Genomic DNA, 114278 nt, shown 5'->3' with positions numbered 1-114278 from the left:
ATGTTTGAAGGATGTAGCTTTGCCTCATTTATACAAAACAATTATCCATTTGACTGAAAAATTCAGTTTTCTCTTCGCTTCTTTCATGTTGTATGGCAAGAAAGAGTTTTCCATGAACAGTCCGCAACAATAATACTGCATCTATGAGCAAGGGATAACGGAAGTGTGATAATGACTGAACAATAAATCAGTGGGTACTAGACTTCAGGATAAAATTATCTATAATGCCTTAGTAAACTGAGGGCTGTTTTTAGCATGAAAGACATTAACTGAGCAATAATTGCCACAACTGATTGAGTGCATTGCTCAATTACTACCAGTACCGCAGACTTGACTATGAGAAATATGGCCCCTAAAAAAGGGAGGGGGGCATTTGTAACTAGTCAAATTAATTGAACTTTTCATACTAAAATCTGAATGTAGTGCGTGTCTTGACCTATGAACTTCATAACAACTTGCTATATAGTAACATTTCAGAACATACATCTTGCTTTTCTGTCCTGCAACAGCAGTAGGTTTTCTCTTGCTGTGGAAGAACAGGATGATCTGAGTACACTGTCATAATGCCTAATTTCAGGACAAGCTGCAAGGGGTTATGGAGAGATTTTCTTGCACTACACCTACCTCAAACACATGTGACCAAATACTAGTTTTTTTGCATCTTGCAATAATTATGCCATCTTAGTTTTCGATACAGTGTTTTATGTATTGTACATAGTTTGCACCGTTCTGTTTAATTTGTATTGTTACATAGTTATTATTGACATCTTTGTTGATTGAACCTCTACTTGCATTATTGTAGTGGTAGGGAATGCTTATTCACCGACAGTTGTTAATTATTTCTGGAACATTTCTTCGCTTTTTCCTGCTTCAATCCTTGTGGCTGCCCTGTTTTCAACTGACATGGATTGGATAGTCAAGCGATTTCTGAGAGTTACAGTGTAGATCCAGGCACTGTTTTGTCAATTTTGTCTTGAGATTTGGTGTCCCCCCTTGAACTCAAAAGCATTTCACGGTATTGGAAATAACTGGCATCTTTTTGCAAATACTTTCGGGTACGCCATAGATTCCCCCCCTTTCCCATAAATGCCTCATTGAGAAGTATGGGAATGTAATTACACTAATGTTCTTCAATGAACTACTGATAACAATCAAAACTGAGCTGGGAGATTGTGAAACACAAATGACAAAGTAATTACACACCTTTCGCTATGAAGGTTCACTCATATCACTTCGAAAATGCAAATAAAATGTGTGCGTCTTTACCTATCTATTGAGAAAAATCACTGTACAAGTTTCACGTTCATTACCAGAGCAACACTGTATAGCGCTGTAGCTATGGCATGACGGCAAGGTGGTCATCGAGGGAGGGAAAAGGGGGGAGTGTTAGAATAGTGCCTCCATTCACATTTAGGTCACTGCATTTTTTTCCCCCCTCTTAAAAATGTTGGATTGTTAGCAGCATGCAGCGGACATTGTCATAGCAGCAAGCCAGGTCAGGTGTATCGACTGCTGTTTGAGCACTGTTGGCCGAAGTTTGTCATTTTCAATAGGATCGCACATGGCTTATGCCTGCATGACCGCAAAACTAAACTGATCAAAAACGTTTTGCACCACCTGCAGATCTGTGAACGTGTGTTGATTCAAGGGGAACGGAACAGAAAATAATGAAGGTGGCGGCAATACTCGTTCATCTTCTCTTCAGGTATTAGGCAGGAATTGCTTGTTACAGTACCCATCTCGGTCGGGGTCTTCCTCTCTCTCTTCTCCCATGGCACTTATAATTTCTTGCCTTTAAGGGAAGTCTCTCACTCTCCATTCTTTGTAGATGTTCATTCCATTTTCTTCTGGAATCTAGAATTTTCTCATTGAGACTAAAGATTTGCAGTTCTTTTCTAATATCTTGATTTCTTAGCCCATCTTCTCTTGTGCAACCTTTAACACCTCTAATGAATTTCATTTCTTGTGCCTGAATCTGGCTTTCTTGCTTCTGGGTAATCACCCAGGTCTCACATCCATAGAGCAGTGTGGGAACTGCAACAGTTATGTAAAATTTAATTTGAGTGTCTTTCCTGGTTTTGTTTTATAGGTTTGTGTTAATTGTTCCGCATACCTGCCTGAATTTACTAATCTTAATTTCAATATCTCTGCTGTAGCCATATGTCATTTCACGTCCAAGGTAATTGAAATGTTTTACTTGCTCTAAAATCTTCCGATTTATCTCTATTTTGGTTCTGATTTATTTTTTCCCCAAACTGTCATCAATTTTAAGACAATGGAACAATGACTTGCTTCTGACTGACGTGAAGTTGTAGATGTTTTTCTCTGTTGTTAAGAGAGAGCAAACCCCTTAACAAGACTGTGATGTAAACAGAAAACTAAAGAAACAATGTCTCTGTTTGTTTATTTAGCTCACCATACAATGGACCGCAAAGTTCTTGCTTTGAAGGGATGTGATGGTTAGAATGAGCTGATAAATTATCATTGGTTAAATTTTCAACCATTTTTACTTTTGTTTCTAGATCCACATCATCGTCAAACAGTGACAAGAAAAAAAATTCTTCAGTCAAATACCATAAATGCTGGCTTATCTTCTGTAGAGCTGCTTTTGAGATGTCTTTATTTATTTTTATGTATGCCTTCATTGACTTCAAAAAGTACAAATCTTGGTAGAGTGCCTTTACTGGCAAAATACACTGTAGCCATGGCTTGACGTAGGATGTCAGGATGAACAGGCAAACATCAAACAGCACTATCATCTTCTTGCTCAGAATTTTTAACTGAGCACAAAGTAATGATATTTTTAGGGAATATATAGTTCTCTCACCATCCATTGAGCTTGGTGTATGGCATCTGGAGGCTGTATCTTGAATTTTCTGTCTGTATCTCCACCTAAAAATATAACAGAAATCTGTTTCAACTCTCAGTAATCATCTCTGATTATTTCTTTTGTCAGTTCAGTGTGGTAAAACTCAAGCAGATTGTCAATTCCTGAAACAGTTTGCATTTTTTTGCAACTCCCTCCAAACTTGATATAGGTTCACTAATTTCTTCACACAATTAGGTACAGATTTGGTAGGTATATGTGCCTTTTCCCAAAAGATCATACATTCCTGAATAGTGAGATTTGCACTTTCACTGACAGTTAAATTCACTTCCTGGAAACTGCAAGAACTTGTCCATTAGATGGCAGTTTTCAACCTTTCATCTGATGTTTCACCACACCCATTAAAAATATATGCATTTTAGAACCACTACGTAATTCCACTGAGGTTTTCACTTGCTGACCACAATTTAGACTAACAATTTTAGAGACACACCGACACGAGGGCGCGTGACGTCGCCTATCTTACCAAGTACAACCAAACTGACACGTTTCAATGCAAGTCGGCATGGGTTGCCAACATCCTAAGGTTCTGAAATATCACATATAGTTGTTTTGGCATCGTACAAATAAATTAAGAGGGTATGCGTTCAAATAAAACCTACTTTGAATTTTTGGGACACCCTAGTAGACATGGCCCAGACTGGGAATCAGCCACTGATATTCGCCAATTTGTGCTCTGTTGCATGTAGTGCGACTGAGTGGTCAACTCTGATCTCAGCAAATGTTTGGTGATGTCCATTCATCCTGCTGGATAACTGGTTGGTAGGCATACTAACATAAAAAGCTGTGAAGTGTTTGCACTGGAGTTGATATATGACATGGCTGCTTTCACAGGTGGTCCAGCTTCTAATGGGCTAGGATAAGCCTGTGACAGGAATGCAGTAGAAAATTCTGGGTGGCTGGATTCGGCAGGTCTGCACCTAAACTGCAAGTTTAGTCTAACACGGGGATATGAGCCCTGTGGTAAGGAATTGATAGTGGGAGTGGCAGAGGGATGGACTAGGGTGTTATGTAAGTTGGGTAGGCAATCGAATATGACTAAGGAGGTGGGAAGTATTTTGTATAAAAGGTCCCTCATTTCAGGGCACTATGAGATACGAGGGGTGTTCGGTAAATAGTGCAACACGTTTTTTTTTTCTCGGCCAACTTCGGGTGGAAAAATGCAGAAATTACTGTGGGAGATTGTGGAATATTCCCACTTCAGCCCCCATATTTCCATGAAGTTCCAGAAGATGGCAGCATAGCTTTCAAAATGGCATCTGTAATGGAGGTGCTTTCCAAGCAGAGAGCTGTCATTGTGTTTCTTTTGGTGAAAAACTGGAGCACTGCAGGTATTCATAGGCACTTTCAGAATGTCTACGGAGACCTGGTAGTGAACAAAAAGCACGGCAAGTCATCGGGCGAGGCACCTGTCATCATCGCAACGAGGTCGTGCAAGCCTGTCCGATGTCTGGCTGGACACAGCTCTGACTCTTGCACTGTTGGAATGTGTGGACACCCTCATTCAACATGATCAACAGATCACAATCAAATACCTCACTGCACAACTGGACATCTCCATTGGTAGTGCTGACAAAATCTTCCACCAGTTGGGATACTTGAAAGTGCATGCCCACTGGGGTCATCGCCACCTAGCAGAAGACCATAAAGAGCAACAAAGTACCATCAGTGCATAATTTTTTCTGTGTTAAGAGGCTGATCATGACATTTTCTTGTAAAACATCACCACAGGTGATGAAACATGGATTCAACAATCAAACTGGAAACAAAATGGCAATCCATGGAGTGGCACCACACCACCTCTCCTCCATAGAAAAAGTTCAAAGCTGCACCTTCAGCTGGTAAAGTCATGGTGACAGTCTTCTGGAGCTCTGATGGGGTTATTCTGTTTGATGTCCTCCATCATGGTGATATGATTAACTCTGAAGTGTACGAGGTGCATTCAAGTTCTAAGGCCTCCGATTTTTTTTCTCCGGACTGGAAAGAGATAGAAACATGCGCATTGTTTTAAAATGAGGCCGCGTTCATTGTCAATATGTCCCAGAGATGGCAGCACCATACGACAGATGGAATTTTACCGCCGGCGGCGAGAATGAGAACTGTTTTAAATACTTAAAATGGTGACGTTTTCCTTACTTGAACAGTGTGCAATCATTCGTTTTCTGAATTTGCGTGGTGTGAAACCAATTGAAATTCATCGACAGTTGGAGACGTGTGGTGATCAGCGTGTCGAAAGTGTGTTCGTGGGTGCGACAGTTTAATGAAGGCAGAACATCGTGTGACAACAAACCGAAACAACCTCGGGCTCGCACAAGCCGGTCTGACGACACGATCGAGAAAGTGGAGAGAATTGTTTTGGGGGATCGCCGAATGACTGTTGAACAGATCACCTCCAGAGTTGGCATTTCTGTGGGTTCTGTGCACACAATCCTGCACGACAACCTGAAAATGCGAAAAGTGTCATCCAGGTGGGTGCCATGAATGCTGACGAACGACCACACAGCTGCCCGTATGGCATGTTGCCGAGCAATGTTGACGCGCAACGACAGCACGAATGGGACTTTCTTTTCGTCAGTTGTGACAATGGATGAGACGTGGATGCCATTTTTTCAATCCAGAAACAAAGTGCCAGTCAGCTCAATGGAAGCACACAGATTCACCGCCACCAAAAAAATTTCGGGTAACCGCCAGTGCTGAAAAAATGATGGTGTCCATGTTCTGGGACAGCGAGGGCGTAATCCTTACCCATTGCGTTCCAAAGGGCACTACGGTAACAGGTGCATCCTACGAAAATGTTTTGAAGAACAAATTCCTTCCTGCACTGCAACAAAAACGTCCGGGAAGGATTGCGCGTGTGCTGTTTCACCAAGACAACGCACCCGCACATCGAGCTAACGTTACGCAACAGTTTCTTCGTGATAACAACTTTGAAGTGATTCCTCATGCTCCCTACTCACCTGACCTGGCTCCTAGTGACTTTTGGCTTTTTCCAACAATGAAAGACACTCTCCGTGGCCGCACATTCACCAGCCGTGCTGCTATTGCCTCAGCGATTTTCCAGTGGTCAAAACAGACTCCTAAAGAAGCCTTCGCCGCTGCCATGGAATCCTGGCGTCAGCGTTGTGAAAAATGTGTATGTCTGCAGGGCGATTACGTCAAGAAGTAACGCCAGTTTCATCGATTTCGGGTGAGTAGTTAATTAGGAAAAAAATCGGAGGCCTTACAACTTGAATGCACCTCGTACTGTGGTACTCTCAGGGAATTGAAGAAATGACTTCAGTGTGTTTGTCACCACAAATTGCAAACAAACTTCTCCTCCTCCAAGACAATGCAAGGCCTCTCACAAGTCTCAGCACCCAAGAGGAACTCACAAAACATCATTGGACTGTTCTTCCTCATCACACACCTTCCGACTTCCATCTGTTTGGCCCAATGAAGAACTCACTTCTTAGGAAGCGGTACATGGAGGATGAGGAGGTTATTTAGGCAGCAAGATGTTGGCTCCAATGTCGACCAGTAGAATTGTACCACGTGAGCATACAGGCCCTCCCATTAAGGTGGCACAGCATACAGGCCCATTAAGGTGGAGTGAGGCTGTCGCATTGAATGGAGATTATTTGAAAAATAGGATTTTTTTAGCAAAATTGGTGTGGAGTAATAAGGTGTATCGGAATGCTGAATGAAACCAACCTGCTTCCAGAAAAAAAATTGTTGCATTACTTATTGAACACCCCAGTATAATTGAAGCCCTGACAAAGGTTATGTACGATTCATTTATTCCAGTCCATAGGAATATTAGGTGATGCTATTCCTTAGCTGATCCTTGTTTTGAGAATGGTGGGAGGACTTGGCAAGGGGATGGATATGGCACAGGAAATCTGTTTGTGAACTAAGTTTGTGGACGGGGTAGGGGGTGTTAGAGAAGGCCTTCAACACACTGGACAAGGGACACAGATGATGCACCTACAGTGATGAGAACTCCCCTGACCGTATGCTGAAGATCTCATGAAGGCCTTCACAGGCAGCAGCTCTTGAGACTGGTATTGCTGATTCAAGTATCGTTTCTATCATCACTTTTTTATTTTCGCCGCCTTTCAGTTTGAACACTGTTTAAATATAAAATTTGCAAAATATATACTAACAAATATCTAATGGCATTTTTGTGATAAATGTGTCATCTTATTTCTAATTATATACCACACACAAAAATCCAAATTTAATTGCAAATATACATATTTAATTACTGATCTTTTATAACAGATAGCTAACATTAAAAAAAATACTAATTAAATCCTTTTCCATTCTTATGTATTTTATACTTCATGGAAATGTTCAGTTTAAAATTTTGGCAGGGCTGGGAACTGAACCTAGCCACACACGTCGTAGGTGAGCATTCTACCACACAGCCACACAACTTGTCAAGAAAAAATTACCTTGCTTTAGCATACTGAACATGATCGGAAAACTTCAAACTAGATTTTCTTGAGGATTTTTGAGAGTTGCACTGAACTGCTTTTGCTAATTTTTCATTCTGAATTTCATGTACGATAAATATAAAAAGAAATACAAAAATCTGACTGTTATAAAGCTCCCTTATTAGTATCACATCAATATTTATTAACAAAATTAGAATTATACAGGATATCAAACACAATATGTGAATGAATTGAGAAAATGTTGGCAAGGACAATGCATCATGTTGTCTTGGGTAGGGTAATAAACAGATATAGAATTAACTTAAGGCATGTCCCTTGGAAATGTCTTGGGGCCTTTGCTTTTCATGTTATACAGTAACAACCTTGTACACAGTACTGATAGTAATCCCAGATTTTCTACAACTGATGGAGTTGCCTGTAATGAAATATTATCTGAAAAAAGTTGCATATGTATCTGGTCATATGTTAGGAAAGTTTTGAAGCTGAGCAACGACTGTGTGTGTGTAAATGTAAAACAGCACATGAAATGAAAAAGTTTACTAACCTCCGAGTGTAATATCAATGAGTCACAATTGTTCCTAACCAAAGTGCTTTACATCAATGGCCTGTATTAAATGTCAAGCCCCTACATAGTATCACGTGGAGGAAGGGCATGTGACACTGTTAATGATGATCCATCAGTCCAATGAGGACATTACACCCTGCAGCCCAAGGAGAGAAGGAGATTAGTGTTTAACGTCCCGTCGACAACGAGGTCATTAGAGACAGAGCGCAAGCTCGGTGGAGGGAAGGATGGGTAAGGAAATCGGCCGTGCCCTTTCAAAGGAACCATCCCAGCATTTGCCTGAAGCGATTTAGGGAAATCACGGAAAACCTATATCAGGATGGCCGGAGACGGGATTGAACCGTCGTCCTTCCGAATGCGAGTCCATTGTGCTAACCACTGCACGATCTCGCTCGGTCCTGCAGCCCGAGGGCACCCATACAACAGTTTGTAGGGGATGAGACGGGGTGGGGCTAGACTTGGGGTATGGATTATGTTAATACTTTGGAAGACGAATGGTGACTAGTAAGTAGCCATAAAAAAGTTCCATTCCAAGCTTATTAAAAACCTACATAATGCCAACTTTAAAACCATTTTCTTAAAAGAAAAACACCTAACTACACTACATTTTTTTCCTTTCTGTGAGTACTGGGGGGCACTGCAGCCCCCCTTGCACCCGGGCATGGGTGCCCTTGCAATAGCCCATTTGTGTTTTTCAAGAGGAGTGCAAGCAACGAGTTTTACCTTCTCCTTTCTCTTATTATATAACAACAAATATTACACACACACACACACACACACACACACACACACACACACACACACAAACAGTCCTCTACACTCAACAGACACACTTAGCACACAACTCCCACACTTCATGGAGGAAAGGTCCTATTGTCCACACATGTAAGAAAAATCTTTCTATTTAACTGTAGCTACCTCTATAGATTTCCCAGCCCAACTTCTTACCTAGTATCAAAGTTTTATAGGGATGATCACACAATATGACTCATATGCCAGACTTCAATTCATTCGTAAGGTAGCTCAAAAGTGCCGTCAGTCTACAAAGGATACTGCTTCCAACACCCTTGTGTGACGCATCCTAAAATTTTGTTCCAGTGTGTGGGTGCTCATACCAAATATTACTAATGGGGAATGCGGAAAATGAACAACAAATGGCAGCACAAATTGTTATAAGTTTCTTTCACTCATTGGAGAGCACAATGAAAATTCTGAGAAACCTGAACTGGTAGATGTTTGATGACCTGGATTCAAACCCAGCACCTTCATATTTCATTAAAAATCATCAGTAATGGTGGCTGAACACATTCTTCTTCTGCCAACAGCCTTGGGCGGAGAAGTAGAAAGAGCCTCTGGGCACTCAATCACCCTTTTAGTGATAAAACTGACACTCAAAGAAACGAGAATTAGCAGCAATCAATGGCATGAGAATGCCAGAGGCAATGGGAACCACCGTGTTAAAGACACACAATGTATATCCACAAGGTATGTGGCCTGTAACTGAAAAAGCATCATGATGATCTCTCCACTGGTGAAATATTTTGGAGAGTCCCATATTGGGATCTCCAGGAGGGGGCTGCCAAAGATGGGTCGTGGGATGGGTTGTCATGAGAAAAAGGTAGAATAATAAACAGAAGGGTAACATTATAACAGTGAGGGCATGGAATATCAGATGTTTTACCATGGTAGGAAAGCTAGAAATTCTGAAAAGGCAAATGCAAATGCTCAGTCCAGGCAGAATTGGGAAAAGTGAAGTGAAATGGAAAGAAGATAAGGATTTCTAGTAAAACAAATTAAGGGTAACATCTGCAGCAGCAGAAAATGGTATAACTGGAGTACGATTCGTTATGAATAGGAACATATTATGGGGAGTGAGTCACTTTGAACAAATCAGTGGTAGGATTATTCTTACAAGAATTGACACAAAACCAACACCAACAACAGTTCAGGTATACATGCTGATGTCACAAGCAGCAGATTGAGAGAAAGACAGAGAGACTCGTTGGTTGATTTGGGGGAGGGATCAAACAGCAAGGTCATCAGCCCCATCGGATCAGAGAAGGATGGGGAAGGAAATCGGCAGTTCCCTTCCATAGGAACCACCACAGCATTTGCCTGAAGTGATTTAGGGAAATTACAAAAACCTGAATCACGATGGCTGGACACAGTTTTGAACTGTCCCCGAGTCCAGTGTACTAAACCACTGCACCACATCACTTGGTGGAGGGAGGGAGGGAGGGAGGGAGGGAGGGAGGGAGGGAGGGAGGGAGGGAGGGAGGAAGGAAGGAAGGAAGGATTATATCTTTCCTTCTCATCCCATCCTGTAAGTCTCCCCTGATGCAGGGTTCTGGGCGACTTTTCTGAACTATACCTCTTTCACTAAACCTTTCCAGTTATTTTCCTTCACCCCTCTTCCTTCCCCTTCAAATCTTCTGCCAGGAGGAGGAGCCATTGGCTCAAAAGCTTGTAAAAGTTAAATCCTGTTTGTGTGTGTGTGTGTGTGTGTGTGTGTGTGTGTGTGTGTGTGTGTGCGTGTTTTCCCCGTCACTGCTTGGTGAGTTGATTTTTTATCTATCCATTTACATATAAGATATTGAATAAGTAATTCAGTATATAAATGGAGATGAAAATCCATGATTGGAATGCAATAGCAGGAGAAGGAATAGAGGACAGGTTTATAGGGGAATATGGGCTCTGTAGCATGAATGAAAGAAGAGAAAGACCAATAGAATAGTGCAGGAAACTTCAACTGGTAATAACGAATGCACTGTTCAAAAATCACAAGAGGAGCCGCTAACTAGGAAAAAACCTGGAGACTTGGGAAGATACCCAGTGACAATTGTGTTGTGAAGACATTAAAAACAAAAAAATCTTTGAATGAGAAGTGTATCTCACAAAGAAATAAATGTACATGAACCTTATGAATTTCACTGACAGCATAGGCAGCGTAAAATACTCGTTTTATAGTAAATATTAAATTTAATCTTAGTATCAGGGAGTAAACTCCTTAAATGTAACAACTTCTATGCAATTAATAAGGGAGAAGAACACTCCTAAATTGTTTTTCTCTCCCTCTCTCTTCCCTTGTTTCTAGTAATAGGAAGCAGACATATTGACCGCAAAAGTTAGAGGTTGTTAATATAGTACGTTAAAGTTTATATGCGAGTTATTTCGATGTACAGTGAGCCCTCTGTCATGTTCCTTGCATTGAATTAATTTTTCTTAAGACATTTACAACTCCACAATTTTAGCGGCCACTGTTTCAACGGACACCATTATGTGTCAACCTACAAAGCGAAATCAAAGTGGAAGCACAGAGATTGTCCACTTTAACATTTAACAAACTTTTTTTCACAGAAATGAGCCACAGTGGAGAGCTACATCAGTTTTAAGATTTTAATTTTCAGCTTACGGCGAGAGCCAGGATTTGACTACCACAGCCTGAATATGATGGTAAGAGGGGTATTCTTCAAGTGCTGTGTGGGTCCACAATAATTTCAATATTTGAGCCCATGCTTTTAAAGCACAAATACACTGAGGCTAATTACAATGCCATCATATTTTCATTTTCAAGTAATATTCTTGGAGGTAAATGAGTCCATTATGTTTGATGATTTTACTGCTTAGCTGTGAGATACGTAAAAGTAAAATCAATTTTGAAATAATTTTCTAAAATAGTTAAATGACTCAAAAATCAAATGGTATTTTAAATCTCTCTGAATGATAGATTTCAAGTAAAAAACATTTAACAAATTTTGCATATTGGACGACAAAATTACACTCACGCGTGGCTTTAAAGACACCGAACAAATGAGAAAAATACAAATAAATAAATATACTACTCCCGAAGAGCCACTTCACTGGATTACACTATGATCAGAGAGAGATTTCAAAATCAAATAGGGGACTGTTAGGAGCAGAAGGGTGGGCTGAAGTTTAGCAGAATCATCAGGAAGAATCAAAGGAAATAATTGAGGTACTTAAGTATTGAGAGATGGTGTGTGTGTGTGTGTGAGATGTTCTCTAAGGCTGTTGATACTGTGATAATGAATAGGAACTGCAGGGATGCCACAGTGAAACAGCTGCATGAAAAATGTGAAGAAACAGGAAGAGAACCTGAGAAGAACAGAACTGAAACATGAGATGTGATGCTGTAGAAGGCTGCTGAAAAGTAGGTGGATTGATAACATAAGAAATGAGGAAGCTGCCGATTCTGACATTCACAGAATCTGCAAAGAAAGAAATACGCAGAAAAGATTGACAAGAATAAAAGATTATAGAATATGTGTTAAGATACCAAGGAATAACTTATATGGTATAAGAGGGAGCAATAGAGGGTAAAAACTGTAGGGAAAGACTGATACTAGAATATACCCAGCACACAACTGAGTCAGCACTGGGGAGGGGGGGAAGACAAAATTGGACTAATTATATGACACACAAAGGCAGTCAGGCAGCCAATCTTTTCACATCCCATATGTGAATGGAACAGGAAGAAAACGTACTGTGTGATAAAGTGGGAAGCACCCACTTCTAGTGCTTTGAGGAGTTGGGATGTAGACAGATTACTTGAGCATCTTGTTAAAACCAGAGAAATTAGAGCTAATACTGAGAGCAACAGTTGTTCTTTCCATTCACCATTTATAAATTGAACAAGAAAGAGAGGAATCAACAGTACACAAAGTATCTACATACCACAAGGTGGTTTGTGAAGCATAATGAAGAAGACTTCCCCTTTACAGCCACAGAGATTACAGATAACAAATTTTCATAAAAAAGCTGACAGAAGATAGGGCAGGGAAAGTTTGTCACAAGGCCCAACTGTATGACCAGACTACTTGAATAAATACTGGTCCACTGAGTACAACAAGCCACTCTGGTCACTATCATCTTTAATCTTACTTATCTACATATAATGTTGTACATTTGAAAGGCATTCATAAGTTTTGTCAATGAGGATCTGATTTTGATGGTTGCTCAATGTCATATGACATTTGTGTCATTCTTGTGTTGATACATCCCATGTTCTTTATTCTCCACAATGTAAAGAACTAGTTTCAGTGCTTTTAGTAGTGAAATTCCAGCACTACGACTTCTGTCACAATAGCAGATGATTTAAATGATTAAAATGTCAAAGGACTGGCCAATAAATATCTCAATAATACTAAATCATGTTAATAATATTTCACAAAAATCGTCAAGAAAATCAACTGTTGTACGAGGGTAATCCTAAAAGTAAGGTCTCCTATTTTTTTTCTAAGTACATAGAACTGTTTATTTCTACAATGGTTTACATCAGTTTACAGCTTGAACATTTAGCTATTTTTAGACATAATCACCATTTCTGTCGATGCATTTTTGTAGACGCTGTGGCAGTTTTTGTATGCCCATGTGATACCAGCTCGCTACCATGCTATTCAGAAAGTTATGAACCTCTTCTTTCACCTCGTCATCGGAGCTGAATTGCTTTCCGGCCAAATGTTCTTTTAACCTACGGAAGAGGTGATAGTCCTGGGTGCCAAGTTAGGACTATAGGGTAAGTTGGTGACTATGGTCGACTGAAACTGTTGCAGGAGAGCAATGGTTTGCCGAGCGATGTGTGGGCGAGCATTGTTATGGAGAATGTGTACACCCTTGCTCAAACATTCCTCTTCTCCAGTTCTGAATTGCCTGTTTGAGTTTTTCAGAGTCTCACAGTGCCTGTCAGTGTTAATTATGGTCCCAGTGGGCATAAAGTCGACCAACAATAGCCCTTTTCGATCCCAAAAACTGGCTGTCATGACTTTACTGGCAGACTGTGTTTGTTTGAATTTCTGCAGCTTTGGTGAAGAAGGATGCCACCACTGGTGTGATTGTTGCTTGGTCTCAGGTGTAAAGTGGTACGCCCAGATTTCGTCACCCATAACAGTTGAGTCCAGAAAGTTGTCCTGTTTGCCTGCAAGGTGATGAAGAAATGCGCGGGAAGCATCAACTTGTTGCCACATGTGGTCCTCAGTCAGCATGCGTGGGACTCATCTTGCGCATACCTTCCGGTAGTTCAACATTTCCGTTGAAATTCTGTGAGGGGTGCTTCGGGAAACCTCAGGAACCAACGTGCAGAGATCATCCAGGGTGTTCCGCCGATCTTCACGCATGCTTTGCTCAACCTTCAACACTGTCTCTTCAGAAATTGACGGTCTCCCGCTCCTTTGTTCATTGTGAATTTCAGTCCAAACAGCTGCAAATTCTCTACACCACTTACAAACGTCTTTGACACCCATGCACGACTCACCATACACTTCCGTCAATTGGCGGTGGATTTCAATTGGCGCAGTGCAGTTCAAAAACCGAATAACTGTGTGCAATTCACACCTGGCAGTAACATCCAACAGGAGCTCCATTCTCAACGGCTGCCAAGCCAAGACTTAGCTGCTCAGCACGGCGTGAGCATGTTTACACACAGCGCGTGAAGCACTCTTCATAACAGTGTGACCAACTGCCACACAAACAGAGTTCTGTACTTATAAAAAAATAGGAGACCTTACTTTTGGGATTACCCTCGTATGTGTTTCTTGTCCAAAGCCAAATGCAAATGCAAATTTAACAAAAGAACTGGAATTAAAATGGTATTAAGTATTTTTCTCAATTAAATGACTAAGTAATAAAGGGTGTGATGTTCCTTGTTTCAGGCCCCATTTATTTGCCATTATCACATTACATTTGAATGATACAGAAAAATGGATAATTAGCTATAGTAAGCAGTAACACAGCAATACTGCAATGCACCAGGACGCAGTTCCCACAATTAGCAGGCAGATAGCGAGCAAAGTGTATACCACAGTAGGTACATTGGTGGTGGTGTGAGAAAACAAACATGTTGAGACTGTAGGAATCACTGATGCTATGGACCACCTGAAATTAAGGCATGAAACAACTACTTTTTCTGCATCAACAGAGTGTAAAGGTGGAAGAATAAATAAGGTTAAGGTTACCAGATTTTTCCCAGATTTCATGTACACTGCATAGTTTTGTACTACGGAGGTATAAATAGGAATTAAATCAAATACAGAACAGTAGCTTCCAAAGCACCGAATACCTGAAATCGAGATTGCAACGCACTTTTGTAGCAACATCCCAGTTAGGTAGTACAACTGCACAAATAGGAAAGATAATCGTTCAAGTTAATATACATTCAGTACAGCTATAAGAAAAGGTGAGATTTCACATGAAATATTGGTCTTTTTTGGCACATGTTACCCTTTACATATATCAGACATGTGTGCTAGTAAAATTTTAAACAATGGATTGAATGGCTGGTGTTCTGGGCCCAAAATTTTTCAAAGCAGCTGGTACTCAAAAGTGTTAAGTTTTGAATGAGAGTCAAACACTCCACAATTTAAGAAATTCGTCAAATATTCTTACACGTAACATAATTCATCTTGTGTAAAAGGAAATTTACCTTAATAGTAATGCTTCTCAAACAAACAATCACAATATTTTCCCGCAATCTGCCAAAAACATACACAGTTGTGACATCATGCTCATAAAAAGCAGTTTGTTATTACAAAGTATTGTACATCAGATGTAGAAGTTTGAAACAGGAATTTCTCTATAGAAGGTGCTAGTCGTCAGTGTTAGCCCATATGACCGTGTCTGCAGCGCCATCTGCTTCCTGTAACAGCTGACGACAAAATGTCAACACGCAGTACCTCAAGTTCCATACATCAGTATCTGTTTCAAACCCATAAACATACCAAGATTTGTGTCTATGAATACGATTTGTGGACAGCATTGGTTTTCTGTTATCATTTGAAGAAAACTGTTGAAGAATTGCAACGAATGTTTGTCAAAGCTTTTGATGGCCATGCTCTTGGGAAAACACGGTTTTTGAGTAGTTCAAAAAATTCAAAATTGGTTATTTTGTTGTGAGAAACAATGAGTGTGGGGAAACACCAAAAGTGTTAAAAGACAACGATTTTCAGGCCTTATTGGATGAAGATGATACTCAAACTCAACAGGAACTTGCAGAACAATTGGCTGTAACTCGAAAAGCCATGTCTCTTTGGCTGAAAGGTAAGTAAAAGCTGCAGAAAGTGGGAAAATGGGTTCTGCATGAACTAAATGAAAGACAGCAAGCAAATTGAAAGACCACTTGTGAAATGCTGCTTGCCAATTGCAAGAGAAAGTCGTTTCTCCATCAAAGAGAGACAGGTGATGAAGAATAGAGATATTTTGAGATCCTAAGAATTATAAATCATGGGCGAATCCAGGCAAACCATCAACATCCACTGCAAGATCAAATCACTTTGGAAAGAAGACAATGCGCTGTGTTTAGTGGGCTCAGAAGGGTGTCATCAATTATCAGCTGCTAAAACTTAGTGAAACCATTAACACTGATCACTACCAACAGCAAATGATCAATTTAAATTGAGCGTTACATGAAAAATGACCAGAATATGGGAAAAGGCAACACAAAGTCATATTGTTCCATAATAACGCCCCGCCACACAAAGAAAAACAGGTCAGGGAAATGATTGAGGTGTTCAGTTCGGAAATACTACGGCATACAGTTCATTCTCCATATTTGGCTCCACCTGATTATCATCTATTTGCATCACTGGGACATGCTCTCACTGAACGATGCTTCAATTTGTATGAAAATGTATGAAAAAGGCTCGCTGCCTAGTTCACTTCAAAAGGAGAACTGTTTTTTTGGGGTGGCATTCATAACCTGCCTGAGAGGTGGGATAAATGTATAAATAGCAATGGAGATTATTTCGAATAAAATATTGTTTATCAGTTTCAAACAACAAGCATGTAACTATTGCAACCAAATTGTGGTTTCATACTTCTACACCTGGTAGTCTTCCTCCTAAAGCCTTTGACACATTTCGATGTTGGCAGATGCTTGTGTGTGCACTACGTATTGTTGTTGCAAATGGCACATTTTCTTTGCAACTAAAGTTATATTTTATGTGATTGCAATCTTTCTCGGCGTATTCCACTGATAAATTATTCTCGGGTTATCAGCGAGTGGTGGCATTGTCTTGTCGCAACGTTTCAATCAGTTTCGTACCCATCATCTTCTGACTTTGCCAGAAGATGTGGGTACAAAACTAATTGAAACATTGCAACAAGATAATGCCACCACTCGGCTGATAACCGGAGAATAATTCATCAAGTTTTATTTTGGTGCTAGTCTCTTGTTTATGTTTTATTGCTGCAGTATTATTTTGCAGTAGTGGACTAAAGTAAAATTCTTTGTTAGATTATCAGTTGCTACCAGTCAAAATTAAAAAAAACTTAAGTGAAAGCCACAACAATGAAAAATTACCAGAACTATGAAAAATTTTATGCTTTTTCTAGGACAAAAAAATTCCCATGTTTTTCCCAGATTTCCCAGGGCATACACATCTTGATGCAATATTAATCATTAGACTCGACATTTAACATAGTAAATGCTAGGGCAGTCTAAAAGTCAATAAAGCTCCTTTACTATTAGTACATTTTGCAGTAAACTATTACAACAAGAGCTTTTTGTTGGGTACCTAGCACATCAGTCGATGTTACGACGTACTCCTGGTCTGAACTGTCATATCAGCCTTGCACTCAGTTTTCAGCAATCTATAAAATTAAGTGTATATAGCTGAGTACTTGTAATAACAAAAACAATCAATTATTGAGAAAATTATTTAATTGGATAAATAAAAAATCTATGCATAAATCGATGACAGAATTTGATGACATCTTTACTATATGGAATCATGAGGCTGACTTGCTAAAATTCCTTGATTCTCTGAATACCTTCACCCAATTAAATTTCACATGGTCCTATTCCAAATCCCACGCCACTTTCCTTGATGTTGATCTCGTCCTCACCTAAGGCCAGCTACACACTTCTGTCTACATTAAACCTATCAACAAATAACAGTACTTACATTTTGACAGTTGCCATCCTTCCCATGTCAAACGTTCCTTCCCAAACAGTCTTGGCACCCAAGTAAATGTATTTGTTCACATCCATAATCTGTACAGCAATACACCACCATTCTCACATCAGCCTTCACTGCACATAATTACCCCACCAGCCCAGTTAAAAAGCAGATTTCTGGAACTGCTGATCCCTCCACAAAACAGCCTCGAAGCACACCACTGGTGACTCAGTATTATCCTGGTCTGGAATGCGTTAATCAGCTATTTTGACAGGGCCATGATTCCTAAAATCAACCCCTGAAATGAGATCCATTCTGTCTGATATTTTGCCCTTCACACCTAGAATAGCTTTCTGTCACCATCCCAATCTCTGAAATACTCCTGTCAGACGCTATGCTCCTCCTGCACCCATCTCCCTATGCTAGGGCTCCTACCCCCTGTGACCATCCCCACTGCAAGACTTGCCATATTCACCCTCCTACCACCACTTATAATAGACCTGTAACTTGCAAAACATAGCTTACCAAAGGGAGAGCCAACTGCGAAATGACACGTCATATACCAGCTATTATGTAAACACTGTTCAGCCTTCTATATCAGCATGACTACCACCAAATCATCAATTAGGATGAGTGCACAGACGCAGAGGGTGTATACTGGCAATTTGCAGTATCCTGTTGCCATGCATGCTCTACAACATTACATTTGTGAGTTCGGGGCCTGATTCACCAGTAGCGCACTATGGATTCTTCCCCCAGACACCAGTTTCTCAGAATTCCGCAGGGGCGAACGAGCACTACAACACATCCTTGGTTCTTGCTACCCACCTGGCTTTAATTTACATTAGTTTCCTCCATCTCAACATTTCTTCACTGTAACTACTCTTTGCTTCACTCTGTTTTAGTTTTCTGCAATTTTCATTGTCTTTCCATCTACTTTTCACTGCCCCCCCTCCCACCTCTTTTATGACTTAGCGTCTCACCCTCATGAACTCATATACGATGTTTTAGTAGTAATCTCTGTTTTGCATATTACCCTGTCTTCCACCTTTAAGCTCTCAGGTTTTCAAATCTTGTCTGATGCAGTCCCCAACAACCAGTCTTTCCTTCTCATCCAATACGGTAAGTGTCCCCTGACACACGGTTCTGGGTGACTTTCCCAAAATCTACCCCTTTTTCTAGATCTCCCCAGTCCTTTTCCTTCACCCTTCTTCCTTCCCCTTCAACCCTTCTGCCTGAAGAAGAAGCCACTGGCTCTGAAAGCTTGCCAATTACAACCGTCTTATGTGTGTGTTCTGCTGCTGCTTGGCGATTAGTTGTTTTATCTACCCAATAAAAGAAAACTGAGTATTTGTGTATTATTTTTCAGTGTTTATTAATAAATGCACTGTACACCCATCATGGCCACAGAATAAGAATTTTCACAACTCAGAACTTTTCCATCACACTGCAAAATCTTCTGCTAGGGATGACTACAATGTGAGATCTACACAGAACAGGTACGAGGAAGTTGCATGTGCGTATTCACAGAGGTAAGCCATGAACAGTTTATCTTTTCCTTGCAGTCTCAGGTGAAAAAGTAAGATCAGTGATCAGTTAAGGATCTGTTTAACTGTGCATCACTTCTACATCTACGTATATACTCTGCTAGCCACCAATTGGTGTGTGGCGGAGTGCACTTTTCGCACCAGTCATATTCCCCCCCCTCCCCACAAAGAGGGCCAGCTGTGTCTCACAAGACCGCTGTTTCCTAAAATCACGCTAGTTTCTGCAGATGAGCTTCTCAGAGTCTAGAAAGGTCATTATGTCTCAACACAAAATATGTTCCTTGATTCTACCTCAAATCGATGTCAGTGAAATTGGCCGGTACTTATGTGCATCCGATTTTCCACCCTTTTTATAGATTGCTAAGACTTGGGCCTTCTTCCAGTCCCGTGGAACTTTCCACTGTTCCAATGATCTCCGATAGATGATGGATAAGAATAGTGCTATATTTGTAGCATAGTCAACATACAATCTTAAGGGGATACCGTCTGGGCCAGACGCCTTCCTGGTGTCTAAGGATCTTAACTGTTTTACAATCCCAGAGACACTAAACACTATGTTAGTCATCCTTATGTTTGTTCGATAATTGAAAGGGGGAATGGTGCTGCATCTTTTCAAAGCTAGGTTTAGAATTTCGGTCTTTTGTTTATGATTATTCTTTACATTACCCGTACTGTCACCAAGAGAAGGTATTGACTTATTTGTAGCGTTCATAGATTTTACGTATGAACAAAATTTTTTGGGCTTATTTTTAGAATCAATGGGTAAAATATTGCTTTCAAATTCGTTAAAAAGGATCTCTCATTGACCTTTTGACAGCTGCTTTCATTTCGCATAATTTCTGTTTGTCAGTGGGGCAGTGACTGTGCAAAATTCTCTGCTTTCTCAGCAACTTCCCAATACGTTTGTTGAACCAAGGTGGATCCTTTCCTTCCCATATATTTTTGCTAGGCACATATTTCTCTACCTTTAAATTTCGGCCAAAGGTGCTCAATATCTTTGTGTCCCGCAGTGAATGCTTGAAGCTGACTATGAAGATATTCATTAATGACGCTTTTATTTCCTTTCCCAAACAAGAAAACTAGATTAACTTCCTCAAAAAGATCAAGTCAGTTTGTCACCAGAGTATCTAATATGTTCCCATTTCTAGTTGCTTTTCTAACCAGTTGCTCAAGGTTGTATGTTGAGAATGCACCTAGAATAAATTCACACGAGTCTTTGCTTTTTCCCCCTGTGATAAACGTGTAATTTTCCCAATCAATGGGTGCCAGATTAAAGTCTCCACATATAACTACTGGATAATTTGAATATTTATTTCCTTTGTACTCAAGACTTTCCCTGAAACGTTCTGCGACATTTGTTGCGGATGCTGGTGGTCTATAAAAACATCCTAATACAATGGTCACTCCTTATCTGATTGACAGCTTTATCTAGACTATCTCACAGTCTGACGCAGTATAGATTTCAACTGCATTTAAACAGCTTTTAACTGCAATTAACACACCACCTCCTATCCTTCCTAAACATTGTCCAATCAAAGTCCAAAATTTCACTGCTATTTATGTCTGGTTTCAACCAGCTTTTGGTATCTAATGCAATATTGGCATTACTATTGTTTATTTCGGAGAGTAACTTGGGGATCTGCTACAGACACTTTGACAATTTCCTAACATGAGATTTAGCATATTTACATCCTTTGAAATAACCCGTTTAGGCGGACTGCCAATTTTTACAGTTAGCACACCCACATCATGAACCGGTAATTTTTCAGGCCAAAGGCTTGTTTCCTGTGGGGAGGAACCTAAACTAAAACCCCCATGTGCATGCCACAAGTACTGTGCTACCCATGTAGCTGCTTCCTGTGTGTAGTGCACCCCTGATCTATTGAGAGGTGTCCTACAATCTTCCACCCCATACCACAGGTCGAGGAATCTACAACCACTTTCGTCACAGAGTCGATGTAGCCTCTGGTTTAGATTCTCCAGTCAACTCCAAACCAGAGGACCCCACTCCACCCTGGGTACGATGCTGCAAATCGTCAGCTTGGCTTCCACTCCTCAAGAGATGGAGGCTGCCTTCACCTATTCAACCAGCCATCGAAAGGACCCAAGGATTTTCTTGGATCCCCGATGACTGGCATTGTTGGTGCCAACATGTGCAACAATCTGCAGCTGGCTGCAACCTGCACACTCGATAGCTGCTGGAAGAGCCTCTTCCACATCCTAGATGAGACCCACCCCCCCCCCCCCCCCCAGCAGGCACACCGAATGAACTTTGGACTTCTTCCCCACCCTAGCCGCCATGTTCCTGAGGGGCTCCATGACCTGTCTAACATTGGAGCTCCCAATAACTAACAAACCCCTATCCCCCTGTGCCTGTCGAAATCTTGCTGAAGGAGCGGCCACTATCCTGGCAGAAGGTGCACTATGATCCGTCTCAGCCTCCCTCCTCCCCGCCAGCATCAGACAGCACACTGAATCTATCAGCAAAGTGCATGGGAGCCTGTGTCCCCCATGCAGCCTTCGCCTTGAGGCTCCAGACCTCGACACAGTCTGCCACTCACACTGAGGTGAGAGTGGGCTGGCCAGCTCAGTTGCACCTGAGGTCAGCTCAGTGACAGAGCTGTGACATCCCTCCCTGCACATCTAGTACAGCAGAGGCTGCCCCAGGCACCCCATTCCCACCGCACCTCAAGGTGGCACTCTGGAACCTTTTGACTGTGGCCAACAAAGCTTCCAGCTGCATTTGGACTGTGGCCAACTCCTGCATCCACACACAACAGACAAAGTCTCTATCCATCTGGCTAATGAGTGATTTACTATAAGAAACTTAAGGAAATCTAGCGCCACACAAGGTTAACAGCTACACACTAGTTGGCAGAAAGGACACACAACAATGAAAAACAATAAAATGTATATAGTGAATACTTTTAAAAAAAACCAGTGACCTACAGTAAACTCTTAGGGGCTATCTAGTGAATATTATTTAAAAAATTAAACAGTAACTACAGTAAGGTACACCTACTGATTATCCCTCGTATTTATAATGTAAACAAAAATTTACGTACATGCAAAAATGACCCAATAAAACTATAAAAACTGCTTCCTTCAATGTAGCAAGTCTAAATGATACTAATAGACGTAAATACTGAGTATTTTACACTGATTTAATTGATAATCCCGCATATTTACAGTCAGTTAAGAATGAAACAAATATTTGCCTACAGGCGAAACTGTCCTAAACGGAAACTTCGCTTTTCCTATTCAGATGCAAATAAAAACTGAAACCTTCCATTTATCAAGTCTATCTGACACTAATGCACATAAATACTATAAAATATACAGCAAAAACAATTACTAGCTAACTTACTTGTCTCATAACACAGCAAGTAAAAAGCGCCTGTAGCCGTAGCTCATAACTTATGTCATCTATGGGCTCGTGCATATTCTGACAAAGACTTTATCAAGGTTTACTGCAAGAGAGTATCTTACACGGGCTGGTAACAATTAGCGTAAGTGGTGCAGCAGGATAAAGCTATTCATTCAATACAATCAAAAACAACTACAAATTCAATATAGATATAACAATTTATTATAAAACATATACATACATAAGCAAAATGTTTTGGTACCAACATACATACAAATATGAGTAAAACATTTATGTTATGTTGCTATTAAGAAACTGTATGAACAATGGGCCTATTTTAGAAATGTCATTTGATGGATGCAGTTTGGTATAACTCAGAAATTGTCTTCTCAGCCTGCTTAGTTGAGGGACAGAGAGTTTCACACCATTTGTTCTGACAGAATCCTTAAAGCCAGGTATTTTTATTTCTGAATCGACACCTAGTTTCTGAGCTGAGAGTATTGCCTGCAAGAGAATCAACACATTAGTCTGCTGTAACAGACGGAAAAAAAAATTATAATCTCTTCAAACCAATGTACATGTAACACCTGCCTCCTACATAATATTTTTTACTAACAATCTTTTCAAAATTACAAAACTAAAAGAATGATTGATTTTCAAAGAGAAGTACATAGCAAAGCAGCACATAAAACATTTTGTTCATTTAAGAAGGATTTGCAAAAATATTCAAATAACTAATAGTTTGCACAGCATTGAGAAATACGTGGGTCATCCAAAAGTAAGTTCCATTTCTATTTCTATCCGTGGCAGCACTACGATCGCAGTTCCGAGCATGCGTGCCAGTTATTCTGACTCAAGGAGAAGACATGTACGCCATTTTCTGATTGCTGCTGCCGACGTGTACTTTGTAGTGCTTCTTTATAATGTCAGCCATAATTGAAAATGCCACCATGTGTGAAATCAGATCTGTGATTCGTTTTCTAAATGCAAAGAAAGTTAAACCAAAGGAAATTCATCGGCAAATCTGAGAGGTTTATGGACAAAATGCTATGAGTAATTCAATGGTTATAAGATGGGTCAGACTATTCAATGAAGGACGTGATCAAGTGCACAATGAAAAACGAAGTAGAAGCCCGTCTGGGGTTACTGATGAACTGGTTCACACAATTGAAGAAAAGATTGAGCACAACCATGAGTTTACACTTAGTGCCCTAGCTATGGAAGTTCTGCAAATCTCACAATCACTAATTCATGAAATTGTTACTGAAAAACTGAAATTCCAAAAACTTTGCTCACGTTGGGTACCCAAAATGCTTACTGAACAACACAAAAAACAACAGATGGGCAGTGCATTTCAGTTTCTGATATTCTACAATGAAGAAGGCGATGGTTTTCTTTCTCGGATAGTCATGGGGGATGAAACTTGGGTATTGTACAACACCCCTGAAACAAAACAGCAATCAATGGAATGGAGCCACACTTCATCCCCAACGAAAGTTAAGTCTAAGCAAATCTTGACACCTTGAAAAGTCATGTGCATTGTTTTTTGGGACAGAAAAAGTATTTTGCTAATTGATTTCTTACAACAAAGCCAAACAATCAATGCACATGGTTACTGTGAGACCATTAAGAAATTGGGCTGCGCAATACAGAACAAGTGCCAAGGATTACTGTCAAAAGGTGTTTTTTCCCCCGATAATGCCTGACCTCACATGGCAAAGAATGTGATCAAACAACTCTTACAGGAATTTCATTGGGACATGTTTGATTATCCTCTGTACAGCCTGGACCTCGCTCCTAGCAACTTTCATCTCTTCTTACACCTAAAATCTGTCCTTAGTGGTCAAGGACGAGCTGAAAGAAAATGTTATCACATGGTTGAATACACAGGCGGCAACCTTCCAAGAAGAAGGCATACAAAAACTTGTGCCACGCTATGACAAGTGCCCACAAAATTTCGGAACCTATGTAGAGAAGTAGTTTAACAGTTGTAGATATTTGTACAATAAATATTTTTTCTGTATCTGTACATGTTTGTTTTATATAACCACACGGAACTAACTTTGTGGACATACCTTGTATACAAATTATTCACATTGTCACAGGTATGTTTCTGCTTCACATGTGATATGGTATGAGTGGAGTGGTGTTAGGTGTGTGTGTGTGTGTGTGTGTGTGTGTGTGTGTGTGTGTGTGTGTGTGAATTATAACACAATAGTTTTGTTCCATCTGTACATAGTTAACAAATTTGTTTCCAAGTTATATTTGTGACATGTCATTTATGCATCACACGGGCTTCAGAATGTGAATAAGTGGCTAAAGGTACAGTATTTTGCAGCATAATAATAATAATAATAATAATAATAAAATGGAAATTCAGGGATTACTTTGGATTCCCTACTCTACAACTTACAGCTTCAAGTCACAAAATTGAAAGTTTGCACAATAGATGCTTTACCCCAGGTGGTAACTCTGATGAGGAATCCACCATTACACCATGTAATGTGTAATGGGACCTAGGATTCTGGGGAGTCCAACATTTGCAATGAAGATGATGATGAAGTCCCATACTCCTTGGCAGAGCGTAGGCGAACAACGTGGGAGTCCCGCACCGCCGTACTAGGGAAGGTCCTAGTGGAGGTGGTTTGCCATTGCCTTCCTCTGACCGTAATGACGATGAATGATGATGTTGAAGATGACACAACAACACCCAGACATCTCGAGGTGAAAATCCCTGACTCCACCGGGAATCGAACCCAGGACCCCGTGCTCAGGAAGCGAGAACGCTACCGCGAGACCACGAGTTGCGGACTACGATGAAAAAGAGATGGAATACACTGAAAAACCTTCCAAGTTTCAGTTAAAAGAAGAAGTACTACTTTGGAACATTAACTGTAAATTCTCTACTGAAAATTGGAAAACAAAAGGAATTAGAATTATTTCTGCAGACGAACAATATACTAATTATAGCAGTCCAACAAACACAATTCTTAGATGAGAATGTAGCTGATACACAATATTATAGAATTTATAAAGGGAAACCAGCAGTGAGAATAATTGAAAACATGACGATGTTCGGTACAACATTTTATGTAAACAAAAAATTCGTAAACAGTGTAACAGAATTTAGATCGAATTCAGAAAGAACATTCATGTTAACAATGAAGTGCAAGAATAAAAGTGACACCCTTGTAAACTGTCATGCACCTATAAATGCAGACATAAGAAGAAATATGGAGAAAGTATATCAATTCTGGTATCTTTTAGAATCTGAAATTTCTATCATACCTAAAAAGAATGTTAAAATACTTCTTGGTGACTTCAATGCGCAAATTGGGAGGGAAAAGAAATTTAGGACTATTGTAGGTGAATATTCAGCACACTCAAGAACAAACAGAAACGGTGAAAGGCTGATCAATATGTGTAAAATGTTCCAGTTAAAACTCATGTCCACACATTTCCGCAAACTACCAAGAACAGCCAAAACTTGGAGACATCCAAATCCATACCTAGGAGAATTTCAACTGGATCATGTAGCCATATCTAAAAGGTATAACACTGAAATTATGAATGTTAAAATAGTCAGAAATGGGGAATTTGACTCGGATCATTATCTCTCTAAGATTAAAATAAAATTTCTCCCGTCTAAAACAAAAAAGGTGACCAAGAAAGTGATCAGATAACAACACCACTACAGTTAATATTACAAAAGAAAATATAGAAAAATTTAGAGAAGAAATTGAGACAAATAAAGAAGGTGATTGGCGTGAACTCCAGATCCAAATAACTCAAGCAGCAGAGAAAACTTTAGGATTGGCCAAGAATAAAAAGAAGACATGGTGGCATGAAGAGTGTGAAGAAGCACCAATACAAAGAGCTCAAAAATGGAGATGATTGAAAAAAGAGGAAGGCACTGAACAATTCAGACAACAAAGAAAAAAAAACATAAAAAATAATCTGGAAAATCAAAAGAAACTTTGAAAATTCTCAGCTTATTGAAATAGAAGAAAATTTCACTAAAAATAATACTAGAAATTTTTACCAAACTTTAAACACATACTTAAAGGATATCAGGCACCAAGCATTGGTTTCAAAGATGAAAATGGCAAAATGGGATTAAATAACAAAGAAAACTGTGAAATTTTAGCAAAATTTTGTGAAAAGCTATTAAACTGTCCAGTTACAACAGATAAATTAGAATTTCCAGTGATATCTCAAAATCTAGAGGAAGATTTCCCACCAACAGAGTTAGAAATTCATGAAGCCATCAAAACAATAAAGCAAGTGGTGAAGACTCCATTACAGCAGAATTATTGAAGTGGTCAGAATCAAAATCATACAGGATCTACAACTGCTTCTTGAGAACATTTGGAAAACTGAAAAGATTGCAGTTTAATGGAAAACAGCATTAATCCACCCACCACATAAAAAAGCATTTGACTGTATAGACATAGAAACAAATAGATAAGGTCATTAGAGAATTTGGTGTTATATCAGAATTAGCAAATATAATTCGTGAAATAGTAACAGGTACAATATCTAAAGTCAAATTTATGGAAGAAGTATCTCAGCCATTTGAAATAAAAACGGGTGTTAGCCAAGGTGATGGTTTACTGTTTAATTGTGTTCTAGAAAAAACTGTAAGGTTCTGAAATTTGGAGCTAAAAAAATCACAAAATTGAACCTATAACTCTGGGAAGGAAAACAAATGAAATTTAGGTAAACTGCTTGGCTTTTGCAGATGATTTTGCAATACTTTCAGAAAACCTGACAGAAGCAGTTATTCAGATAAACCTTCTGGAAAAAACAGCAAACAGAACTGGTCTCAAAATTTCAGCAGAGGAAACAAAATTCATGACAAATATAAAAAATGTGCAAAAATTCACAGAAACACAAATAGGTAAAATAGAGCCAGTAAATAAATTCAAATATCTTGGAGAGACCATACAACAGAATGGACTAGAAGAATCTGCAGTAGACACAAGAATTAATAAAATGGAAAGAGCATCTGGTTTGACCAAAAATATTTACAACAAGAAATGTATATCTAGAAAAACAAAACTAAAACACTATACCACAGGGGTACAACGAGAATGTTGATAATGCCTAATGATGAACTATAAGATGGACAGACTAGAAGTACTGGAAAGGATTACAAGAAAAATAATCGGCACAATAAAAACTGCAGATAGTTGGAAAATAAGAAGTAATGAAGAGATCTAAAAGTTATAGAGAAAATATCTGAAATAATAGCCAAACGAAGATTAACCTTCTTCAGACAACTCTACAGAATGGATGGAAATAGACTAACAAAACGAATACTCCTATATTTCTGGAAGAATAAATCGACAATAGCACGGATTACAGAAGTAAGGAAAGATCTAGAAAGAAACAACATCAAAGAATTAGAAATAACAGAAAGAAACCTGTTTTAAAAATAAAATATTAAATTTGGAAGGCTTTCAAAGCAGAAGAAACTAAAAACGAGAACAATCAAACAATGGAAAATCCAGGATGGAATGTAACAATATCAAAGAAAGAAAGTTGCTACTCACCATATAGCGGAGATGCTGAGTCGCAATAGGCACAATAAAAACATTCACACATTCACAGCTTTTGGCCATTGAGGCCTTTGTCAGCAGTAGACACACATACACACATGCACACACATACTCACGCAAACGCAACTTGCACACACATCTGCAGTCTCAGAGACCTGAAAGTACACTGTGAGCAGCAGCACCAGTGCATGGTGGGAGTGGCGACTGGGTGGGGTTAAGGAGGAGGCTGGGGCGGGGATGGGGAGGGATAGTACAATGAGAGTGGCGCACAGTGAAGTGTTTCAGCTTACACGGAGGGCAGGAGAGAAGGTGCGGAGGGGGGAGGGAGTAAGTAGTGTAAAGGAAAGAAATAAAAATAAATTAAAAGACTGGGTGTGGCAGTGAAATGACGGCTGTATAGTGCTGGAATGGGAACAGGGAGGGAGCTGGTTGGGTGAGGACAGTGACTAACGAAAGTTGAGGCCAGGAGGGTTACGGGAATGTAGGATGTATTGCAGGGAAGTTCCCACCTGCGCAGTTCAGAAAAGCTGGTGTTGGTGGGAAGGATCCATATGGCTCAGGCTGTGAAGCAGTCATTGAGATGAGGGGTATCTTGTTTGGCAGTGTGTTCAGCAACAGGGTGGTCCACTTGTGTTTTGGCCACAGTTTGTTGGTGGCCGTTCATGCGGACAGACAACTTGTTGGTTGTCATGCCTACATAGAATGCAGCACAGTGGTTGCAGCTTAGCTTGTGTATCACATGACTGTATTCACAGGTAGCCCTGCCTTTGATGGGATAGGTGATGTTAGTGACCGGACTGGAATAGGTGGTGGTAGGAGGATGTATGGGACAGGTCTTGCATCTAGGTCTATTACAGGGGTATGAGCCTTGAGGTAAGGGATTGGGAGCAGGGGTTGTGTAAGGATGAACGAGAATATTGTGTAGGTTCGGTGGATGGTGGAATACCACGGTAGGAGGGGTGGGAAATTAGTGGGTAGGACATTTCTCATTTCAGGGCACGACGAGAGGTAATCGAGGCCCCGGTGGAGAATGTAACTCAGTTGCTCCAGTCCTGGATAGTACTGAGTTCCGAGGGGGAATGCTCCTCTGCGGCCGAACTGTGGGACTTTGGGAGGTGGTAGGAGATTGGAAAGATAAGGCATGGGAGATTTGTTTTTGTACAAGGATGGGAGGATAACTACGGTCAGTGAAGGCTTCAGTGAGACCCTCGGTATATTTAGAGAAGGACTGCTCGTCACTGCAGATGCAACGACCACAGTTGGCTAGGCTGTACGGAAGGGACTTCTTGGTATGTCATGGGTGGCAGCTGTGGAAGTGGGGGTACTGCTGGTACTTAGTAGGTTTGATATGGACGGAGGTACTGATGTAGGCATCTCTGAGGTGAAGGTCAACATCTAGGAAGGTGGCTTGTTGAGTTGAGTAGGACCAGGTGAAGCAAATGGGGAAAGTTGTTGAGGTTCTGGAGGAATGTGAATAAGGTGTCCTCGCCTTCAATCCAGATAGCAAAGATGTCATCAATGAATCTGAACCAGGTGAGGGGTTTAGGATTCTGAGTATTTAGGAAGGATTCTTCTAGATGGCCCATGAATAGGTTAGCATAGGATGGTGCCATGTGGGTGCCCATAGCCGTATCGCGGATTTGTTTGTAGGTACTGCCTTCAAAGGAGAAGTAATTGTGGGTGAGGGTATAGTTGGTCTTGGAGACTAGGAAGAAGGTTTTGGTTTGGAATTCATAGGGTGTCTGGAAAGGTTAGTCACTGTCCTCACCCATCCAGCCCCTTCCCTGTTCCCATTCCAGCACTACACAGCCATCATTTCACCGCCACGCCCAGTGTTTTAATTTATTTTTATTTCTCTCCTTTCCGCTACTTACCCCCTCCCCCCCCCCCCCTCTTCCGCACCTTCTCTCCTGCCCTCTGTCTAAACTGCAACACTTCACTGTCTGCCACTCCCACCATACTATCCCTCCACCTCCCCTCCTCAGCCTCCCCCTTATCCCCACCCAGTCGCCACTCCCATCATGTACTGGTGCTGCTGCTCGTAGCGTAGTTTCAGGTTCTAAGACTGCAGACGTGTGCAAGTTGCGTTTGCATGAATGTGTGTGTGGGCATGTGTGTATGTGTGTCTACTGCTGACAAAGCCTTAATGGCCAAAAGCTATGAGTGTGTGAATCTTTTTATTGTGCCTATCGCGACTCAGCATCTCCGCTATATGGTGAGTAGCAACTTTTCTTCTCTAAAATCGGGAACAAAATGGACAGAAGAAAGGAAGGGACTTCATGGTGAGAAAATGAGAGAATTCTGGAAAAATAGGAAACAACAACAAAGGAAGAAGAGGAACTGAGGTTGTTAACGTGAGTTGGTCAATATGATTGTGAAAAAAAAAAAGAGCTAAATGTGAAACTGTATCAAAATTGAAATTTCACTTTATAATACTGTAGCTCTTTATGTGCTCCTGCTGTCCTAGTACCAGATGGATCCCACTCAAGCAGAAATTTTAGTGATTTGCTTCTCTGTTCCAACCTTCCACAATCCATCCCCTTTCCCCCGGTGGAAAGAACCAACTGTCCCGAAAGCTAGAAAACATTTTTTCTACTGTTTATCAGTGTACTAATAACATTTAGAACTTTGTTACTGTAAAGTAAGTACTGGGAAGACATTCTGTGCCCTAGAAGTGAAACTGTCAGATGAGAGTATACCTGTGAACCTTCAATGAAAATAATATGAACAACTAATGGTCTAAAAACAATTATGCCACTCATAAGCATGATACTAAATTTTGTAACTGATAAACATGGGCAGAAATTTGAAAAGAAATATTCATGATAGAGTCATTCACAGCTGGTGTTCTTGTGAAAGCCAACAGCTCGATTATGAGTATGCAGCCTCGCTCATAGGCACAAATTACTATTTTCAATTTAAAATTAGTTTTCTGTTTATACCAGACATTGTCACCCTCTTTTTCTTTAGTGTCTTCCATTTTTCAGCCTACTATTTAGGCATGTCAGGTTATGATCCAACTCCATATTTGCATCCTAATACACTACACACTGCAGCCCAGTACATAATTCCCGACTCTATCTAGCCAGTGTTACACAGTAGCTATCTTCCATTGTCTCCTTGTCTTTTCCGAGTACACTTTCTTATACGACGGTTGGAACTTAAATAGTGGCAACTATTTATTCACAACTGATAAGAGTTACATGTTTGCACCTGTTACTGTCCTTCAAAGTAGTCACAAGCGTTGTGTAGAACCCATTGCCAGCAATATGGAATGCGTAGTATACTGTTAGCTGTGCCTGTTCTGTTGATGGTGTGAATGGAGCAGTCTACCGCCTGTCGAATCTCTGGAACAGTTCTGAAGTGTATGCCATGAAGTGGTTCCTTCATCTTCTAAATCAAATCAAAGTCACAAGGACTTACGTCCGGGGAGTATGGTGGATGGTGCAGTACTTCCCAGTCCCACTGACTGACCAGAGCAGCCACCTTCATCTTCTGAATCAAATCAAAGACACAAGGACTTACGTCCAGGGAGTATGGTGGATGGTGCAGTACTTCCCAGTCCCATCGACTGACCAGAGCAGCCACAACTTGCACTGTATGCGCCCACGCATCGTCATGCACAATGATGGGCGGGTTGTGCAGAAAGTGTTGTCACTTCTTTCGGTGATCACTGTCTTTTTTGATGTTCGTGGAATTGTGCATCGGGAATTCGTACCTCCTGGCCAGACTGTTAACCAGCACTTTTACTTGGATGTTTTAAAGTGTCTGCGAGAGGATGTGCGGAGGAAACGCCCGGAACTTTGGCGATCAGGTGACTGGTTTCTGCATCACGACAACGCTCCAGCACACACGGTCTTATGAGTGACCCACTACTTGGCATCTCAGAGGTGGTATGTCATTCCCCACGCTCCGTATTCACCGGACCTAGCCCCGTACAACTTTTTCCTATTTCCACGAATGAAAAAAATGCTAAAAGGGGGGCGTTATGACGATGTGGAGGTGGTAAAAACAGCTTCGCAAAGGGCACTGTACAATATCAAACATGCTTCCAACAGTGGGAAAAGAGACCTGACAAGTGCATCACATGTAATGGAGAGTATTTTGAAGGTGACTGAAGTAATTTTGTAAAAAGGTTCATCAATAAATTTTTTATGACAACAATCCGGTCTCTTTTGGGTCCCCCCTCATATTTTCACATTTTTCTATCATTCTTTTCATAAGCTTACTACAGTTTGAACCTCCAAACAAGTAAAAATATTTTAAAATTCCTCAGTTTCCTTATATTTCTATTTTATCATCAGTTTGTGAAGTGCAGATACAAATGCGAAGAAAGGGAGTTGGACTGGCAAACACCAACAATTTATTGTCAATCATTCCACACAAATTCAAGGAAGGATCTGGTAGGATGAATCACTTTTCGACAAACAGACAGACAGACAGACAAAGTGTTCTGATAACTGATAACTTATTGTTACTTTCTTAATGAAAAAGGCTTCAAATATCAGATTCCATAAATAATTACAGCATGTTGTGTTGTATGTGAAAACAGCAATCAATACTACTTTTATGAAACAATAGTATGAGTTGTTTGTATACTTTATTTATAACATCGTGTCACATGAAATAATGAGAAATGAAGGAAAACTATCGTTACTTACAGATAGTATCTCTTGGGTCACTTTGTCCAGCTCATACAGAAAATTTGTTGAGGAAAGAGGAGCCTGAAACACAAGACAATTGTCCACTATTGTAAACGACAATGTTCACTCGTGCATGCACACACACACACCCACACCCACGCACCCGTGAATATAACACCCCCCCCCCCCTCCCCCACAAACACAAACCTAAAATAGTTATGTCTGGATGCCACTAGCATTCACACTGTGTGTGTGTGTGTGTGTGTGTGTGGGGAGGGGGGGGGGGGGGGGTCACGCATGTGCAAGTGTATTTCTTCTTTTTTAATGGTAAAAATAGAATTAATGTAAAAGACAATCTCTTAAGTGGACAGCATTATCCATATTTTTTACTGATAAAAAAATATATATCTGCAGACCAACTGAAATCTTCAAACACAGTTAAGTGCCCTCAACCCAAAAGGCAGTTTGAAGAACACAGTGTTTTATGTAGCATGGTCCAGCTGTAAATGACACTCATGCCTCTTTTCAATTTGATTTCTGACTGGCTGCAAACTGACTCAACCGGTTAAAGGTGAAACTAATCTTCAACATTACCTCTGAATCACAAAGCAATTTCTCACTTACCCAATTCCCCAAAACATTGCCAGAGGTGCAAAAAGGAAGCCATATTTAATAGGAAAAATCCTAGGGCCAACCAAGGGCTGTCCGTAACTCTCTGGAGTTATGGTCAGTTTTCTTCTCAGTCTTCAGTTCAAAATATATTGTAGCAACTAAACTTATTTTCAAGAGTTCACAAGTGAGCTGTTTCAGTGTCTTTCTTGTTTCCCAATAAACAGATATGCAACAACAAAAAATAGACTTAGAAATGAGCTGTAATGTAAGTGGCAAGTGATTACATATATATTCAGGAACAACAGGATCTCCGAACTTGCACTATGATAACGTAAAGGTAGGAAGATCTTTTCTAATTACATACTTAAAAAGATGACACCAACACTGTCTTTGGAAACTAATGACCATTTCAGTAGGAAAATTCCCTGAAAGTTGGGCTACAAGAGACAAAGTAGTACAGGAAAGAGGGAATAAACCTATTCTCACAAACCTTTTCCATTTTTTATTAGCTTGGTATAGAATCTACTACTTTCGAAAACTGGCAGTTCTGTTAGCCTTCCTCTGGACATCTATATTTGTTCACTGGTAGGAATAATTTCTTTCTTTACATACTTTTCTTTGTTTTCTTTGTGGGCTACTCTATATTGTAATTTTATGGGGAAATTATGCAAATTAATTTCTAAAATAACGTCCTATTAATTTTTGTTGAAACTTTTCTCAATTGGATGAACTTGAGCATGACGACAGAAACAAAAGTAACAATAAAATTACAGAACTTGAGTTCAAAATACCCCTACTGAAAGTCAAAACACTTGCCAGTAAGCACCAGAGCTGGTAACAGGTTTGGATAACCAGCAACAGAATGTACTTAATATTTACAGTAATGCTGTTTTCTATTCAATGACACATGGCTGGTCATACACTAAGAGTTAACCTGTGCACTTCAGTGTATATACATTTGAATGATAGTGTCAAGTTTGATATTAATTTTCAAATGGAAAAAAATCACATATTTTTACTTATTCTACATCCTTGAGGACCATTTTAGTTAAAATCTGTGGAAGGAGCATTAGCATATTTGCTCCTTCTTATCACAACATGTATATGAAATGAAAAGTCAATAACTCAGTGCTAAGGTGAAGCATATGCGCCACTCACATGACTAATGTTACACAGAAAAGGCACTAACAATACACATTAACAGCATATACTATGTCCAAAAAGATATCATTTACTGTCTGTATTTATACTTACACACTGTGTTGACTGATTAGGTGGTGGCGGTTTCCTCTCAAATAATGAGCTGTATATCTCATCATACTTCAAATCATCAGTGAACAGTGCTGTGAAGAGTGGGTAATCCCATCGATTTCTGCTGTCTGGGGCTTCATAGCGCATGATTAAAGCTCTTAAAACATCTTCCTTATAGCCACATTCCCTCTTAGAATTCCACCTGTGCACTGTATCTTCATCCACTCCACAGTGAATAGTGCATTGTGTTGTTCCTGCACCTTTTGAGATGCAGTATAATTCATACCGATAACCTACAATGAAAATTAAAAGTTAATCATGAATTACATTTTTCAGAAGAACATACTGCAAGTGAACAGAAAAATTTTGAATATACACTATGTGATCAAAATCATCCAGACACCAGGCTGAAAATGACTTAAAAGTTCACAGCCCCCTCCATCAGTAATGATGGAATTCAATATGGTGTTAGCCCAACCTTAACCTTGGTGACAGCTTCCACTCTTGCAAGCATACGTTCAATCAGGTGCTGGAAAGTGTCATGGGGAATATGGGGAATGGCAGTCCATTCTTCACGGAGTGCTGCACTGTATCAATGTTGCTCAGTGAGGCCTGGCACGAAGTCAGCGTTCCAGAACACACCAAAGGTGTACTATAGGATTCAGGTCAGGACTCTGTGAAGGCCAGTCCATTACAGGGATGTTAGTGTCGTGTAATCACTCTGCAACAGGCCATGCATTATGAACAGGTGCTCAATAGTGTTGATAGACACAATCGCCATCCCTGATTTGCTCTTCAACAGAGGGAAGCAAGAAGGTGCTTAAAACATCAATGTAGGCCTGTGCTCTGATTGTGCCAAGCAAAACAAAGACGCATGCAAGCACACTCCATGAAAAACATGACCACACCATAAAACAACCAGTTCAGAATTTTACTGTTGGCACTACACATGCTGGCAGATGACGTACACTGGACATTCGCCATACCCACATCCTGCCATCGGACCACCACGCTGTGTACAATGATTCGTCACTCCACACAACATTTTTTCCACTGGTCAATCATCCAATGTTTATGCCCCTTACACCACGCGAGGAGTCGTTTGGCATTTACTGGCGTGATGTGTGACTTATGAGCAGCCGTTTGACCATGAAATACAAGTTTTCTCACCTCCCGCCTAACTGTCATAGTACTTGCAATGGATCCTGATGAAGTTTGGAATTCCTGCATGATGGTCTGGATAGATATCTGCCTATTACGCATTACGACTCTCTTCAACTGTCGGTTGTCTCTGTCAGTCAACAGACAAGGTCGGCCTGTACGCTTTTGCGCTGTATGTGTCTCTTCACATTTCCACTTCACTATCACATTGGAAACAGTAGACCTAAGGATTTTTAGAAGTGTGGAAACTTTGTGTAAAGACGTATGACACAAGTAACACCCAATCAGTGACCAGGTTTGAAGTCCGTGACTTCTGCGGTTCACCCCATTTTGCTTTTCACTATTTCCAATGACTACTAAGATCGCTGATATGGAGTACCTGGCAGTAGGTGCAAGCACAATAAACCTAATATGAAAAACGTATGTTTTTGGGGGTGTCTGGATACTTTTGATCACATAGTGTATATGATTCTTAAGACCCAAGAATACATATTCTATGCAAAATTGTATCGGCTGAACTGCTTTCACCATCTCAGACTATTTCAAGAAGTGAGGAAACAAGACAATAAATAAAATGATGGTGCTACACAGCAAGTACAGTTCAGTAATGACTGAAAATTACAAGGATTTTATCTTATATTCATGAAAGTTAATTAATCTTTCTTACCTTTAATGTAATTTCCAGCATCTATGATAATGACAGATTCTTTGTCTATAAACCTAGAAAAAAATAAGTTTGAAAAGTTTTCTGTTTAGAAGAGAAAAGTCAAAGGAAAGTAACCTTTGTTTTTATGAAAGATAAGGAACCCCATCTGAATTCTCAGTTGCCTGTGTGTGTGTGTGTGTGTGTGTGTGTGTGTGTGTGTGTGTGTGTCAAAACTGACTACATGCATGCAATGAGTACATATGCATTATGGCATCCACATGTTACCTCAGGGACCTTGAAACTGTATATCACTGCATGATTCGTGTTCTGTTCGAGAAACTGATAATTTGTATCTCTCCAGAAGGTACAATTATATATAATGCAATTGAAGTTAAGGCTAACAATAAAACTTAGTTACCTGGAACTGCCCATTCACATAAAAGTTTTAGTCTTTAATTTCATGAAACTAGTTTTTCTGGAACTGAATGTGAAGTGCAAAGAACCAAAGGGAAGTTCTTACCATTAAGTTAGGATGCATTTTTTTCACAATTTTTGTGTAATATAATCATTCCACAAAAATAAAAAATAAAATAATTGGGAATGTGCAATACTTGTAAAACTTCTGGTACACTGTAGACAACTGCCCCCATACAAACTAACAATAAAATTCATTCTCACTGTAAAGAATTCAAATGTAAAAGATTTTCATTAAAAATTCAAATTATGCTAGCTCTTACAGTTTATTACACTTCAAATTTATTAGTTTATGGGTTATTCCATCTTCTTATCTCATATTTATACTAAGGTAATCTTCTGAAATGAACTTCTAGAATAACCATGCAGTGCTGTATGAAATTCAGCCAATTGCCTAAGTCTAGATCAGGGCCAGCGGCAATCATGGTGATGCTTAACTAATACGCATAGATTGGCAACACGTTAGTTTCATGTAGTCAATGGAATGATTCTTTGAAATAACCACTTCGATGCGAAAAGAGAGGTGATGTATTTCTAGCATCGAAATCAAAACCATTGTCTTGTTCGCTGGTTTTCTGTGTGTTGTCGAGTTTCAAGAGCAATATTTTGTGATTATGGCAGAGACTGCCATAAAATGGATGAATGCTGGTGCATGTCTCATGGATTAATTTGACAGGCATGAAAATGTGTCGAATGTGATGGTGAAATGAATACGCAATCGATCTGCATAAATGAGTATATGAAACACGGTCTTCTTCTTTAACTACATCATGGAAGAAGGCAGGTGGATCAATGTTTATTCATAACAAGAGTTACATATTCAATGTATTAATGAACACTGATCCACCTACCTTCTCCCATGATTTAATGAAAAAACATCTATCCACCTACCTCCTCCAATGATTTAATTAGACATTGAGCCACCTCCTTCTCCAATGATTTAATTAAAACATTGATCAACTTAATTCCTCCTATGATTTAATTAAAAAACAGATCTACTTAGTGTGCTCATGCAGACTGATTGCATAGCAACACAGAGCAGAGAAATATTTCACTGCTTCTTTGAGTATACAAGGTGGTCCATTGATTGTGACCGGGCCAAACATCTCATGAAACTTGTCTAGCTTGAAGGGGGAAACCAGTTGGCGCTATGGTTGGCCCACTAGATGGCACTGCCATAGGTCAAACGGATATCAACTGCATTTTTTTTTAATAGGAACCCCCATTTTTTATTACACATTCGTGTAGTACATAAAGAAATATGAATGTTTTCGCTGGACCACTTTTTTCGCTTTGTGATAGATGGCACTCTAATAGTCACAAACATATGGCTCACAATTTTAGACAAACAGTTGGTAACAGGTAGTTTTTTTAAATTAAAATACAGAACTTATGTACGTTTGAACATTTTATTTTGGTTGTTCCAATGTGATACATGTACCATTGAGAACTTATCATTGCTCAGAAGGCATGTTGTTACAGCATGATTACCTGCAAATACCACATTAATGCAATAAATGCTCAAAATGATGTCCATCAACCTCAATGCATTTGGCAATACGTGTAACGACATTCCTCTCAACAGCAAGTAGTTCGCCTTCCGTAATGTTCGCACACGCATTGACAACGAGCTGACGCATGTTGTCAGGCATTGTCGGTGGATCACGATAGCAAATATCCTTCAACTTTCCCCACAGAAAGAAATTCGGGGACGTCAGATCCGGTGAACGTGCAGGTCATGGTATGGTGCTTCAATGACCAATCCACCTGTCTTGAAATATGCTATTCAATACCGCTTCAACTGCATGCGAGCTATGTGCTGGACATCCATCATGTTGGAAGTACATCGTCATTCTGTCATCTTGTAGTAACATTGGTAGAACATTACGTAGGAAACCAGCACACATTGCACCATTTAGATTGCCATCGATAAAATGGGGGCAAATTATCCTCCCTCTCATAATGCCGCACCATACATTAAGCCGCCAAGGTCGCTGATGTTCCACTTGTTGCAGTCATCGTGGATTTTCCATTGCTCAATAGTGCATATTATGCCAGTTTACATTACCACTGTTGGTGATGATGATGATGTTTGGTTTGTGGGGCGCTCAACTGCGTGGTTATCAGCGCCCGTACAATTTCCCAACCTTTGCTCAGTCCAATTTCACCAGTGTCCTGGATGATGATGAAATGATGAGGACAACACGAACACCCAGTCATCTCGAGGCAGGTGAAAATCCCTGACCCCGCCGGGAATCGAACCACTGTTGGTGAATGACGCTTCGTCGCTAAATAGAACGCGTGCAAAAAATCTGTCATCGTCTCGTAATTTCTCTTCTGCCCAGTGGCAGAACTGTACACGACATTCAAAGTGGTCGTCATGCAATTCCTGGTGCATAGAAATATGGTATGGGTGCAATCAATTTTGATGTAACATTCTCAACACCGACATTTTTGAGATTCCCGATTCTCGCGCAATTTGTCTGCTACTGATGTGTGGATTAGCCGCGACAGCAGCTAAAACATCTACTTGGGCATCATCATTTGTTGCAGGTCGTGGTTGACGTTTCACATGTGGCTCAAAACTTCCTGTTTCCTTAAATAACGTAACTATCCGGTGAACAGTCCGGACACTTGGATGATGTCATCCAGGATACTGAGGAGTATACATAGCACACGCCCGTTGGGCATTTTGACACAACAGCCATACATCAAAACGATATCGACCTTTTCCGGAATCGGTAAACGGTCCATTTTAACACGGGTAATGCTTCACGAAGCAAATACCATCCGGAATGTTATGTGATGCCCAAACTCTTTGCCTTTACAAATGTCTGCTTGTGTCTGTGTATATGCGGATGGATATGTGTGTGTGTGTGTGCGAGTGTATACCTGTCCTTTTTTCCCCCTAAGGTAAGTCTTTCTGCTCCCGGGATTGGAATGACTCCTTACCCTCTCCCTTAAAACCCATATCCTTTTGTCTTCCCTTCTCCTTCCCTCTTTCCTGACGAGGCAACCGTTGGTTGCGAAAGCTAGATTTTTGTGTGTATGTTTGTGTTTATTTGTGTGTCTATCAACCTGCCAGCGCTTTTGTTTGGTAAGTCTCATCATCTTTCTTTTTAAATATATACCATGTACTTATACGTTTGTGACTATTACAGCACCATCTATCACAAAGCGAAACAAGTGGTCCAACTAAAACATTCATATTTCTTTGTGTACTACACGAATACGTAATATAAATTGGGGGTTCTTATTTAAAAAACACAGTTGATATCCATCTAGCGGGCCAACCATAGGGCCATCTGGTTTCCTTCTTCAAGCTAGACGAGTTTCGTTCTTTGTAGTTTTTTCGTTTGATGCTTATTTCGTGAGATATTTGGCCCGGTAACTAGCAATGGACCACCCTGTATAATGGGTTGTGACATACTTGATTTGCAGATACTACCATAGTTTAAACAGCTGCAAATAAAACAAGGAGATTTATAATCCTTGTTTAAAGTAATATTTCACCATTTCTTTTTGATGTATTACTTCGAAACACATTGTCTGCCTGCTGCTCTCACACTGGCTGCATAACACAAACAGCTGACATAACACTTTTTGTTCCCATCATATCTCATGGCAAGCACTGACAACATTCCTGCACAAAACACACAAGCATGCCACTAGCCTTATTCTAGACTTTTATCAAGCCAGTTTTTATGAATATATGTAAGACCGTTTTCATCAACAGATGTCACAGTCAAAGATCAGTTTAACAAACTGATCACACTTGGCCACTGCCATCAGTTAACACACCAGTTTCCCATCACAAGTGGAACACTACGTACATCAACAATTTATGAGAAACCACACAAGCATGAAATGCATTCCTTCCTTATACTCCAGGAAGTGTCATATGCATTCACAAAAATAAATGGAAGAGGGGATTGTGCAGACACATCTGAGCTGCAGCCTCAAGGAACGACAATGACGTAAAACACAACTTAATTTACCTGCTGACATCATAGCTTCAACATGAATCATATGCCACATGGCAATACACTTTCGAACTTTTAACATCAAGTGAACCAAAATCTGCGATAATATGAGAAACAATCTCTGAAAAACTAAGTCCTCAAGCTAATGAGAAAGGGTACTATCAATAAAGTTAACTATTTTGTGACACAATATAACCTGTAGTATTGCCTTAATAACCATAGTATCTATCAGATCACCCATACTGTATGGAGACTCACGCATAATTATAATCTCCACAGACAGGAGCTAGTCCAGCACCAAATGTTCTGCATGCACAGCCTGTTCAGTGTTCAGCCAGCACCAACTTGATCCAACCTCTCTTGTCCATAACTGTCTCCCCTCCCTCGTGATTCCTAACCCTGCTCAACCTCCCTCTAATTTCTGTGACAATCTAACCCTTCTTCCCTTCCTGATTCTTCTTATGACACCTACGTTTGCTTCTGTTTTCATGATTTGCACAAGCTTAAAATCTAAATCAGGGCCAATGGCTGTCACAGACATGCTTATTTATTGCTCAAAGGTTGGCAATGTCAGTTTTGTGTAGCCAATGGGATGATTGTTTGACATAATCAATGAGAAGTAAGAACAGAGGTAATGTATTTTTAGTGCTGAAATTGAAACCATTGTCTTCTTCATTGTTTTTTACTGTACTAGTGAGTTTCAAGAGAAATACTTCACGATTATGGCAGTGAGCGCTATAAAGTGGATTGATTTAAGTAATTTAGCTCTGCACAGCAACATTATCCTTTGGTACATGTTTACGGATTAACTGCAGACACTAACAAGTATCAGATTTGGTGGTAAAATGACTCAGACTCAGAGGTTTGTGTGGATCGAATCATTTGGAATTGCAGCAATAGACGCATGTTTCAGTAAGTGGATAAATGCTTTTTAATTCTATTCTGGGGAAGCTATTTGGATCAATGTTTATTAAAAATAGAGTTGCATGTTCAATATATTAATGAACATTGATCCACCTACCTGCTCCCATGATTTAATTAGAAAACACTGAACCACTTACTCAGTGAGTTCATGCATATCAATTGCGAAGCAACACAGAGCAGAGAAATATTTCACTGCTTTTTGGAATATATCATGGGTGTGATGATGTCCTTGGTTTTCAGATACTAGCACAGTTTAACTCTAACTTGAACAAAGAGCAATTACATTTATAATCCCTGTTTCCAGCAGTTTCACACTTTGTTCTGCATGTATTACTTCAAAACATGTTGTCTGCCTGCTGCTTTCTCATTGGCTGCTTAACACAAACAGCTGACAGCCCTTCTTTTGTTTTCATCATACCTCAAGGTAAGTGCTGAAAACTTTCCTGCAAAAAACATTTAAGTATGCCAATGGCCTTATTCTAGACCATAATCTTAACACAGTTCCTCATTTGGCTCTCACTTACTGGATGCTCTCTCCTAATTTCGTACAATATGGTATAATTGCGCGTCCTACCATTACCACTTCTAACTTCTCATTGTGTACTTTCCTGTTCTTAAATATATCATGACCACCACCCAAATGAGACACCTCCCATTATCTGCCACATAATTTACTCCCAAGACAGGTAATTCCCATCACTGTCGATGGAAACTATTAAACCAACACCAGTTTTCAGAACTATATGTGCCTTCTTCAGGGTATACAGTGGAACTGGTTGGGAAAGGTAGAGGTGGAGGTCTACAGGTCACTCTGACACTAGGCTGAAAGGGCCCCTCTTGCTGCAAGGGGGAAGGGAGATAACAGCTACAATACAGAAACTAACTAAATATTTTTAAAAAAAAGAGTAATTAAAAAATCAAAGGGAAGGAATAATGCAATTAAGAATATAAAGAAGTGGAAACTTACTTAGTTACATGTTCCATGGACTATTTTGCAAATTAATTCATACAAACGGTTACATTCTGAACATTTCTAAGATATATCAAAAAGTTTTGTTGAAGCTTTGTGCACCCCTTTCTGTACTAAAGGCAACATTAGTGTGGAGTAATTAACATCATTTTTCCTTCTGATATTGTGATTATGCACACCATTGTTCCTTTTGAACTGTAGCGAATTATTTACAACAAACTTATCATTGTCTTTCGGCAAAGCAATAAGATTGTCATCCATAAATCAGTCCATTTTGCCACTGGAGAAACTTCATATGGTGATTTTAAGAATTATGAGAGCTTCCCTATTTCTGCAAAGTCTTGGAATCTTTCTGAAAATTCCTACTGACGGTCTGATACAAAACTTAAGAATACTGTAGTGTCTATTTTGGAATTCTTCTTTTTATGCTGAAGTATTGTTGGAAAATGAATAAATTCTTGATTTCTAATATCTTTTTCAAAGGTATCCAGCATGCAACAGAGAGTAGACACACTTTGTGTCAGATCAAATACCGACTTTCCTTTTCCTTGTTATTCTGTGTTGAGTGCTTTAAAATATTTCTGAATGTCTTCCAGGAAATTCAGGCCAGCATAATGCATTTTGTTTGCTTCCTGGGTATCGACGTTTTCCAAGGACAAGGTTACTTGTTTCTTTATTTGCTGTAGATGTAACATTATTGTGTTACAATAAGTCAGAATGCATTGAATCACAATCAGACAAAAACTCCTTGAACTTCCTGTACTGAAGAACCTAATGAGACTGTTCAACTTAACCAAACTGTCCGTTATGCCTTTCGGCGTACTACTTAGTTTGACACAAAGGGCTATCTGGTGAACTTATGTGCTGAAAAACTGGTAAAACGACATCCTTATTCATGTTTCTCTTTACCAAGACCTTTTCTCTGCAAATCATCACTGAAGCCCTATGTGTTGAAAGGGAAACCATTTTATCATGACTAACATTTGATTCTGTCATGAATTCATCAAAACGTAGTGTCGCCACCAGTCTTGCCTTTAATTGGCAATAATACTAACTGTTCATTCCTAAATACTTTGCTTCCAAAGCAAAAAATCTTACAAAAATTGACATTAATTCATCAAGAGCAGTGGCATAGGAAGGAACCTTCTGAAAAATTTGAGAAAGCTACTTTAATTGTCAGCAGCCAAAATTTCTGTTGTTCTTGTGTTGTTTCTTGCATACAATGGAATACCTTGAAACATTCAAACGATATTTTCTCCCTACTCCTCGTTCTTTTCTTCTTCTTCTTCTTCTTCTTCTTCTTCTTAAAAAAGTGATCATGGCCACTTAAATCATACATTCTTTAACTATCTCGAAGTCTGAAAATGGCTTCTGGTTCTTGTCAATCTTTCAGCACACAAGCGCTGCTGCTTTTGTAGATTTTCCTAGCTGACTCATGCATTGAGCTTTCTCTGTAAAACGTTAAATATGCCTGAAGTTTATCATTACGGGCTGCAATGTCACAGAGAAAGTCTTTATGCAGCTGCTAATGAGTTGTTTCATAGGGTGTCTTTACACTAACAATTTTAACATAACGGATAATTTTCTTTCATACAGGGCAAACTGAAACAGCTTTAGTCCTATCAGACAGTGTAAAACAACAACATTCAGTCAACTCAGGCTGTCGCTGTCAAATTTACACTTCTTAGGACTTGTATTGCCTGATGCACAAAGCATAATTAGCACATCATTAACAACAAAAATGAGTGAAAGCTCACGTTGCATGAAATTTCAACATGAATGTCGGCCCACTATCATCCCTCCTGGCAGGCAGCCCACTACCATCAACAAAACAATATACACTTTCATTGACTGAAGGTCACTCGTGGATATCAGAGCAGTGCAGTTTTCAGTACCAAATAAAATCCAACACTGCTGACATTGAAATAAAGTAAAAAATAAAACTAACTTAACCCTAGTTTCCGAGAGCATCAAAACAGATGCTCAAGCAGATGTGCACAGGCACTTGCCAGAATTAAGTCTGTTAAATTTTACTTTATTTCAACATCTGTAATGTGAAATGTAGCTTGAGCACCCGTATACCGCACAAACATCTGCTTGAGCATGCTCTGCTCTCGAACAGAAGTGTGTGGCCCTAAGCAACACATGACTGATTAGTCGCTGGATGACCAACTGACAGTGTTGCTGAGCTTAAGTATAATTGCAACATGCTGACGTATGGCAGATTTACAAGCTCACTCTAAAAAGTTTGTGCACCTGCAACAGAGTTGTGCTATTACCTCAGTTAAAGGACTGGCATTCACAAAGTGAGACAACTGTCTCCTGAATTTCAACTGAATCACAAATTAAAGCTTGAAAATATTTTTTGGCGGTCCATTATTCAGCCTTTCATGGTCGATATGGACCATGGTTTGCCAGTAGCCAATTGCTGTTGTTGACATTAGAATGAAAGTGACACTTGTGAGGGTGAGGTCATCTCATTTATGGGTTTAACTTGAGAAAGATGTAGACTTGACAAAGTAATCTACTGAAGCACTTAAGGTCTAGGTGGTAACAGAAATGAACAGGAGGCTTCCAACTTTTCTGGAAGTAGGAGCCACACTGCTTGGAGATATAGAGGGCGACACAGCCAATGATTTGTTTGTGGACAAAATTACTATCATAGTTGTGGTATATGAAAGTATAGGAGAACTTATTGTTGTAGTTTTTCAGGGATTGCATGATAGAACAAAGTCATTTATCAATGACACGTAGGCTAGAAGAAACACGGAAGATGTGACAGTTGCTACCTCTTCCACCATCCCTTAAATAAGGTTGCTACAGTCAGGAAATTTGCCAACACATGACAGGATACAGAGAAAATATTAATAAAGGCAGTCATAGACACTAAAAAATCTAAAAATTAATGTTCAGCTCAAATTTTAAATGCAAATTCAAAATTCTGTTCTTACACCTTGTGATAATATAGGCCTACTGACAGTTTGATAATGCAAGGGATGTCTAATATCTACAGTAGCTTGTTTCCACTACTGAAGTTATCAATTACATTATAATTACTATCAGCAGCAACATAAACATATAAACAAAAGAGGCAATGAAGATAAAATCTTCCTTACCTTTGCACTTCTGACTTGACTGCACCACGAAGTGCTTTTTCTTTTGCTGAATCTGCAACCAAGGCAAATTATCAAATCATAGAGCTTTTGCTTTTACTGAATGTGCGATCAAGACACACTACACACAAATCACACTACTTGCAATCAATAAATAGAATTTTAAATAAAAATCACGGTGGTTTGCAGAGTATAGCTGTACATATATGGAAACTTGTACTGGTGTAGGCTGTCTTTCTGTAGAGGTTCAGTGCTCATTTCATATTGGTCTATTTTTGTCCTCGCACTTAGTCCTCCACTCAAGAAATGAAAGACATGGTAATCTGCCATCATTAGCAAACAGTGTCAAGAGATAGGCATGTGTCGCATATGCCAAATGACATTCTCAACACCATAGTCCATCTGAAAAAATGTTCAACTGGTTGTTCCAGTGACTTTCATGTATGGGGTCATTCATAACAAGAACAAAAGAACAAGGTTTCATAACACACCTCATTCAGTTTACATGCTGGATATGGAGGAGCAAGTGTTGCAATGAATAGAATAGTCACCTGAAACAAGTGTATCAATAAATGGGGCTGCTGAAGACGAAATCACACACTTGTATGATAAATACTGCTTGAATATTTACTTCATTCAAATTATTTTCAATATGTACAAGTTCTCAGGTCAAAAGACCACTACGCAGGATTAAAATACTGTCAATTGATTCTAATATTGTCACTGAAGATCTGCAATTCACAGGCAGCATTTTATTTACAGATGAGGTGGGATTCAGATACAGTAGGGTATCAAATTACCATAAAACAAACAAGCATATGAAAATCCTTGAGCAATCACAGAAGCAAGCCATGAGATTCACATTGGCAAGAACTGTTATTGACATAGTCACTGAACCAAAAACTGTAATGCGAAAATTAACAGGTGCAGTTTATCACCAAATTTAGTGTGGCAAATTATCCACAGTATTAAGGAATGTCATCTTAGCCGAAAGAAAATGACAGTAGTTTATGCACAATGGAACAGCCTCAGCTTGAGCCTCTGGTAAATAGCCATCGGCACTGAAATGTGATGCAGTCATGTTAGGACAACATGACATTTTACATGCATTGTATTGTTTAGATGTACTAGCAATGTTGGATTATGCTGTGTCAGTAGTATACTGGACTTGTAGAAGGTGGTGGGGTTTCCACGGATGTGAGCACATGGGATAAGTATGTGTGATCATTAATTTTGTTTGTGCTCTGGCCAGTTTGCTTTGTCTTTGTGCTTATGCAGTGTTGGTTCTGAAATGAATCTGTCAATTCAGTTCACCAGTCAAATGCTGTGGAAGAAAATTGAAGATTTGCAGTCCATTGTTACATTTCTACGGAAGTTAGGTGTGATCAGTTATTACTACAAAAGTAATAGGCATACATGTAGCCACAACATGCAGCTGACTTAAGTGTCTACCAGTAATTCTACTGACAGATATTTGCTTCGGCATGATAATTTGCAATGCTCAATCCACTGACGGATCTCGTTCAAAAATCCGAGCCAAAGTTCATCTGTTAGTTATGCTGACATATTATTTCTACTACTAATCTTCTCTTAGGTACCTCAGCACGAAACAGATATCAGCAGCATAGGAAGTAAAAGGTTTGTATCATGCAAGGCATTGGCTTTTGTTTCTTTTTAGTCATTCTGATAGGTTTTTATTATTACCATTATTTTTAAATTGATTTGTTTTATTTAATTAATTTTATTTTGATCAACTTTTTATATTTTTCTCAACTTTTTTTTTACATTCCAATCTCTGTTTCATGATGTAATGTTAAGTTTGATAAGTTGAATTTTCTTTTTTGTTTAACTGACATGTTTTTTTATTTTTTGTATTGCAACTGGATTTTCATTCGGTACATACAGGTACTATATTTAGCTAGCTGATGTGATTGTTGGCTATATTATATTGGTTTTCTGTATTGACATCAGGTTTTTCAGATGGGTTAGGCCTATATAAGCCAGATGATGTTTTTGATACCACATTTTATTAACTGTCATGGTTTTTGGCTTTCTATACTGGTATTAGGCATTTTGCTGCAGTTTTAAACAGCAGTTATACTTGAATCAAGAAGTGTTTTAAGGCAGACAGAGACGGGAAGTGTATGTGATAGCACACACTATCTCAAGGTTTTCATGTTTTTCTTTTTTTCTTTTATTTTTTCAATAGGTTCAATATTTCTTATTAACAATTTCTATGGTTCTATAATTGATGATCATACTTTCACAGCACTGAAAAAGGTGATTGCGAAATCAGCGTCACCATCTTGAAATAACATTTATGTTGTATTTGTGGGACTTGTGATGTCATCAATGACCAAAGCTAAAAACTGGTGTCAAATCTCTGGTTCATCCATGAGGAACATCAACCCAATTTCTAACCCTCGTACACACCAGTACCTAATACGGAAGTTTAATGATAGATAGAGTGGTCAGGAGCAGTAGCATGGACCCCCCCTCAGTGGAAATGTACTGACATTAAGTACAGCTACAAGTGTATTCCCCAGGCACATAACCACATAAAAGCATGCCTACACAAGTTTGTGAGTCTTGGAGAGAAAGGGTTGAAAGATGCATAAGAATGAATGGTCCCAGCACAGAGCACCTCCTGTAGTGTCACCAGACACATGGCACTTATATGAAAGAAATCCCTGTACCTCAATAAATCAATAAATATTTCTTTCAGGATATATATTTACAGAATTACTGTCTCCTGTAAGAACATGGGATACATTCTTTAAGGTCTTTTGTATGCACTTATACAATTATATAATATGAATGTGTGGCAAGAACAATCTCTGAAAAACTGAATTCTCCAGATGTGCAGAAACATTATGTAATTGTGGAATATCTCATCATTCTAATCACATATGAAGTGCAAGACTACTTCCACCTCCACCAACGAGTTTTGCTTTAAAACAACCGTTAGCCATCTAGTCTAGGGAAGTGTCAAGTAAATGGAGACTCATAAGTAACTAGAATTCTTTTCCTGCATACTGAAGGGCAGTGGTAGCAAATTCTTCTGCCAAGTACCTCTGTTACAGTGTTTTTAATCAGCCAATCAACAGTCACCCATTAGAATGCATAATAAGATCAGACAGTTTGCTTTTGTAAATGCGATTTCATGTTCAGTGAGTCTGTAGGTGCAGTAAACAACTGACTCACTGGAACACTTACTCATCACAACTGAAGGATAGGAAAACTATGTTATCTTGCATGTTTCAATAAGATCAGGAAGCACTATGAAGAAACAGCCTGCATTGTGGCAATCACAGGCTTGGATACAGCACTGCTGCAACATCCACAATCAAAGAGTGTGAAGCACTTCCAATTAGGCTACTGGTAAAAAAAATAAATAAATAAAAAATAAAAAAGTTTTGCACTGACCCCACCACTTGTGACCTCTACCTGTCACCTACAGTTAAAACACCCCTTTAAAAAAATGCAGCATGTACATGAGGTGAAGTCAAAATCAGCAATCATGTGAAATAATTTTGATGGGAGCAAGCAATCCATTATAACAAAGACTTACATATGGCTGGTGGTTGATTGACTACTAAAAGCAGTTTGTAGCAGAGGCACAATCTTATGAAGCCAACTTAAGTGTAATATTTCACTTGTGTTCCCATGTGTTTATTTGTGAGTGAGAATATTTTCTGGCGTGTGCTATTTTCCCCTCATGCTTCAACGGAAACAAACATTCCCAGGAGGGCAGAACGAAGATCAAGATACATACTGATAGAATCAAATGTAACGAATGGTTTCGAGTAGAAAAAGTGTTTCTGGCATGGTCTATTTGTACTCACTTAAATAAATTAGTGTTCCCATTTCATACAAAAGTGCTTCTTGGTGTTTCTGTAATATAGCCAGCAAGTATGTCTTGTTTACTACTCTTTTGTCGCTAATATCAGGTGGTACTGATGTTGGTTTAGTATTTACCCGTGTGAACAGACATTTTTCACTTAAAAACTTTTTTTGCATTTATTTCTATATCTGAAGTTCATGTGAAAACAAACTACATAATGGTAGCGGTTATCTGTTTACAAATTGCATGAACTTTACGTGTCATGTGTTTGTAAAATACGATAAATAACAAATAAACTTTGGCAATTTGTCCCCTAATAGCTACATATTAATTAGTAGTACAAGAAATAACTTAAAATTAGCAGTTTTACTCCTGACGACAGCGGAGATTGCCACCGAAAGCTCGAGAATTTTATTCCAATTGACGCGGCTTGAAAACCGAGAAGATTTTATTCAGACATGCCGGCGCGGAAGACTTAGAGGACGCAACTTCAAATTACTATACTGCATGTATAATCTGACCTTTCCTCCATAAATTTTGATATTAATCATTAATTTACATTGAAACTTTATACAACTGGGTTTCTCGTAGAATGATGAAACCTTTCTGTAAGCTGTCGTGATGAAAATGTACAATACTGAAAATTAGTTCCGTGCTAAATAAAAGAATCTTTACGAACAGAAGTATAACAAAATTGTTCTGAAATGTGTTTATTATGGTTTTTCTCTTCAATAAACGTGGGTTGTAAATTATTACAGTCGATTCTGTATGTTTCATCATGAAATAACTAGGCCTATCTACAAAATTAACACTATCATCATTTTATGACATCAGTGAATATGATCTACTACGACTACCAAATCAAACTCAGAATATTCCATTTGAAATTATCATCATTTGGGTTTGTTTCACATACCGGTGAACAACGAATTTCTGTCTTCACCCATGGTTTTCATAACAGTTTCTTCATTTACTGTGTGGACTGATTTTTTCATACGTTCTTCGAAGTATTCTTTCAACTGTGAGGCCCTAGTAGTTTTACCGCTGCTCGGATAGCCTGTTATAATTATTAACGGCATTTTCAGTTCTAAAGTTCTCGTAATTCATCAAAACGGAAACACACACACACCACTCTTAACTACCAAAACACTCTTACGCTGCACGCACGAAACATTGAACTTCGCAGCTTCTTGACTACATCTCTGGTTAGCACAGTAACTTTGACACAACAATCGAAATGTAGTTGACAGTAATAACCAACGAGTTGGTAATAACGCGTTCACAAATACAAAAGAGTGATGCCACTACTAGAGGCATACAGCAGTGGCAGCTCGGCTGCATATGTCAGCATCCATCCCCAGTTGGCGTTTTTACAGTTACACTATATACTAGCTGCCATGCAACTAGAAGCTACCTCTTTGTCAGTTACACTCCACGAGTCCACGGTGACGCCACTAGTCTTCTCCCACCACTAAACACTAAACAGCATCATTCGACTGCACCCTGGTGGCTGTATTTCGAAGCAGTTTCCGTGTTGTACTAGTGACTGCTGATGTGTGTCGTTCGACTTCCAAGTTATTTTTCCAATTTGTTATTTGAAAAATGTTAAAAAAGTGGTCCACAGTAACAATTGTGCATTTTTTAGAACTATACGAAGAGCGACCATGCTTATGGAATCACAAATATGAATCGTACAAAGATCGTAATATGAGAGAGCATGCCCTTTTAGAAATTGTAAAATATATGCGGAAAATAGTCCCCGACTGCAACTTGGCACTTGTTAAAGCAAAAATAAGGAGTATTAGAAATGCATACATTAACGAATATAATAAAATTTTAAAATCTCGGAAAAATGGTGCGTCTGCAGATGATGTCTATAAACCAACTGTTGGTTGGTATGCTACAGCAGACAGGTTCCTGAAATATGTCGTGGAAACACGAGAAGCAAAGGACACTCTGGTGAGTAATGTCGTCCTTTATTATAATTTGAATACATTTTATTTAGTTGTTACAGAAAATAACTCAGCTAAAATCACTGTCGTGCCACGGAAAACTTCCAGTTGTAGTAAAGTATTAGCTATCTCATTCTTTTCACCAGTCCTGCTTTCCCCGTGTGACTGTGGCTTCCGACATAAGTTACTTCCTGAAATCCATCTAAGGCGGGTCTCCGTACATGACTTAATCCAATTTCACACATGCAACCAATATGACACTACATCTTGTGGCTTTCTTTAGTTGCGCCGGGGGTTCGTACAGGACGCCACAAATTCTACATTATTGCACAGCCATCAACATGGCGTCAACTGGTATAAAGTGGGCGGGTATTATGTTATAGTGCAGGTTAAGGCATTAGAGCTATGGCAAGAGTTAAATAAAAGGAAAAACAAACCCAAATGTTACATATGAAAACTGATTTGATGCAGGATAAATCAGGGCCCACTAACACATTGTATAAAAGAAATCCCATTCGAAGATGAAAATGATAGGCAAACTAACCATCGGCTGGCAAAATATGCAAACACCCCACTCTTTCTAAATTTTTGAATCTCGTTGTATTCGTTGATGAAGGCATTTCGAACAATTAATTTCAGATTAACAGCTGCCACATCACACTCGGATGCTACATCCCTGCATATAATCCACAACTTCTATTTGTCTTACAATCATAAAGTAGAAACAACTAGTTTTTTTTGGTTACATATTAACTCTGTTTATTTATTCATCCATTAATTTTTCGAGATTGTGGAATAGGTCTACTCATTGTCTTGCAAATATTGCGCACGCACACACAAATTAAGCATAGGTTCTTGCTCTTAAAATTCCTTGGTTGTTGCTTTCGTGATTCCAGAAGCTCCGAAAGTATACCTGCTGGGTTTTGAATTTTTTTGGTAGTAAAATGAAAACACTGTTATCGAATGAAATACTTTTTTAATTATTCCACGATATATGCGGCAGAATGTTCGTGTCTAGAAATGCAGACATCAGGGAGCAGTGGTGGAAGGAAAGTGGCTGAACAAAGCACAACCAAGCTCAACTTTTTGTGGCATGAGCAAAGTTGCGCCTAAAGAGTTTCGTCACAGAAAACTGGGACTTCACACTTGCAAGTGAAATGTGGCACTAGCAGTGGCGACACTTTAGTTGCGTGTTCGAATCCGGCTTTACATGAACGTCTCCCCCCCTCCCGCCTTCCCCTAGCATTGGCATATGTGGGACCCCGCCGGGACACTGAGATGGGGTTGTAGAAATTAAGTAAAAACTTTTATTTAATTACTTTTCATTTAGAACACAGTGACATGGGACTTGTTGCGGCAGAAGTAGTTTGTACATCATATTTTTCGTAAGATTTCACCATATTCAGCAAGTATTTTTCCCCTTTTCCGTATTTGTAAAACTCAAAGTCAGCTTGTAGTTAAACGGGCTCTGTAATATTAATTGTAGAGCTCCTGGCGGCAGTCGATGTCTTTCATCAGTTCAACGGGCCGACATCAGCGAAAATATTCTTTGCCAGTTGCTTTGCGTGCAGGAATAGAAATCATATTCATAAATTTGGCATTTGCGTTCTGGATTTTCGATTTCTTTAGGGAAAATACGGAAGCGTCCGATCCCGCCCGTCTGCTTTGACCCATGACGTCACAAATATGACGGAAACGACCATAAACCACGATTCCAATATGGCGCATATAAAGTCGTTACGTACACATTATGAGGACGAAAGTAAATCGAAAAACAAACATACACACGTTCCACAAAAAGCCTAATGTCACTAACGGGACAAGCGTGGGAAACGGGTTTTTTGGGTGGGGGCAAACTAAATATAAATAAATTTAGACACCCACCCCCATACAAAACCACGCAAAACGACGAAGAAAACCGACATCACAAAACTCCCCAAATACCACTAAACACAATATCATCTGGAATCGGACACTTCTCTTGACCTATATAGCTCAACAGCAGCTCCCGATCTCATAAATTAGGACCTAACACTTCCCTTGACCTATATAGCTCAAAAATAATCTCCCGATACAGCCACACACATTGGGATCGAACACTTCCCTTGCCCTGTTATCCTTACAACATCTCCACATACAGCCGTCCCTGGTCCGAGACGCCGGAACTGTAAGTAAGCCTCATTTCTTCAAAGCATACTGAACACTTCACGACTTCATCCAAAAATTCGAATAGTTGAAGAAATTTTATTAGAGACAATGCACTGTCCCCCATCATAACCGACAACCGAAAACTGTTGACCCTGTCAGTCATATCCATACCTACCAAAGACAAAAAAAAAAGCAATTTACCAAAATTCACACACGACGCCACACTCGCAAACTAAACCAAAAACATCACCTAACACACCACCAGAGAGCACCACCGATCGCATCAAAACGACACTCTCACAAACTAAATTCCGCGCCGTCGTGACGTCACACACCACAACAGCCTTACGTCACTGGTCAAAGCCGACGGGTGGGATCGAACGCTTCGGTCGACCCTCCTTAGGAAGTAAGATCCACCTTTGTTCCACGGATTGTTTAGACTTTGAAAACAATTGTCGCCCGAAATCTTCATGCTATTTTTAGTTAGGTGTGTAGTAGTATTTTCAACCATCGCCCAATCTGGAAAGGGGGGGGGGGTTTCACATAGCGTCATCCACTCAAAAACTTGATATTTATTAAATGAAATAACCCATTTCTCTGAGTATTTAAATGTGTGGTATAGAAAACCATTCTTCTCTTCAGATTTTGAAATCATATTATTTCTTGGTTAGGGTTTTCATTCTTTAATTTGTTCAAATCCATCTTGGTTTGCATGCCAATGAAATTGGCAGTCTTCCTTTGCTTTGGACATCTTTGAGTGTCGATTAACGTATTTCTTATTTCAGTTATTGAGAATTTATTTTTCTCCACGTTTTTTCTATTTTTTTCCAAGCTGAGCTAAGTTTGACTGCAGAAACATGTAGTAAATTTCACTGATTGGTCTACTGAATAAATCTGATTATTTTAGGTGGCCTTTCTTCAGTGTCAAAAAAACTCATGAATTCTCTCAACTGCGGACATTAACGACATCCATCTGGATTTTTGGTGAGATAGAAGAGTCTAATGATTGACATCCATGTATAAGCAAACTCTCTCAGCTTCCCTGGCCATATGGTGTACATTGAAAAATAATGAAATATTTTCATGATGATTATTTCAATGTCAATAGTTAAGACTGCAGAAGTGCTTGGTATAATATTGTGGAGAATATGGGCAGGGCATCCAATTCCTAGTTCTTTAATTAGGTGAAATGAAAATTACTGGCCCGTGTCAGTGAAGCTCTCCAAAGTTGGTATTGGTAGTGTCTCTACAAAAAGTGATTCATTTATCTGATGGAATTTGCAGTTGCCCCTAAGTGTCTACACAAAACTTTGCAATTGTTTATGATGTTTCATTATTCGATGGATCAAACTTCAACAGCTTCTGTTGGATTATGTCAGTTTCACTAAAGTATTGAACAACTAAAGGTAACATCTTTTCAGCCTTTGGTTTGATGCATAAGTGCCTAAGCTATAGAAAGAAACTCCTTGCAGTTGTTTTATGCATTCAGACATGGAGTGTGGTGCAAGATTGTTTTTAACAATCGCTGTAACTTTGGTCCGGATCATAGACTACTTCGCGGTAACTTTGGATTTGGGTTACATTGCAACATTCAGTTTTACGGTATGGTCAAGAGAAGTGAAGGATTGATGATACTTGACAACTTTATATGCTTTTGTTTGTTCTGCAGCAGCAATGAGCAATTCTTCATGGATATCTTCTTTAAATGATGAATGTAGAAATAGGCATTCATATTGATGCTACCACGAATTTATTTGTATGATTCTTCATAGAAATGTGATGCCTTATATCTGCCTTACCTCTGTGAGTTAGAGAGATGAAACAGCTACAAATATCACATAATTCTTCCTGATCCGTAAGGCCTTTTTTGACAAAAGACTGCTCTTTTGTGTAATCACCTGAAAAGTGACACTTTCTCTTGCCATACTTAGGCAATCTGTGATAAGTTTATTAGATGGTAAACAGTCAATAATAACACTTTAGTCATCGAAGTCATGTCACTATACATTTCACTCCCTATATACCTGCAGTAAATGTTACAAACTTGCACACATTGTTTGTATTATTCTTAGAAAGAATTGTCTTATCAGATCACAATTGCAATGGGAAGTGCCCGATTCTTCCTCATGGAACTGCTTAGGTAGTTCCAGCCTCGTACTACTGGAAAAGTCTGGTGTTTTCTCTAATGATGGCACTGAATCTAGAAGGTGCTTGCATCATTGATTCAGGATATACAATATGCAACGCCACCTATTAGACGAGCTTGTCAATGTAACCCTGTTGACATAAATAAGTAACAAAGGTTGCATTTGCGTATTGTGCTAACAGACGGTGTTACTTCAGTACATGAACCAAGCTTGTAAATGCATTTTGCAAAATTCTGTCTAAACTGGATCTTGTTGGGATATTGGGACAAGAAGGTCCATAATGGTGATGGTCCCCATATATTGGGTTGGATGGCAACCCTATCCCCACAAATACCCTAAAATTCACACCAGTGTTTCCCCACATCTAAGTTGGGAATGCTACTTACATGATTTTTAATATGGCGGCAAGCATAATTAAGCATACGGGAGTTGCACAACTTTTAGCCAAAGAGTTTATAGTGACATTGACAAAGATAAAAAGACCGACAAAATGCTGTGTATGGAAATGGGCATCTTGTAGGAATTGTTTGGGAACATTGATATGCTAGGAAGGATTTTCAGCATTGCAGCACATCAGCAATCGTAAGTATCGAAATAATTATGAAAAATCCGCCTTGATTACACAAATTACCTGGTGTTTACATAGGTTTCAGCATGGGTAACCACACCTTCTTCAGAACAAATATAAAATAGCTTGCCTAAATAGGCATAGTCGAAGGCTAAAATCAACACCTACAGCAGCAAGACCCCATAAAATTTTTTTACAAATACACAGTACATATGTACCAAGTCAATAATATTACTCATCTCAACCCTGTGTGTGCTGCCTCGCCCCAGCCAACATACGATGGTCACAGGCTCTCCACTATGAGTTCGGTGGAGAGCCTGGGACCATCATACATTGGCTGGGGTGAGGCAGCACACACGGGGTTGAGATAAGTAATGTTATTGACATGGTACATATGTAGCGTGTATTTGTAAAAAAAAATTTATGGGTCTTGCTGCTGTAGGTGTTGATTTTAGCCATTGACTATGCCTATTTAGGCAAGCTGTTTTATATTTGTTCAGAAGAAGGCGTAGTTACCCACACTGAAACCTAGGTAAACACCAGGTAATTTGTGCTATCGAGGCGGATTTTTCATAATTATTTTGCTAGGAAGGAGTTGTCTCCCAAGGGTGACATTTGATTTGGAATCATTTTCGAATGTGTAAAATCAACTCTGAAATCTTCCTGAGCCATATTCTGGCTCTGTTAAACAGTCTAATACATGTATCTGAGATGCTGTCCAGCTCAGATTAAATTACAGATAACAATGAAACATCTGGCAACTGAAGTCATTACTATACAGGCATTGAATTCCGAACAACACTATATATCTAAATTTTAATGTTATCTACAATACACTGAAGGTATATTGGAAACCAAGGTTTTAGTCAACAGTTCAACTTTGTTTTTAGAATGAAATTTTCGCTCTGCAGTCGAGTGTGCGCTGATTTGAAACTTCTTGGCAGATTAAAACTGTGTGCCGGACCGAGACTCAAACTCAGGACCTTTACCTTTCACGGGCAAGTGCTCTACCAACTGAGCTACCCAAACATGACTCACGACCCGTCCTCACAATTTTACTTCCACAGTTTTAATCTGTCAGGAAGTGTCAACTTTGTTTTTATTTTTAGACAATACAAGAGAAGGAAAGTTGCTACTCACCATATAACGGAGATGCTGAGTCGCAATAGGCACAATAAAAAGATTCACACAATCATAGCTTTCGGCCATTAAGGTCTTTGCCAGCAGTTGACAAAGGCCTTAATTGCTGAAAGCTATGATTGTGTGAATCTTTTTATTGTGCCTATTGCAACTTAGCATCTCCGTTATATGGTGAGTAGTAACTTTCCTTCTCTCGTATTGTTACATTCCATCCTGGATTTTCCATTGTTTGATTTTTATTTTTAGAGTTAGTCAAGGTTCTGACAGATCACAGGTGGGACAATCTATGCCAAATAGTCCATTTTCGGAAAAAAAATCCCGCATGACCATCACGAATTTTTCTGAAATTGAAGGAATGAACATTCACACATGTTCCTCATTGGTAAAGTTTTATTTTCACTAATTTAATACTTCCAGAAATATAGCCATTTGTTTGAACCTATAACACAACTATCAACTGTGCACCTCTGAGTTTTCAGCAACTGTGAGACATAGTATCTCCAGAAATATTTTGTTCAAAGAAACAAAACTAGGTCATCTTGTACAGTTTTTTCACTTTAGTGAAAATACACACACCTAAAAACAAAGATGATGTGACTTACCAAATGAAAGTGCTGGCAGGTCGACAGACACACAAACGAACACAAACATACACACAAAATTCAAGCTTTCGCAACAAACTGTTGCCTCATCAGGAAAGAGGGAAGGAGAGGGAAAGACGAAAGGATGTGGGTTTTAAGGGAGAGGGTAAGGAGTCATTCCAGTCCCGGGAGCGGAAAGTCTTACCTTATGTCTGCTTGTGTCTGTATATGTGTGGATGGATATGTGTGTGTGTGCAAGTGTATACCCGTCCTTTTTTCCCCCTAAGGTAAGTCTTTCCGCTCCCAGGACTGGAATGACTCCTTACCCTCTCCCTTAAAACCCACATCCTTTCGTCTTTCCCTCTCCTTCCCTCTTTCCTGATGAGGCAACAGTTTGTTGCAAAAGCTTGAATTTTGTGTGTATGTTTGTGTTCGTTTGTGTGTCTGTCGACCTGCCAGCACTTTCATTTGGTAAGTCACATCATCTTTGTTTTTAGGTATATTTTTCCTTCGTGGAATGTTTCCTTCTATTATAACTATATATATATATATATATATATATATATATATATATATATATATATATATATATTAAAAAAAAAAGATTTCTTGAATGATCTGCATGCAGATAATTTAAAGCAAAGTTGGCTGAAAAATAGTTGCTTGGAAAAAATGTGGAGTTTAGCTTTTTATATTTCCATAAGTAATCGCCGCATACACTTGGAACCTTGCATGTACTAAATTAGCAATACAAGGTCTTAAAATATGAAATTTGATTCTCCTACTTCTTTCCCATTTACAAATTGACGACAAAGTTGAAAATTATCTAAAAACGCCAAAAATGGCTATTTTTGGTCCACTTATAGAAAATAGTCTTGTGTAAACTCTTGTAAACCATTTTCAAAAGAAAGACCACTTTCTAAACAGTGTGAAAAACTATATTTAGTTTTGCAATGCAAGCATATAAGGCCCTAAAAAGGAATGATAAAATAGAGGTGTATTGGAAACAGGTCCATATTTTGCTGGTGCTCAAACTATACATCTGACATCTTTTGCTATATAGTTGTTTAGTTGCATTTGTACCATATATTATCAAAAGTCTTGATGACCAGCAAATGAGCTTTAGTCAGAAAAGACATACATACAGCATTCAGCTCTACAAAAAAAACTTTTAAAAATAATGAAATAGAATAAAGAATCGAATAAAAAGAAGTTTTCTCTTGCTTGTGGGTCTAATAATTTGAGTTAGTCACACCGGAAAAGTGAAATTTTTTTGGATCTTGTCATATCAAAATTTATTCCCAAATAATCCCTTCAGTGACATCATCTAACTGGCAATATAGTTTTCCTCATGACATTCTACAGCAAATTAATGGATCAGTAACAAAGTCAGGTACTTCAAATAAACATAAGCTTAGGCTCATAAAAGAGACATCTTCTAGTTTTGACCTCGGACACTTATAAGAGCGTATCATCAACTTTGGGTACTGTGTTAAAAAACAAACCCTGTCAGGTTTGAGAAAAAGTAGTAAAGAAACACACTGTAGCTGCTGTTGCACAGATGCCAGACATGGCCTGTATAGTGATGGGGATGTTAGTTTTCTCACTTTAAAAGGAACCATAGGTGGTTAAGTCACTGTGGACCATACAAACACGTTTATAAAAATTTTCATGTGTACACTAATGTTCCATATGAACCACAAAATACATTACTCTCTAAACCAGAATTAAACTAGCACACAATAACATTACACAGTAAAAAGACATACAAATGACACTCTATAACATGAATCCATTCCAAAAAAGTGAGGAAACTGCTGTGAACTTCACCAAAATTTACACAATGTGATGGTCTGATTGTTCTGTTTTAGGGCGCAAAAACAACTGGGGTCATATGCGCCCGAGTCAAAACTGTAGAACACGAAGACAGAGAAGAGTTAAAAAACGACCACACGGCAATCCCAATCAACATAAGAGAAGACAGCTAAAACAGGGATGAGGAGAAAGGGCTATAAAGTACACCATAGAAAAATGGTGGTCCAGAACTAAAAATTAAATGGCCTTCGCCATATTGCTACAACAGTAAAAAAATGAAACACACTAGACAGCCCGCGTGTCATTCGCTAAAACGGTCAATACCTCAGACAGCAAATCCAAGTGGTTACGTCAATGGTTATAAAATGGGCATTCCGTCAGGAAATGGCAGACAGTTAAAACTTGGGCGCAATGTGTACAAAGTAGTGGGGAGTGCCACTTACCAAATGACAATGGCTAAAACAGCAGTGCCCTACATGCAACCTAGTTAAAATGACCTCCCCCTGTTGGGATGGTCAAGAGGAGGTTGTCCAAGCCGCTGGGAGAGGCCTACAAATCTGGAGCTTATTCCCATGAAGGGAGGACCAATGGCGATGTCATAGTGACACCACCTTCTGACAGATGGCAACACAGAGATGATCGGAGGGATATAGGAACTAGTGGGCTGAGGTATGAGGACTGCAGCATTGGCAGCAGCGTCAGCAGCCTCATTTCCTGGCAGACCGACATGATCAGGAATCCACATAAACATCACAGTGGCTCCATCAAGAGTGAGCAAGTGACAGTTTTCCTAGACCCATTGTATTAAGGGATGGGCAGTGTACAGCACCAAGATACTTTGAAGGGCGCTGAGAGAGTCTGAGCAGAGGACGCAATTGAAAAGCCTATGTCATCAGATGTGCTCCACGGTCTAAGACAGGGTGAAGAGTTCGGCTGTAAATACCAAGCAGTGTGGCAGAAGCCAATACCGAAAAATGTCAGTGCCAATGACGAAGGCACACCTGACACCATGGTCAGTCCAAGAGCCATCAGTGCACACAAAGGTACTATCGCAAAGTTCCATGTGAAGGTCGTGAAACTGAAGGCAATAGAGCGAGGCTGGAGTAGTGTCCTTAGGAAGGGAATGAAGGCCAAGGTGAACACAGGCCACCACACCACTAGGAAAGTTGCAGGTAGTGTGAAGTTAAGCCGCCGGAGCAAATGCCGAAGCAGACACCAGGAGGTAACAGAAAAGAGGGATGCACCCCATACTGGTGATCAAACGAGTCATCAAAGGAGGAGGCATAGAATGGGTTGCCACATATGGCAGACAAATGGCATGCATAGCTGTTGAGGAACCCTCTGCAGGTCCAGGACTTAGAATAGGCCCGAGGTATTCCTGCCTGTCGTAAGAGGTGACTAAAAGGAGTCTCATACATTTCGGCATTAATGTGATGGTCCCCTGTAGGGTTTGAACTCCATTCTTCAAAATTTTTCCAAAGAGCGAGCCAGTTAGGGAAGGGTGCCTTACATGGTGCGTCATGCCTTGAGATTTGTAGCCCGCTTTCTCATCGCCGCATTGGAAATACAGAAGCGTCCGATCTTACCCGTCGGCTTTGACCCATGACGTCACAAATATGGCGGAAACGAGCATAAACGACAATTCCAATATGGCGGATATAAAAACATCGCATACGTATCATAAACACTGAAATACACAGGTTTCACAAAAAGCCTAATGACTCTAACGGGACAAGCGTGGGAAATTGGGGGTTTTTGGGTGGGGAGAAACTAAATATACACAAATGTAGCCACTGACCGCCATACAAAACCACGCAAAACGACGAAAAAAATCAACATCACGAAACTGACCAAATACCAAAAAACACATTCTTATCCAGAATCAGACACTTCCCTTGACCTACATAGATCTACAGTAACTCCCGATCGCATAAATTAGTATCGAACACTTCCCTTGACCTATATAGCTCAACAGAACCTCCCGATCACATCGCCCAATACAAAACTCGAAAAACAGTTCACTTAAGCCTACATACATCTACAACAGCTCCACACAAAACCGTTAACTCACTAATACAAATTCTGCTTCAAAACCACGAACACAGCACTCACCACTGAGCAACAGCAAACTGACCCCAACACACCAAACAAACGAAAACCATGAACACACCACCAGAGGGCACGACAAACACCCACACGACATCTACAAAGACGCCACAATCACAAACCAAATTCCGCGCCGTAATGACGTCACACACCACAACACGCTTACGTCACGGGTCAAAGCCGACGAGTAAGATCGGAGGTTGCTGTTGACCCGCCGCATTGCAGTCCCACTCTTTCTCCATCTCTTGGGCGAGTACACATTCCTGGGTGCATTTTCCACCATACACTATGCAGTTTCACTTTCTGCGTCGATGATGACCATGGACTTGTTTGCATCTGATATCCAGCACAGTAGCCAGTCCGTTGTGGTGGGGCCACCATGTACCCTGTTGGTTGTAGCCCCTTGACAACAAAGGGATCACTCTGCTGATGCCTGTGCCATTGACTCCCCAAGGAATAGATGCCTGTCACCCTGAGGCATCGGGACTCCTGGCAATGGCCTTCCTGCCAGATGGCCTTTGCTGCGGCTGGGTGGCGCCCGTGGGGAGGGCCCCTGGTCGGAGTGGGTGGCATCAGGGAGGATGATGTGCGATGAAGTGTACCACAACATCACTTGCTGGTGATCAAACACCAGCAGTCTCTAAGCGTTCTAAGTCTCAGTAGAGTGCAAGGAAGTATGACCCTAAATCATTCCCCTGCCTGGTCACACCATGGGAGGAATGCCAGGCTAAGGATGGCAGCGAACCTTATTCATCCCGATACCTCATATGTACCAGAACTGAAGGGGACTCCTTTATTTCAATGAAGCCACAGTTTTTCGTAGAGCATCATGGAATCAAATACCCTGGTCCAACTGACCTACACTGAGGCTAAGAGAAAATATGAGTGCCTACATCCTGTGGCCATCACCACCTCTTATGCCACCACTACAAGAACAGTTGTAGCCCCATCAGTTCTGCGAATTCCAGTCGGCTCTCAGAATCAGAAGGCTACAGCTGTCCCCTTGATGGTGGGGGGGGGAGGGGGGGGCAATTCCCCTGTTGTTCCTGCACCACCTACCTCAGGAGAACTGCCCCCCCCCCCCCCCCCAACCACATATCGGGGACACCAGTCCCCACTTCTGAGCCGGAGAAGTGTAAGTTTTCTTCAGCTCCTTTTCCCAGGAAGGGATCCCTTGGGTCACTCCCTTCGTATGTTTCTGCTAATGGGAAAGTTGACACCTGCCAGTGGCTGAAGTGCCCAAAAGCAGCTGGTCGAAGGGCTTCACGATCCTCCTCAGTCCTGGAGACTGAATCAGTGAAGCCCTCTCAGCAAGAGAAACCAAGGGAGCAGCGACAAAAGTCCAAAAAGAAGACCTCTAACTCCAAGGAAATTGCGGTGGCACCCACACCACTGCTGCCTACAAGCTCTGCATCTGGGGATGAGGTGGAAATTCTGGCATCCGCTGAGGACCTAGATCTTCCCAGACCCTTAGACATAATGGACATAGACTGCTCAGGCAATAACTTGGTGGCAGCAGGTGACCCTGGGGCATAAACTGCTTCATTGAAAGTTCCATGGCTTCCCAGTCTCATGATGTCATCGACCTGGCTGAGCGACGGCAACTGTTAAGCTTTACATCTGCTTTCTGTATTGCCCTCCAGGAAACCTAGTTACCGGCAATGCAGACACCTGCCCTCCGTGGCTGTAAGGGATATTACAGGAACCATAGCGACTTTAATTGAGTGTCAGGTGGAGTTTGCGTTTACCTCATAAACTCAGTCTGTAGTGCAACTGTTCCCCTTCAAACCCCTCTTGAAGCTGTGGCTGTCAGAATAAGAACGACATGGGAAATAACTGTCTGCAGTGTATATCTTCCTCCAGATGGTGCAATACCCCTGAATGTATTAGCTGCACTGATACATCAACTCCCTAAACCTTTCCCACTTTTGGGAGATTTTAACGCCCATGACCCTTTGTGGGGTGGCACTGTGCTTACTGGCCGAGGCAGAGATTTCAAAACTTTACTGTCTCAGTTCGACCTCTGCCTCTTAAATACTGGGGCCGCCACACATTTCACTGTAGCTCCTGGTAGCTACTCGGCCATTGATCTATCCATTTGCAGCTGAGGACTTCTATCTATCCACTGAAGAGAACATGACAATCTGTGTGGTAGTGAACACTTTGCCATCTTCGTGTCACGCCCTGGCATCAGGCCCATGGACGCTTGCCCCGATGGGCTTTAAACAAGGCAGACTGGGAAACGTTTACCTCTGTGGTCATAATTGTCTCTCCCCCACACGGTAACATCAATGTGATAGTTGAGCAGGTGACTACAACAGTCGTTAATGCAGCAGAAAACGTGATCCCTCACTCTTCAGGGTGCACCCAGCAAAAGGCAGTCCCTTTGTGGTCGCTGGAAGTCGCTGAGGCAATTCACAAGTGTCAGCGAGCTCTACAGTGGCTTAAGCGGCACCCTTCCCTGGAGCGCCTCATTGCCTTTAAACAGCTTCGTGCCCACATTAGCCAGCATATCAAAAGACGGAAGCAGGAGTGTTGGGGGAGATACGTCTTGACCGTTGGATGCCATACGTCACCTTCCCAAGTCTGGATGAAGATCAGACATCTTTTTGGGTACCAAACCCCAAAAGGTGTTCCTTGCATTAACATCAGTGGTGTGTCTCTACCGATGCAAACGCAATTGCTGAGCGCTATGCTTGAGCCTCTGCATTGGAGAACTACCCCTCAGCCTTTCGCACCCTTAGACGACGGATGGAAAGGAAAGTCCTCTCGTTCGCTACACACCACAGTGAACCCTATAACGCCCAATTTACAGGGTGAGAACTCCTCAGTGCCCTTGCACATTGTTCCGACACAGCTCCAGGGCCAGATCGGATCAACAGTCAGATGATTAAACATCTCTCATCTGACTACAAGTGACATCTCCTCATCATCTTCAACTGGATCTGGTTCAATGGCGTCTTTCTATCGCAATGGTGGGACAGCACCAGCATTCCGGTGCTTAAACCTGGTAAAAACCCACTTGTTGTGGATAGTTATCGGCCCATCAGCCTCACCAACGTTCCTTGTAAGCTGCTAGAACATATGGTGTGTCGGCGGTCGGGTTGAGTCCTGGAGTCACGTGGCCTACTGGCTCCATGTCAGGGCGGCTTCCACCAGGGTCGCTGTACCACTGATAATCTTGTGTCCCTCGAGTCTGCCATCCAAACAGCCTTTCCCAGATGCCAACACCTGGTTGCTGTCTTTTTTTACTTCCGAAAAGTGTAAGACACCACCTGGCAACATCATATCCTTGCCACATTATACGAGTGGGGTGTCCGAGGCCAGCTCCCAATTTTTATGCAAAATTTCCTGTCGCTTCATATTTTCTGTGTCAAAGTTGACGCCTCCCATAGTTTGCCCCATATCCAGGAGGATGGGGTCGCGCAGGGCTCTGTATTGAGTGTCTCTCTGTTTTTAGTAGCCATTAATGGTCTAGCAGCAGCTGTAGGGCTGTCCGTCTCAACTTCTCTGTATGCAGATGACTTCTGCATTTTGCACTGCTCCACCTGTACTGGTGTTGCTGAGCAGCGCCCACAGGGAGCCATCCACAAGGCGCAATCATGGGCTCTAGCCCATGCTTTCCAGTTTTCGGCCACAAAGTCGTGCGTTATGCACTTCTGTCGGCGTCGTACCGTTCATTTGGAACCAGAACTTTACCTTAATGATGATCCACTCACTGTAGTGGAGACATATCAATTCTTAGGACTGGTTTTCGACGTCTGATTGACTTTGCTTCCTCACCTCCGTCAGCTTAAGCAGAAGTGCCGGCGGCACCTCAATGCCCTCCGCTGCCTGAGCAACACCAACTGGGGTGCAGATCGTTCTATGCTGCTGCAGCACTACAGAGACCTTGTTCAATCCCGCTTGTCTTTGGGAGTCTGGTTTATGGTTTGGTGGCACCATCAGCGTTGTGTTTACTCAACCCAGTGCACCACTGCGGCATTTGCCTAGCGACAGGAGCTTTTAGGATGAGTCCAGTGACCAGGATCTTGGTGGAGGCCGGAGTCGCTCCATTGTAAGTTAGGTGTGCGCAATTGCTCTCCAGTATGTTGCACATGTTTGTAGTTCTCCTGCGCATCCAAATTACCATCTCATTTTCCCACCCACGGCGGTTCATCTCCTGCATTGGCGGCCCAGGTCAGGGCTTACAATTGCAGTTCATGTGTGATCCCTTCTCTCTGAACTGGAGTCCTTGCCTTTGCCGCCTATACTTGAGGTTCATTCACAAACATCTCCGTGGTGTACACCTAGGCTGTGGGAAGGCCTGGACCTTTCACATGGCCCTAAGGACTCAGTTAACCCTGCAACTCTCCACTGTCACTTCCTCTCGATTCTCGACATGTACCGGGACCATAAATTGGTTTACATCCATGGCTCGATGGCTGATGGTCATGTTAACTTAGCCTGTGCTCATGGCAGACATATAGAACAGTACTCCTTGCCAGATATGGCTGCAGTGTTTTCACTGCAGGGCTGGTGGCCATATCTCGTGCTCTTGAGCACATCCACTCATGCCCAGGTGAGTCATTTCTCCTGTGTACTGACTCCTTGAGCAGCCTTCACGCTATCAACCAGTGCTACCCTTGTCATCCTTTGCTAGCAACCATCCAGGAGTCCATCTATGCCCTGAAATGGTCCATTCGTTCAGTGGTGTTTGTCCAGACCCCAGGTCATGTCGGAATCCCAGGCAACGAACTTGCTGAAAGGCTGGCCAACAGACTACACAGAAACCGCTTATGGAGATTGGCTTCTCTGAAACTGACCAGCGTTCAGTATTATGCCACAAGGTTTTGTGGCTTTGGGAGATGGAGTGGTATAATCTCAGTGTGCACAACAAGCTGTGTGCCATTAAGGAAACTACGAATGTGTGGAAGACCTCTTTGCGCACCTCTCACTGGGTCTCTGTGGTTCTTTGTCGCATCTGCATTGGCCATGTGTGGCTGACACATGGTTACCTCCTCTGTCATGGGGACGCATCTCAGTGTCGCTGTGGCCCACAAATGACGATCGTCCACCTCTTGCTGGACTGCCCACTTTTAGCCGCTCTGTGGCAGACTTTTAACCTTCCCAGCACCCTATCTTCGGTGTTAGGTGACAATGCCTCAACAGCAGCTTTAATTTTACGTTTTATTTGTGAGGGTAAGTTTTATCATTTGCTCTAAGTTTTAGCACATGTCCTTTGTCCCTGTGTGTCCTCCACCCTAGTGCTTTCACGGTGGGGGTTTTAATGTATTGCAGAGTGGTTAGCTTTTCCTTTTTATCCTCATGGTCACCAGCTTTCTTGTTTTAACTTCTTCTACCTTTTTCTTGCATCTTTGTGGTTTTCTTGTCCCCTTTTGTCCATTTAAGTGTTTGTTGCCCTTCAGTCGTTGCTGTGGTTTTTCCTTTCATTCTGTTTTGTGCTGTCTCATTGTCTTATTTTCACCCTTGTGCCATTGTTCCTTTTGCAACAAGGGACCGATGACCTCAAAGTTTGGTCTCTTCACCCCTCTTTTAAACCAACCAGCCTGCTGAGGAGAAAGTCACAGCAGTGGTAGTTCAGCATCTTTGGCATACAGACACTCAATCGGGCTAGTGTAAAAGGTACCAGTGGCCAAACAGATGCTATGATGGTGGATAGTGTTGGACGACATAATAGGGATGGACATGCAGATGCATAAACAAAGCACCCATAGTCTAGTTTCAAACGGACAAGGGACCGGTACAAATGGAGGAGGGTGGTTCGATCTCCACACCAGGAAGTACCATTGAGGGCACAGAGGACATTGAGGGACCATGTACAGTGGGCTGCCTGGTAAGATGCATGGGAGGACCAACAAATTTTCCTATTGAGCATGAGCCCCAGGAATTTCATAGCTTCAACAAAAGGAAGAGGAACAGGCCCAATATGTAAAGATGGTGGGAGGAACCAGTTGCGCCGCCAGAAATTCATAGAAACTGTTTTGTCAGTGGAAAAACGAAAGCCATTGTCAATACTCTGTGTCCAAGAGTAAAGGGGATCAAGACATCGCTGAAGATGTTGCTCAATGAGACAGGTCCATGGAGAACTGCAATAAATGGCAAAATCGTCAGCAAAAAAGAGCCGAAGATGCTCGGCGTAAGGCAGGCCATTATAGGGTTAATGGTGATACCAAAGAGGATGATACGCAGGACGGAACCCTGAGGCACACCATTTACCTGGATAAAGGTGTGCGACAAAGCAGAACCCACACGCACATTAAAACTCTGTCTTTTAAAAATTCCTCAAGGAAATGGGGCAGGCGGCCACAGAACCCCCATATGTAAAGAGTGGAGAGGATACCAGTTTCCCAGCAGGTGTCGTAGGCCTTCTCCACATCAAAAAACATGGCCACAGTCTGGGATTTCCACAGAAAACCGTTCATGACATGGGTGGACAAAGTGACGAGATGGTCAACTGCAGAATGCTGCACTCGACTTGAGCCATCGTACCAGCCGGGCATGAATAATTCATTCCATCACCTTGCAAACACAGCTGGTGAGAGAGATGGGGTGGTAGCAAGAAGGAAGGTGTTTGTCGTTACTGGGCTTAGGTATTGGTGTAACGGTGGCTTCACGCCAGCATCCGGGAAACATGCCCTCTGCCCAGATGTGGTTGTACGTATTAAGCAGAAAATGTTTGGCCGCAAGAGAAAGGTGCTTCAATATCTGAATTTGGCGAGCATGTGACCCTCAGGCGGAGTATCTGGATGAACTGAGAGCATGATCTAGCTCTCTCACAGTAAAGGCAGCATTGTAACACTCACGGTTCTGAGAAGAGAAGGGTATCACCTGAGCCACCTCCACTCAAAATGTCTGTAAAATGGTGGCCCAGGGTGTTGGAGATAGCAATAGAGTCCATGATGACATTGTCTACTACTGTCAGGTGGAAACTTGAGGAATGGATCTTCGTCCCAGAGAGTCGTTGGAGGTTGGCTCACACGACAGAGAGGAAGGGGGGGGGGGGGGGGAGTGTTAAAAGAACTAGTGAGTAAAATCCAGCTAGCTTTTTTTCTATCCCAAAGAATGTGATGGCACTGTGCGTGCATCTGTTTATAATGAATGCAGTTTGCCGTCATAGAATGACAGTTAAAAATCCGAAGAGCACATCTCCGCACAGGAATTACATCTCAGCATGCGTCAATCCACCAAGGGACTGGGATACACCATGGTAAAGAGGAAGTCCAAGGAATGGAACGTTCTGCAGTGGTAAGGACAACATTTGTAAGATAGTCCACCTGGTCATCACAAATGGGGAAATCTTGTTCTTTGAAGATCGCCATGGTGGAGTAAAGCCACCACTCAGCCTTAGCAAACTAACAAGTGCATGCAGGTGGGGTAGGAGTCAGCAAATGGATAGCACTTGGGAAATGGTTGCTCGAGTAGGTGTCAGAAAGAACGGACCACTCAAGACAATAGGCAAGCTGGACAGTGCAGAAAGATAGGTTCAAATGGGAATGTGTGTGCGAGGAGTCAGAAAGGATGTGGGTGCTCCTGTGTTAAGGTAGAAGAGGTTAAGTTTATTAAGAAGGTCAACCAAGAGGGCACCTCTGTGACAGGTTAAGGGAGAATCCTAAAGGGGATGATGTGCGTTAAAGTCACCAAATAGCAGAAATGGGTGAGGTATCTGCCCAATAAGCTGGAGGAAGCCTGCCCTGCTGCCATCAGATGATGAAGGGATATGAATGGTACAAAGGGAAAAAGTCAGGTGAGGAAGGAAAAGGTGAACTGTAACAGCTTGAAGACAGGTAGTCAAGGAGATGGGTTTACTATGAACATCATCCTGTAGGAGCAGCATGACTCCCCCATGAGATGGAATGCCAACCTCAGAGGGAAGGTCAAAATGGACCGAGAAGAAATGCAAAAGCTCAGAACGGTTGTGGGGACATAATTTTGTTTCCTGAAGACCGAGCACAAGGGGATGCTGTGATTCTAAAAGCATAAATTCTCTTTGTGGGATCAAAGACCGTGAACATTCCATTGGAGGAGAGTCATGATGAGGAAAAGGTGGAGGGGTGTCACCTCAGCAGCTGCCAAGTGCCAGCCTTCGAAGACTCGCTGCTACATGACATGGAGACAAAAGGATCCTGTTCCATGAGGTCCACAGAAACATCGGCTTCCTTGTGTGTCACTCTGTGGCATCCAACACAGAAACACAATTGGTGGTGAACACTGGTGACACAGACACCAGCTGGGTGAAGGTATCATGTAGAAACACCGTTGAAGAGGGGCTTTCAGTTGACAAAGGAGAAGACCATTTGCCTATGTTGGACTTCTTCAAGCCTTTCCGGTTAGCATATTAAGACTCTGGCGTTGGTTGGCTGGAGGAACATAGGAAGTCTTCAGGGGAGTACTCCTCCTATCCTTTCCGGCCTGCTGGTTGTGTAGCTGGTGGCTTCGTCCCTTGAGCGAGAGTTTGAAGGCTTGTTGCACAGCTGGACGAGGGGACGGTGATACTACCCTGACACTGGTTGATTTCACAATCTCAGAGCTGAATTTGAGGTTGCATATATGTGTGGCCATGTCCTTCATGGACCAAGATGTAGCAAGAACAGAAAGTTCTGTAAGTGCCATACGGTAGAACGCAGGAATTTGTGACTAGCCAATAACTTGCGAGTGACTGGGTAAGGCACTTTTTCCTTTACCCGGATGTCCTGGACAGCCCGGTCATCAAAATACATGGGATAATCTCGATAGGAGGTAGCATGGCTGCCATTGCAGTTGATACAGCGTGGAGGAGGAGGCAGACAAACGCCCTCGTGCGCATCCCTACCACAGGTTACACATTTGGCTGGGTGTCGACAATATATTCTAATGTGGTTGAAATGATGACACTGGTATCAGCACATTGGGTTCGAAATGTATGGGCAGACTGATAATTTCATAGCCTGCTTTGATCTTAGATGAAAGCACCACTCTATTGAAGGTGAGAAAAAGAGTGCATGTGGGCACTAAGGAGGAATCTGCCTTTTACATCACATGATAGATGGCAAAGACACCCTGATCCGAGAGGTATGATTGGATTTCGGCCTCGGTCAGATCGTTGAGCGGCCTACCGTAAATAACACCATGGGAAGAATTCAAAGTTCTATGGGCCTTGACTCGAACAGGATAGCCGTGGAAAAGCGAGGTGGCAAGCAGTTGTTGTACTTGAAATCAGTAGTAGTCTCAAGAAGCAAAGTGCCATTCTGTAAATGAGAGCAGGATTTCACAGGGTCGGCAATTGCATAAACACCTTTCTGAATAATAACCGGATTTACCATTTTGAAGGATTGACCGTCTTCAATATGTGAAACCATGAGGAACTGTGGTGCAGCTAGGAGGGTCTTTGAATCATTAACCTCATTCTGATTGTGTTTCGTAGACATTGATTGTGAAGGTGATTGGCTCATTGCAAGAAAATCCCCCATGATTGCCAGCATCTCCGATGGCATGCCCCTTCCAAATGGGGGCCCCCTTCATAAGGGAGTGCACTCACGTTAGGTGATTGTTCACACCTCCCAAACACCTGACAGAGGTACCAATCGGCAATTTGAGAAGGTAGCAGCTTAGCAAATCACTCCTCCCTGGGCCACTTGGCTTGTACCAGTGGGTACCTGTCGACCTGCGGCTGAGAATTACACATTACCCAGTCACCTCTTACGCGTCAGACATGTGGACCGGCCTTCAGGAGTGCACAGGGAGGAAGAAGAAAAAGAGTAACATCAAATACCGAAATGGAGGAAAGATAGGAAAAGAGTAACAAAGAAAGGAAAAGGGAACGAAAAACAGTGGTGAGACTGTTCTCATGTCAGTGTTGGACAATGCAGAACATTCCCAACAACAGTGTTAAAAAAATATATCGGCTCAACCACTTGTTTATAGTGTAAAACACTAAGATTAACGCGTTTTGGAAGTCAAGCTTCCATCATCAGAATAATAAAAAGTATAAGAACCTGTTAAAACCCGATAAAATGGAACATGCACCAGGCACTATAAAATTAAAACATCGTGGCTACTTCCCTTGTTGCAGCTGTGTCTTGCAAGGTGCATCTCCACATAGTCGTCAAATATAAAAAACTCTAAAATGGTGTCGCCTATGGTGTTCAACATCTAACCACATGGCTCTCTCCTCTATTGTCGTAAACCGCCCATGCGTCTTCGTTGATATCACACACCATGCAACCAAACACGACACTGAAATGCGAGTGAGCTCACGCACAAGTAAACAAGGAAGTCACAGAGGTGTCTACACCTACAGATAACGTATACATGTTCCAAGGACCTCATGAAATGATGGTATCCTGCCATTTGCTAAAAATGTATTTACTAAAAGAAACCAGTGAAATGTTGGAAGAAGTTATTTGTATCACCAGTTAGCTGTTCATTCAGTGTGTCCTGATTAACCATGCTATGTATCGTAATTTCCAGCTGTTCTAGTAGATCCAGCTTTTTGCCTTTGTCCTGTCTATGTATCCAGTATGGATAAAATCAAAATTCCAAATAACATCCCAGACATCTACCCCAAGGAAGGGGAAAAAGAATATCAAGAGGATATACATGCAACATGGAAGGGAAAAGATGCTGCAAAGGCTGGGGCCCCTTGGTAGCCAATCATGAATCTGCCAAAGAGTGGCAAGCCCCATGGGGGGACAATGTGATGGTAATGTAAATCCTACAGACTATTTATACTATGTCTGCTGCATCTGTTATGCAACAATTTTACTGCCATTATCTGCATTGGCTTGGTAATGCATGGTTAGATTGTGAAGTTCATAACTTGGGGAAGAATGGTGAGGCCAAGTTGGGAGTAAGGAATTCCTGGAAGGTCTGTTCATAAGAATACTAACCTTTTGGCAGAAGAAAAGACAGCCACAACCTGAAAAAAGATCCAGACCTAATTATTCTCCCTGCAGACAAAGACTCCATCATTGTTGTGATGAGTTGCAATGATTACTTGATGGAAGGTCTCCACCAAATATCAGACTTCTCCACCTGCTCAGCCAGGGTGATCCCATCCTGGTAGTCCAACATAACCTCCAAACCCTACTGAAATTCATAGGTCTTTCCTGGAACCTCTTAACTGAGTCAGTCTCCTTCCTCGCCCCAACAACACACCACCCACCCACCTTCTAATGCTCCCTAAAAACCACAAACCTAACAACCCTATATGCCCCACTGCTCCAACTGAAAGTATTCCCACCATTGTTGGCCAACATGTCCAACAAATTGCTTGAAACCTAGCCTTCCACATCAAAGATACTAACCACGTCCTTCACTGACTTTCCATCATCCCCAACCTTTTACCCCCTGGATCCCTACTCGTCACTGTTGATACCACCTCCCTATAAACCAAGATCCCTCATGCCCATACACTTGCTGCTATGAAACACTACCTCTCCTAACGTCCACCATCAGGGGCTCAACATTTGTTAGCTGGGTACAGGCTAGGTGCCCGGGTTTCCTGAGCTGGTGACATAAGTGCTGCCAATCTCCTGTCAAGATAAGCTCTGTGCATGGTTCAGTGACCACCATGTGACACAGCAGTGGAATATTGTGTGTCACAGGGAATAACAATCTTGGCTTGATCATGAGGATGGTAAAAAACCCTGTACAAAAAACCTCAATCTCTAGATGTGCTGTTCAGTGATGAGATGCATTGCTGTTGAGGTGGAACAGTCAATATCAGGCAATCTCTGGGGTATCTGCCGCACCTCATTAGTATATGGCTTACTCAGGCATGAGGGGCTATGTCTGAGTGGACCCTTGTTTCCCAAGCTGCTCGTGGGACCAAGCTGGAACCCTCAAAATCTTCTCCTCCTTCGAGCATGACAGGTATACTGCCTGGGAGTACTCACACCCACTCATCCAAATGAATTAGGGAGGTTAGTTGTCCTGACAATCAATTTGTCTTTAGTAATGAGGTTCAAGGAGTCATAAACCAGAATGTTTTAAAAAGTGTCCCACTTCTATCTACATAAAGGCTTAGAGGGGCTTGCTGATATCTTTAAGTCTATCAAGCAGTTGTGAAACGGTTCTGTACTGGTTGAGACTAACATGCAAAGTAAGTGAAATTATTAGAAAGTAACAAAAATTGGGTGATTATGCATACTTGTTGAGTTGCATAACTCCCTTAGCTCCAGGACGGATGTGGTCAATGCTGTGATATTATTGACATAGACATTGCCAAACTGAAACAAGAACAAACCTCATTGGGGACAGCAGATATCTAGTAAAGGACACATAGTAATAATGGAGAAATAGAGAAGACCACAACCTTCATTGTAACCTTAAAGTCTCCAACACTGCCTGAACACATCATGACAAGCATTCTCTGACTTAGGGTTAGGCCTGTGTACCTAACCCTATGTGATGCTAGAGAGGCCAGCATTTTGGCCATACAATGCTAAGTTGCAGAGGCAAAGTGACCTGTGAGAAGTGTGTGAAGGCAGCCCATGAAGCAGGGACTGACTGTCCATCTCCAGCAGTCTGCATTAACTGCTCTGAAAGCCACCCAGTCTGGAGCTGAGACTGCACCATTTCTGTTGAAGTACGTAAAATTCAGGAAATAAAAGTGACCAAGCGGATCCCCTTTGCGGAAGCAAAAATTAATATAAGGTGACAAAACCCCCTTTCTTTGCCACTTCATATGCATCCATGGTGCAGAAATCTATTCCCAGTGTTGACACTTTGACACAAATGATGCCCGCCATATCACTATCCACCATCAGCACCTATATTTGCACCTATACATACTAAAGCAAATTTAGTAAAGATATAACGATCCAGGCAGCTATGACAGAAGTGACCAGTAATGCTTTCACAGTGACCATCACAAAGGCACCCCAAAAGCAGAGTGGTTGATTGGTTGGTTTTGGGGGGAAGAGACCAAACAGCGTGGTCATTGGTCTCATCGGATTAGGGAAGGAAGTCGGCCGTGCCCTTTCAGAGGAACCATCCCGGCATTTGCCTGGAGCCATTTAGGGAAATCACGGAAAACCTAAACCAGGATGGCCGGACGCGGGATTGAACCATCGTCCTTCCGAATGCGAGTCCAGTGTGCTAACCACTGCGCCACCTTGCTCGGTAAAAGCAGAGTGCCTCTCAGTGCCCACTTTCCTCAAAGAAGACAGCTCTCGTTGCTCACTTTCATCCTCATACTTGCTGGGAAAGGGAGCAGGGATAGGGTCTCAGCATTTGGGTCAAAAGCTTCCCCAGGTGCCATCAGACATCAATTAGCACATTTGAATGATGATGATATCATGGATTTTGATGCCTCATCACTAAACACAGGTGCCCCTCCACCTACCGCCCCCCCCCTCCCTCATTCTACAAGTGCCTCCCAACCCCTGTGTAAGGACGGGGTAAATCAAGACCAAACTGAGGAAATTCCGCTCCATACTCCAGTGGAACATAAATTGATAGAGAATTCATCTGCAGGAGTTGAGACTCCTTGTACAGGACAGACGCTTTTGCCTCTGTCTTCAGGAGACTCATTTTAAACAGGCTGATGGACCTGTACATGGAGGCTACCACCTCTATAGAAAAGACGACTATACTGGTGACATGGTGAAAGGTGGGGTATCAGTGTTTGTCAATGACACCTTTCATTCCTCACTTGTGTTTTTAACCATAATGCTACAAGCAGTTGCTGTTCGAATAGTGGCCCATATTGCTGTCACAGTGTACTGTGTGTACCAACCCCCCCTGAGCCCATTGGCAGTGTGGTCCTGTCACATCTTCTTGATGAACTACCCTGTCCCTTTCTCCTTTTAGAGGACTTCAGTGTTCTGTGGGTTTCTAACACCACTTTCCTCAAGTGGATACTTGAGAATCTGATATGCCCTACTGATATCATACTGATGAACGTATGTCAAACTACACATTTTAGCACTACTACAGGTTCATCTACAGCCATAGACCTTTTCCTTCTGCTCGCCTGCCCTTGCAGAATACTGCTCAATGGGGAGCAGACAATGACCTTCATGGTAGTAACCACTACCCTATCCGGATCTGTCTGCCATATGGAGCAGATGGTGAAACATGAAGCCACTGAAATGGTTCTTCAAAATGGCTAACTAGATGTGTTACAGGCAGTGAGATGTTTTTGAGCAGTTGACGGCATCCAGGACTGGGTGGTTCGCATTGCAACCGTGACTCCCCATGCTGCTGATGCATCCATCACAAAGTGAACGGGAATACCTAGGAAGTGACCTGTCCCTTGGTGGAATGACAAGTGTCATTCTGCATGCAGGGACAGGAGGGCGGCTATGCGCAGATTCAGTCGATGGCCTATAGGTGTGAATCTTACAACCTTTCAAATGTTAATGCGAAGGTGAGGAGAATAATTCAGGAGAGTAAGCAAGAGTTCCTGAACTCCATCAATAGGTCCACACCCACAAGTATAATATGGGACGCCATCAGGAGAATCTCGACATGCTACTCACAGCCACTTATAGCAGCTGTACAAATACAGGGGTGTCTCCTAACATTGCTGAGGGACATAGCTCACAATTTCTAAATTGTGTAAGTCCCTTGGGATCAAGTCTAGCTGGGCTGCAGCTTTCCATCAATATCGTGAGACACGTGTGAATGCCCATTTTGATTTCCTTCCCGCCAACAAGGAGGAATACAACCAGCCTTTCTTTCCATGACAGTAGGATTCTGCATTGTCAGTAAGTTGTGATATGATGTGAAGAAAAGACCTTATAAAATACAGCATGTTGAAACTGTTAGACCTACAGTTGAAGGAGGTCCTCCTCCATCTCTTCAATGAAATGTGGATGACGGGAGACTTTCCCAACTCTTGGTAAGGATCTATTTTAATTTCAATTTTAAAACCAGGGAAGGATCAGACAAACCTCACTATTTATTGTAACATTGGCCTGAGAAGCTGCATAGGAAAGACACTGCAGTGTATGGTAAACTGACATCTAATATAGGTTCTCAAAACCAGGTCCCTACTAAGTTGCTCCCAGTATGGGTCCAGGAGGTATCAATCCACACTAAATAATCTGACACTGCTCAGAGCTTCAATTCAACAAACTTTCCTTTGTAAGCAACACCTTATCAGTGTTTTCTTTGTTTTGGAAAAGGTCTATGATACTACCCAGATGCATAATATTTTGCCTCAGCTCTATCAGTGTGGTTTGGTGGACATCTACAAGACTGGGAATGTTCTGTCTGACCATTTTAAACATGAGAATGGTGCCCGTCAACAGAGTGTTTTCAGTGTCACAGTATTTGCCATTGCAATAAACAGTATTATGTCCACAGTGTATGCCCCGTACTGTGTTCCTTGTTTGTGGAAGACTTCTCCATCTTCTGTGCATCCTCCAACCTTGTAATGGCTGCTCAGCAATTGCAACTGATGATCAGGCAGTTGGAGGAATGGTCTTACACCACAAGTTTTAAATTGTCTTTAGAGAAAACTGTTTGTGTTGGTTTCAATCACACCCGCTCTCTTTTTAATTTACCCATTTTAAAACGGGGGTGGGGGGGGGGGGGTGGTACCTTGTTCATTTTTAAGGAAATGTGAAATATCTGGGCCTTACTTTCAATGAGAAGCTAACATGGCTCTCACACCTTAAAAAACCGAAAGAGAGATGCCTCAAGGCCTTAAACATCCTTCATGCTTTAGTCATAGGTCTTGGGACATTGAGAGGGCAAGTCTGCTTCAACTTTATAATGCCTTCGTGCGACCAGGCTTGAATAAAGATTCCAAGTTTATGGATTGGCAAGGCCTTCATACCTCAAAATGCTGGTTGCCGTTCACCACGAGGGTATTAGGCTGTCAACATGGGTCTATTGCCCAAGCCCTTTTGCTAGCCTGTGTGCAGAGGCTGGCAAGGTTCTGCTGTCTATTCAATGTCTTCTTCCTGTGGTGTGCCAAGCTTATAGGGCTTTCTCCATTCCTACATTACCCACATCCAGCGACATTATGCAAGCGCAACTGGAACGGGTGTTCAGTCATCAGCTACAGGCAATGAGGCCATTTGGGATCCATGTAAGCCAGAGCCTTGAGTTGTTATGGGTAGGGGGTATTAAGGTCCAAAGCCAGGGGTGGAATGGGGCATCCTCCTGGCTATTATTAATGCATAAATTACTATTAGAACTGACTGCTTACAGGAAGTGTTGTACCCCAGACTATATTTTTACAGTTAAATGTAATGAGGTTTTATGTCACCACCCAGATTTTATTACCATTTACAGGGCGATTTTCTCAGTTTTTCTTTCATGTTCCCTGATATTGGCCTCGGAACAGGACCCCCAGAGCAGTTTTCAGTTTATTACACAGAATTGTTTGCTGTCCTGAGGGCAGTGGCGCAGATGACAGTGCCGTGGCAAGAAATACCTCATTTGCTCAGGTTCTCAAAGTGCCCTTCTCTCTGTTGGTCAGATGTACCCAGCACATCTGACTGTGCAAGAAGTGCAGGACGCTTTCCTTCCCTTGTGAAGGCAAGACAGGAAATCATTTTATGCTGGGTTCCAAGGCAAATAGGGATACAGGGAAACAAACTCGCTGATGCAGTTGCCAAGGAGGCTTGCTCCCTTCCTCCTATTGCACTCTGTCAAGTCTCCCTACAGGCTGTCACTTCATGTGTGACCAGGAGGGCTATGTGTTGGTGGGAGGCTCAGTGCCTGGATGTGAGGAATAATAAACTATGTTCCACAAAACCTTCAGTGCCATTGTGGTTATCTGCTTTCACCCGTGACAGTCTGAAGAAGTAGCCCTTAAGCGGCTTAGAGTGGGACATTATCCATTGATACATGGCCTCTTAGTATGCCACAGATAGGGGACACAGCTGTCAGTATGACATATTTTAAAGGAGTGTGTTTTATATGATGATCTGATGGTTGATCTGAGTCTCCCACAGAACCAGCCCTCTATTTTAAATGATAATGAGACAAGTGTAGTTTGTGTTTTAAAATTTTGTATGATGTCTGGAATTATTCTCAATATATTAGGTGTGAGATTTTAATGTATCACAGAGTGGCTCAGTCACTCATTATTTATAAGTTGTCATCCAGCCACAGTCATCTGTCCCCTTTTCAAATTGTCTTTACTGGTATTTTATTCATGATTTTGTCTAGTTATGTGGCTGTGTCATGCCAGGATTTTAATATGCTCTTTTGTGAAGCTCACCTTATGGGGGTTTCCTTGCAGTTCTTGTGGGGGAATAAAACTTGGTTTTCCATTTCTATACAAGGTGTCCCGTTTATCTTGACCACCCTAAATAATTGTTTGTCCAGATGCAGATCACAAAATGTTTCAAGCAAATGTTCTTTAGCTGTCAGGGGAACATCAATCAGCATGATTGCCTTAATTGTAGCTTTTTTCCTTACAAAGATATGACAGCAGCATGACTTTTTAAATGGCACCTTGTATTTTTTATTCAGTAATTCATTTCCTCTCCTAAAGACCTAATCAAAAACGTATCACAGTGTACCATTTACTGAAACGCAATGTTATTAATTACATAAAACAAAATTGATAATTACATAAAACAAAATTGACATTGATGCTCCCAGCACTTAGTGCAGGTACTTGGGGTGATGGAAGACATCCATGTGCTGAAGTTGACAGAGGACAAATGTAAACATACTTAGAATGCACACCCGTCATTCCGTTAACCATAGTCAGTTGAAGAGTTGTATGAGTAGAATGTACACCAATGAAGAGAAGGTAGAAATGCTACTCATCTATGGGGAATGTAAGTTAGCAGAACGGTAATTGCAATACTTTTTTCTTATGTACCGGTACATTTAGTGCAGTACTTTAGTCCTTATAAATACTGTTGTGTAGATTAGGCATACAGTAAAGGCTGTCCTTCCTACGAACTGCATCGACATAATGTTTCTTTTATTGTTGTTGTTGAAGGTAGGCAAAATGCTATACAGGCAACGGAACTGTACAGAGAGAAATATCCTGACAAAAACCCAGCTTTCCGACGGACGTTTTCTCGTCTTGTTGCAACGCTTCAGGAAGCGGGAAGTTTCAGCCCACGATAACGCAATCATCATAGCACTCACATAGACGAAGATGCCAAAGTTACTGTTCTCACTTCTGTTACTATGAATCCACTTGTGAGCACACGACAGCTTGAACATGAAATTGGCATTTCTAAAACCAGTGTACATCGTATTCTTACATGTCACTGGTTCCATTCTTACCACGCACAACTACATCAAGAATTGCATGGGAATGATTTCCAGAATTGTGTACAGTTCTGTCAGTGGACACAGCAGCAAATCCTCACCAACCTGAACTACTTCTACAATGTTCTATTTACCGATGAATGTTCCTTCTCAAACAAAGGACAGGTAAATACAAAGGACATGCATTATTGGTCCAGCGACAACCCACAATAGCTTAGACATGTGGAACATCAGTGTCAATAGAGAGTTAATGTTTGGTTTGGAATGCTTGGTACTACAATAATTGGCCCTTATTTCATCAATGAAGTCTAAACGGCACAGTGTATGCCAACTTCCTCAGATGAATTCTTCCTCCTCTTCTGGATAAAGTGCCGCTAAGAACCAGAATGCTTATGTTGTATCAACACGATGGATGTCCAGCACATAATGCCTTGTGTGCACGTCGTATTCTGAACCAAAGGTTTCCTGTCATATGGATTGCTCGAGGAGGAACAGTTACTTGGCCTGCTAGGTGTCCTGATTTAAATCCTCAGGACTTTTTTCTTTGGGGATGCATTTAAGACGTTGTCTATTGCAATATTCTAACAACTCCAGAGGACATGCAGGAACATATCGTGCTTGCTTGTAATTCTCTTCAGCAGGCAACACTGGAAGCAGTAAATAATTCTTTCATTCAACGAGTGCACCAGTGTATCTGTGTCCAGGATCACTTCTCTGAGCACCTTTAAATGTTATACTCCCGGGCAGTGGTACAGGAGAGTCAAAGTCAATTTTGTGTTATGTTTTTACTTGGTTTTCATTTGTTTTCCGACAATTCCAGCAAGTGAACGAGTTTGTGATCCCGGGCTCAAAGTCAGTGTTGTGTTACGTAATTAATAACGTTGTGTTTCAGTGAATGGTACACTGTGATACATTTTTGAATAGGTCTGTAGGAGAGGAATAAATAAATTACCGAATAAAACATAAAGAGTGTCATTTAAAAAAGTCATGCCGCTGTTCATATCTTTGTAAAAAACAAAGCTACAATGGAGGCAATCATGCTGATTGGTGTCCCCCTGACAGCTAAAGAACATTTGCTGTGTGTGTGTGTGTGTGTGTGTGTGTGTGTGTGTGTGTGTGTGTTTTAATTACTATAATTTGTCAACAGATACCTCCAAAAGCTAGCATGTTTTCTTTCTTGTGTGTGTGCACCTGTAGATTACTCAATGCTCCTGGTTTTCAGTGAGTGCTCCCCTTTAATCCTAAAGTATATGCTACTATGTTTACATAGATTTTAAAGAGGGTCAAGAGTGGTTTTAAATCTCTAAAGCCACAAATGAGTTTCCATTTCACACTCAATGACCAAAGCAAAAATTAATGATCGTTTTACTGAGATAATAAACACCTTTACAGTATTGACTATTCTGCAGTAATATGAACCTCAACAAGTTCACACTCTCACTTACAATACTTCATAATCTGTTTGGTTACTTCAAATTATGGTGCATTATAATATTACAAATATGTGATTATAAGGAGTTGCTGAATACTAGAGGGATATTTCTATCACACTGTTTAAGAACATTTTGCCACTTTAGAAAGCATTTGTTTACTTAGTTGAGGACTAAGAACATTACTTTGCCGCGACACTAACTTTTTACGAACATAAACGAATAATTTTAGATCTGTGCTCTCAAATGAATCCGAGCAGAATGAATGCAAACACACCTAGTGACAGCTGCTGAAGTTCATAGGTGATAGTGGGGGAAGTGACATGATGCAAGAAGTAGAACACCTTTTAAGTTTCATTTCTTGTGGGTAGGTTGTCATGTCAGTGTGCAAAATAGGTGTTTCCACGCTTAAGTTGACTTATGTGAGTGGTGGTGGGGGAATGCATGTGTGAGAAATGCATTGCCTGTGGAAACCCAGCTTTAGTCTGAATGTCCTTCCATGAACCTGGCTGTGTCACCTTTACTGAGATCATAATCTAGCAGGCCTCTAATCAGGTATTTTGCTTAACAAGTTGCACAGTGCACAAGAATAGAACACAACTTTTTCCACATTACCCAACAATAATGATACTGACTTTTTGAATATGGAAAATTTGGTGAATAAAATTCCAAAGATGTTTTTATTAGTCCTGCAAACTCTGCACAGTCAATAGTTTGTCCATAACTTAAGTACTCATTTCCAGGATATGGCTTCATCAAACAAGTTTTCAAAGGAAAAGCATCATCCTCACAATCTCTGCTGCTTCTAGTATGTGTAATGTATTATCATCTATAGTGTTTTAAGCTGAAAGCTATAAAACACTTCACCACGAGATTCTTCCCCTGATGAACTGATGTCAATGCATTGGAAACAGTAGTTACCTTAAACTAATGTCAGCAAGATAATGCTAAAAGTTCCTTTGTAATTGAAAAGTGTGGAGCCTGTTTTTGTTGGATACTACATTTGCCACCTATTACTCCAATGCATCCTCAAAAATTCTATCTTGATTCAGGTCCCTTTTCTATCTCCTTCTATTTACTCTCAGTATAAGGTATCTCCAGGAAAAAAAAAACTATACACCATTTTAAATGTGTTAAATATAATGTAGATTTTATTTTATTGTCACTATTATATCAAAACTTAAATGTAAGAGGTTCATCATCATCATAATCATCATCATCATCATTTTGCAACTACTCTACAGCTGGCACCACTAATTGCTTCCTGTTTTACACTTCTTTGTATCCTGCCAGTCTCCTTCTTATAGTCCTCTGGCAGCCATCACATCCAAGACCTCTCGACTCCAGCACGTCCTAGGCCTCTCACACTTTCCTCTTTCTGCTCCGTTCAAATGTTGCACTTCGCTTGGCTATTGGCTATTGTCTTTACTTTCCAGATGTCCATACCATTTTAGATGTTTCATCTCTGTTTTGTCTATTATTGATTTATCAATGCCCCTAGCCTCTCTTATGTTGTTCCTCATGCTTTTTTACTACCCCCATTTCTGCTCCATATATATAGCAGTGTTTTCAACAAGTGAATGATACATCACGTTTGGTCCTTTTTGTTATTTTGTTATTACAAAGGACTGAGTCCAGTTGTCATATGGCCCACCTGCCCCACACTATTTTATACCTCATCTTCACTAGAATGAAATTTCACTCTACAGCGGAGTGTGCGCTGATATGAAACTTACTCGGCAATTAAAACTGTGTGCCAGACCGAGACTCGAACTCGGGACCTTTGCCTTTTGCGGGCAAGGAGACGAGGTACTGGCAGAATTAAAGCTGTGAGAACAGGGCGTGAGTCATGCTTGGGTAGCTCAGTCGGTAGAGCATTTGCCCACGAAAGGCAAAGGTCCCGAGTTCGAGTCTCAGTCCGGCACACAGTTTTAATCGGCCAGGAAGTTTCATCATCTTCACTGTTTCCAGTTGATATCATCGTAACTCCCACATACTTAAAAGACTTACATCCCCTGATTTTACTGTCTTCAACATCCACATCCTCTATAGTATTGTTGCCAACCCTCAGATATTTAATTTTTGTCATGCTGATTGCAAGGCCTCATCTTTCAGACTCCTCTTTTAACTCTCGAAGCATGTACTCAGCATCATCCTGGTCTCTTGTTGTGATGATGTGGCTGTAGCAAGATGTTCATTATCACATTATTTCAAAAATGATTTGTATTCTCTGTGTGTTGTATTATGTTGAATTCCTTTTGATTTCAGGAAAATGAGGGATCAATTGATATAAAAGAAGACAGTATTTCTGTTCATTCACCAGGATCACCCATGACAGAACAGCCACAACAGGAACCCCAGAGCTGTATAAAAAGAAAGTATCCTTTCCACAGCAAAGAACCAGAGAAAAGACCCAAGAGCAATCAGAAAGTGGAAGCTGTTAAAGAAGCTGTTGCGGTATTAAGAGAAATAACTGAAAAAGTGGAGGAACTGAAGCAGGATGAACTGGATGCATTTGGGAAAACAGTAGTAGCGTATCTCAGAAAAATGCCAGATGATGTTGCATTGGACTGCCAGGCTGAAATAATAAACTACTTAATTTCTCAAAAAAAGGCTTTGCTGCAAAGTGCAGATGGAAGCAACAGTCAAAGTGTATCAGGTACTTCTGCCTCATCAGACTGAATGAAATAAATTATATTTTAATGAAAAGTTGTGTCACTCTTTATTTCATGCATATCTAGAAAAATTGGCCACATTTATTAATTAAAATTCCATTGTGGTGATTTGATATTCTCAAAATCACAATGAATACATGAAATTCTGTTGTGTGGTAAGCTCTTAGACATTGTGGCAGTGAAATAATCTTATTTATGCTAAAGAAAGAATGAAATTCTTATTCCTCTTATTGTTTATGAACTGTCTAGCAGATACAGTCTGGTTATGTGAGGAGTGACATCACAAAAAAATGTATTAGCATGCAACATTCACTTTGTAACTGGTGCACATTGTTCAAGAGACCAAGTAAAATAAATTATAATTCTATTGGGGCTGGTAGTTGGCTCCAGCAGTGGCAGAGGAATTGTCCGTTTGTAGGTCAGGATGAGTAACCACCACCTTCTCCTGATTGTGTGTTGAAGCCAGTGTTAGTGACTGTAAACGTATTGTGGGCTGCTAGCACAACATCCCTGAATGTAATAGTCTTCATTCATGTTAGATACAGAAATAAGGTTACCACTGTAATGGAGGCTGTTGCCCACCCCCTCCCGCTCCTCTCCTGATGACCACAGGGAAGTAGTCACCCACCAGCAGTAAGTCACCCAGCAGGTAACCTGTGGCGCGAAATCACCAAACGGTCTGCATGCGATCTTCTGTTCAGGTGGATGCCTGCAACTTTTGGAGTCAAAGTCTAAAGTAGGTGACTGGCTGCATTATCTTGTACTGCAAGTCGTCTACCTCTCGAAGTTAGTGGCTGGTGCGGGCTGTGTCGTTCAGCATCGCAGATACATGTGGATTGGATATTGACAGAACAATTAAGACAGAGAGTCAAAATTGCGTAGTCTTTGTGAGCCAGGCTTGCTAGTGTTTTCCCTTTGGCCCTGAAACCTGGTAGCATGCTCAGCTACTACCATTAAGGAACAGTGACATTATACAGCCTGATTTTCTCATTGAATCAACTTTTCTGTATGCCCTGGCTCTGCTGTAAGATTTCCCAACTTTGGCTTTCAGAAGTGGTGGTGGATATATTTTGCAGCATCAGCATACTGAATGAGTGCTCTTACACTCTGAATGAGCCTTCCTACTCCATAGTGCTCTGCCATCAGGATGATGGCACCTCTTTTCCTATTTCCTGCACTGACACTAGGCAGTTCATTACTCTCCTCTTTGAAATAATCCACCATCTGGGTTTGTACCTGCTTACTGTAATGCTAAATGGCCCTGCTCACTGCGAAAAATTTCATTGTTGTTTTCTGTTAACTTATTGGCTCTCTCTAGACATGATTTCGCTTAGCATCTTGCCAATAATAGTGTTGCATGATATTTGTTCATTTAATTCGGCTGGCTGGGTTAAATAAAAAAATCACTGTTATAAAACATATTACTTTATTCCAGTTAAGTGGGCACATCTGCACTCCAGCGCTGCCCCAATGGTAAAGACCCTCACCACTTGCACTGCTTCCACCACATTGCAACACATAAAGTAGTCCGTCCAAAATAACAAAGACTTCTACAACTTTCCAACATTCTGGCATTCTAAAACTATTTTCTATGGCTAAATGTCACTGTTCTTGAGCAAATATAATTATTGTATTTTAATTCTACAGAAAGTTCTTGTAATACGTATGGCACATGGATGCACTATTTAAGCATACTGATTTTCTGTGAAAATAGCCAACATGTGGAAATAGTGTCTTTGCATTATTTCAAAGAGCTTCTATGATGTCTGCCACTGACCATCGATGTTATTGTAATGTTATAATCACCCGCTAGAGATTTTGGCCAAATTGCAAATGAAAGACAAAATCTCTTAGTGGTTAGATTTACTTATCTTTCGAACAATACTTAAACTATCCCATTGAATGAAAACATATGTTCCCAGTGGGCATTCCAGCATTAAATAAATAAATAGTAAACAATACATAAGGCTACAAGTGACAAATAGAATTCCAATATTTGCAAAACATACATATAATATTATGTATATTCCAGAAATGTGGAGGATGCTTCAAATTATTTTCCATTCCATGTTAAATACAAACATAAAAATTTGTATTTAAAAGGCTTAAGATTTTCAAATATACAATGAAATGCTTTAAAATTAATTTACTCTTATGCCACACAGAATTTCTCCAACAACAGTGTGTGATGTGTCAATTTCATAAGTGAGTTCTGAAGCATATTTTGCACTATATTGTGTACTCTGCTTGCACTTCCATTATCCACAGCACAAACTTTCAACACTCATTGATACATTAGGTTTCATCAGTCTTGTTCTCTTGCAACACTTGAGTCAGTATGTCCAATGAATCCAGAGTCCATTTCACTGACAGTCCAAGTATCAACCAGTGCATCCTGCATCCACAAGAAGAGAGAGAGAGAGAGAGAGAGAGAGAGAGAGAGAGAGAGCACAGTATTAGTTTCAGTCTTTGTCCCACCCATCCTCCTTCATACACATACTTAGACTCCCAAATGTGAAACAAGCTAAGATATTCTGATGAATATAACATTCACTGAAATGTTACTGTGATAAGTCATCAAAGAAAACAAAACAAAGTTTATTTTAAACACACACACACCACTCTTCTTCAGTCTCACTCACTCCAACATATTCCATCATGATCCTCCTTCCTTGTACAACTTTATCTTATTTATATTTGTCAGCCCAATATTTTGTTTGTCTGTGGGCCAACCAAACAGTACGCATTTGGATGTGGAATTGCCATCACCTCAAAAGGCCCATAATACAATTCAAAAAATTTCTTTATCTCCTTGATGTGCTCATTTGACTTTTCCTTTGTCCTCACCAACACCAGATCCCGACTCTTATCTCTGTCACTCTCTCCTTTCTGTCATGTCTTTGCTTTCTCTGTGTTGCTCTTCTCTCTATGTTCTCGTTTACAAAAGTTTCCAACTCTTCTCTTCTCATCTCATTTGGCGGAGGGTAATTGACATGTTCTGAGATCATATTTGGTGGCTTTGTGTTGAACTCCACCTCCCGTGGTGGAAACCCTGTTGAGCTATGCTTCATACAGTTCATTTCAGTTTCAAAATCTTTTAGATATTGCACCCAAGAGCTATGTTTATTGCTGCAGTATGTCCTGCAGAGCCATCCCAGTTCTCGCATATATCATTCTGCCAGATTGCTCGAGGGATGATACACTGAAATTCCTATATGCTTTATCCCCGTAATGTCTGTAAACTTAATCCAATCATTACTAGTAAACTGGAATCCATCGACACGTAAAAAAGCTTTTGGTACATTAATAATAATAAAAAATACTCTTGTGTGAACTTTGTAAAGGGACACTCTCCTCTAAAATTACCTTTCTTCAACAGAAGTTATCGATACTAAAAGTACTTTCTACCTTTTAAACAGGTTAATATTATCTCAGCTGTTTAACTAAAAGAATTTCATATGATTTTGTGTATGATGTGTTATATTTCAGGCTAAAGTGTATAAAAATAAATCACTTTATTTTCTTTGTTATGATTGATATGTACTAACTCTTTATGAACAGTTAACATTACTCTTCTTTAAGAAACATTTGAAATTACAAAATATCTGCCACACTTAAAATTCCTATTATTAATTGTACAATCTGATGCTAATTATTTAATTTATTTCTGGATTCATTTATAAAATAATAATAGAAAGTCATTTGTCAACAACATTTGTAAACTCTTTGGAATATTGCTAGTACCGCTGAATGAAGTAGTAATGGGCATGCTTCTGATGTGATCGGACATGTTTTTATGTTTGGCAATAATAATGTAATTTTTGATACTGAAGTGGAAATTGTAAAGACAGTGTGATATAGAAAAATGTCAAAAAATAAAAATCAAGATAAAAACAGGCAATTCTTCAGTGGTTATTATGCCAGTTGGAACCTTGAGAATCAATATTATCAAAAATTTCAGCCTCAAGAATCAGTCCCTAGACATGAAGTACTGGAGCCAACTAAGAGAAAAGAAGATAAGTAAAACATTTATTGAAAATCTTATTCGTCCCAAAGCTTATTAAAAGATTTTATTTTGAAGAGTGACAATCAACTAATTGATGTGAGGGAGGGTAAGATTACAACATGGAAATCAGACTCTTACTGGTTGTCCATTTGATTGCATACAACTTGAATATTTACGGAATACATACACTATTACAAAAATGTATTTGCATCCACCTCTTCCAGTTGTCAATGTCCCAAAAGATCTATGGATACTAGATCTCTGACCCCTGGTATTATACGCTGCATGTGTCCCTGACTGCGCATCTGGCTTGGCTTAACCCTCTGACAGGTGTTACAGCTCTCAAGTTGTTTCTGTACCCATCTAACTATTGAACACAACATTTTCTGTTTATTTCAGTGCATTTTTGAGGTCCATAGTGTCCACAGCTCAGATGCACATGTTGAACTAAATCATTGATGTAGTCCTCTGGAAAACATAACTTCCATTCATCACTATTTTCGTTTGCCCTTCCGAACAAAATTCCCTTATGTATTTTCTAATATTTATTCAATTTTTTCTCATCTCTAGTGGCCAGGTGCCTCTTTATCTGTTGTAGCTTTGGATCTTGATCCTGTGATCTTCTCATGTCCCTACATACTCCGCTGATATTTCTCTTTGCTCAGTAAACCCTTTATGCATAGCATTTTAAATTCTTTGTTCCCACCCTCTTCCTCTTTTAACATATTCCCAGTTCCCACTGGTAATCTTGAAAAAGCATCAGCCACAACATTTTCAGTTCCCTTTGTGTACTGGACGCTGTATTTAATTGCTGCAGGAATGTAACCCACATCATTAGTCTGCTGTTCAACAATTTACATTCACATAAATAGCTCAATGCTTTATGATGAGTGAGGACAATCACTTCATGACCCAGTGGATAATTTCTGAACTTGGTGAATGCTCCCACAACTGCTAACAACTCCTTTTCAGTGATTCTGTAACTCCGCTCATGTTTGGAAAGATTTCTTGATGCAAAAGCTGTACCCCTGAGTTCTTCGTGTCCACCTACCATTTTTTTCTGTGACAGTGCCACTCCCAAACTACAATCACTGCTGTCAGCATGCAAACAGTAAGGCAGGGTTGGATCTGGGTGGTATAGTAATCCAATGTTACTTAAACTATTCTTTATCTCCTGAAAATCTTTGGAACAATCCTGTGTCCACATCCAAGTTGCAGGTTTCCTTAGTAACTTGGTTAGATTTGGTGACTAGACTCTGATTCCTGATAAACTTTTGATAGAAATTGCACATTCCTAAAAAGGGCTTTAATTGCTTCTTGTTATTAGGAATTGTGCAGTTAGCTATTGCCTCTGTCCTGTCTTTCTTTGGTATCTTTCCTGTGGGTGTGATAACATGTCCCCAGAATTCTATTTCCTTCCTGGCAAACTCACACTTGCTTAGTTTTAGCTTTATGCCATCCCTTCTAAGGGCACCTAACACTACCCTCAGTAAATGGCAGCAACCTTCTCAATCAACAGATGCCGTCAATATGTTGTCCACATAGATTGTCAGTTTGCTCAAAAGCTCTCTACATAAAACATGATCTAATGCTCTTATAAAAATAGCCGCAGAATTATTCGGACAAAAGGAACTACCTTAAATTGAATTGGTAGCATCTGTCACCATATAAGAAAGCAGTGGACTACCTACTCTTCTTGGATAAGGGATTTGCCAGAGACCAGATGTCAGATCCACACCTGACATTATTTCGGCATGGTGGAACTGATAGAGCAGATCATCCATATTTTCTGGATGATCTGTTTCCCTGCAGATTATGGTATTCAGCTTTCTAGCATCTAACACATGCCTCACTGATTTATCCCTCTTCTTGACAACAACTAGTAGATTATTGTATTGACAATTGCTTCTCTCTATTATCCCTATCTGCAGCATTCTTTGTAGTTCAATTTCAACTGCCTTCCTTAGTGCAACACTTATATGTTATGGTCTCTCCATGAATGGTTCATGTGGTGTAACATTTATAACACATTCAAAGTCTTTCACCCTTCCTGGCACATAAAAAAAATACATTACATTCACGCAGTAGATCATGCATCACCTTCCTTTGTCCTTCACTTATCCCTTCAATATTATTAATTTTGTGTTAAATTTCTGATATGTTTGTCCTCAGATCTCTGTGCGATCGCCCCCTCCCCCCTCCTCTGTTCATTGTTTTCTCTTGTCCTTTGATCCACTAAAATGATGCTATCATCATTTTCCCTGTCAGTGACTTCTTGTTGTCTATAACTAAATTAGCCTCACTTTCATCTATCTTTAACTGGTTTCTTTTACAGTCTAGAACAGCTCCTACATCGGTCACCCAATCTACCCCAATAATATAATTCATACAGAGTTCAGGAATAACCATACAGTTGTGACTAATCTTAATAACACCTATCTTAAAACACAGCATTACCTTGGTACTAACAGGTTTGCTTAACATGTTAGTTGCACCCCTAATCCACATTCCAATGACTGGCAATTCCATAACTTGTATAATGGATTTCAGATGTTCATAAAACATTTCAGAGACCCCACTAATGTCACTGCCTGAATCAAGAAGTTCATCAGTCTAAAACCCTCCAACACTCACTGTCTACCACACCAGTTTCATCAAAAAGTTCCTCCATAGCTGCCAATAATTTCATATTTATTTCATTTTCCCCATGATAATTTTTTTCTCCACTGTGCTTTAGTATTCCTGGTGACCTGGTCTTTTCTTGTTGCTCAAAATTGCTGACTAATTTCATCTAGCTCTGACTTTGGTACCCAAAAAGATGAAATTCCATTTTGTTTACAATTTTCTTTCATATCCTTACTTATTGCTACCTCTACATTTCTATTAGATACATCTACTCGTGCCCCCTCTCTGCAATAAATTTTGTCTCCTGTGCATGAAGAACTATTTACGCCAATAACATCTACATTGCACACAGGATCTGCCTCTGCAGCTCTATTGTTTACAACAAAGACATCTGAGGCATTGCTCCCAATAATGCCTTCACAAAGATCTCCAGTAATACCACTTACACTATTAATATCATTAGGTGGATCTGCCTCCACTACCCCACTCACTGCATCATCTACACTAGCATCAACATCAGCAATAGCACATGCAACATCAGCGATTTTCTTGACACAAGATTCAAAATTCACGTCACCATCATCATTTGATATCACATATAGAACCAGCACAAGGAATATTAGCACATAAAGGATCCACTCTTCTAACATTTGCATGCATAGAAAGACAACTGCCAGTTACGTCATTTACAATTTTCTTCTGCTGCTCAGTAGTATTAATACACACACTCTCAACTTGTCATCTACAGTATCAGAACAAACAGCACTATGATACCTCAAAATTGCTGGACTAGCATATCCATTGTCATAAATATTTGAATCTTCAGCATTCATTCCATCACTAGATTCAGCTCATTGAAACAAATCACTTACATTTTCATTGATACTCTTTTCTTTGAATTTTCTCTCCCCCTTCCTTTTCTTCTCAGCTGTTTCAAAAAATTCTCCCCAAATTCAACTTCACTCAAAATCCTCTCCATATGGAATGAATTAAACTGCCTACACGTAGGTTCCTTAGCCAGCCTTTCTCTCTTGGTCCTTTTCCAAGCATTGTCAATCTTTATACCAACTTGGACCTCAGTGGGGTACCTGATTGTTTCCCCAGTTGTTAGATGTGTCTGACCCCTCCAGCTGTCCCTTCAACACGATCACATTGTGGCCTATTGTAATCCCTTCTATCATTTGAGCCTGAATTTCTCCTACCATCATTCCTGGAATCTCAACAGAAACGTTGTCATCCCTGTAATTCCTCTTCTCTCTCCATCGTGATTTCTGTCATTTTGGAAATTTTTTCTGTTTCTGAGTGGTAATGCAGTATCCATATTCACAGCATAATCAAGGAATAAGTGTACATCATCTCCTGGAGCATTTATGAGATCCCTGTGTACATTTTCAGGTAGTCCCCTCTTGGCTTGTCCAAATGTGCAAATTTTTCTGTTTCCCTCATACAAAAATCTCTCATATTTCCCTTCCCTTGTCTCTATACAGTCCCATAAAAAATATATATTTTTATTCTTGATTGTGTGCCTCTCCCCAGTATTTATTTAACAATCCCTTATCAAATTCATAAGTCACAAAATAGTTCCTATTTTGGTTTGCTCATGACAAAGCTTCCTCTTCTAATGCCCCTCTCATAAACTCAATCTTTTGTAAATCAGTCATTCCAGCCACAAATAGATGTCTACAACATGCAAGAAAATCAACAGGATGACATTTTCCATCATTATTAAAACATCTAATATTCTGAATATTATGTATGGGCAGCATATTTACAATGTTGCTAACATTTCCATGTTCCATCTTAGCTACATTTGACTCTATGTTCTTGATTTTCTTTGATATCACAGTCACAAGCTTTAATTTATTCACTTTACTATCTACTTCACTAACATTTTCCATTATACCAATATGATTCCTTTCCAATTCCCTTTTTCTTGAAACTTTTTTCATTGTGTTTTTCCGTCACTAGTACTAATAATGCAAAAACAGAAACTGTTCATGTTTCTGGCCACATCATCATGAACTTCCATGTACCTACCTCATAATCTGAATCTAACATAAATACTTCCACTACTACTTGTGACAAGTTCCGTGCTCAAGCGACTTGGTCTATATTACAAAATTGTTAAGGCTTTCGTGGCCACTTGTTGAGAAACTGCCTATTGGCTTCTGTCTCGGGTTCTTCGGCCGACGTTCATCTAATGATTTTTCTGACGGCGTAAAGACGATTTTCAAACCGACGAGGAAGATCAAAGAGTGTCTTAGATCGGTGAAGGAGAAAAGAGACCCACTTGCAATGTCGGGAATATACCGTATACCTTGCACATGCAGAAAAGTTTATGTCGGAATGACTGGTCGATCCATTAACACCAGGATCAAAGAGCATAAGCGACATTGCAGGTTGGGGCAGGTGGAGAAATCGTCCGTTGCAGAGCACGCACTAAATGAGACTGACCACGTAATAAAATTCGCCGACATGGAAGTTCTGGCTGTAGAGAAGCACTATCACACGCGCTTGTTCAGAGAAGCTGTAGAAATCGAAAAACACGTGAACAGTTTCAACAAGAAAGAGGAAAGCCTTAAGGTAAATGGATCCTGGCTTCCCGTACTGCAGCGAACGACCGTCGCAGGTAGCAAGAGGAGAACCGCACTGGAAATGACCGCGGAGAAGCCCTCGGACGTTGGCGCGCCAGGTACATATAGTCTGCGGCCGCGAGCTCGGCTCCAGTTCACCACCGGCAATGGAGGGTGAAGCTTTGACAATGCCAGCCACTCGTGCTGACGAAACGTCAGAAAAATCATTAGATGAACGTCGGCCGAAGAACCCGAGACAGAAGCCAATAGGCAGTTTCTTGATCTATATTGTTCAACTGTTATATGATCCATTGTTTTTTGTCATCCATGTCCTGCTAATATGTGAATGTGAGCTGCTTTCCTACCTTGTGCTTCAGGCTGCAGGTATCATGACACATGGTCCAAACTTCATCGTCCTTTGTAGCAGACCATTGCAAATAGTGAACAGCGGCTTTGTTCTGACTAACTGACAGTCACATCAGCAGTTTGCATCTTGTGCCACTCTGCCAGGTTTTGACTAAGAGCTCAAATGACCTCAGTATTTGTGCTTAATCCATCTGCACTGTCGTGCTTCTTGCCTGATATGTGCAGTACTTCATAATCAAATTCACTCAGTTTTAATTTCTATCAAGTCAATCAGCTTGAAAGATCTTTCAGTTCAGACAGCCACTTTAATGCTACATGATCTGTTATGGCTCAGAGTGTCCTGCCTTACAAGTAACAAGAACATTAAGTAATACCTTATATTAGACTCAACAACTCATTGTCTGTGGTTGGGTAATTTTGTTCGGCTTTATTTACCTGTATGAATGCATGTGCTACCAGGTGCTCTTTGCCATTCATATCCTGAATTAGAGTGCTCATATTGAATAGGCACTTGTGTCACAGGACAGAACAAATACTTTTTTGTAATTTGGAAGTACTAATATAGGGCTAGTTGTTAGTGCCTCTTTCAGTTTCTCAAAAGTGGCTTAACAGTCAGCTGTCCACTGATATTTTACACCCATCTTTAATAAATGCATTAATGGTCTAGCAATTTCAGAAAATCGTTTGACAAATTTTTTAAAACAATTGGATAACCCTAAAAATGATTCAAGATGTTTCATGCTCTGTGGTGATGAGAAATGATGGACACCACGTATAAATCTTGGCTCAGTCTTCCTGCTGTCTTGGCTAATCACATGGCTCAAATAGTTTACTTCTGTCAATGCAAAGTGACATTTTTCAATATTACTATTAAGCATGTCAAATTCAACTGTTTTTACACTTCTTTCAGCTGCAGTGCATGCTTCTAAAGATCAGTAATGTTCTCCAAGTATACCATACAGTGACAGTTTAAATACCCTTAACACTCCATCTAATAACTGCTGAAATCCACATTCTTTAGTCCAGATGGCATAGATCGATATTGTTAATGCCTCGATCAGGCTATGAATGCAGTCTGTATCTGAAATTCTGGCACCATTTCCAGCTGTGATACCCACTGTTTTAGATCCATTATGGAAAAGTATTTGCATTGATGCAGTTTGTCCAGTGTTCCCGCTACAATCAATATAGGATATGCATATGCAACTGTTCTTGCATTTAGTGAGCATTAATTGCAACAGAACCTGTATTTTTTCGTCCTGTTGTAATCTTACCCTTCCACACATCACTATTAGTGTCTTCATTAGTTTCAAAAGCTTCGAGAGGTGTAAGATAAAAAAACTTATCTTAATTTTCTCTTCTTGTTGTTGGCACCGAGTCTCACATCTAGGGGTACATTCTTGTGGCTGAAATTTTGATTTAACATTGTGGGTTCCTGATGACTAAGTTACTGATTAAGATTTGCCTGTATATTTCTTGAATTGTATTCTTTGTCACATTATTAAATATCATACCGTTTTTACAATTTCCACTTAATATTCCAAATTACATTGTTAGTGTCGATCACATAAATATGTCTGTCTCCATCAGAGGCATACCCACCACTCCCTACACTCTGTGGTACTCACTATATTCCAAAGAGTTTACAAACCAAAAAGTTTACAAACTTTCTTGACAAAAGACGAATCATCACGCAGGTATATTATTATTTTATAAATGAATCCAGAAATAAGTTTAATAATTATCATTAGATTGTGCAATTACCAATACAAATTTTTTTAAGTATGCATGAAATTTCGTAATTTCAAATATTTTAAAAAGAAGAGTAATTTTACTGTACGTACAGAGTACTAACAAATTAATTTCTTTTTACATATTTTAGCCCAAAACACACATCGTATACAAAATTGTATGAAGTTCATTCAGTGAAACAGCTGAGAATGTTCACCTATACCAGATTCTGGATTAATCCTGGTATTAGCTACTTCTATTTAAAAAAAAAAGTCATGTTAGAGGTGGGTGTCCCATTACACCGTCTAATGATTTTTTGGGCACAATGACAATGAATGTTCCGCAGAGCTACCTCTCCTTTCAATCCTGCCACCATTCAATGGTGGTTGATGGACTCCTCCATTGTTGATTGCAGAAGACAAGGTATTTGTATGGCTTCTTATAAACTGGAGGGTTGTTCTCCATCAAGATTCAATCTTGTAATAGAAGTGTTGTTGGTAGTAAACCACTAAGACTGAACAAATTTGCAAATTGTATTGATAGCACTTCAATAGCTACCTTTTCGTTTTCCTTCAAATGCTGTATTGTTTTGCATAATGCATATGCACTCACTGTTTGCATATGGCTAATGTCCACATTTGACCTATCCAAATCATCCTCATCTATGACATCTGAACTTGCAATGAGAATACTTCGGACAGATCCATTTCATCGGCACCAAAATTATCCACACAAACCAGAAACATAGTGCTCATTCTCTTTCTGTACACATGCCATGCTCTATATATAAATCCGTGCAATGTACTGATGCATTGTATGGTCTATGAAATATATGACTCATTAAGTCATATATTCATTATATCTATTTGTAATAATCAAATCATAATTTGATCCTGTTTCACAGTCTACATTGTCTTCACTTTGAAATAATAGCTAGTTTCTCTGCTGCACAAGAGATGGAGCATCTGTGTGGGTACGTCCTTGTAGTAGTTCTTGAAACATATCACCAAGGTGCTGTGGTAGTCTCGACTCCCATTTCAATTTGACCTTTATGATATCAAACTCAGCTTGCATGAAACATGGATAGATGCATGCAATAGGAAGATTGCATTTAGTATGTTTTATCTTCTGTTAACATGAATTCAACATGAATTAGTGAATTCTGTCACAGATGAAAGCATTGTGCTTAATTTGTCTGAATAATATTTCAGTCAGCAGCTTTGCAAAATGAGTGATTATAATAGTGATGTTGTAGCAAGTGTTTTTAATGACTCTCTTCACTCACGATCATTCAATGGAAAGTTAGAACTTGTTAAAAATGGTTGACCTTCTCCATGTACAACAATTTAAAGACAGAAATTTCACACAAGCATTTAATTCTTATATTTACAACAAAATAGTTTGGTTACGAGGACCTGAAACATTGTGTAAACTCTTCTGTTGGCCATGTTTGTTGCTCGTAAAGGGCAAAACTGCAAATCTACCTTGAACAGTAAAGACAATGGTTATTTGGACCATAATAATCTGCACACTGCAATATCAAGAGGTTGACAAATCAGAAACTTATATCCATGTGTAGATAGTGTAATGTAACGGACTACTGAAACTACCGATACCACCAGCTGGTGAGGTGTGCGGTGCCATCAATCAACTTGAAGGAGCAAGTGAACTTTAACTACATAAATATAAACATATGATTATTTTGTTACAAAACTGTTAATATGAGGACAATCATGATGTATATTGCCACAGAACTACACTCCTGGAAATTGAAATAAGAACACCGTGAATTCATTGTCCCAGGAAGGGGAAACTTTATTGACACATTCCTGGGGTCAGATACATCACATGATCACACTGACAGAACCACAGGCACATAGACACAGGCAACAGAGCATGCACAATGTCGGCACTAGTACAGTGTATATCCACCTTTCGCAGCAATGCAGGCTGCTATTCTCCCATGGAGACGGATCGTAGAGATGCTGGATGTAGTCCTGTGGAACGGCTTGCCATGCCATTTCCACCTGGCGCCTCAGTTGGACCAGCGTTCGTGCTGGACGTGCAGACCGCGTGAGACGACGCTTCATCCAGTCCCAAACATGCTCAATGGGGGACAGATCCAGAGATCTTGCTGGCCAGGGTAGTTGACTTACACCTTCTAGAGCACGTTGGGTGGCACGGGATACATGCGGACGTGCATTGTCCTGTTGGAACAGCAAGTTTCCTTGCCGGTCTAGGAATGGTAGAACGATGGGTTCGATGACGGTTTGGATGTACCGTGCACTATTCAGTGTCCCCTCGACGATCACCAGTGGTGTACGGCCAGTGTAGGAGATCGCTCCCCACACCATGATGCCAGGTGTTGGCCCTGTGTGCCTCGGTCGTATGCAGTCCTGATTGTGGCGCTCACCTGCATGGCGCCAAACACGCATACGACCATCATTGGCACCAAGGCAGAAGCGACTCTCATCGCTGAAGACGACACGTCTCCATTCGTCCCTCCATTCACGCCTGTTGCGACACCACTGGAGGCGGGCTGCACGATGTTGGGGCGTGAGCGGAAGACGGCCTAACGGTGTGCGGGACCGTAGCCCAGCTTCATGGAGACGGTTGCGAATGGTCCTCGCCGATACCCCAGGAGCAACAGTGTCCCTAATTAATTGGGAAGTGGCGGTGCGGTCCCCTACGGCACTGCGTAGGATCCTACGGTCTTGGCGTGCATCGCTGCGGTCCGGTCCCAGGTCGACAGGCACGTGCACCTTCCGCCGACCACTGGCGACAACATCGATGTACTGTGGAGACCTCACGCCCCACGTGTTGAGCAATTCGGCGGTACGTCCACCCGGCCTCCCGCATGCCCACTATACGCCCTCGCTCAAAGTCCGTCAACTGCACATACGGTTCACGTCCACGCTGTCGCGGCATGCTACCAGTGTTAAAGACTGCGATGGAGCTCCGTATGCCACGGCAAACTGGCTGACACTGACGGCGGCGGTGCACAAATGCTGCTCAGTAGTGCCATTCGACGGCCAACACCGCGGTTCCTGGTGTGTCCGCTGTGCCGTGCGTGTGATCATTGCTTGTACAGCCCTCTCGCAGTGTCCGGAGCAAGTATGGTGGGTCTGACACACCGGTGTCAATGTGTTCTTTTTTCCATTTCCAGGAGTGTATGTATATGTGCGATATGTAAAATATCGATATACAACCAAGGTTGGCAGTACTGCACAGTTTGTAAGCTCTGTGAACAGGGGCCAGTGGTTAGCGGGGTGTAGAGACAATGGGCAGTTGGTGTGGAGATGTCTTGTAATACGCTTGCTTTGAGAATGTCAAGGATAGAGGGAACGAAATGATGTATTGGAAAAGATGTTACATTGAAAATTATTGAATATCGTCATGATCAGCATTTATAAAATAAAAGTTCGAAGTTTAAATATGTGTCAGCAGAATACCCACTCTGGACCTCAAATGGATTTAACAAACAGCGGATGGTGAGATTCATCACTGGACCACAAGCGTGCAACAATGACCAATAAAGGTAAGAAAGTTATATTACTCTAAATTCAAATTGTGATGATACCTTTCTTTCTCCATGTCTTCAACCCTGTATGTACTCTGTTGTTAGAGTGAGCAACGTGATGGGGACTTGTGGTCGACTAGGCACACCAGGGAGACAACACAGGTTTAAAATGATAATTTGTAGCGTAATATACTACTACTGATAATAATTAATATTTGTCCCCCAGAGAAAGAAGTGCATTACAATAGCCAGGGGCACATTTGGTAGGAGCAGAATTGATTTGCAATGAGATGAACAGAAATGCTAAGCACCTTAAAGTACAATGAAGCAGTGAAGCAGAACAGAGAAATACTTAATAGATTAGTAGCAGCAACCTACTTTTTTAGTACAGCAAGAATTACCATGTTGAGGGCACAGGGAAAGCTGCAAATCCAATATTCGAGGCAGTTATGTGGAGTTAATTCATATGTTGACTGTGTTTGATGACAAATTGAGAACTCACTTACCTACTGGCTTTGTATTCACTGGATTATCTCCTCTCATTCAAAATGATTTAATTCAAAGTGCACATTGTGTTATGGACTCCGAAATAAAAAATCAAATGAATTGCTATTTTACTAGATGATACATTGGATGTCACAGATGTTTGGCAATGATCAACTGTATTCAGATATACAAGGTGTCTCTCTTAAGAGTCGTCAGCTGCCTTTTGTCATGTGCTTTGGCAGATATTTGCAGTTTCGTTTTTGCAATGTGTAGCGGGAGCCAGTCCAAACAAATACTGCTCACCATGCCTTTCATACGACACTCAGTGTCAAAGGAAAGTGTCAGTTCAGTGTATGTTATCAAGAAAATGGTTTTTAAAGTGGAATTTTATGTGCCCAGTTGATAGAGCAGTCAGAAATTAGTCTAGTGTGATATTTGTTTTATTGATATACATTAACAGGGACATTAAAAAACGAAGTGTAATTGGTAGTGCAGCAGTGACAGCACCACCTGGCCTTTGCTGACTGCTACCACCATGCAGAAGCATTGCTCTGTCAGTATTAGAATAGTGGTTATTCTTCGTGTTTTATTGTCCCTGTTAGTGCAAATCTATAAACTGAATATCACACTAGACTAACCTGAGACCACTGTATCAACTTGGCACATAAAATTCTGCTTTAAAAATCTTCTTGACTGTAACAGGGAACAAACTGACATTTTCTGTCGACACTGATGTTGCGTGAAAGACTTTATGAGCAGTATTTGTTTGGGCGAAGTCCAGCTACACATTACAAAAACGAAATTGAAAATATCTGCCTAAACACCAGAGAAAATGTGCCTGATGATGCTTACGAAAGATGTCTTATACATACAAGGGACAGATTTATCAAAATGTTGTAGGTTTTTGTGATAGACCGGCAGAGGCCATAGCAATGGTTGCAATAGACTGTGTTGAAGAATTTGAATGCAAAAATAAGTTGGAGTTATTCAAGTCACTTGGTACAAACTGTGGCCCTGAAGATACATAATTACAGTTTGGAAAATGCACAAGATTGGGTCACAACTGCTGTTAATGAAGCATGTGGATTTTTCAAGATGTTACATTTTGTATTCAACTTCCTTTCGTGTCTATTTCAAGAAATGTTTTCACTGATAAATGTTACACTGTACAGTCGGAATCCTAAGACATAACGTTTTGCAGCAAAGTAGTGGAAGACTTGAAAGAAAAGCTGTGTGCTGAGAGGTACAATGGCTTTGAGAAAATATGATAAAAGTCTGAAAGAATACATGTTATTGCAAGGAAGAGAAGAGAGGGGAAACTCTACAGAAACATTTGTACTTCGTTAAAGAACATTTGCCAGTTGCTACGGAATAGCTGACAACTGCTGCGGAGTCCACATCCAGTGATAGTAAAAGGAGATATAGAGGGTGGGACATGCAACTGCAGCACAGCCTTTGCATGAATGCTCTGTATGCATCCAACTGTTCATGCAGTATGGCATTTGATGAAGACTCGTGGAACTGATTGGTGTGACATTCCATATTGTATGGCAACATGTCTGTAGGAAATAATTTGAGCGCTTATGATTGTGGATGAGCAGTACGGCTCAGAGTTGGTCAAAGTGTCACTACTGTGGCCACAGTAATGCTTGTACCCAAAAGTCTTATCTTATGATTAAAAAAGGCCACTGAAGGTGGAAAGGTTATGCAAAAGCATGCCAGTAGTAGAAAGGCCACCACATCGCAAGAGGATTGCTTTGCAGCTCTAGGGGCGAAAAGGGACAGATACCTCACTCCTAGGCACATTGCTGCAGACCTAGCGACTGCTGCTGGTACATGTGTCTCTGCCAGAACCATTTCATGGCGATTAACTCAGGTTGGTTTGTATGCTTGTAATCTTGTTAAATGCATCCCACTTCTACCATGTTGTCGTTGAGAAAGGGTTCATTAGTATAGGCAGCATGTTGGTAGGTGTCAGCAACAGTGCTACAGAATGATATTCTCCAACGAATTTCACTTCATTGTGGTATGTGACTCTGGCCACCATTTAATGTGGGGAGAGGGGGGAACATGTTACACACCACAGAATGCTCTTAAATGACATCAGTATAGCCTAGACATCATAGTGTGGGCAGGGATTAGGCAGAATGGTCGAACACTGCTGCATATCTTTGTGCAAGGTACCATTACAGCACAGAGGTGTTGCAACGAGATTATTCTGAATCATGTCAATTTGTTTAGTGGTACTTTATATCCTGACTTTCTGTTTATGGATGATAACACCTCCCACCGTACCGTTGTGTCGGTCACACTGGAAAATGAAGATATTGGAACTGAACATATGGACTGGCCTGCATATGCCCTGTACATGAATAATGTAGAGTATGACTGGGATGCTCTTGGCAGATGCGTTTCTCAATGAATGCCCCCTCCCTGAATGGTGCAAGAACTGAAAACTGCCTTGAGAGAGCAGTGGGACAATAAATGCAGAGAAATTCGACAATGCTCTGCTGGACATGTTCAGGCATATGCTGCCATCAACTTATTTTCTGTATGGGGCCAGCATTATGAGCAGACAGAATATGTAGCCATGGCAGCCCCCTATCTCCAGTGGTTGCCTATATATTCGTGGAGAGATATGGAGAAGAGGCATTAGAAATGGGTGGATACAAACCCACATGCTTCTTCAGGTATGTGGATGACACCTTTGTGATCTCATCTTACAGTAGGAAGAGGCTCTATGAGTTTCTGGAGCATCATAACTCATGCCACCCAACTATTAATTTCACCATGGAACTGGAAAAGGACAGCAGTTTCCATTTCTGAATATATTTGTCATAAGAAGAGCAAATGGTCACTTGGCCACACTGTGTATCACAAACACACACACACACTGATTTACTTGTATACCTACAAGCCAGCTAATGTCACCAACTAGTGCAGAAGAACGGAGTACTGAAGACATTGGTTCACAGGGCACACACACTGTGTGAACCCCGATATTTTGGCAGCAGAAATAGAGCCTTTATGATCAGTTTTCTGCAAGAATGGATACACAGCCAAAAACATCAGAAGATCATCAACCAACCACCCCACCACACATTCTAGAAGAAGACCAAGATAAGGCAATTATTGTGATGTATTTGCACAATATAGATCTATTTGTACCAAAATCAGGAGGATTCTCAGGTAGCATAACACCAAGTATATGTTCTGTCCACCTACCAAAATGAGATGACTATGGGGAAACGTGAAAGATGACCTGGCACAACAAAAACCAGGAATTTATCATATATCTTGCCTTGTCACACATTGGCCAAACAACAAGGACAGTGGACATCAGATGCGAAGAACATCAGAGGCACACCTGACAAAGATGGGTAACTAATTCAGCTGTCGCTGAGCACTGTCTGGAACTCAATCATTCCATAAAGTATGATGAAATGAGGCTTTCGGCACAGCCCTCATATTCTGGGACAGTATTATGAGAGACTATAGAGATAAAGGTGACCAAAAACCTTATGAATCGTGACAATGATACCAATTCAGTTTGGCCTTGGATCCTGCACTGGAGCTGTTCGAAAAACAACAACGAGGGCAGCAGCAGAGCTCAAAAGAAACTTAAGTTGTGGACATATGGAACGAACCTTTGACAGAATACCAGGCATACTGGATGAATACAGAGCATTGCAGGATGCTTCTAGTGGGAGTGGACTGCAGAGGAAACACCTAGAGCCACACTGGACTAAAAACAGAACACAAGCACACAGATGAGTGCACCGGACTGGAAAATGTAACACCAGCACTCAGCCTCTTACACTGCACTGAAGAGGGAACGCCTAAGAACGTTTATAGCAGAGCGGATCACAAAAGGGACACCTGGAAACACACCAGGCAGAAAAGATAACACCAGTATACAGACAGGTGCTCTGGACTGGAGAGGGAGCACCTAAGGTTGCTACTAGCTGGAGATGATTGCAGACAAATCACCTAGAACTGACCACAAAGGTGTAAGGCTATAGGTATAAATATTGGAACCGTTCCACTTGACGAGCAGTCTCAGGTAGCACATGATGAAGATAACAAGTCACAGTGTCTAAATATTGTGTCTGGACAATGCTGATATCCAACAGAATACCCATCATCTCAAGATGTCAGTTTTATTATAGTAATACTACCTGGAAGACAGAATGTAGTGTCTTCTACATCACAGGTTATATGATTAACTAATATCCCCCTATTTTGCAGTTCCAGCTTTGTTGCACCTGTGGGCCAACCCTGTTTGTAACGTTTTACAGTCACTGCCTCTGGAGTAAACTCGGAACAAATCCAGTGAACACTCAGCCATTGAAAGCAAGGGTGCAGTGTCAGTTCATCTGTTTGGCATCCTGCTGCATCTGTTTAACCTAAAAATAATTGTATATCTTGTTTGTCAGTTTGTGCCATTGTGATTGGACATAAAGTATTCCTTTTCCTTTGGCATCAATGGAGCTCACTCATCTACATCAGTGTTTAGCTACTCTTCTCCTTGAAGATTACCAATATCTCATTCATTTTCACCTGTACACATTTTCCCATAGCGTCCCATTTTTCAGGGTTAACATAAAATGTGTGGCATCACTTGCTACAGTGTATTGAACAATGTAATATGTGTAGTTTAGCTCTGTCAGTGTTAATTTCAAACGTCATATGGTAAAACAATGAAAACCTGTTCTGTTCATTTCACTATATGTTGTAGTTCAGCATTTGTTCTTGATGCATCTTTCGGAGGGCAGCTAGCAACTGCCTTGGAATTATAGTCTTTGACTCAATTGTCCATGTAATGGATGGTGCACCACGTGTAATGCTGTGACTTTCACTCTTGCTTCCCCTATGCTATCCACTTATGACTTTAGAAGTTTCACTATGTCGCTTCTCGCATCTAGTAGATTCAGTTGGGTTTGTATCATATGCAGATCTTGATTAGCTGTGCCCACATTTGTCTTCTTGTATCCTGTTAGATCAGCAGATAATTCCCGTACCACTAGAGTTTTATTTAAGATGTCTTGCTCTATATGTGCCAGTTGTGTGGTATGCCACTCTATAGCAATTCCGTTGTTATTTGCTATTCCTTGCACTTGTTCCAACATGTCATTCAGTTCTTGGTTATTGTCGATGTCTGCTGTACCAAAAACTGTCTTAAGTAATTTTCGTGTGTCTGGCCATCCCCCTTTCCATTGCAGCAATGTGAATGGTGCTAAGTCCATTACTTGGCACATCTGCTTCCATCGCTGTTCATATGAAAGCCGCAAACTGTGATACTCTCTCAAAATATGTTTTAATATTTCTTTCTTTTTGTCTTGATAATGTAATCTAGCATATGTCTCCTCTAATGTCTGTTCCTTATCTTTTACATCCCATGTGCTGTAAATTAATCTTAGTGTCCACTGGTGTCTGGTTAGTGTGACATATTCCTGCTTGGAGAACAGCACTGCTCCACCGAGTTGCAGATTCCATAGTGCAGCTACCACTTCTGATTGGAGCAGGTGTAGTGTCACAAGAACTATCATACACACATCAAAAAAAGTTTTGCATCACCTCAGTTCCGAGAGTTCCGGAACCTGTACAGAAAATTGGAATAGAGATCAACATAAACATCATTTCCGCCCTTTTTATTGCTCATGGACACCACACATTGCTTGTTGTACCACCATACAGCGAGATCTTCAGAGGTTGTGGTCCAGATTGCTGAACAAACCGGTACCTCTAACACTCAGTAGCACATCCTCTTGCATTGATGCATGCCTGTATTGGTCATGGGTTACTATCCACAAGTTCATCAAGGCAATGTTGGTCCAGATTGCCCCACTCCTCAATGGCGATTTGTCGTAGATCCCTCAGAGTGGTTGGTGGTCACATCATTCATAAAAAGCCCTTTTCAATCTATTCCAGGCATGTTCAATAGGGTTCATGTCTGGAGAACATGATGGGCACTCTAGTCGAGTGATGTCGTTATCCTAAAGGAAATCATTCACAAGATGTGCACAATGGGGGCGCGAATTGTCGTCCATGAAGACAAATGCCTCACCAATATGCTACCGATATGGTTGCACTATTGGTTGGAAAATGGCATTCAGGTATCGTACATCCGTTACGATGCCTTCCATGACCACCAGCGGCGTGCATCATCTCCACATAATGCAACCCAAAACAGCAGGCAACCATCACCTTGCTGCACTCACTGGCCAGTGTGTCGAAGGCGTTCAGCCTAACCGGGTTGCCTTCAAACACATCTCCAATGATAGTCTGGGTGAAGGCTTATGCGACACTCATCGCTGAAGAGAACATTATGCCAATTCTGAGCGGTCTATTTGGCATGTTTTTGGGCCCATCTGTACCGTGCTGCATGGTATCGAGGTTGCAAAGATGGACTTCACCACATATGTCGGGAGCGAAATTGGGCATGATGCAGCCCATTGCACACAGTTTGAGTTGTAACATGACATCCTGTGACTGCATGAAAAGCGTGGTGTCTTTGTTGTCAGTGTTCCTCTGAGCCATAATCCGTAGGTAGTGGTCATTCACTGCAGTATTAGTCTTTGGGCAGCCTGAGCAAGGCATGTCATTGACAGTTTCTGTATATCTTCCACGTCCAAACAACATCGCTTTGGTTTACTCAGAGATGCCTGGACACTTCCCTTGTTGAGAGCCCTTCCTGGCCCAAAATGCAGACGCGATCGACCTGTGGTATTGGTCGTCTAGGCACGGTTGAAGTAGAGACAATACGAGCTGTGTACCTCCTTCCTGGTGAAATGACTGGAACCTGATCAGCTGTCGGATTCCGTCCATCTAATAGACACTGCTCATGCATGGTTGTTTACATGTTTGGATGGGTTTAGTGACATCTCTGAACAGTCAAAGGGACTGTATCTGTGATACAATATCCATAGTCAACGTCTATCTTCAGGAGTTATGGGAACTGGGGTGATGCAAAACTTATTTTGGTGTGTTTATATTCCTTGGTCATGTTCTGTATTCTTGTCCCTTCCATTCTCACAAGGGCAAGTGTACATATTTCACTATGACACGATCCATCCCACTGGAATACAGGAATAGCGTGCTTCCATTCATTTATTGGCTATCTATCGCCCGATTACAGATAAAAACAATACAACAAATGCAAAATAAATTTCCTTACACTGATAAATTATAACACCACCATAAAAAATAAGAGAATATAACTGTAATTAACGTTCGTTCAAAGCCATTCAATCTATCTCATAAGACCCAGTACCTATTGGTGATATTCTGAATTCATAAGGCACTTCCTGCACATCCTATGCGCTAGCTTCTGTCTCCTAGTTTCCTTGTTTAGTCTTCACTTTCTTCATAACTAATGACACTGGCACCTGTGGTAAAGTGTCGAGGGTACACATAAAAAGTTTAACACATCCTATATGAACAGTGGTTGCTTGCAATAGTAATTACAGGCTTCCTTTTATGGACGATGTCAGCGTGGTATGGCCCTTGATAACATATAAGAAATTTTTCTGTTTTTCAATTGGTGTTCAGGTACTTGCTAACATAACACCTCTGCCAATCCTGTATTCATGCAAATTAAAAGCATGACATCCCATTCTTTCTTGCTGCTCGAGTGCTTTCATATTTTGCTGTTTTCACTCATTTCCAGATGTCCCACAAAATTCTGCAAAATTTCGCATTAATTCCCCATTTTTTTCCAATTTTAGATTAATAACTACAAAAGGTGATGATATCTTCCTACTGTGTACCACCCTGTAGAGCAATGTGAGAACCTATTCACCTTTGAACTGTATGCAGCTATGACTTAAGGCAGGTAAGCATCCCAGTCATTGTAGTGACTTATTACATAATAGCTCAACTTTTTACCAATGTACAGTGAACATGCTCTGTTCTCCATTGATTTATAAGGGACTAGTTCTTAGCTTGAAAGGAGGATATAAGATGAACATCAACAAAAGCAAAACAAGGATAATGGAATGTAGTCGAATTAAATTGGGTGATGCTGAGGGAATTAGATTAGGAAATGAGAGACTTAAAGTAGTAAAGGAGTTTTGCTATTTGGGGAGCAAAATAACTGATGATGGTCGAAGTAGAGAGGATATAAAATTTAGACTGGCAATTGCAAGAAAAGCATTTCCGAAGAAGAGAAATTTGTTAACATAGAGTATAGATTTAAGTGTCAGGAAGTCATTTCTGAAAGTATTTGTATGGAGTGTAGCCATGTATGGAAGTGAAACATGGACGATAAATAGTTTGGACAAGAAGAGAATAGAAGCTTTCGAAATGTGGTGCTACAGAAGAATGCTGAAGATCAGATGGGTAGATCACATAACTAATGAGGAAGTATTGAATAGGATTGGGGAGAAGAGAAGTTTGTGGCACAACTTGACTAGAAGAAGGGATCGGTTCGTAGGACATGTTCTGAGGCATCAAGGGATCACCAGAAGGAGACCAAGAGATGAATACACTAAGCAGATTCAGAAGGCTGTAGGTTGCAGTAGGTACTGGGAGATGAAGAAGCTTGCACAGGATAGAGTAGCATGGGGAGCTGCATCAAACCAGTCTCAGGACTGAAGACCACAACAACAACAACAGTTCTTAGCTTACAGGTTTGCAATAGATGACATAGTGGCTTAATTAGTTCAGACATGAAGTTGGTTCCCTGATACGTAATTACTGTTTTCGTGATGCTAAACATAAATAATCAGTTATTCATCACCTGTTTGTTCATTCAGTATGGCAGTCATCACAACATAATGTGAAGAGTGACCTATGATGGTTAGCACATAATGTTTATGTTCAAGTGTTAGGTAAAATGGAACCAAAATATCCATTTGCACTATTTCTAATGGCTTGGAAGCCTCCAGTAATTTTTGAAGTGGTGACTGTTGATGGTTTAGGTCAGTGCACTGTGCTCATAGCACTCATTTCCTCAAATAGTCATCAACATCCTGTATTCATGTTCTCCACCATTTTGTGCAGCTATCCTACGATCCATTGCTTTCATCCTCTGGTCCTGATAACATATGATCATGAGCTTATTTGAATACTTTGTTCTTCATTGCTGCAGGTGCTATCTGACACATGGTTCTAATTCCGTGTGTCTATGTAGCAGCACATTGTGGATAGTGAACTTCGACTGAGTCCTGAATAACTGTCAGTTCACATAAGCAGTTTTCACCATTTGCCACTGTGCAATGTTCAAGCCAAGTGCTTAATCTGTCTGCACTGCATACTTTCTGCCTGATTTTTGCAAAAATTCGTAATGCAATTCGCTCAACTGTGATGTATAATATAGAGTCAATCAGCCCAAAGCATCTTGCAGCTTTAATTGTGCATCCTATTGGTTGGTTGCTTGTGACACAGGACAGGATAATTTTTTTGTAATTTGGAAGTATTAATACAGAGCTAATTAATGCTTCTTTCAGTTTCTCGAATGTGGCTTGACAGTGAGCTGTTCACTGGAATTTTATACCCTTCTTTAATAAAAGCGTTAATGTTCTAACAATTTCAGGAAGTCCTTTGACAAATTTTGTGAGGTAACTACATGACCCTAAAAATGAGACTGTATTTGTTTTTTAATTTGTGGTGGTAAAAAATCATGGGTTGCACACACAAATTTTGAGCCAGTCTTCACATGGCGCAGATAGTTTACTTCTGTCAGTGTAAATTGATACTTTTCAATACTTAATGTTAAGTGAGCAGAACATAACTATTTAAACACTTCTTCCAGCAGTGGTGCATTCTCCTTCGGATCTTTAGAAAAAAACAGTAATACCATCTAAGTACTTCATATACTGATGAGGTTTCCATCCCCTCAATACTCCATGTAATTATGCATTGAAATTTGCATTTGTAAGTCCAAATGAAATCCATTGCTATTGGTAATTACCCATGGAAAGATGAATGTGATCTTTGACTGGTCTTGGGGAACTACTTCAGACTCATGCATTAACACAGGTTGCCCACTGTTTTCATTACATTCGGTATACAATACAAATCTATATCTTTCTTTCGTTTACATAGTGATAATCACAACAGCAGCTTGTATTTTTTCATCCAGTCCAATGATCTATTTGGCCATGATGATAACTGGTGCTTCCTAGGGACTATTCTCTTCAATAATGCCATCATTCAGCTGCTGACTTATAAACTCCTCCATTACTGGTTGCAGATGATGAGGTATTCTGTACAGCTTCTTATAAACTGAATGGTTGTCCCCCAATGAGATTCTTTATTGTTTCATAGGCGACACCTGTAATGGTTCTTTAAGACTGAACAAATCGACAAATTGTATTGGTAGCTCTTCCATAGCCTCCCTATCCTTCCTCTTAAAATGCCTTTTCTTTCTGTGTGACAGAGGTGCATTCACTGACCTTTCCAAATCTCCTCATCCAGGAGTCTTAACTGGCAATCAGTAAACCCTTTGGCAGAGCCACGTTTTTGCCACCAAAGTTATCCACACTAATTGTAACCTTATAGTCTCCATTTACGTTTTGCATGCTTACCACACTCACATGTATAATACACACATCAAAAAAAGTTTTGCATCACCTCAGTTCCGAGAGTTCCGGAAACTGTACAGAAAATTGGAATAGTGATCAACATAAACATCATTTCCTCCCTTTTCATTGCTCATGAAAACCACACATTGCATGTTGTATCACCATTAGTGAGACCTTCAGAGGTGGTGGTCCAGATTGCTGTACACACCAGTACCTCTAATACACAGTAGCACGCATTAATGCATGCCTGTATTCGTCATGGCATACTATCCACAAGTTCATCAAGGCACTGTTGGTCCAGATTGTCCGACTCCTCAACGGCAGTATCGGCATAGATCCCTCAGAGTTGTTGGTGGATCAGGTCGACCATAAACAGCCCTTCTCAATCTTCTTGCGATGTCATAACCTGAAGGAAGTCATTCACAAGATGTGCATGATGGGGGCGCGAACTGTCGTCCATGAAGACGAATATCTCGCCAATATGCTGCTGATATGGTTGCACTATCGGTTGGAGGATGGCATTCACATATCATACAGCCATTACAGCGCCTTCCATGACCACCAGAGGCATATGTCGGTCCCACATAATACCACCCCAACACCGCAGGGAACCTCCACCTTGCTGCACTCACTGGACAGTGTGTCTAAGGCGTTCAGCCTGACCAGGTTGCCTCCAAGCACGTCTCCAACGATTGTCTGGGTGAAAGCATATGCGAGACTCATCGGTGAAGAGGATGTGACACCAGTCCTGAGCAGTCCATTCGGCATGTTGTTGGGCCCATCTGTAATCCGATGCTTGGTGTTGTAGTTACAAAGATGGACCTCGCCATTGATGTTGAGAGTGAAGTTGCGCATCATGCTGCCTGTTGGACGCAGTTTGAGTCATAACACGACATCCTGTGGCTGCACGAAAAGCATTATTCAACATTGTGGCGTTGCTGTCAGGGTACCTCCGAGCCATAATTCGTAGGCAGTGGTCATCCACTGCAGTAGTAGCCCTAGGGTAGTCTGAGAGAGGCATGTCATCGACAGTTCCTGTCTCCTTGTGTCTCCTCCATGTCCGAACATCACTTTGGTTTACTATGAGACACCTGGACACTTTCCTTCTTAGAGCCCTTCCTGGCATGAAGTAACAATGCAAATGCAATCGAACCGTGGTATTGACCATCTAAGCATGTTGAACTGCAGGCAACAGGAGCCGTGTACCTACTTCCTGGTGGAATGACTGGAACTGATCGTCTGTCAGACCCCCTCCGTCTGATAGGTGCTGCTCATGCATGATTTTTTACATCTTTAGGCGAGTTTAGTGACATCTCTGAACAGTCAAATGGACTGTGTCTGTTATACAATATCCACAGTCAACGTCTGTCTTCAGGAATTCTAGGAACCAGGGTGACGCAAAACCTTTTTTTGATGTGTATATAAAGCAAGACCCATCGTATATTGAAATGTTAGTTGCTTATCAGTGACGAAGGGAGGAAAATGTAGTGCAGTGAGTGCATATAAGCAAAGAGTGAAGTGTGAGTAGTCAAAGTGATACAGTGAGTGATACATTGACTGAATATAAATTGAAAATAAAGTGTGAAAAATGTATAAACTGTACTCAGTGTATTTGTTAATAAAAAGTTTATTTGATTTATATTTCAGACAATGCCCAAACGAAAAAGAGGAGGATACCTTGCCAGTTCTGAAGCAAAATGGCGTAAACAAAGTGAACAGCGAAGAAATGAAGCAGAATAAGAACGCAAAGCATGTTTCAGTTTCCAACGAATGAGAATGCGCACTGTGACAATCAGAGAAACCAAAGAACGATGAAATCAACACATTGAAGAATCAAACAATGCACACAGTCTTAAAACAAAAGACAGCCATGAAAATATCACCCTTCGAAAAGCGTCAACGAGGACAAGGAAACAATACAGCCTATCAAATGAATCATTGCACTATTACCTTACAAAAGAATATAACAATCACAAACACATCATAATCGGAAAAGTGGATATCTGCCAATTTTGCAACGTGAAATAATTCAGTAGAGGAACACCAGGGCTTTGTTCCATGAATGGAAGAATTCGATTACAACCATTGGAAGCACCTCCACAGGAATTTTTTTTACGTGACCTAGGAAACTCCAGAGTCAAAACGCTTTCTTCAAAATATAAAGGCGTACAATGCCTGCTTTCAGATCGACTCTTTTGGTGTGTGTCCCTTCAGTCAGCACTGACAGAGATGAAATCGATTATATTATTCTCCATCCAAGGACAAATCTGTCAGAACATGGGATCATTACTATCACTAACCTACAAAGACCACAGATTGCTGCAAAAATATCTGATCGGAAATGAAGAAACAGGAATTGATAAACAATGCACGAATATCAATTGATTGAGATGACAAATAGTCCGAGATGTACAGAGGATCTAACATAAATACAATCAATTGATTCACACATTCAAAACAGCATTAGACCGAATGATTTCTAATAACTATAAGGTTATATTTAGAGCCGACAAAAAAGTACGGCGATTTAATGCACCTCAGATAGACGAAGTTGTCATCGTAACTGTGGGCAATGAGAACACAAGCCATGACATAATTGTATAATGAAGAAGAGAAAGGCTACAATGCATTGCAGACACACACCATTCATATGATGCCCTCCAATATCCATTAATATTTCTGCATGGAGAGGACAAATCCAATCTGAAACAGGTACTGAAAGAAAACAGAGGTCACTTCCAAGGACTTCTATGCTTACCACCTAATGGTCAGAGAGAATGAAACATATAATCACATTATCAACACTCGCCATTTATTCCTGGTAGATATGTATGCAAAAATAGAAGCGGAACAGGTACTTTACGTAAGACAGAATGAGAAGAGACTACACATGGAAGAATACATCCACCTTTGAGACACAATCATAAATGACTGAACATGATGACATTGTAACAATGGTAATCTGACCCTTATCAAACACAGGAAGTCCGAGACAGGCGCGCGAATACACTCAAGATGCCAGGACCTACCTAAGAACATATGGACGACCTGGCCTCTTCATAACATTCACATGCAACTCGTCATGGCCAGAAATCAAAGAACAACTAAGATACGGACATGCCCCCATCATGGGCACGACAAATAGCACAGTCTAACATAAAAGTCGCGATATTCCGTCTCTTTTTTTTGTTACCCCCAGCAACAGCAGTGCCCCAAGCGGCCAACAAGCGAAACATCTGTACACGTTATCGGATGAGAGCGAATACTTACGTTTACATTGATTTGGAACATAGTTTTTACAACAGTATGTGTATCTAGTGCTATAAAAATCGACAATAACTAAAAATTTAAATCACATTTTTTATTATTTAGTTTCCAAAGGACCCTGGGAGAGACGAAACGGTATATTAAGGACAGTTTATTCATGATTCTCTTGTAACGTACATTCGTTTACGGAATAATGTTTTCCTTTAATAACAAAAAATCACTGGTCAACACCAGAAGGCTTGATATTTTACATAAAGACGTCATATATCTATCCAAGAAGCAGAATATAATTCCCTAATCTTCCAGCTAAATCAGTGAACATGGAACGCAGTAAACCTATATGGAACGTAATACCTACATTATTCAACGAATCAAATAAGCCTCATAACTGTAGCTTAAGGAAAAACCACACAGATATGATAATAAATAATTAAAAGGAATAAACTATTTCCCAACACAGGAGAAACCAGTTCCACAAATGTTGCCAGATCTGAGCCACAAATGGCAAGTATCTCCAACACATTCGCTTTTGAAGCAAAACTAA

General features: G+C 40.7%; 2 protein-coding genes across 2 annotated transcripts; one reads left to right on the top strand and one right to left on the bottom strand.

The window, feature by feature from the left end:
• Positions 1 to 22922: 22922 nt before the first annotated feature.
• On the bottom strand, positions 22923 to 51291 carry LOC126095102 (protein KTI12 homolog). Its single transcript, XM_049909806.1, has 6 exons — positions 50812 to 51291; positions 46055 to 46106; positions 36609 to 36661; positions 34784 to 35073; positions 32936 to 32998; positions 22923 to 23217 (listed from the first exon to the last, which is right to left on the bottom strand). Exons 1-6 carry the CDS (start codon positions 50972 to 50974, stop codon positions 23005 to 23007), a joined length of 834 nt encoding a protein of 277 aa, XP_049765763.1. The 5' UTR covers positions 50975 to 51291; the 3' UTR covers positions 22923 to 23004.
• Positions 51292 to 51377: 86 nt separating this feature from the next.
• LOC126095103 (uncharacterized) lies at positions 51378 to 84666 on the top strand. The gene is made up of 2 exons (XM_049909807.1): positions 51378 to 51854; positions 84228 to 84666. The coding sequence occupies exons 1-2, from the start codon at positions 51498 to 51500 to the stop codon at positions 84639 to 84641; spliced, it is 771 nt and encodes a 256-aa protein (XP_049765764.1). The 5' UTR covers positions 51378 to 51497; the 3' UTR covers positions 84642 to 84666.
• The last annotated feature ends 29612 nt before the right edge of the window (positions 84667 to 114278 follow it).

Source organism: Schistocerca cancellata, chromosome 8, assembly GCF_023864275.1.
Source record: "Schistocerca cancellata isolate TAMUIC-IGC-003103 chromosome 8, iqSchCanc2.1, whole genome shotgun sequence".
In the NCBI taxonomy this organism is placed as follows: Eukaryota; Metazoa; Arthropoda; class Insecta; order Orthoptera; family Acrididae; genus Schistocerca; species Schistocerca cancellata.
Note: the sequence above shows the minus strand (reverse complement) of the source record. Positions and strands in the feature narration are given on the sequence as shown.

Excerpts from the sequence above, each read along its gene's own strand:
- LOC126095103 (XM_049909807.1), top strand. The coding sequence starts at position 51,498 with ATGTTAAAAAAGTGGTCCACAGTAACAATTGTGCATTTTTTAGAACTA. Across the intron at positions 51,855-84,227 it reads GAGAAGCAAAGGACACTCTG|GAAAATGAGGGATCAATTGA; the intron begins GTGAGTAATGTC and ends TTTTGATTTCAG.
- LOC126095102 (XM_049909806.1), bottom strand. The coding sequence starts at position 50,974 with ATGCCGTTAATAATTATAACAGGCTATCCGAGCAGCGGTAAAACTACT. Across the intron at positions 46,107-50,811 it reads CAGAAATTCGTTGTTCACCG|ATTCAGCAAAAGAAAAAGCA; the intron begins GTATGTGAAACA and ends CCTTGGTTGCAG. Across the intron at positions 35,074-36,608 it reads TGCTGGAAATTACATTAAAG|GTTATCGGTATGAATTATAC; the intron begins GTAAGAAAGATT and ends TTTTCATTGTAG.